This window comes from Schistocerca gregaria, chromosome X, assembly GCF_023897955.1.
Source record: "Schistocerca gregaria isolate iqSchGreg1 chromosome X, iqSchGreg1.2, whole genome shotgun sequence".
NCBI classification, from domain to species: Eukaryota; Metazoa; Arthropoda; class Insecta; order Orthoptera; family Acrididae; genus Schistocerca; species Schistocerca gregaria.
The window spans coordinates 514978687-515122865 of record NC_064931.1 but is presented as its reverse complement, the minus strand read 5'-3'; the positions used below and the strand labels follow the sequence as shown (position 1 = coordinate 515122865).

Sequence of the window (144179 nt, the reverse complement as noted above, 5' to 3'; positions counted from 1 at the left end):
TCGGACATCGCCCATGTGGTTGCTGTGTGTGGCCAGTGTGCTCAACAACTGGCGGCACCTCGTACAATGCCCTCTCCGTGGCCTGATCCAGCTCAGCCATGGGAACGGGTTCACGCCGACTTTGCCGGCCCCTTCCTCGGCACTTATTGGCTACTGTTGATTGACGCCTTCTCGAAGTTTCCGTTTGTTGTTAGATGTCCGTCACCCACCACTGCGGTGACGACGCTGGCTTTGTCCAAAATCTTTGCGCTAGAAGGTCTTCCATCCACGATCGTCACGGACAATGGCGCTCAGTTCTCTTCGCAGGCCTTCCGTGATTTTTGTACTCGACAAGGGATTCATCATGTTTCCGCACCTCCCTTCCACCCGCAATTGAATGGGGAGGTCGAGCGCCTTGTCCGCACTTTCAAATGCCAGATGAAAAAATTCCTTAGTGATTTTTCCACAGATGACGCCCTGCTGCAATTTGTGAGTTCTTATCGCTTCACGCCTCTGGGTGATCGCAGCCCTGCTGAACTCTTGCATGGCCGCCAACTGCGCACTCTACTGCATCTGCTTCACCCTGTCAGGCCTTGTACTGTGTCCCATAGTGCGGGAAAATACTCGGTGGGCGCCGACGTATGGGCACGAGGGTATGGATCTCGCCCTAAACGGATTCCAGGGATGGTCAATGCTCTTCGCGGCCGCCGGCTTTGTGAAATCCGTACGGGCGACGGCACGGTTGTTCGCCATTACGACCAGATGCGCCCACGAGTCGTGGCCACGACGGTGCTACCGCCCCATCCTTCGCCTCCACCAGCCCGAGATGCCAGTCCTGTCGCTGCTACCGATTTACCGTCCGTGTTGATGCAGCCGCCGTCGCTGCCACTTCCGAGTATGCCGGAACCGGCCCCAGTCGGGACGCCGCCTTCTCCGGGACACATCTAGCTGGAGCACACTTCCAGGTCCATGACACCTATGGATGCTGCTCCGGAGAATTCACCCATCATCTCATCCAGGAGGCACGTTCCACGCACGAGCTTCTGTCCTGGACATTTTCGACCATACTCTCGTGTCTCTGTGCGGGATCTCCTCAGGGCCTCACAAGAGGCCATGGATGTCTCCGCGCTGTCCATGTCTCCAAGGAAGTGAGTGAGTTTTTTTCAAGAGGGGAAAAGTGTTGTGATAGTGCCACGACATTTAACAGTGCCGCCACGACAGTACGCACAAATGGCGATAGAGGTGCTCCGCAAATCGGCTGAGCGCGGGAGCGCCACATAGCTACGAACGGCGCCGGCCTCATGTCACGGCATGGCAGTCGAATACGAGAGACTGAGTTGTAATCATGTGATCAGCTATTGTTTCTAAGAGAGAGTGTGAATATCCACGCAATTATTGTGATTAAAAGTTATAACAGTATAGGATGCTTTTATCATTCCATCTAAAATAGTACTTTTGCCCCATCATCCAAAGTTACATCCATGTTGGATTTATAGCCACCATCATCTACAGAACTAGTCCCCATTAAGTCTTTCTGTTCATTTAAAAACTTAGCCTCCACAGCTTCATTATCAATTTTCACATCACTTCCCTGTTGTCCATTCTTGTCCACCACACTGTCATTTTCATTAAGGCCACTCATTATGTGTCACTTAATATAAAACAGCTTTTGATATGAATCACCTTACCTTATTCACTCTCCTTCTTTGTTTGACACAAAACTAAATATACCATTATAATCAACAGGCTGTAAAGTATTATATGGATAATAAAATTATGTGAAACTTTGTATGAATAGTATTTTGGCATTTTTAATTACATCTTGCCCGTACATTAATCTGTATTTGTATATTCAGATGAAAAGTAGGGAAAAGACTTAGTTATTTAAGATGAGTAAAATAATGGCAGATGGATTTACTTTGCTTTGCTATGTTTCAAGTGGACACTCAATCCATCCAATGAACATTTTTCATGCCTTCAAATGCTTCTGCCCCAGTATCTGCTTCATTGTGTGCACAACAGCCAGCAAACGTGTTGCCTGCCCCTGTCATGCAGGTCATGCCTACTGAGTCCTACCCCACTGCACAGTAGGAGGTGACCTAAGTTGATACACAGTTGATAGTAAGCGATGACTCACAAGCTGACTGTGCCTACAAGGCAGAGTCATTCCCACTGATGACAGCAATTTCACCCATAGTTCATAATCCATATCCACCTTAGTACTATCACATGCACATGGCCCAATCAAGTAACTACCAACAAGTATCTAGTGGATAATATATTTCATATTATCATGACTGTTTTGGGAGGTATGTCAGACACAACAAAAATCAGTGAATGGATGCAAAGTGATAACTTGAAGATCTTGTTTATAATGGCTTCTGACAAATAAATAGTAAATGGCTGTTTTACAATACAGTATAACATTATGGAATGCATGCTCTTCCATAAGGAGAAATAAAAAAGGTCTATGAAAAATGAAACTTTAATCAGGAAAATATGATTTTATTTCATGTCAAGCTGAATGAGACTTTGACGAAAATATTTCAAGTACTGTAAATTTTGAAACATTCATAACTAATTTTTTAAATGTTTTCAATCAAATGTTTCCATCTAAAACTTGTTTAAATAAAGTGACAAAAAAATTGAAATGGCTCACTAAAGGTATAAAAATCTCCAGTGCGGAGAAAAGGCAGCTAGATAATGAACTAAGAGATAATAAAAGTAATGACTTTGTTGAATATGTTAGACAATACAACATTACATTTGAGAAAGTGGTCAAGGCAATAAAACAAATGGCAAATAATAGTTTAATTTTAAGACATGAGAATAAATCAAAGGCAGTGTGGTCAGTTGTGAAATCTGAATTAGGTATTAAAGCATCTAGTCATGAAATTTGTAAAATCAAGCTTGAAGATAATAATCCACCTCAAATTTCAAAATGCTTCCATGAATTCTTCTAAATGTAGTGAAATCAGATGCTAGAGTCGCAGATTATGACAATTAAATATGTCCCTTCGGACTTGATCAGATGGAATGCTTCACAAAATTTAAAGTGGTACCAGTGACAGAAGTATAAAACATTATATTAACACTGAAAAACAAAAATTCTTCAAGTTGGGATGGGATACCCACAAAAGTTCTCAAATTTGTGTGTAAAATAATAGGACACCCACCATCTTTAATAATACACCAGTTTTTTGAACATGTATATTTCCCAGAGGAGCTAATGTGTGCAGAAGTGAAACCACTGTTCAAAAAAGGGTCAACAGAGGACACGGGAAATTATCATCCCATATCATGTCTCCCAGTCCTGTCAAAAGCTGCTGCTATCCAGATCCAAAATTTTATTAAAAAACATGAGATTATTTTGAAAACTCTATTTGGCTTCCAAAATGGAAAAAGCACTACAGATGCAATAAACAAGTTTGTTGATAAGATTAGCATGTCATTTGAAATAAGAATAAAGTCGCAGGGCTATTTTGTGATCTCACAAAAACTTTTGACTCAGTAAATCATGCACTTCTTATATCCACAAACATGGCAAGTATGGAATTAGGGGTAGTGCTTTACAGTGGCTTACTTCATACCTGTGCAATAGGAAACAAAGAGTGGTTGTCTCTACAAAGAAGAACAGGAGCCAGAAACTATTCATGTCAGCATCATCAATACAATAGATCATTTAGAAACTTGGTTTCATCTAAATGGATACACCCTAAACATCCCAAAAATCCATGTGGTCCAGTTCAGAATGAAACATTCAACATCCCAGGAAATTAAAATAAATCACAAAAATCAAAATCTGGAAGAAGTGGATTCTGTGAAATTATTAAGCAAACTATATAGCTTTGCATTTGCAATGCAAATATTAGCTGATGCCACTGACATGGACACAAGGCAAATTGCATACCATAGCTACTTCCAGTCAGTTATAAAGTATGGTGTTGCTTTTTGGGGAAATCTGAGCAACTTAATGTGCATACTGAAATTACAGAAAAGAATTGTTAGAAACATGTTCACTGTACACCCAAGAAAATCATGTTGTCCATTATTTAAAAATCTGAAATTATTAACACTGTCCTCCCTACATATATAGTGTTATAATTTTTTATGTAACTCTTTAGAATTATTCCAGGACAACTGCTTGGATCACACTTACAATACAGAAACAAAGAACATTTTATGCTGCCTGCTCATTGTTTAGAATTATATGCTCAAACTCCTCAGTATAAGGGAATGAAAATTTACAACAAGCTAAAAGCCAGGAACATGAGTATGAACCTAGATTCACTGAAAAGAAAGCTGCATGATACTCTACTTTATAATACTACTACTCAGTCAAAGAATTCATGAATGATGAACTGAATATTTGAGTTGGATGGAGTTTATCAACTGTCTTATTATGTAAATTTGTGAAGGTATCTTTTCACAAAAAGTTAACCATTGTTTTATGTCAATAAAGTTGTATAAACCATATTCTGATGTATCTGTTGTACTCTAATCAAATGATTGCTTATGTACGTTATGAGATGAATAATTCACAATTCCGCACAGACACAGGTTGAAATTATAGGTTGGGAGATTGATCACAGAGATCCTTGGTGAAAGTCACTTGCTGATACTCAACAATGGGAGACTAATAATAATCAGTAATCCAAACCAACTAAACAGTGAACCAGCCAGTGTTTCACATCTCCACCCATGGCTACAGCTTTTACAGGGGAGTTGGCAAGTGTTCACTAGACTCAGACCATCAGTCACAGATGTATACCAAAAAATCCTGATATATCAGTTATATATAGCAGCTGCTAGTGGAACATATGCAAGGCAAACTTCAGCCAATATAATACAGTAATAGCATCACTAATGAACAGATTTGAAGTTCGAGAAAACACAGTAGCAAATTACATCAATTTCAGAAAAAATATTGAGGAAGCAGTGAATATGTCCATTCCACAGTGTAAAATGTTTCTTCCATGAGAAAAGAAACTACCAGACTGGTGAGACAAAGAATGTAAAAACATGAAAGAGTTTCAGTTTAAGAATGCACTGAAATTATACAAATGACAAGTGACAGTAGAAAATTACATTAATTTAAGCAGGATGCAGGAAAAAGTGAAAAAAAATCTCTTAAAGGAAGAGAAAAGGGAAAATCAGAGGGAATTTTGCAGTAGCTTACATGCAACGAAACTCATTTCATCTGTGTGAGGAAAAAAAATGCTTCAGAAGAATTCAAATATAGATACCCACTTGCATTACTTTGCCAGCTATTATGATGGAATCATTTGTACAACACCTTAACAGCTGACTCAGTGGACCTTGTCATCAATGAAACTGATGCAAGATTAAAACATTTCTTGGATGAACACATTACAGTAAGTGACCTAAACTGAACACTGTCAGTTGGCACAAGTACAGCTCCAGGTCCTGACGACATCTTTTACACCATGCTGTATAATTTGACAGAACAAGGAAAAACTCACCTGTGTAATACTTAAAGTAATTCTGGATTCAGTATGAATTATTTTCCTGAGCTGAAGACAGTGTGAGCAGGTCCAGCATTGAAGCCTGGAAAATCCCTGGAAAATTTGTTTTCATGTAGACCTGTTGCACTGCACTCACATTCCTTGAGACTGTTAGAATGAATAATTAATTCTGGGATAGAATGAACATAACGGCCTATTACAGATTGGACAGAAAGTTTAACCTATGAAACACTAACATGACTTATTACAGGTATCCAGCTTTGCCTCATCAACAGGAATTTCCTAATAGCAGTTTATATGAATATTTAGAATGCCTATGATGCTGCTGACCTTTGGTTAATAACAAAGAAGATGAAGACAATATCTCTCTTATCTTCATCAGCAAATTCATTTCTGTACTTAAGGAAAACTTTGTATGGAGTTGCAAATAACAGTGCAGGACCCTGGAGGACAAGTAAGTGAATCTCACAATGATCTGTTCTATCACCAATACTGTTTAATATCTATGGTGCAGACATGCACACCAGTTTGACAGCAACATTAACCTACTGCAACATGCTGATTATTCCTGTATATGCAAAAAAAGCTACAGCCTTTAAGAGGGGCAACATAAAATTAACTTTGCAATCACAGCTCTCAGCTACGGTGCTGAAAGAAAAAAGACTAACCATTTCACAGAACAAACATGCTGTGATATCTACAGCAGACACTGGATGCAAGAGATCCCATCTATGATGCTAGAACCCAGCCATGAAATACATTGGCCTTTACATCAACTGTAAACTACACTGGACAGCACATGTAAATCAAGTAGTAACAAAATGTGAGGGAAACATTAACATATTAACTGCAGTGGCACTGTAACATGGTGTGTGGACTACAACACTTACATGAACATGTATGGTGACCAAGCATGCTCACGTCTGGACTAAGAAGTATACATTTCAGGTCAGTGAGGACACCATACCACAAAAACTTAATAAGATACAATACAAAGCACATAGACTATATCTTGGTGACATGAAATCAACCCCAACAAATGCATTGCTTGTGGCAAGTAATAAACTGTCCCTACACTTCTGATGTAAGTATTTAAGCATAAAATTCCTAATGAGGAGGGCACGATTTTTAGTGTACACCTTTTTTATCCCACAAATGGAAACTTCCTGTAAAATGTTACATGTCAAGTTATTCGCTGTGTAAGAATTCACATCTAATAGCAAGGGAATATACAGGATAGGCAAAAATTAACTCCATATTAATAATTGTTTATAACTTTTTTTAATACTTAACCAATTTCCATGATGCAAAAAAAAATTTTCCTGACAATGGTAGAATTACACTGAAGATCCAAAGAAACTAGTAACATGCCTAACACAACTTAGGGCCTCCGTGAGCATGCAGACGTGCCACGACGCAATGTGGCATGGACTTAACTAATGACTGAAGTCGTGCTGGAGGGAACAGGCACCATGATTCCTGCAGGGCTGTCCACAAATCCATAAGAGTACAAGGGCATGGAGGTCTCTTCTGAACAGCATGTTGCAATCCCAGATATGCTCAATAATGTTCAGTTCTGGGGAGTTTGATAGCCAGTGGAAGTGTTTAAACTCAGAAGAGTGTTCCTGAAGCCACTCTGTAGCAAATATGGATGTGTGGGGTTTTGCATTGTCCTGCTGGAATTGCCCAAGTCCATCAGAATGTATAATGGACTTGAATGGATGCAGGTGATCAGACAGAATGCTTACTTATGTGTCACCTGTCAGAGTCATATCTAGACATATCAGGGAACCCATATCACTCCAACTGCACATGCCCCACACCATTACAGAGCCTCCACCAGCTTGAACACTCCCCTGCTGACATGCAGGGTCCATGGATTCATGAGGTTGTCTGAATACCCATACACATTCAGCCACTTCATACAATTTGAAACGAGACTTGTCTCACCAGGCAATATGTTTCCAGTCATCAATAGTGCATAGTCAGTGTTGATGCGCTCAGGTGAGGTGTAAAGCTTTTCGTCGTGCAGTCAAAAAGGGTGCATAAGAGGGCCTTCAGCTCTGAAAGCCCATATTAATCATGTTTCATTGAATGGTTCACACACTGACACTTGTTGATGGCCCAGCACTGAAATCTGCAGCAATTTGCAGAAGGGTTAACCTTCTGTCATGTTGAATGATCTCTTGAGTTGTCATTGGTCCTGTTCTTGCAGGGTTTTTTTCCAGCTGCAGCAATGTTAGAGATTTGTTATTTTGATGGATTCCTGATATTCATGGTACACTTGTGAAATGGTCGTATGGGAAAATCCCCCCTTCATTGCTTCCTCGGAGATGCTGTGTCACATTGCTCATGTGCTGACTATAACACCATGTTCATACTCACTTAAATCTTGATAACCTGCCATTGTAGCAACAGTAACCAATCTAACAACTGCGCCAGACACTTGTTGTCTCATATAGGCATTGCCAACTTAAGCAATGTATTCTGTCTGTTTACATATCTCTGTATTTGAATACGCATGAATATTCCAGCTCCTTTGGCACTTCAGTGTATTATTCACTGCTAAAATTTGACATAAGCACCATAATTATTGACTAGTTTCTGTAAACAGATGTGGATGTTTGCAACAGGCTTCTGCAGACAATCCAGCAGTATGTTTATTTTTATTTTTTATTTATTTTATTATCCATCTTTAGGCATTAAAAATGCAATTAATGTCATCATTTGTGTACATATACAGTTTACATAACTAACAGAAATGGTGTAATATATTGTAGATCATTATTGTCTAATAAGATACAAAAATTTTTCCTTGATGCTGCACAAGGTATTTGCATTATAATTACATGTATAAGTTTAATCTAAGTGAAACTATATTAGTACCAGTACTTAAGATCATCTTTAGTGCACATTATAAACTTTTCTATTGTATGAAAAGCTTTTTCTCTAAGCCATTTCTTTCTGACACTTTTAAACTCATTCAATGGGACATTATGTGCCTCTATTGGCAACATGTTAAATAGTTTTACTCCCATGTACCTGTAACTATCTTGAGTTTTCTTTACTCTAGCAACTGGGATGTCAATTTGCTGTTTTATACGTGTGTCATGGTGATGGATAGATTGTCGTAGTTTGTGACGGTGTTCGTTTTCTCTTGTGTGTATCAGACAACTTAGAATAAAGAGGGCTGCAACTGTTAGTATTTTTAGATTTCTGAAATATGGTCTACAAGACTCATTATTTCTGACTCCATGGATGCACCTGACTGCCTTCTTTTGCCAAATGAAAACTTGTTTTGCTCCGGATGAGTTTCCCCACAACAAAGTGGCATATATTAAATGGGTGTGGAAAAAGGCATAGTATGCATTGAGTAATATGTTACCACTAACACATGACCTTAGTTTACCTAACAAATATGTCACATGTGCTAACTTAGTACAAATATAATCAGTATGACTCTTCCACAATAATTTTGAGCCAAGATGGATCCCAAGTAGTTTAGCTGAGACACAATCAATCTTAGCACTCTTAACACAAAAGTTAAAGAATATTTACAGTTTTATCATGCTTTATATGCAAGTCATTGAGTTGGAACCACTTGATGGCTGCTTTGAGATGAGCCTCACTTTCCTTGTTTAATTTTCCTAAATCTTTCCCTGCTGTAACAAAAGTTGTATCATCTGCATAGAGTGTGGATTTACATAACATGGTGCTGGGCAAGTCATTTACATATGTTATAAAAAGTAAAGGTCCAAACACAGAGCCTTGTGGTACACCCTGCATGATATCCAAGACATTTGACCTCATATTGTTAAAATGCACAGTTTGTTTTCTGTCGCTCAGATAGGATCTGATCAGAGATAGTTCTGAGACTCTAATACCATAGCAGTGCAGTTTTTCTAGTAGTATCCTGTGACTGACAGAGTCAAATGCCTTGCTGAGGTCCACAAGAGTGGCATTAACTGATAATCCTGATTCAAATGATGACAATATATATGAAACAACATCTTCAACTGCTTTTGCCATTGACAGGCCGGACCTGAAGCCATACTGAGAGTCACTAAGAATATTATTCACAGACAGATGTTGACTGATTTGGAACTGTATGCAATATTCCACTACTTTTGATGTGATGGGTACAAGGGAGATTGGACGGTAATTATTAGGACAAGACTTGTCACCTATCTTGTGCAGTGGAGTAACGACTGCAATTTTAAGGATGAAGGGAAACAGCCACTGACAAACATCCGGTTCATAAGAGAACAGAGTGGATGTGCTATTACATCTGCTATTTTTTATTACAAAATTGGAGAGACCATAAATATCTTCTGATTTTGAGTAACTTAATTTTGCTATTTCAGTTTTAATATCTGTTACTTTTACTTCTTTCCATTTAAACACAGGAACCATATCCTCAAAATTTTGTAGAAATGAATTTCTATTATTTGAGATATGGTTGTTGTCACATTTATGGATATGTTCATTTGCAGCACTGTTATTCATACTGGCAGAATTAATGAAGAAGGTGTTGAAATCATCCGGTGTGATACAAGCATCACATGAATTATTTTTGTTAACATCTTTATTTCTACCCACATGAGTCTTGATAACAGTCCAGGCTGCTTTGCATTCATTTTGGGACTTATTAATATATTGCTTAATCTAATTTCTGCCTTGTATGTGTTCCTCAAACTTATATAGTTTGCTTTTTCGGCTACACTATTTTTTGATTTGTCATAGGAAATCATTAACAGAGTTCTGAGCCTTTGTAGGTCAGGTGTGAACCAGTTATGCACTGATGTGAGACCATGTTTCCTCATAGTTCACTTATTTTATCTCATTACTTTAGGGCAGCAAGTTTTAAATGTATCTGACAATGCACTAATGAATAATGTAAACACTTTTTCAATATGATTACTTTCCAGCAGCATGTAATTCCAATTTGTCATCTTTATTTGTGTTCTGTAGTTATCAATGTTCTCTTCATTCAAAAGCCTAATGTATTTAATTTTATTGGAGACAGATGCTGGCTCTTTTGTTATCAATTTTAACCAAATACCTTTATGTTCTGATAAAAAATGAGTATTGAATACCCCTAGTTCATGCTGATTTGTCTCAACATTTGTGATTACATTCTCAAGGCTGGCAGATTGTCTTGTTGGGTTTTCATTAATGCAGTGCAGGTCATGTGATCTTAGCATATTCAGAAGATTAAGTTGTTTAAGTGTGTTCCACCTTATATCAATATTTATGTCACCAAAAATTAAAATCCTATATTTAGGCCACTTATCGAGGTGTAGTATCAGTTTCTGTAAGGCCTGTGCAAATACTTCAACATCATTATCAGGTGTACGGTATACAGACACAATTATGAGTTTTAACATGGGCAGTAACATTGCTGCTATTTCCAGTACATTTTCTATACAGTAATCATTAACACTAAGGGCGCTGTAATCCAAGTCTATACCACTACTAACATATATAGCGCCCCCATAGGTGTGTGTTGGTTTACAATAACCTGTAACTAAATCAAAGCCTGGGGGTACATATAACTGCAGTTGGTCTTCACTTAACCAGTGTTCATTGATACATAATATAACATTCTTGTTCACTCCTATCAAAAAACTCAGGTCATCAGTTTTGTTTTTTAATGACCTGATATTTATATGTGCAAATAATAATGAGTCTACCTCACAAAGCGGTAGGTCTGGATTCCCCTGTAGCAGTATATCAGTTTGTTCACTTTGCTTGTACATTCTTCTGTCACTTGTTGATTGTGTACTTACATCTCTGGCTAGTTTCTTGATCATGTTGGATCCAGATGATGACAAGATGATTTCCCTGGTGCCATCCATAAAAAAATCACTGTTCCTCTGTGGAACTTTTCTCACTCTAGAAGATGCACATACAGTAGCTTGTTTGTTTTCACTCATGTCTTGCGTACTTGCTTTTCTCACTTCTACAGCTTTATTGCTTACACTCACTGGCTGAACAATTACATTTAAATCATCTGCTCTTTGAATGTTCTTTTTCACTGACTGAAAACTTCCTTTTAACTGACCCACTTGACCTGGAGATGACAACATGACATTTATATGTGTAGATGATGTGCTGACAGTTCCTGGTGACTTTCTTCTCTGCTGAGAAGTGGACTGGATAACAGTGTCACTTCTGTTTATGATATGAACACCCTGTCCCAAAACTGGTTTCATCATATGTCTGCAGTTTACTGAGGAGGTAGCTACCTTTGTCAATGTTGCCCTCCATGTGCACCTAGCAGAAGTAGCGATAGTTTTGCATACTTTTTGTTTTCCTTTTGTGTTGAGATGCATCCCATGTTTTGTGTAGTCTTCTCTATGTAAAAGTTGGTTCAAGTCAATTACAGTGACGTTTGTACATGGAGATGCCAGGTCCATTATAATACAGTTAAGATTGTACACCATATAGTTGTTTTCTGGCTTATCATATCTGTACAGGGTTGTACACAGTAGCAGCCTAGTATGACACATTCTTGAAATTAATCTTTATACACTCGTTTTAAAAACTGCTGTGTTTCTAAGAACTTGGAGAATTTGCACCTCCATTCATCAAGAGTTTTTGATTTTGTGCAGTAAACTTTCTCTTTTACCCAACTCCAGAGGTATAACATGCAAGGCATTACATTAGGACTCCTTGCTTGCCATTCAAGTGGGGCCCAATATCCCAACCAGTGTCCTGGAAAATGGGTGTTGAGCCACACATGGACAGGATATACAAATTGTGGTGGGGGACCATCTTGCATAAAGATTAAGTCATTGCAATTATCCCATTTGGATAAAATAATGTGAACATAATTCTCAAGCTTATCAAGGTACTGTTCTGCATTCATTGTGTCCTGAATGAGGCATGGATCCACAGCTTTCATGGATGTCATCCTGCGCCATACTATGACATTTAGGCAGTGTTGGCTTTGTTCAACAACCACCCTTGGATCCTCTTTTGCCAATAGTAATAACTGTGGCAGTTGAACCTTCCAACATGAAACACAGCTTCATCTGACTGCAGGATATTACCAAAAACATCAGACCATTCTTCATACCAAGCAAGCATCATATCCCCATATTCCAACTAATGATCGCAGGCTTCTGGTGATACTTCCTGGCAGTAATGTGGTTTACATGGACAAAAACTCAACTCTTTCTTCAGAAGAGTTCAGATTGTGTGTCAGATTAAACCACCTTTGTGAGGTGCCTATGTTTGGGATTTCTGAGGACTTCGAGTGAATATTTCCTGAACCACTTGCACATTTTCCTCCATCCTGAATGTTGAGTGCTGACCACATCTCCTAACATCTGATACAGCTTCAAGTGACAATTCGTTATGGTGTTTGCATCATCAAAGCAAGATGTCCTTTCACACTTTACCACCATCTCTGTACTTGTACATAGGATCGCCATAATTTATATCGGGATGCAAGCAGAGCCTGCTCATGTAAGGTTAGGCATTGGCCCACCACTGATCTGCAATGACATAAATGAGATATAATGCAATAAATTCTACTATTGTAAGTAACAAGATGTTTTTGTTTCATGAAAATTAGTTACATATTTAAAAAGTTACAAACAATTTTCAATAGTTCAATGGAGAGTTAATTCTTGCCCACCCGGTATAGAGGCAGCACCAGACATTCAAGTAGATGTCTCTGTAGAAAAACTGATCAAGTTTGACAAAATTCCTTCTATACTGTTGTTGAACCTGACATGTGATTTGATCTGACAGATTCTTCAACTATTTCAAAGCATGCATTGTATGAGCTCTGAGCCATATAAACAATATAAACACAGGCGAGAATACTGAATACAGACAGCTCAAGAAACCTGGAGGGAATCAGATGTGCCTTTTGGGATTCTATTGTGCAAGTATCATTTAAATACAAGCTGCCAAAAGAGATTACGATAATGATGGCAGAGCTTATTATTATTTTGGGAGCCCTGAAATACTGCCATACATTACTATATGGAAACAGTCATCTTCTTGGTCTCCCAATCTGTGCTCACTCTCCTTCAATATTTTCATTGAGGGCATAAAAATCATCCAATAGCCCACAAGATGTTAGAATATGTAAAGTAAATGGAAAGAAATGCCCACAGGGTTTCTGTCTATTGGATTAAAATGCACAACATACTATACAAAGAGATTGGTGACACTCTTGCTAAGGAAGTGGTGATTTTAGGTAAAGAAGACTAGACACATGTTTCAGCAGATCAGTTTGGGGGAAGAGGATAAGGAATGAATGAGGGAAAGAATGGCAAGCTTCTCACACAGTTAAAGGAAAATGCTGTGCATAAATAACACCAGTGCTGCCAACCAAACCTTGATACCATGAACTCTATATACACAGAAATTCCTAGTTACTATAGCACAGCTGAAATTCTACTGCTGCCGCTTTGCTCAGCAGATACACTGCATAAGCATACCACCACCTCCACTTTGTGACATCACAATGTGAAAGAGAAAAATCACATATTTTTGGATTCATCAATCAGTGGGACCTCACATCAAAATTTCTAAGGAGTGTTGAGAGTAAGAAATACCAGTTACCATTGGCAACATTATTAGTAACCACAGACTTGGCTCTGTATAAAGTACTTTACTCCTTTCTAACAGAATCAAAGAGTAGTGAGTTTTACCAATTTTGATTTGTTATCTATACCACTCACATGTCATTCTGCTTTACTTATGTGGATGGCTGTATGGGTATGGGTAATACTCGAAGGTAAATAAAATTAAAAAAAACCTCTTTATGGTCCACAAAAACATAATTTTCTATTTGAATTGCCCCTGAAGATGCTAACACCTTGTCTAGCCTGATCAGACACACACGGTTGGTTGGTTGGTTGGTATGTTGATTTGGGGGAGCGGAACAAATAGCATGGTCATTGGTTGCATCAGATTAGGGAAGCATGGGGAAGGAAGTCAGCCATGTACTTTCAAAGGAACTACTCCAGCATTTAGAGAAATCATGGAACACTTAAATCAGGATGGCCAGATGTGGGTTTGAACCATCGATTTCCCAAATGCGAGTCCAGTGTTCTAACCACTGCAACACTTCACTCAGTCCACATACTGTCCCTGCACACATTAGAGTAGACTATTCCAATACTGCCCCATCATGCAAGGACATTCCGAGGCACTCCTCCACTCGCTTGTGGACAGATGCATATAGTGTATGCTACCCCCCCCCCCCCCCCCTCCTCCCACCCAGATGGTCCAATTGTACTGGTCACTAGGTTGCCCTTACCTGTGTGTGATCGATCATTGCAGTATGGTCACACAGGCTACAGCCCTGCTGCATGCCCACATGTCAGCCGTTTGTGCACCTGTGCCCATGCGTGATCCACACTGATTCCCAATAAATGTGTACAGAGTTGTACTAGCTTTAAGGCAGGGTGCCACCCTACAATAAGTTTTACACAACCTTCCCAAAGGCTGTCCCACACATCTAGCAGTGTGCACTCCTACCAATATATGGCTATTTGTTGTTGCTGTAAAGACACAGGCAAGATCATGATCCTCCTTGCCACTACATGTTAAGAATACCATATGATCACTCCCCAAGTGCAGCAGTTGAAAAACCCAATACGAGAATGATGTGTACAAAACAGCTTATGTGGTGTCACATACATTGTGTCAGAACACATCTCAAATAGGCACCACAAGTTTTGACAGCAGAAGCACTACCACAATTGTGGTTCCAGCTGAGAAGGACTTACCTGAAGCCAGCAACCCAACAGCCACTCTATCTGTTCCAATACCACCCCCTGTAGAGTAGGAGCACAAACCTGAATTTCCTGGCCTTGTGTGCTGGCCACAGAGGGCAAAAGGTCTAGTGACTGACCCTAACACCAATGATACAGATTGGCCACTAGACCCTATAAGGCCACACAGCATTCAGTGAGCAACATGTCCACAAAGATAGTGGTGTCCTTCTCGGCAGTATACATATCTGGACACACAGTCTTAAAAAATAAACTTCTACACTGATCATCCAGGAGTCATTAGTTGACTTCACATACCTGTGTGATTACTATGATGTCTACATACCTAAACTGGCTTATTCTCTCGGAATAGTCTTTCAGTTGTGTTATATTTGTACTTTTTCTAGCAGCCTCAACAGTTTAACTTCTAGCAGTCATGCTGTACTCTGTATTTCATTGTTATGAGCAATTGCTAGTGATTATTGCTATACTCACTCCAGTTACTGTTCACTACCCTACTTTGTTTAATAAAACTGATTCCATAGTGGGACATGACAAATATTTAGCTCATACTTCAATCTCTTAGTATCTATTGTCAATTCATTCCATCCTGTTTATATGAAAAAAATAATTTATAAATGTGAGCACAGTATCAGCTCCACTCCATCATCAAACTAACTGCTACAATATAAGAATTACATGAAATAATGCAAGTGGTGGTGATGAGTAAGGTGATATTTCTCAGGTGCCCAATAACAGTCCCCAAAATACCATTAGATGAGCAGGGTTAAAACAATTAATATACAGAATGGTCCATTGATAGTGGCTGGTCCAAATATCTCATGGAATAAGCATCAAACAAAAAAAACTACAAAGAACAAAACTCATCTGGCTTGAAGGGGAAAACCGGATGGCACTCTGGTTGTCCCGCTAGATGGTGCTGCCATACGTCAAACAGATATCAACTGTGTTTTTCTTTTAAATAGGAACCCCCATTTTTGATTACATATTCATGTAGTACGTAAAGAAATTTGAATGTTTTAGTTGGACCACTTTTTTCGCTTTGTGATAGATGGCGCTGTAATAGTCACAAATGTATACGTACGTGGTATCACATAACATTCCACCAGTGTGGACGGTATTTGCTTCATGATACATTATCCATGTTAAAATGAACCATTTACCAACTGCGGAAATGGTCGATATCGTGTTGATGTATTGGCTATTGTGATCAAAATGCCCAACGGGCATGTGCAATGTATGCTACTCAGTATCCTGCACGACACCATCCAAGTGTTCGGACTGTTCACTGGATAGTTACGTTATTTAAGGGAACAGGAAGTGTTTAGCCACATGTGAAACGTCAACCACGACCTCCAACAAATGATGATGCCCAAGTAGGTGTTTTTGCCACTGTCACGGCTTATCCGAACATCAGTAGCAGACAAACTGCGTGAGAATCAGGAATCTCAAAAACGTCAGTGTTGAGAATGCTACATCAACATCAATTGCACCTGTACCATATTTTTATGCACCAGGAATTGCATGATGACAACTTTGAACATTGTGTACAGTTCTGCCCCTGGGCACAAGAGAAATTACGGGAAGAAGACAGATTTTTTGTTCTATTTAGTGACAAAGCATCATTCACTAACAGTGGTAACGTAAACTGGCATAATATGCACTACTGGGCAACAGAAAATCCATGATGGCTGCGACAAGTGGAACATCAGCGACCTTGGTGGGTTAATGTATGGTGCGGCATTATGGGAGGAAGGATAATTGGCCCCCATTTTATCGATGCCAATCTAAACGGTGCAATGTATGCTGATTTCCTACGTAATGTTCTACCAATGTTACTACAAGATGTGTCACTGCATGACAGAATGGTGATGTACTTCGAACATGATGGACATCCAGCACATAGCTCGTGTGCAGTTGAAGTGGTACTGAATAGCATATTTCATGACAGGTGGACTGGTTGTCGAAGCACCATACCATGGCCTGCACATTCACTGCATCTGACATCCCCAGATCTCTTTCTGTGGGGAAAGTTGAAGGATATTTGCTATCGTGATCCACCGACAATGCCTGACAACATGCATCAGCGCATTGTCACTGCATGTGCGAACATTATGGAAGGCAAACTACTTACTGTTGAGAGGAACGTCGTTACACATATTGCCTAAAGCATTGAGGTTGACGGACATCATTTTGAGCATTTATTGCATTAATGTGGTATTTGCAGGTAATCACGCTGTAACAGCATGCGTTCTCAGAAATGATAAGTTCACAAAGGTACATGTATCACATGGGAACAACCAAAATAAAATCTTCAAATGTACCTATGTTCTGTATTTTAATTTAAAAAAACTACCTGTTACCAACTGTTTGTCTAAAATTGTGAGCCATATGCCTGTGACTATTACAGCACAATCTATCACAAAGCAAAAAAAGTAGTCCAACTAAAACATTCATATTTCTTTACGTACTACATGAATATGTAATAAAAAATGGGGGCTCCTATTTAAAAAAAAAAAAAAAAAAAAAAAAACGCAATTGATGTAAGTTTGACCTATGGCAACGCCACCTAGTGGGCCAACCATAGTGCCATCTGGTTTCCCCCTTCAAACTAGACAGTTTTCGTATTTTGTAGTTTTTTCATTTGATGCTTATTTTGTGAGATATTTGGCCCGATCATGATCCGTGGACCACCTTGTATATTCATTTAAATATTTACAAAGGAAAAGTGAAAACAGATGAACCAGATAATATTATATACCATACAAAAATGAGTATTTCAAAATCTTAAACATGGTTGCAAAACAGCAACTTTGTTTATCTAAAGAAGTTAAAAAGTCAGCCAACCAATTGTAAACAAAAAGGGGTTACTAGCCTCTGACCTACATTTCGATATTTCTAAAAATACCTTCTTCAGAAGGAGAGGGCCCTAAAAATGTATATAATCAGCTACAAAATTATTTTTACAAGCATAACAAAATATCAATAGGAAGAAATTTGTGAGATAAGGATATTAACTTGCTACATCACATGTAGTACATTAGATTAGTGGAAGCCGAGCAGATCCTGTCACATATAAAATTGACAAAACAAGGATTATCCCAAGCCATGGCAGTAGATAGTAGCCATATTACATGTAGCGTACATCAGAATGAATGCTCACTAGTAAATGACCACAGATTAGAGGTTCTTGTCAACATGAAATTGTAACAGCAGTCACAGGATAAAATATTTGCATAATTTATGCATACATCATGCCAAAGACTAAGGCCAATTGTTACACATACGGGGTGTTACAAAAAGGTATGGCCAAACTTTCAGGAAACATTCATCACACACAAAAAAACAAAAAAAAGATTTTATGTGGACATGCGTCCGGATACGCATAATTTCCATGTTAGAGCTCATTTTAGTTTCGTCAGTATGTACTGTACTTCCTCGATTCACCGCCAGTTGGCCCAATTGAAGGAAGGTAATGATGACTTCGGTGCTTGCATTGACATGCGTCTCATTGCTCTACAGCACTAGCATCAAGCACATCAGTACGTAGCATCAACAGGTTAGTGTTCATCACGAACGTAGTTTTGCAGCCAGTGCAATGTTTACAAATGCGGAGTTGGTAGATGCCCATTTGATGTATGGATTAGCATGGGGCAATAGCGGTGGCGTGGTACGTTTGTATCGGGACAGATTTCCAGAACGAAGGTGTCCCGACAGGAAGACATTCGAAGCAATTGATCGGCGTCTTAGGAAGCACGGAACATTCCAGCCTATGACTCGAGACTGGAGAATACCTAGTACGACGAGGACACCTCATTTCAGTGCAAATGTTCTCTTTACGGATGAGGCTTCATTCCAACATGATCAAATTGTAAATTTTCACAATCAACATGTGTGGGCTGACAAGAATCCGCACGCAATTGTTCTATCACATCATCAACACAGATTTTCTGTGAACGTTTGGGCAGGCATTGTTGGTGATGTCTTCATTGGGCTCCATGTTCTTACACCTACGCCCAATGGAGCACGTTATCATGATTTCATACGGGATACTCTACCTGTGCTGCTAGAACATGTGCCTTTACAAGTACGACACAACATGTGGTTCATGCACGATGGAGCTCCTGCACATTTCAGTCGAAGTGTTTGTACGCTTCTCAACAACAGATTCGGTGACCGATCGATTGGTAGAGGTGGATGAATTCCATGGCCTCCATGCTCTCCTGTCCTCAACCCTCTTCACTTTCATTTATGGGTCCATTTAAAGCTCTTGTCTACGCAACCTCGGTACCAAATGTAGAGAATCTTCATGCTCATATTGTGGATGGCTGCGATACAATATGCCATTCTCCAGGGCTGCATCAGCGCATTAGGGATTCCATGTGACGGAGGGCGGATGCATGTATCCTCGCTAATGGAAGACATTTTGAACATTTCCTGTAACAAAGTGTTTGAAGTCACGCTGGTATGTTCTGTTGCTGTGTGTTTCCATTCCATGATTAATGTGATTTGAAGAGAAGTAATAAAATGAGCTCTAACATGGAAAGTAAGCGTTTCTGGACACATGTCCACATAACATATTTTCTTTCTTTGTGTGTGAGGAACGTTTCCTGAAAGTTTGGCCGTACCTTTTTGTAACACCCTGTATACAGGCTCAAGTGACCAGGAAAACTTGGGCTGCAGAGAGTGCTATACACTTGGGCATAAGATCTGTGCCTTGTTTTTGTTGAATATCAGCATTTTCCATGAAAGAGAACAGCTGCCCTTAGTCTCTGGCATGATGTACTTATGCAAATATTTTATCCTGTGACTAATGTTACAACTTTTTGTTGACAAGAGCCTCTGTGTGTGGGAATTTACTAGTGAGCATTCATTCTGAAGTACACTAAATGTAACCTGGCTGTTATCTAAATCCATGACTTGGGATAATTCTTGTTTTGTCAATTGTACATATGACAAGAGCCACTCAGCCTCAGCTAGTCTAATGTACCATCATGTGATGTAACTTCACAAATATTTTTCTATTAATATTTTGTTATGTTTGTAAAAATAATTTTGTAACTGCTTATATACATTTTTAGGGCCCACTCCTTTGGAAGAAGATATTTTTAGAAATTTTGAAACCTAGGTCAAGGGCTCATAAACCTTTATTTTGCAACTGGTTCGCTGATTTTTTCAGCCTCTTCAAAACTGAGTATGATGGGTACTCTGCAGTGCATTAGAATCTTTGCTGTACATGCACACCTGAGAGTAGGATGTTCCAATGCTGCCCTACTGAACAAGGACACACCTAGGAATTTCAGATGAAATGCAACATTTTAGAACACATTCCTTATCCTAAAACTGGAATACTACACCTTCTAGTCAAGATGCAAAATGCACAAATTTGTCCTCTCAAAATGTGGCATTGGTGCAATGCTGACATTGTGTTGACATAAAGAACCTGCAACTCAATTTATTTACTGTTCATTTAGTTTTCCATCACAGTTGCATATAATACACAGTCCAGTCACATTAATGTTGTTTGATGTCAACGTGCAATAACCACTCACAGGCAGCAGCTGGTAGCACTGGCAGTGATTTATCTGATGTCCAAAGGAGAATGATCATTGGCTTTAAGGCCAAGGGTGGAAGCATTTCTGAAACAGCTAAATTTGTAAACTGTTTGCATGCCACCATGGTTAAAGTATTCTGTGCATGGCAAAATAGTGCTATCCAAATCTGGCATTGAGGCCAGAGATGACAGGGGCGAATGAAAGCTGCAGAGATGTGTGCAAACAGACAGACATGCAGTTGTTGAGAAACTGATCAACCAGGTGAACCAAAGGGCCCAATAGTGTCTCCTCAATGAGTATTCACCAAAATTTGCTGCACATGGGCCTCTGCAGCAGGCACCTGGTTCAGACAACCATGCTGACTTGATGAAGGCTGGAATTTGCATGTCAGTAACACAGTTGGAATGAGGGGTGACATGTGGCCTTTTCAGATGAATCATGTTTTATACTCTATTAGACAGATCGCCGTTGGTGTGTACGCTGTGAAATGTCTGGAAACAAACACTATGGGACTGTTATGGTCTGGGGTGTGTATGAGCACCAGAATGAGTTTACCGTATTCTCTAGCCACCAAATTCCCTGGATTTAAACCCAATCAAGAATATGTGGGGCTACCTCGACAGGTGCGATCGCATCATGGATCTCAATTGAGAAACCTGGCATAGGTGGCCATAGCACTGGAATCAGCATCACTGCATATCCCTGTCAGTACCTTCTAGAACTTCTTTGACTCTCTTCCAGCATGTCTCACAGTGATCCACATTGCAAAAGGTGGTTATTCAGGTTTGTGACAGATGGTTACATTAATGTTACTGGACAGTGTATCTAATGGTGACTAGTTTCTAATGCTTGCATGAATTTTCAAACAATAACAAATGTTATTTTGACTTAATGTATGAACAAGTCTTTCCACTGGAATTATGTTATAGTCAAATACTAGAGGTGTAGGCAATGGTTTGGAAATGAACCCGAGCATTCAAAACTAGTCACCATTAAATATTATATGCAGCTATGATGGAGAACTCAATCACTATTAAAATGTGGTAAGTCTTAAATGTATATACTGCAATGACTAAAGACTGATTTCTCACTAGGGTAAAAAGCTGTAACTCAGAGCGCAGCCCCCTTCATATGGTATTACATCAGAGTGGTTGGATGATGGTGCACTACAAAAAAGTTACACTCGTCACTGATTACAGCTTGTTGTCACATACTCATAGCCAATCTTGCTCCCACTGACATGACTCTCTCACTCAGTAAGTAGATGATGAATAGCAGGGGATAAAACCAAAAAAACTCTGCCCGACAGGCCATGAAGGTCCAATGGTACTGAGTGGCCATCAAGTTGAGCCCACAGGTGTCACTGGATGTGGGTATGGAGGGGCATGTGGTCAGCACACCACTCTCCCGGTCATATGTCAATTTACAAGACCAGAGCAAGTGCTGAGTGCACCCAGCTTGCCAACAGTGCTCGCCAGACTCTTTTTGATGGTCACCCATCCAGCCCAGCTCAACAGCACTTAACTTCAGTGATCTGACAGTAATCAGTGTTACGACTGCAGCCAGGCCATTGGCAGCAGGGGGATAAAGGCACATTTTAAAGCAACTCATGCCTGACAAACTTCTTGGGATGCAGTCTGTCCTGGAAGTTTTGTATAATATTTGATCATTTCTCCATCAGTGACACACAGCAGCTCTGCAATTACAAAATATTAAAGAATGCAACTTCAGTTGCATTCAGAATGATTTATTGGCTTTCAAATTTTTATGTAATGATCAGGTGGCTGTCATAACCTCTGATGTTGACCACTTTGGTAATCAAAATCTGTAGTGAATGACAAATAATAAATTTTTAAAAGCAATTGAGCTGAAGTCTTTAATATCATAGTTCTGTTTGATTTTTTCTGTGCCTGAGTGCATTTATTGCATTCTTTGGAAGACAATTAGAACACGTAACACTGTTCCCTTGATCACACATTGTATATTACATTTGCAGCACTTGTCGAAATTACATTAAAATGTGTTATGAAGGTTAGCATCAGCACCAAGCGACATGTGTCTGAGTGGTAGACATTCATAAAAAATACTGTTCTGTGCAGGAAGGTGCATGGGAACTGAAGCACAAGTAAAACATGGAATGAATAAACAAACATCACTGTATAATAGTTATGTTGAGAATACTCAACTTATATGTTGAAGATCTGCATGTGATGCAGCATAAAATCCTTTGCATACAGGTGACATTGATTTGCACAATTGTAAGTCTCTGTATCATAGTTCTGTTGTGCCTCACTGAAGACAAAGTTCCACAAAGCCAACTATCTTAGCTGTGGGCTGCCATCTCTGAGGCAACATAAACACTGAATAGCAATGTACATCTTTGTACTGCTAAGTGGCTCTGCTGATGTCATCATAGACTAAACTGGCTGGGACCCAAAGAGCAACTGGGAAGTAACTGTTGAGTAAGTGGAACTGCCACTGCAGATGGCGCCTCTATATGCAGTTGGGTCTCATGCCCTGGTGGTACTGCAGCCTAGGGGGCATGGTCCTGGCACCGCTCAGGATTGGACGGTGCCTGTTGCTGTAGTGACTGCTGGTGGACAGCTGCTGGACTTGTGCTCCTAACTTTGGAGTCTTCAACAATGACAGCTGGTGTGGTATCAGTTGTGTAATGACCACAAATCTAACTATGTACACCACCATCTCCAAAATTGAAACCCTTGCCCTCCATCACCTGGAAGAGCATTCAACACCATCTCCATAAATTTTCCTACCTGTCGACACCCTACTCCCACCTTAGAGCACTACCCATCAGTGCTTATCCTACAAATGATGAACCCTCTTGTCAGCCCCTCATAACACATAGCCCCTGCATACCTGACCTTTCCAATTTGCCACATCCTCCAAAACTACCTCCCAACACTCTTCAAAATCCAGAAACCAAACCAACCCAAAATATTGTTTTTATTCTTACCCCCTGAGCCCCATACCCAAGTATTTACAAGTTGGATGTGTCAAAGACCACATCCTACCATTCTCTAGAGTGGAAACACTTTTCTACCAATCCTTCCAACCAAAGCCAACCTAATTCCAACACTGAACCCTCCCAATTTGTAGATTGGAAACACTTTGGTACCAATCCTTCCAACCAAAGCCAACCTAATTCCAACACTGAACCATGCCTCTCCCAGTTCATACCACCATCCAACAGTGAACCTAGCTCCATTCCATCTAACCATCCACAGGTCACCTTCCAGGAACTCCTTACCTCCAACTTGGCCTCACCATCTTTCCTCACATCCCTTTCTGAGGACACTAACCTTTCAACAGAAGAAAGGGCAGCCATCCACAACCTTAAAACATCCTAATGTAATCATATTCCCTGCAGACAAAGGCTCCACCACTGTCATGATGAATCACAGGACTATCTGACAGAAGGCTTCTACCAACTGTCTGGCTCCTCCACCTACAAGATCTGCCATAGTGATCAGAGAAGTCCAACACTACCTCTAATCTCCACTGAAATTCTTAGTACCATCCTAGAGCTTTTCCCAAGTCCATTTCCCTTGTCATTCCAATGGCACCCCACACGACTACCTTTTACATGCTCTCCAAAATCCACAAACCAAACAACCCTGGATGTCCCATTATAGCTGGTTATTGTGCTTCCACTGAATGCATTTCTGCTCTTGTTGACCAACACCTCAAACCAACTCACATAAAAAATACTAACCCTTTTCACATAAAGAATACTAACCCCTTCCTTCACTGACTCTCTACCATCCCAATCCCTCTACTGCCTGGATCCCTGATCATCACTGTTGGTGCCAACTCCCTATACATGAACATCCCCAATGTCCATGGGCCTGCCACTATAGAACACTACCACTCCCAACATCCTTTAGACTCCAGACCCATTACCTCACTCCTTACATATCTTACCAACTCTATCACCACACACAGCTGCTTCTCCAGTGAGGAGAAGGTATATAAACAAATCCATGGCACAGACATTGGTATACACATGGCATCCTCCTGTGCCAACTTTTTATGGGCCGTCTAGAGGAAAGCTTTCTAGCCTCCAAATCACTTACTGCTTCAGGTTGATTGATGATATCTTCATCATCTGGACTCAGGGCCAAGACACCCAATCACTCACTATTCCTCCACAACCTTAACACTTATTTCCCATCTACTTCACCTGGTCCTCCACAGCTCAATGTGCCACCTTCCAGAACATTGACCTCCATCCCTCTGATGGCTCCATCCATGTCTCTGTGCATACTAAATTCCATAAACACCAACAGTACCTGCATTTTGACAGCTGTCATCCCTTCCACACCAAAAAATTGTTCCCATACAGCCTGGCCACCCATGGACGGTGTATCTGCTGTGATGAGAATTCCCTTGCCCAGTACTCTAAAGGTCTCATGAGGGCCTTCATAGACAGGCATTACCCCCTGAAGCTAATCCACAAACAGATTTCCCATGCCATATTGTCATATATCACTAATCCCCCCCACAACCCCCAATAATCAGCTACCCCCATCCCCCTTGTCACACAATATAATCCTGGAGTGGAACTACTCAACCATATCTTTTACCAGGGTTTTGATTACCTACAATCATGCTCAGAAATGAAGGACATCCTACTCAAGAGCCTTCCTGCCCCTCCTAATGTGGTTTTCTGTCGCCTATACAACATGCACAACATAGTGGTCAACCTCTTGCCACAAGTGTCTTATTTCTGTTGAAGACTCGGATACAAGACCTGCCCAATGAATCCACCCAGCAGTTCCTACTCCAGTTCTATCCCATGAAAGCAATCATGTCATATATCAACTCTGCTGCATTCACTGCATGCTTTTTGTGTCAGTATGACAATCAACCAGCTGTCCACCAGAAAGAATGGCCACCACCAGTTTGTGGCCAAGAACAAACTTGACCACCCAATAAGTAATGTTTACAAATGAACCATCCACAGGACATAAACTATAAAATTTCCACTGAGCGACACCAGCTATGCATTGACATATGTTTGTGTAATTGCATTATCAGTGTTAATGCAATTGTTGTATTGATTTTGTGTGTGTGCTTTATTTGTTTTATATCCGTCATGAGATACAACAAAGTGTTCTTGCTGGCTATGGGCATTGCTGCATCAGATGTAGCTGAGCAATATTGAGGTCCGACTGGCAGCCAGCAAGCTCCTGCTGAGTTGGAAGACATTGTTGTACTTTTCCTTTGATTAAAACTGAAACAGAATTAAATGTAAAAATGCTGCTAACATTTTTGTCTCTGAGCTAGTAAGCAGATCATTAAAAAAAATTTCTGTGAAAAAAATCTTCATCCAGTGTCCAGCAGTGATTGAGATGGTTATGAATAGAAGTAATGTGGAGATTCAACACACAGAGCAGATATAATGAAAAAGCTATTATTTCGTTTTAAAAGACTTTGAGAGTTAAAACTCACAAGACAGATGGAGAGTTTGAGGTTCTCAGTAAAGATTTGCATATTGACATCTTACAGGATGTACAGACATTCTTAAGCACAGGTTATTATGAGTGTGAAATATATATATATAACTTTATCCAATTTTGGTATTGTGAAATGTGTGCAACTTACTAGACTGTTTTGGAGATTTGTCTGGCCATGAAATGTTCGTCTAGTAACTAGAACTGAGAGAGACCAGAGCGCACCAGCCAATGGGCCAATGGCGTCATTTGGTAACTACCAGTACAATACAGACACATACAGCAGGGATGTCTGACAACACAGACAACTTGGCAAAATACCAAGACCAGAGAGCAAAACCAAATCAGATACCAATACATAGCAACTATCAATGGGCAGAACAATGATGAATAGATAAATGATTATGAGTGCTGTCAGAACACAACTGCAGTCTGAGGCTGAGCCCCTGCGCTGCCAGCTTTATAGGACCACTGTGAGTGCCAATAGGCTAGTGCAGCAGGTGTAGCCCATGCATAGCACTGTGGCAGTGACAGCAGCACTCGCAGATTCTAGGGGCACTGCCTAGAGGCTGTCATCTATGTCCATGTCTTCTGGCAAGCTGTCAAAATTGTCAGACTGGGATACCAGATCTCGCCCCCCCCCCTCCCCCCTGAAATGGTTGATTAGGCCCTGGACATTGTTTTGGGAGGTGAGCAGGTGGTGTCCCATCAGTGGAGGCTGCCAGCTGGTAGAAGGAATGTGGGACTTTGGGCACTGCGCTGGGTAGCTGCAGTGTGGGGGATGACTGTGGAGTAGATGGAGGCTGTGATGATGTCTCAATCTTCACACCCATGCTCACGGGAGGTACCAACAGAACCCTGGAGCACAAATGCTAGTCATGAGGTGGAGGGATGAGTGAGGGTGGGGATACCAACTTCCAGCGATCCACCACTGGAGGTGTAGGCTGGACACGGGGATGGGGTTGGTTCTTGTGCCAATTCTCCAGACCACTTGGGGTATCAACTGCTGTAAGGCACCACACATGAGTGGTCACTACTGCAGTTGGCATCCATGAGGGTTTTGTCCCATAGGAATGTGCAGAAACGGCCAAACCTGGAAAGTATCATCCAGCATGTCAGGTCTGGTGTACCTTGGGTTGGGATGCCAGGAGATGGAAGAGGGATCGAGGCAGTCGACCATGGAGGAGCTCTGCTGGGCTGTGGTCATGGACAGGGGTGGAACTGTGGGAGCTCAAGAACATTTTGAGTGCTACTGTCGTGGTAGATGCATCCACAGTCTTCAACGTTTGTTTCCTAAATGTGGGCACAATCCGCTCTGCTTTGCCATTGGAGCAGGGATGAAATGGAGGGCTACACAAATGTTTGATACCAATGGTGGTGCAGAATTATTCAAAAGCCATAGCTGTGAATTTGGGCCAACTGCCAGTTACGATGGTGCGAGGAAGTCCTACAGTGGTGAGAATCTGCAGCAGGGCATTGTGTGTGGCAGCTGCGGTGGTGGACACCATGCAGACCACATAGGAATAGTCTGAATAAGTATCCATGGCAATGAGCCACATAGAGCCAAGGAAGAGGCCAGCAAAGCCGAGATGGACGTGATCTCAAGGACAATGAGGGGTAGACCAAGGGTCGAAAGACAGGTGGAGCAGCCTGATGGTGAGCACATGAAGAACAGTGGCACAACATGGCCTCCACATTCTTGTTCAGTCCTGTCCAATAGATATGTCACCTGGCAATGGCTTTCATCCATGATATACCCCAATGCCACGATGGAAAAGTTCCAAGGTGTGAGTGCATAAGGTAGTTGGGATGACAACAAGATGGGTACCCACCTCTGCATCTAACAGGAGCACATTGGAGATGACGGACCAATGATCAGAGAGGCGAGTCCAGGCCTGGAGCTCAGAATCAGCTGACTTTGAAACTTAAAGGGCCACCCATGGAGTACATAGTGTATGACATGCCTCGAGATAATGTTGTGGCGCGTGTTGTCATTCCATGTCAATGTAAAAACAGGGGATCTCCAGTTGGTCAAATGCCAGGTCTGGTCCTGAGGGTACATGTAAAAGTGCATTGGTGTTTGCGTGTTGTACAGTAGGCTTGTAGTTGATGGTAGTTGGGATGACAACAAGATGGGTACCCACCTCTGCATCTAACAGGAGCACATTGGAGATGACGGACCAATGATCAGAGAGGCGAGTCCAGGCCTGGAGCTCAGAATCAGCTGACTTTGAAACTTAAGGGGCCACCCATGGAGTACATAGTGTATGACATGCCTCGAGATAATGTTGTGGCGCGTGTTGTCATTCCATGTCAATGTAAAAACAGGGGATCTCCAGTTGGTCAAATGCCAGGTCTGGTCCTGAGGGTACATGTAAAAGTGCATTGGTGTTTGCGTGTTGTACAGTAGGCTTGTAGTTGATGGTGTAATTGTAGGAGCTAATGAAAAAAGCCCAATGCTGGGGCCTTTGAGCCATCTACCCTGGAAGCTGAGAGTGTGGCCGAAAGAGTTCTACTAACAGTTTATGGTCTGTAATGAGGGTAAACCACATCCCAAATAGGTACACATGGAATTTCTTCATGGCAAAGACGATCACCAATGCTTCTTTCTCGACCTGGGAGTAATTGGGTCAGGCAGGCGCCAGTGTTCTGGATGCATAGACGATCGGATGCTCTGTACCATCATAATTACGGTGTGCCTGCACTGTACAAATGCTGCAGGGAGAAGCTTTGGCAACCAAAACAACTAGATGTGACAGGGAAAAGGGGGTAAAGCAGGTTGCAGAATGTAACATGCGCTCCAGCTGTGTGAAGGCCTGCTCACAAGCTGCTGACCCCTGAAACGGAACACATTTCTTCCACAATAGGGTGAGGGGATGCATAATGTGTGTTGCCTGTGGAAGGAATAATAATTCACTTTCCTAAAAAAGCCTGCAACTCCTGGTGGTTTTGGGGACATGGGTGAGAGTCAATAGCACAAACATTATTGTCAGTGGGCTGAATCCTGTCTTTGGTGAGCAAGTGACCAAGGTGGAACATTTGTTCCTGAAAAAACTGGCATTTGTGCAGATGGTACTTGAGCCCTGCATCACGCAATGTAGTAAAGAGAGTACATGGGTGATGCAGGTGGTCTTGGTGCGTAGTACCCATAACCATTAAGTCATGAAGGCAACTGGTACAAGCTGGGTTGGACATGGTTAACTGTTGCATGTCTATCTGGAAGATTGCTGGAGCAGAAGATATTCCAAGAGACAAGCACTTGTATTTGTATAAGCCAAAAGGTGTATTGATGAAAAAAAATTTATTGCAGTTCCATATCTAATGGAATTTTTAAATTATTATCAGCAAGATCTATTAAAAAAAAAAAACATTCACTTCCAACAGGTTTTAAGAGGAGATCCTCTTGATGTAGTATGGGGTAGGTTTCCACCAGAGCTCGGGCACTCATCGTTGACTTAAAATCTTCACAAAGCCGGAGGGAGCCATTTGGCTTCTGGACCACAACCAGGGGTGTGGTCCAAGCATTAGTTTTGACCAGTTATATGACCCCAGCGTCATGAAGGTGATTGAGTTTGAGCTTAACGGCCGTCTGTAAGGAGAGTGGAAGAAGACATGCTCAACAGAAATGAGGCACCGCATCTGGACGTAAAGAAATATGTGCCACAAAATTGGTGATGCACCCCAGACCAAGCTCAAGCAGAGGCGCAAAAGAGGCACAAAGGTCATCAAGTTCCTGGAAGAGGACTGTGTTGGAAATGGTCTGAACTTTGTCCATGATGGAGAATCCAAACGGTGAGCAAGCATCCAGGTCAAAAATTTTGCCAGTTGAATGGCTGCTGACAACATACAGCATTAGTGGCCATGTAACCATCTTGTATGTTGCCATAGTGGTGAATTGACCTCTGAGAGGAATAGAGCTGTCACCATATGCAACCAGTTCATGAGAGGGTGGGGTCAGTGCCCAGTAACCCAGATGAATGTATGTCGGGAGACTGACCAGGGACATCGTCAGTCCAGTGTTGACTTGAAAATGAATGTCCTGATGAACAATCATGAAATCAATAAACAACTTGGGAGTGGGCCATAAGATGTTCATTTACTGCCTGTGCGATCTTGAAATATTGTGCTATTTTCAGTATGTAATCTAAAGAAGGATTGCCTAGCTTGAGGGCCACAATGTGAACTTCGGGATTGGAAGCCAACTGGACTACTACGTCACGAATCAGGAAATCAGTATATGAGGTTTTACCAGGTGGGTTGGCACAAGTGAAATCACAACAATGACTCAGACCTTGCAAACCTGTCACCCATGAGCGATAAGACTGGCCAGATTGCTTGTGGTACTGATGGAACTCAGGCAGGATGTCAGCAGGTGGAACTGCTGTGAATAATAGTTTGACAGCAACAAATACATTTCCTCGAAAGTGAGTGCAACTGGGTTTAAGAAGGGAGCAAACTTCTTAGTAAGAAAAATGTTTCCAGAGTAGCCCAGGAAAGGATGAGTGACCAATGGAGAGCGTCATCAGAAGCCAGAAAAGTGGTGAGGTACTGTTTCAGGCACTGCAAATACATGCCCCAATCCTCCTAGGTATCATTAAATGCAGAATTGCAGGTGGGCAAGACTACAGCTGGAAGATGACCACAGTCTGGACATGTTGTGAGCCTGGTACCCATAATCATTCTGTCACAAGCTGAATTTCCTGATGCAAATGATCTGTTTTCTGCTGGAACTGCAGTTGGAACTGCAGCAGCAGCAGCAGCTGTTGCTCTCGCTATTCCACAAGCTGCACAAATTTTTTGTCCCTAATACACTGTCAACCTTTTACCTCGACGCCAATTCTAGCAACCGGAATCGATCGAGACTGGAGTGCACTGGCCGATGGGTCAAATGGTATCAACAGGGAATCACCGGTACAATGCACACACATAACGGGGTGACTGATGAGGCAGACAACTCAGCAAAATACCAAGACCAGAGAGCAAAACCAAATTGAATACCAAGATGTAGCAACTATCAGCGACCAGAGAAAGAATGAACAGAAAAATGATCATGAGCACTGTCAGAACACGACTGCAGACTGAGCCCCTGCACTGCCAGCTTTATACGACTACTGTGAGTGGCGATAGGCTGGCATGGAGGGCGTGGCCCACGCATAGTGCTGTGGCATGACAGTAGCACTTACAAATTATAGAGCACTGCCTGGTGGCTATTGTCTACATCCAAGCCTTCTGGCTGTCAAAATTGTCGGACCAGGATATCAGAATTTCGGTGCTGCATTAGAAAAATATGCAAAGTCAGTGACTATATGGGCGAATTTCATATGTGTTTGAGCCATGCTGCATGGATGTACCTTGCATTAAGCTCGTGAGTATGTCTGTGGTGCTGTGATGTGAGGCTCTCTTTGGTTTGCTTAGACAGAGTAGGCTGAGGCAGCATGCAGGGAGCAGTTTCTAGTGGTTTCCATTGAAAGAGGTCACTGGCAGTCTATTTTGGCTATGAGGTGTTCAGTATGGATGAACTTGTTTTGGAGATGATGGGCAAGTAAGCAGAAACAGCATAAACACACCAAGGAGGACATTCCTGCACTGAGGATGCACCACGACCAGAAAACTTGCAGCCTGTGGCGACGTCTTTTTCCAGATCTTCCTGTTGGTGGTGATTTGTCCAGAGGATGAAGGCTTGATGCTCCTGACCTTAATAGACTGGGTGAGCATCATAATTATCCTCATACATTGGTGGTTTTCCTCAGATCCAGGCAGTGGATTGTTTAGCACAGTTCTTGGAATATTATTTGACAGCTTGCCCATTTGCTCTGTTGTGGTGTATCACTTTCTTCTTTATTTCGACACCTGCCCATATTGCTTATTTAGTATGCTTTTGGCATGTCCATGCTGATCTAGCAATGCAATGCTCGGACTCCCTCTTGGGTGTAATTTGTTTTCACCTTTGGCTTCTATTGCTAAGCGTTTGTGTTGTATTGCAATCACCTGTTGATTGGGATCTATAGGTTATCATTTTCAGACTGGTGTACCTGGTACAATTTTTTTTGAAGCATGTCTGGGTATTTGAGCCATTTTTGCTATTTCATGTTTGAATCTGTTAAAAGTTGCAACCTCTCTTGTGGCCCCCTCTTTTTTTAATTACATTAAAGAATTTTGGTGTATTATAGAAATCATTTATCAGTCTTGGCATGTGCCTGTGCAGCCTAGCCAGACCTTGTGCATGCCTGTTTTCGTTGACGTGTTGGCTAGTTTCAGGACATGCTGTTGGCGATCACATCTTACAGGCACCACTTCTGTCTGTATTCTGCCCATTATGTTTGGTATTTTTGTCTTTTAGTGTTTGTAAAATTTACTATTTTGTGTGTGTGGTTTTTTTCTGTTTATGAGGAAATTTGAATAAAACTTAAATGTGTCTTGAAACAGCACTCACATTCTGTTACCTATTTTGCAAGTTTTAATGGGGTTCTGTTTTATGTTCTTTCCAATGAAATAGTGATTCCCTTGTTAAGGTAACTTTAATTCACAATTATTATCTGAAGCTCAATTCGCGTTTGTAATATTCCTAATGTGTTAATCTGAGCACACACGGAGGTATCATAGTGCCATGCCACATTCTGATAGCAAGAGTGTGGTTTCGTTGTTTACTTTCTGGGTTTTCTGGTCAATTGAGCATTGTTCATTTCTATATTTGTTATTTTTAGGTTTTGGTTAATTCTGTTCTTGGTTCAGAGACTATCAGTTGTTGAAGTATGCAGGTTTTATCTGAAATACCAGGTGACTGGGCTGGATGTATTGTGAAGGAGCAGCTCAGGTACAAGTGCAAGAGTCATGACCAATCCAAAGAGGGTGACATATTGGATTTGTGTTTATGACGTACTCGTGCTCCCAGTGCAAATTTCGCCAGAGCGTACTGGGTAGGTAAGTGCTGTGCTGGAATACTGTTCAGCCTCTCCCAGTGATTTGGGTAAGAATATTGACTTATTAGAGAGCAGTCCCAAATCTATAGGCTTCAGAAGCATATTTCTCACTTAAGTAATTGTACCGAGGATTTAAGTTTTGTAACAACTGACACTTCTTTAAAAGGTGCAGTTAGCAAGTTACTCATTGGGATAATGGTCTTGCACAGAAAGTTAAGTGCTGTAGAGGGGCAAAAGATGTTACATGGAATCATCAAGGACAGTTTGTCAATGGAAAACTCTATTTAAGACCTACGTCTGTCAGGTGCCCAGAAGGATTGTGCTTCTGGGAATTTTGCCAAGTTTCTGAACTCTGTCTGCAATGTGATATAGGGAATAGATTATTTATCAATTGATGCTGTTTGTTGTTTAAAGGTTTTTTTTGTGTCTACCTGGAAAGGCAGATCAGTGTTTTTAATATTCTTTGGGCAGTAGCTTTTCAGATGATATCTTCTTTGTGTAAAGGTTCATTAGCTGACTTGATTAGTGCTCTTTTAGCTGTTTGTGGCAGTATACAAGAGTTGCAGGCCCACATTTTAAGAGAATAGCTCTCTGAAAGAGTTCAGAGTGATTTAATTAATCAGCATATTTTTCGTGTTCAGTGCACTGGGGAATTACAGGCTATGTATATAAGTGAAATACACCCTGCCAGGGTCACTTTTGATGTGAATTTATGAGAGGCACAAGTTGTCAGTGTTAATGAACAGGGAGTTAATCATGAGGATTGTTCCCACATTTTGTTTTCAAAAGAACCAGCCACCTACTAAGATCTAGATCTTTTGATTACTAATATCATTGGGGTTTCTCAAGTGGATGCAAAGCACAGTTCTGATGAACAGGTACTACATAATTTTCATGCTAAATGTAACATCTCGGGCAAGGGTAAGAGAATGCTTGGGCTTTGCTATTGTTGCAGTGAACCTGGGCATTTTGCTCATTATTGTGTTCCCCAAGGGAAGCCTTCAAATGGCTAATGCCAGGTTAAAGGTAGGCACTCAGCTTCACACACCTTTCATGAGCTTGTAACATGGTGGTGGGTGTTAAAGGTCCTTCTTTGTCTTTGCTTGTGCCTACCTCAATGACGAACAAGAGTGTGCCTTGCTCGACTCCGGTAGTACTACGTTCTTGTTGAGCTACTGGTGGTATTCCAGATATCAGCATATTTGTAGACTACCCAAGGTACAACCCACCATAGGGAGTGTGTGTTGTGGAATTGGGGAATTTTCCTGGCCTGTTCAGGTCACTGCGGTTAAGGGGTTGTGTACCCTGTTAGGGTGTGATTTTATAAGAAAATCAGGGTTAGTGTTGGAATATGCTCAGGGTGCCTTTTATTTCAGATTTCACACTTGTTTAAATATATTGTCCTGTAAGCATACTCATCATCTAGGTGTTTGTTCTATGGTTTGTGAATCTAGTTAGTCTGAGTCGAGTCATTTCTCTAATAAAGAGGGACAACAGATGTTGCAACTACTTCATGATTTCCCTCATGTGTTAACTGACAGGTTAGGTATGACTAATAAAATACTGAATTCAGTTATCAGATCGAGAGCCTGTTACGCAGTCTCTACAGACTTCCACCACCTAAGATGAGAGTGTTAAGACAGGAAGTTGATAAAATGTTGTCAGATGGAGTGATTTGCCCTTCGACCTTCCTTTACGCGTCGTCCATATTTTTGGTCAGAAAGGCAAATTGGGTGGTTTTCATCCTGTGCTTGATTATTGCGCCTTGAATCAGAAGGTAGTTTTCGAATCTGTCCCTCTTCCTGACCTTCACCATTGCTTCACCTGGTCCGCTGGTAGTACTTTATGGTAGTTGATCTAAATAAAGTGTATTACTGGATACCACTGGTGGAGGAATCCAAGGTAGTCACAGCATTCGTCATGGACTGGAACTTGTATGAATTTAACAGGGTACCCTTTCGTCTCTCTAAGCCACGCTGTTTAGGTTGCTGGATTCTGGTGTGGGTGACCTAAAGTTCCAGTTCATTTATAATTATTTGGAAGATGTTGTGGTGTATAGTAAAACATTTTCTAAGCATTTGGAACAGCTGGGAAAGGCAGGTCTTAATGGTGAAGCCATCAAAGGTCTCAATGGTCTACCACGTAGACCCTGCAATTTCTTTTTTGGGGCACCAGGTTCCTGCTGGTGACACACATGTGGACCACTCACAAAATCGGCCAATATATAGGTTCCAATCTCCACACATCAAGAAAGGGATACCAAAGTTCATGGGTACGATGAATGTTCTTCGAAATTATATTCCACATTTTGCCCAGGTAGTGGCCCCTTTGAATGCAACATTTCATTAAAGTTAGGAATCTTTGATGGATAAAGGACTGCATGGCTCCTCAAACTGACTCCCAAATAAATATTTTCATTGTAGAAGATAAGATTTATATGCTCCTGGAAATGGAAAAAAGAACACATTGACACTGGTGTGTCAGACCCACCATACTTGCTCTGGACACTGCGAGAGGGCTGTACAAGCAATGATCACACGCACGGCACAGCGCACATACCAGGAACCGCGGTGTTGGCCGTCGAATGGCGCTAGCTGCGCAGCATTTGTGCACCGCCGCCGTTAGTGCCAGCCAGTTTGCCGTGGCATACGGAGCTCCATTGCAGTCTTTAACACTGGTAGCATGCCGCGGCAGCGTGGACATGAACCGTATGTGCAGTTGACGGACTTTGAGCGAGGGCGTATAGTGGGCATGCGGGAGGCCGGGTGGACGTACCGCCGAATTGCTCAACACGTGGGGCGTGAGGTCTCCACAGTACATCGATGTTGTCGCCAGTGGTCGGCGGAAGGTGCACGTGCCCGTCGACCTGGGACCGGACCGCAGCGACGCACGGATGCACGCCAAGACTGTAGGATCCTACGCAGTGCCGTAGGGGACCGCACCGCCACTTCCCAGCAAATTAGGGACACTGTTGCTCCTGGGGTATCGGCGAGGACCATTCGCAACCGTCTCCATGAAGCTGGGCTATGGTCCCGCACACCGTTAGGCCGTCTTCCGCTCACGCCCCAACATCGTGCAGCCCGCCTCCAGTGGTGTCGCGACAGGCGTGAATGGAGGGACGAATGGAGGCGTGTCCTCTTCAGCGATGACAGTCGCTTCTGCCTTGGTGCCAATGATGGTCGTATGCGTGTTTGGCGCCGTGCAGGTGAGCGCCACAATCAGGACTGCATACGACCGAGGCACACAGGGCCAACACCCGGCATCATGGTGTGGGGAGCGATCTCCTACACTGGCCGTACACCTCTGGTGATCGTCGAGGGGACACTGAATAGTGCACGGTACATCCAAACCGTCATCGAACCCATCGTTCTACCATTCCTAGACCGGCAAGGGAACTTGCTGTTCCAACAGGACAATGCACGTCTGCATGTATCCCATGCCACCCAACGTGCTCTAGAAGGTGTAAGTCAACTACCCTGGCCAGCAAGATCTCCGGATCTGCCCCCATTGAGCATGTTTGGGACTGGATGAAGCGTCGTCTCACGCGGTCTGCACGTCCAGCACGAACGCTGGTCCAACTTAGGCGCTAGGTGGAAATGGCATGGCAAGCCGTTCCACAGGACTACATCCAGCATCTCTACGATCGTCTCCATGGGAGAATAGCAGCCTGCATTGCTGCGAAAGGTGGATATACACTGTACTAGTGCCGACATTGTGCATGCTCTGTTGCCTGTGTCTATGTGCCTGTGGTTCTGTCAGTGTGATCATGTGATGTATCTGACCCCAGGAATGTGTCAATAAAGTTTCCCCTTCCTGGGACAATGAATTCACGGTGTTCTTATTTCAATTTCCAGGAGTGTAATACAAAACTGTCCTTGCACAACATGGTGATGTGAAACCCATTTTGAATTCCACACATTTTTCTTTAATAGTAATTTTATTTGTGTGAGTATGCTGGGAGGAGAAAGTGAACTGCACATTGATAGTGGTGTCTGCATTTTACTGATTGCTGGAGGAGGTAACTTTCTTTGTAACTGATACACTTTTCTAAATTCAGTTACAGACAAAAGTACCATCACTGCATGTCTGTGTAAGAACACTTACTTATGTTTCTACATGACTACTTTGAATAGGGTTGAAATGTAGTGTTGTGCCTTACAGGACATTTTAATACAAGATTATTATAAATGATTGAAGTGATTTGACAGATTTGCTGTAGCTATATGAGGTGCATTAAAGTTCTAAGGCCTCCGATTTTTTTTCTCCGGACAGGAAAGAGATAGAAACATGCGCATTGTTTTAAAATGAGGCCGCGTTCATTGTCAATATGTCCCAGAGATGGCAGCACCGTACGGCAGATGGAATTTTACCGCCAGCAGCGAGAATGAGAACTGTTTTAAATACTTAAAATGGCGACGTTTTCCTTACTTGAACCTTGTGCAATCATTCGTTTTCTGAATTTGCGTGATGTGAAAACAATTTAAATTCATCGACAGTCGAAGGAGACATGTGGTGATGGAGTTATGGATGTGTCGAAAGTGCGTTCATGGATGTGACAATTTAATGAAGGCAGAACATCGTGTGACAACAAACCGAAACATCCTCGGGCTCGCACAAGCCAGTCTGACGACATGATCGAGAAAGTGGAGAGAATTGTTTTGGGGGATCGCCGAATGACTGTTGAACAGATCACCTCCAGAGTTGGCATTTCTGTGGGTTCTGTGCACACAATCCTGCATGACGACCTGAAAATGCAAAAGGCGTCATCCAGGTGGGTGCCACGAATGCTGATGGATGACCACATGGCTGCCCGTGTGGCATGTTGTCAAGCAATGTTGACGCACAATGACAACATGAATGGGACTTTCTTTTCGTCGGTTTTGGCACAATGGATGAGCCGTGGATGCCATTTTTCAATCCAGAAACAAAGCGCTAGTCAGCTCAATGGAAGCACACAGATTCACCGCCACCAAAAAAATTTCGGGTAACCGCCAGTGCTGAAAAAATGATGGTGTCCATGTTCTGGGACAGCGAGGGCGTAATCCTTACCCATTGTGTTCCAAAGGGCACTACGGTAACAGGTGCATCCTACAAAAATGTTTTGAAGAACAAATTGCTTCCTGCACTGCAACAAAAACGTCCGGGAAGGGCTGCGCGTGTGCTTTTTCACCAAGACAATGGACCCGCACATCGAGCTAACGTTACGCAACATTTTCTTCGTGATAACAACTTTGAAGTGATTCCTCGTGCTCCCTACTCACCTGACCTGGCTCGTAGTGACTTTTGGCTTTTTCCAACAATGAAAGACACTCTCCGTGGCTGCACATTCACCAGCCGTGCTGCTATTGCCTCAGCGATTTTCCAGTGGTCAAAACAGACTCCTAAAGAAGCCTTCGCCGCTGCCATGGAATCATGGCGTCAGCGTTGTGAAAAATGGATAAGTCTGCAGGGTGATTACGTCGAGAAGTAATGCCAGTTTCATCGATTTCGGGTGAGTAGTTAATTAGAAAAAAAAATCAGAGGCCTTAGAACTTGAATGCGCCTTGTATTATTTGACCTATTGTCACTGGGCTTTGCACACACATAGAAAATCTCAAAAAGTATTTTATTTTTTATTTTTTAAGTGCTCCATACGTGTCCCCCTACTGATTCTGGAGATAGCAAGTCAATAATCATGTTATGCTCACATTTGGTGAGCCACGTCAGTCTATTCGAAACCACTGTTGATGTGAGCTTTTAGTTCTTGTAGGTTTGTCAGTAGCAGAGGCATAAACACTTGATCTTTCACATAACACCCACACAAAAAACTGCATGGGGCTAGGTCAGTAGAGTGTGGTGGTAATGACATGATCTGCTAATAATCAACCCCCCTATGACCGATCCATCAGTTTCTCAATTTTCTGTTTAGGAATTCACAAACTTCATGACAGAAGTGGAGTGGAGCACCATCCTGGATGGAGTCCACACTGTTAGTCTCCAGCTGTGGCAGGAGCCAGTTTTCCAGGTTGTCCAGATTTACATGTCCTGCAATGGTCTTTTTGCGGGAAAAGGGGGGGGGGGGGGGGGGACCAGTAAACTTTAAACCATGAGAATCCACAGAACACATTAATTTTTGGTGAACCCTAAGTGTGCTCCATGATAGCATGGGGATTCTCTTGCAAAAACCATCTTCTTCCATGTTGCAACTGTGTCAAAAATTCGAAGTGTCTGACTTTGCTATTGGGAGTCAGGACTTGAAGCAATTGTAAGCTTCAGGCATTTTCTGAAGATCTTCCAAACAGTTGGTTGTGGTATGTTCAGCTCTCTGTTTGCTCTGTTAGTCAACATCTGTGGGATACGTGTGAAACTCACTCACATACTGTCAAGCATTCCTTCACACACTGCAGGCCCATCCAGAATTCCCCTTGCAGAGGGCATCCTGAAGCCTTAAACTGTGCACACCATCCCTGATGGAGTTGGCAGTTGATGGATTCTTGTTGAACTTTGTTCTGAAGTGTCATTGCACTGTTATGGCAGACTAATGTGAATACATTTCAAGCACAACATATGCTTTCCTAGCACCTGATATCATCTTGCCTGACAGCTCACTGCGGTAGTCTTGTGACAGAAATCTGAAGTGTGGCTGCAACAATAAAAAACTTTTTCAGTTTTTCTATAAGAATGTTGAGCTTTGTGACAATATGTCAACTAATGTAGCTACTGTGAATTCACGAAATCCTCCAGTTTATTTCATTTTTGTTTGTGTTACTTAAGCAAAGAAGTACCAGTGAGCTATTTAACCTTAATATAAACATCCACTGCAGTAAATGCAGAGTGTACATCATTCTATTTCTTCACGTCAGCTTGCAACTGTGTTCTTATCATCTTATCAGTTGCACTTTCCATAGAAGCTAGGGATTTGCCTGTCCATAGCCATGCTGCACCATGTGTCTCACCGTCCTCCTAACTCATTCACATGTAGTTCATTTCTGTTGCTGCAGAATGCAAGAAAATAATACAGTGCCTAAAGTACAAGCAACAAAAAATTATTGTCTGCAGCAATATGTTTGGAACTGAGGGTTATTTTTAGTTGAGATGGATGTGTCCTCTTCTACCAACCAAGTGGGAAAGCAATAAAGGCTGAACAGCAATCTCAAGTTACACAACACTTGAAGTAGAAGAAAAATATTGCTGCAGTTTTATCATTGATGTTAGAACAACCTCTAATTTGAGATGCAGTTCCAGGTTCTTCTACAGGACTTCATACATTTTCACTTTATTATGAAGATTTATATAGGACATTTGTATCAGTTAACATACCACTTTCTATGATAAATAACCCAGTGTTAATGAAGTTTCTCTCCAAATATCCAAATCTTGATACTCCTGAAGAGCCAATGTCGAGAAAAAAGTTACCAAAAAAGGGTACAATAAATTCGGTGCATGTGTGAAAATGAGAAAATCTGGGTTATATTAGATGAAACTTCAGACTCTTCTGGCAGGAAAGTAGGGAATGTCATTGTTATGGTTTTAAAAAATGACGATGTGATTTTGAAGAAATCTTTTGTGCTAGCAAGCCACAAAATTACTACTGTGAACGACAGTTACAACATTATTTCATGAAGCAATGCAAACATTGTGTCCTGGTGGTGTGGAGTGTTTTGCTGTTAATCATACAAGGTGTCTGACAAATGAGCCCTTGATTTCAAAATTAAATATCTTGATAACTAAGATCAACAGAGGAGTGTTACAAATGCTATGTCTATTGTGAAAGCTGTAAGAATTTTATACTGAAGTTTTGAAATACTTCAAAAACCTATTAACATGTGGCACTGTAATCTCAATATTGTTTGTTATAAATAGTGCGCTGCTGCTCAGAGCAATCAGTTCCACAGCTGGGACGTGAAAGAAGGTTGGAGTACCCAATGAATAGGTTGACAACATGTATTCCATTGAAGATGTTTTTCTGATACTGGAATACCACAGGTTAGAACACAGCCCTGTGGTGATGATTTAATGTTCCAAAAGGACACAATGTAAAAACCATTTGCAAGCTCTTTGCCAAGTTCCAATGGACAGGAAGTGTGGATGATGATCTAACAGGGAATGTTGGCCCTAAGCTCACTGCAGTTACTCCTCAAAATGTTGTCACGGTTTCCAGAATTATTAAGCAATATCCACGGAAATCCTTCGCAAGAACTGCACCAGAGACTAGATGAAACTATTCCAGTATGCAGAAAATACTGAGACAGACCCTACACATTTCTGTTCCATATCTAAAGCCACCTGTGGGAGCCAGATTCTCACAATGATTGATAATGAAGGATTTTATGTTGGCTGCATCTGGTTCAAATATGAAGCACATTTCCAACTCAATTTAGTCATGAATAAACAAAACTGGTGATTTTGGGATTCCAAAAACTCCGATCTGTGTGAAGTGACACCACAGTATTCCGCAAAAGTTAATGTTTGAGCCACATCACACCAAACAGAGGTTTTGCTTTCTTGGTGAATACTTTGGGAACAGAGTCATTGCGCTGGATTGTTGCACTTTTACTGGCACAGGGATGGACTGGCCTCCATATTTACCCAGTCTAATTCCATGTGAATTCTTTTTAGGGGGCACATTGAAATACAATGTCTACCAGAACCACCCCACCATGCTGGATGAGCTTGCATTTGCAATCTGTGTGGCATCTGAATCCATCCCATTGAGACACCACAGGATGTGATGGCAAATTACATTGTTCATTTGCACCACCTCTGTACTGTGCGTGATGGACATTTTGAAAAGATTGTGAATGTGATTGCAAAGATTGTTTGCAGAGGACGAATTTACTTATGCACACTGATACTGTATGAGCTACACAGTGTACAGTGCCATCTGTTGGCTTTTTGAACTATTTCAAAACTTCTGTATAAAATACTTACAGCTTAGACAGTAAACACACCTTTTGTTGCACTCATCTATGATTCTTAGTTTTTGAGATATTTAATTTTGAAATCAGGGACTCCTTTGCTGGTCACCCCATAGATTCTGCAGCATGTATCAAGAAGGCAGCAGATCTTGTTGTTAGTTATCCTAAAATGATCTTTGTTACGTGCACTGCAGATGGTTTACACAGAGTATGTGAAGAAAATAGAGCAGTATATCCTAATATGAATAAATTCATTTCTAATAGGAAAAGAATGTTCATTAATTTGCCGAGAATAATTCACGTATTCAAGGTTAAAAATCACGATGTACCACTGCCATCCACCCCAGCAATAATGCAGTGGTGGAACTTGGCTTGCTGCCGTCCAGTCCAGATTATTTTGATGGTTTTGCCTTAGTGATTACTGTACTGGACAAAGATGATGCAACTACAGTTGGAATCCTTCAAAAATGTTAAGTGTTACAGCATTAAAAAATGACTTGCAATATATATCTGATAATATTTGTTTCCTTAGCAGCACAATTGACAAACCTGAAATGAGGTGTATCCTCCTTTCAGAAACAGTTGAGAATATTCATGACATCAAAATAAAACTTAACAGTCTTAGTGGATCTGCAGCACAAATGTTACAAAATAAATTTAGACATGTGTTTGATAACAAATGTGAGTTTCAAACTATGTGCAAAATTTACAACGTGTTACATCACCATCAAGAAGAGGATGTCAATGTGCCCTGCCATAAATTTCCCAGACTGACACTACATGGCATGGAGTGCTCATTTTGCCAGTATAAGGCAGTGCTTCACGATAATTGTCAGTCATTTGTGATGGACTACATGAGGTTTAATCTCTTTGTGCATAGTAAATCATCAGCAGTTTGTGAGGCATAACATAACGTGCATTCATGAGTGCTGCATATTGTTCATGTTAACATAAATAAACTGAATTGTAATTATATACTTTTACTTTTTTGTCACATATTTCAAGTAGTTTTAAAAGATAGAAAATTTCCTGTATTTTAGCATCCAAAAATTTAAGGCCTGCTCATTATGCACCTTTCATCCTGGCTCAAAATAACACAACTGTCAAAATAATTGAGGCAGCATTGTTGATACAAATGTTGGGTGTTGTTATTGTTATTCAGCACTGTTGAGTTAAACACTCTGTTTCTGGTTCATGCGATGCTTTGGTATTATTGCCATACATAGGCTGGCCTTTACATGCTCACATGTTTGGCCCAAAATATGTCATTTGAACAAAACATACCATTTGAAACAACAATGAGATTTTTTTAAGGGGTTTAGCTTAGGATGCATAACACCTGCTTTTACGTATTCTGAAGGTATCGGAATGTGGAATATCAGTATTAATTTTACATTTAATCTGACAGATGGTAACCAGTTTAGCAAAAGAGTCATATTTCTAAATAATTTTACAACTGTAAAACTGGGCAATTTAGTTACAGTTAGCACTTTTTGTAATTAATTTACATATATATGGAACTGTATAGCCTTTGTCCTTTCATTTTGAGAGCAATAAAGTTTTTATGTTCAATGAGATATCCAAAACACAGAATATTAATTGACACAAAGTCCCCCCCACCTCAACCCTTCAAGGTGAGGACGATGTTGTGACATGAAACCTTAGACAGCAAAGGTAGACTTAAATTCAAATGTCACATGATGGGTTGATTTGGTGTTTCTTTATGACACGCAGTTATAACTTTTTTATAAATTTGCCCAGCTGTATGAATTTTATTTTGTCCATACACCATGAGACATGTCATAAAGTTTGCCAGTTTTCAGAGATTTATTTTTCTAATTTTGTTAAAATCCAAATTATAGACCTATTCTAACTGAAACAAAATGAGAATTTAAAAAAAAACTAAACTGCAATATGCAAGGTAATTAAAACTTATACACTCATTTATGCAAATGTTGGGGTGTAAATGTATGAGGAAAAAAAATGTAGCTACACTTACATTTAACAAACTGCCCTCTAGGTAAGGTATTTAGTTCAAACTGATAGACACTTGCTCAAAAGTTCAGTGGTATCAGAAAGAACAAAGTCATGACACATTTAATATAATGTTCTAAGCAACTGTAAACGATATTTGCAAACAAAGTTATGATATGAAATTAAAGTGTATTTTTTACTAAATCATCCCTAATTCCATTAATGAGACTTGCTTCCTACAATTTCAACTGTCACACTTGTTTCTGCAGGTATATGTGGTGTCATAGAGTTACTTACCCCCATAAAAAATCTGTTTTTAAATTTAATTCTTATACAAAATGGTCAACATATATAACTTATTTATTTCCACTCAGTTGTAGCTTCCATCACTAATGGCAGCACTATCAAGAAGCATACTGGAATGGCAGCACTATGCAAGAACATACTGGAATGGCAGCACTATGCAAGAACATACCGCAGAAGAGCTTTATGTTGGATGTTGATGTGAGTTACAGTATGTACGAATAAAGTGCTAGAGCACACTTTTATCACAAAGTTATACCTCTACCCAGTTTTACAGTACCTTCAGAATTCCTACTGTAACATGAAATGCTGTTAGAATGTAAAATAGTGACAACTTTCCCAAATTTTCTTTTCTTTTCACAATTTAAACATGAAGTAAACAAAGTAAATAATAAATGTTTTTCATCTAACATGAAATTAATGTATGTTGAAAAGTGTAGGTGATGAAAACAATTGCTTTCCTACAAAATGTATGTAGGCAAATCCATGGCAGTAAACAATAAATTCATTGCTGTGATTATATGTGCACACTTGCAATTTTGAAATATATTCATCTTTCATGGAACTATCAGGAAGGAAACAAATACATTAATCAGTGACAACATTTTAATGTACAAAACAAACAGTATTTAATCAGAGGTATCATAAAGTTTACATCCAATAGCTCTAGTATAGGTGCTCCTGACATTAGCCACTCTTACAATTTAGAGGTTACAGTAACATGATACACTCTGAAAGAATGTTTCTGCTGCACTCAATATTAGAACATTACAATGTTCTTTCCAATAATGAAGGTGATACAAATATTACATGTTTTTCACTGTACATATATTAATATAATCAATTTTTAAAATTGCAACATATGACATGTTGCATGCACAACAAAGAGTATATTTCAAATATGTTTTAGAGATAATGTAGCTTACAACAATTATGTATGAAATAGATTCCAAATAAACAATCACAAAATGTGTGTTTATAGGAGTGACCCAACATTGAATATTTTTTGTTTGTGAATAAATAAATACATACATACATACAAACTTATGGTTCTCCTTGAGAGGCAGAGGTTTTGATAAACTGCTATGACGGTTTTTGCCAGATTACAGAGTATGTTGTTGTTCTGAATTCAAGAAACATGTCAGACATTACTTTGATATTGACATCATAATGCAATGATATCCCGCTGAACAGGTAAGTTTTCTTTCAAAAATAAAGTCATACACTGAAACCTTGAAAATTGTTCTTCCCACATAAAACTGACATAGTGCCACTGTAGCTTTAAGTTTAACCTGCATAACAAGTTCTCCAGTGTATTCTATGGCAATACTCATGACAAACCAAGAAACACAATTTCACTGCTCATATCAAAATTTTGTCACAGAATAAAATTATTGATCATTGTTTGCTCCAGTTATACTCAGCAAATATTCTTCCAAACTGCTGTTTATCTTCTGCCGTCATAACATTGTACTGTAAAAGTTTAATAGTTATGATTTTGCAATGTTTTAAGTATACTGCCTTTACAAGATGAAAATGTAAACAGAAAGCTGATCCATTTTCCTATGTGAACAACAATAGTTTGTCCATCTTCCAAAAAATATTATTGATTTTCAAATAACTCCCAATTAGTTTTCCTCTGAGACTCTCTCTGCACCTAAGCTCCCACCACACTTTTAATTTCTATATTCATACCTGCTGGGAAATAATTGTTTCTTATGTTGAACAAATACATTTTCTGTGTGTTTTGGTATACAATATTTGAATGAGTTTTAGATATGGACACAAAATATTTTTAAGAAAGCCATCTTTCACACACTACAATTCCAATGAGAAGTACCATACAGTAAAATGTTACATGACAGCATTACCTTTCATATAACACCCAAGCAATAGGTATTGTATTTAATTGTTTACATATTTACACTAATTGCTCAACAGTATTTAAAATTAGTACTGTTAATTGTTTAGCAAGTTTCCCCTAGAACCAGGCAAAATGCATAAATGTAAGAAAGATGAATAAAATGTAACACTGAGAACATATCAAGTTTGAAAAAGGTGAGGGAGTAGTGGCTTGATGTAAGAAACAAAGAAACTGTCTCATTTCAGACAGCTAATATCTTTCAAAACAAGACATGAAAAAACATTTCTTATAGTGAGATTTTCTTTCAGTTTCAAGTCTAACACATTTACCTTTTTGCCTTGGACTTTAGTTTCTTTACAGAGCCAAATGTATAAAATCATGAGTCAGAAATAATAGTCAACTATAATAGTCAAGAGCCACTGGAATAACATGAAAGCTGTATACATAAACAGAGCATAACAGTTATTTCACATGATCTTTGCATATTTTCTGAAATGCCTCCTAATAAGATTATGTCTACACAATGACGCTTATCAGAGTTTGAGTACAAACTGTTATATCACCTCATGCACCCCTTCATAAACTCAAGTATATTCACCAATGAGCAACATACATGGTGCACTCCCAAATTGTCTCCACTGCACTGTGCAATATACTGATGCTCCAAAGTGGTACAGGATGGATTCCACTTATGGTTAAAGACTGCTGGTGAAACTGAATCAATACTGAAGTCATTACATTCAACATTTTGGTGATTTGTATGTCCTACCACTGACAGCAAGTTTCTAGATGACAATGTTCCATGTCACTGAGCTAAGAATACTTATTAACTAACCTTTTATGGGAAGTAAAATATACACAAAGTGAACTGAAGTGCCAAAAAATTCTTTTGTTTATTTCTATCCATAAAATGCTAAGAATGTCCTGTGTAAATTCTTAAGGTGTTGCCCTAAAGATCTCACTTTCTCTCAGAATTGTTTCACAGTTTAGAATCTAACTACGAACGATTGACATTATCTGATAACAGCCAAGAGGTAATGATGGTACTTCACTTACATCGTTTTTCATATGATCCCATGATCAATTACTGCGCATGAAAGAGTACCTTTCCTTTGGATAGGCCACCTTCTTTGAGCCAAATAATATTTGGATGTTTAAAAAATTTGTTTATATTTCAAGCACAATTACTTGACAAAAGCAGGCAGCATACAGAACATAGTACAGTTCATAACTTTTAGGACTGTTTTCCCACACACTTACACAGTCCCCCATGGTCAATCATTGTTAAAGAATGCATCTTCTCATGATACTCCCCATTGTAATGAAACAATTCAATAGTATGACTTCTGGATGACTTGCCCACATATTTTCTATTTCTATCATTTCAGTCATTTTTAAAAGCTTTCCTATGATTAAAACAGTGAATGAGAGGACAGTCCACAAGTGATCTTTGGGACAAAGTGCTGAGTGACAGACAGGCATGCCAAGAGGAGGAGGAGGAGGAGGAGGAATGATCAGTAATGGTTCCAAACTTCTTTTTAGGATTGGTAAGGATGTCTGTACACATTCACAAGTGCATAGGGTGAGGAGAGGGAAGGGAACAAAGAAATTTCAATTGCTGTGCAGGAAAAGCTCTAAGAAAAAAAGGGGCAGAATTGCAAACAAGGTGACAAGAAAAGTGCTTGGAGCGTAGGTAACTTTCCTGCTCTTGTATTACTTTCTTCCTTTTCTATTTCTGTCATACTGTACACTCTTTTGCCTCCAAACTTTTATGATGTTTCCTTGTTACTGTTATTTTTGCCTTTCACCAATATTTTTATCTATCTTGTCTTTTTTATGACACTTTCTCTTCTCCTTGAATACTGTTTCATGACCCTTTTAAATGACCATCAACCACTCAACACTTCATATTGATAGTGAATGATCTGGTACCCAATTACTATTCAAAATTGTTCAATTTCATCAGGAAATTCACCATGCATATTTCTTACAAGAAAGTTAAAATTTAAATAACCTGTTTCCAGTGAAGTTTCTGGCAAGGTGGTAGCTAATTTATCATTAAAATTTTATTTGGCCATGTATCTTCTCAGAAAATATTTTTCACCAACACTCACGGACCTTCTGCAATTACAAAAAATATGCCGTCACAAATTTCATTGAAGGAGATAGAACAATGGGAAAGTGGAAGAGTTGGAGGAGGAGGACATACACAACAAATAACAAAATAGAAGGTGTATATTAATGTGGGTGGTGGTGGTGGTGGTGGTGGTGGTGGTGGTGGTGGTGGCAGCAAAGAGGTGAAAGGAGGGGGTGAGATTTATCAAACTACAAGTGTTTTAAGTTTTGCATAAACCACAGGCAAGTTATTCCGGGGTTGTGATTTAAATTAATGGAGAGCCATTAGACAAACTGTGGATGCAACAATATGCATGCTTCCATGTTATAACTCAGTCACTTTTGGAATGCTGCTACGATAAAGTATAAATAACTAAGTCTTGATGAAAAACAGTACAAACCAAATTATTACCACTTACGGCACCGGTATAGAGGTACCCTTTATTACAGCACCTAACTACATATTTCTAATGTGCATCTGTAACTATGTTAGTCACATCACACCAACAGCATTTTTATCAATATTAACTTCAGGGCAGGCAGTAACAGAAATATTTAATCTACCGATTTTCCATTTCCTTTCAGTTCTCTGAGCAACTATTTTTCCACTTCATTTTGCCAAATAGCAGTGCAGTCATTATACATAGTTCCATATTCTTCAAGCTATTTCCATAATTTTTAGCATGAAGCTAAATGTGTATACATATCTATATGTTCCAGTATAAACCAATTTTCATATATCATTTTTATCTTATTTCTAATCTAGTTTTCTGCTTATGGTTTAACATCTAATATACTATTTGTATCACTGTTTTAGAAGGCATTTAGAGCAATTCACAGTACTTCCAGAAAAAACCATCAATGTTTTTGGAAAAAAGAAAAATTGCTGTCACCCCTGGAATTATATACTTTATGCTTTTGGCCAGAAAACTACATATTCCAAGGATAAAGGAAAATAATTTTAGATACTATTTTTGAATCTCTTAGTACTTTCACACAAAGAGGCATCTAGTTAAGAGCAATGTTACCCCATCTTATAAAGTGCATGTAAGTTTACAAAATAAATAATCTGAAGTTGAAAAGTGAATTTAAGTTTGGCAGTGGTAATGAGATGTAACTTATATATGCCTTATTTATTATGCATGGCATATTTCATTTTCAAAAAGATGCACAATTAATAAATTGCACAAAGGAGCCATGGAGAAGGAGAAAGATACCTCTTATCCTAGCAGCTTTAGTACACACATTCCATTAAATGCAGAAAAAGGTATGGATCTCACAAAATAGCTACTCTTCCGAACCATTCATAATTTCTTTTCCCTACTCCAGGCACCATAAAGTATTTTCAAATGTATTGTCCCCTTCTAACTACTGTTTCAATGATTCAATCAGAACAAGTAAATTGGATCCAGCCAAGATGAATCATTTCACAACATTGTGCTTAACAGTATTCTAAAATATACATCTCTACATCATTTTCTCCATAACTACATTTCCTGTAACTATCCTTATCATAAAACTGCATATCACTCCATTCATTCATAGTGATGCAACTACTACAGGTCTTATGAACAATGATGTTATGAAATACTTTTCAAAGGCCAAAATTATGTTCACATTTGTATAAAAGTAGATCCGTAAGTTTATTGAGATTTGAGCAATGAACTGTTTACTATCCTCAATGTCAGTCAGTCTTGCAGTATTTGAATTTGTTTATAACTCCAGTTTTGTGAGCGTAAGTGTTCAAATCAACAATAGTATTTTACACACTGTGGTATATGAGAAATGAGCTTCAATTAGTTAATAATTTTATACGATGAGTGATTAAAGTAAAATAGAAACCTAAATTACTTTATAGATCATGAGTTAAGTTTAAATTTAATTGAGCTGTCTGAATAGGTAGAAGCTAATAGTTCAGTTCACAGCTTTTAAAGTCAATGTATTTTCTCTAGTTGCCTTAGTTATGAACGAATTACTTTTAAAAATGAGCCTTTTTCAGTCTTTCTTCATTTCAGTTAAAACTATGATTGTAAATTTGTTACCATAAGCCTTTTGTATCCTCATAATAAATGTTTGTGATAAAAATCTCTAGTCATTTACTGAATGAGCTGTACAATATCTGTCGCAGCACATGTAACACCTGGCCATTCAGGAAAATTTTCTATGCTGTCAACAGAAATTAATATTGCAGACTTTGGCAATCTTTTGGTATTCTTCCTTTTCACTATTTTATTACATCAAATACAGACCCAAAGATATACATATCATAATTATCTGTTGCCTACTCAAAAAATCATTAACAGCAACCCCTTACCAATAAAAATACTTTCCACCAGAGCAATATCATGTCACAAATTTTATGCTAATTTTCATTCTGCAGTTATCTGACCATATTAAAACTCCCAACCATCAAAGAACTTTCCTTAATGCTTGTATTAAAGATTAAAAATTCAGATTCAGATTGTAAAATCCTAACAATATAATTGCATACAATGCATTTTACCTGAGCATTCACTACTACTGATGATATTAACAATGAACAAAGACATAGAGCCTATCCAGCTAGTGGGGAAATCTTGTCAATATCAAATATTGTGCAAATCCATGAACTTTGTATCTGTTACAGGTTTCTGGCAGTGTGCGGTCAGGTTGTGTTTGTAATTTTTTTTCCTATTGTTGCACAGTTATACAACAAATCTCAATACTACTCTGGACATACTGCACAGCAATCCTAAATTTGCAGATAAATTACAATTATTAATTTAAACTAATAGTCTTACGTTAGACATGCACGTACCATTACATCTATAACTTAATTTGGAAAACAAGAAATATCTTAACTTTAATTCAAGACACTGATATGTTAGAGAACAATAAAGCAGACAATAACTTTATAGCTACTGCTGTGGGAGTGCCTGATAAATATTCCATGCAGGATAGAACAATCTGAAAGAAGAGAGAAATTTCACATTAGCTGACACAAATCACTTGCAGGAGCTTTAAATCAATTAAAAGATTCACACAACACACAGGATAATTTTTGGTTTTGTTAATACATAAAAATAAAAAGTTAAAATTATTGAATACATTAAAAACATAAAAATAAAAAGTTAAAATTATTGAATACATTATATAAATAATAAGTATGGAGGCAGGGAGGAGAGGGAGGGTACCAAGGGAAGGAGGGAGGGAGAAATGGGAAGGTACGAAGGGAGGAAGAGACAGATTGGGGAGGGAGAGAGGGGAATGCAAGTAATTTGAAATGGGGTGTCTTGAGTGAAGACTGTTGTGTGAGGCTCTACTATTATTCTTCACACACAGGCAAAGTTCACATTCTGGAGTGGGCAGTTTGGCAATGCGGTCTATCCCTGCGGTTGATCCACATCATTATTTGACATACAGATCCCACAATATCTGGCAATTTAGCTGCACATCTGCCTACTCCCAGGGTGGTTGTAATATGCTGAGTTATACCTGTGTGTTGGGTTTCTGTTTAGTTGTGTGCAGCATTTAAGACTTGCGTGTGCAGTGAGTGCGGGCAGAGTTCATGCCACTAGCTGGCTGGCAGTTGGTGAGTGGTCTGGTGACTTTGGCCAGCAGCTGAGGCAGCATGGGTCTACATGGGTTTTTCGGGGGCTGGTCGTGACAACAAAACTTTCAAGTTGAATTGTACTTATTTGCTCACATGCAACACAAATATTGCTGAGCACAGGGAAGCACAAGGTGTCAAATGAAAGAGAATTTAGTTACAAATGCAATGATATAAGGATATGATCTGTAAATGACATCTGTGGTGATGCAGACACAAATAGATTTGAATACAACTAGTACATTAAATAATTCATAACTTTTAAAATATTCATTACACCAGAGAGATGAAGCATTCAATTTGTAGGTCTCAGTAAAACACATCAACAGAACTACTTACATGATCATTAACTTTAATAATTAAGCTGTGAGAGACATTTTAATTGGAAAATTAATTGAAATCAGCATATCTTTTGAATGAAGACAGAGATATTGATAGCACGGCAGTATATTTTGGCAGCAATAGCTATTCACCACAAACACCATGTAGATGTTAAGATCTATTATTTTATTATCCATTTTATTGTTTTATGCTAAATTTTCATAGTTTTCCCCAAAATTTAACTTTGATTAAAGATACATGAATTCTAACAACACCAATGGAAAGAGGAGACAAACTACTATAAAACTGATGTACCACTCATATTTATACAATAAATAGTAAAGGTACTATGAGAATGAACAATTCTCACCACTGCAAGCAGAAATTGTAAATATTTGAATTTTGAGGGCAAACTACAGCACCTAAAAATTATTATTAATTATGTTTACATTGTGAAATTTTAGCGTGCAGATAATGGTGCAATATTGATCACACTTGTCTATAAAACGTTGTATAACAGGACTGGTGATCACATGAACCCTTATGTGACATCAATTGGTTGCTTTTTGTGGGTGGGGGTGCTAAGAGATGGAGAAGCATTACAGTTTTCTGGAGAGGGTGACTGAGTCCTCATAAGGTCAGCATCAGAGCTCCTCAGGGTCTTTTGTCAGCAGTCAGTCAGTCTTCAGTTGGTGATTCGGTATGATCAAAGTTGGGAAGAGTTGTATGAGTGGTGGTCCACCCTCTCTAGTTAAGTGTTTCAAATATTTCCCATTCTGTGGGATGTTATAGATATCTCCCATTCTGTTGGAATGCATTTGATTTCCTTCATCATCATCTTCTCAAATGCCTAAAACAAAGAAATAGTCTTCTTGCACACTTTTATTAACTTTCCATGAATTTATGTTAGAAATCAACTGTGAAAAAGAATTGAACAAGTTTCCCAAATGCATTAAAGGACACCATGACTGTAATGTGTATTACCAATGAATGATTTAGTGATGGTATAGTATATTTCAGATATCCATTTCAATAAATCTCTCAAAACTAATTTAAAAAGTAACATAAACAAAACTATTCCACAGAGCCAATGATAAGATAAATTAGTGTCCATAATCTCGCTGACAATGAGGTCATTATAGATGGGGCACAAACTAAGATGAGGAAGGAAGAAGAAATTGCTTGGCCGTGTCCTTTACAAAGGAAACATCCGAGCATTCATCTCCAGTTATTTACAGAAGACACAGTTAAGCTAAATAAGGATATTTGGATGGTGATTCAAAATTCAATGCAAATCCAGTGTGTTAAACACTGCACAATCTCACATTTTTGCTCAGTCTGGCATTTCAACTGATGGTGATGGCAGGGGGGGGGGGGGGGGGGGTTGTAAAAAAAATCAAGGATAAGATATCAGAACAGGTACAATTAAAAGGGTGCAGGTGACTGTGGCTAGGCGACTACTTAGAAATAATGGGTGTCCGAGCAATTCTGTGATACATCGAAATCCCACACCTAATATTTTGGGATGAATTCCACACATCATATGCAAATTTAAAACACAAACTACAACTCACCTCATTATCCATTAAAAATAGAGAGCAAGTCTTGTGGGAGACCCAGCTCTGCCCTCAGATTGTAATAGAAAACACACACAATAAGAATATGTCATATCGTCAGCTATATTTCACATCTGTGAAAAACTGGTGACCCTTCGCAACATAACAGAATGTTCTGGTTCACTAGGCAATATCCCACTTTATGATTTGTAAGGGCTACTTCTTGAGTTTGTTGTGGTCAGAAGAAGATAAGTCATGGTCACACTGATGGTTCCACTGAATGCAGTTCATTATTCCTCACTTCCAGCCACTGAGCCTCCCACCAACATCTGATCTTCTTTGCCACAAATAAGGTAACAGCCAGCAGGGCGACTGAACACCAAGCAGGAGGCAGAAAGAGAGCAGCTCTTTTTGGCAGCTGCATTAGCGACTTCATTTCCCCAGACCCCTATGTGCCTTGGAACCCAGCTGAAATGTATTTCCTTGTCCTGCCTTTACAAGAGATGAAGAACATCCTGCACTTCTTGCAGCATCTGATCTGTGGGGTACATCTGATCAATGGCACAAAAGGCACTTTGGGAATCTGAGCAGGTGAGGAATTTCTTGCCATGTAGATATCTCATCTGCTCCAGAGCCCTCAGTATACCAAACAATTCCACATAATAAACTTAAAACTGCTCTGGGAGTCCTATCCTGAGGACAATGTCTAGGAAAACAACAAAACAGCCAATAAAATCCCCTCGGTTAGACCTACCTGTGTAGTAAAATCCAAGTGGTGATTTGAAATCTCATTACATGTAAGTTTAAAAATATAATCTGGGGTACAACCCTCCAAGCATGCAGTCAATTCAAAAAGAAACTTGAGCCTCTCTAGTATCCAGGGGGACTCCTTACTCCACATCTGCCTTTGGACCTCAATACCCTCCACCTGCAGGAACTCAAGGCTCTCCCTGCGCTAATCCCAAATGGCCATGTTGGCCCCAGACAGTTATGAAACAAATATTCCAGTGGACAAATGTTCCAGTGGCATTGGGGCAACAGAGATGAATGCTGGTGATTTTGGAACAGAGTCCCGTATGCTTGGTGTACCATGAAGAGGAGACAGCATATAGACAGTAGAGGATCAACAGCCACAGCACATAGGCTAGCAACTGATCCTGTGTGATAAGCCCCTGTTGACAGCCTAACACCCTTGTAGTGAACAGCGTCCACCATTCTGAGGTACAAACGTCTTGCAGATCCATAAATCTGGCATCCATATTCAAGTCAGGGAAACACGGATACTGTAAAGAGTTGGAGCAGATGTGCCCTATTGGCTTCCAAAAAACTGTGACTAATGCTTTTAAAGGTGTGTTTACACCTGTGCACCTTGCAGCTCATTGCCGTGCAGCTGTAATTTATCACATATGGAAAAAGATGCACCCAGTGTGAACACAGATGTGAATGGAATCGTTCACATCCACATGTTGAGGAAGATGCATGCACCTGCACGCGTGATTCTACTTCTGTGTGGGACAAGCTACAGATGCATGGTGACAAGTCACAAGATGCACACGTGTAAATACACCTTATGGATGTTTAAAGCCTTGAGGCACCTTATCTTGAGTTTTTTAAGGTGCGGCAGCCACATTAGACTCTCATCAAAAGTGAGGCCAAGATATTTCACTATTTCCTTAAAGGTGCAAACAGTATCCTTCAAATTAAAAAAAAAGTAAATTAAAAACAGTGTGGCTGTGATTAAAAGCAACACAGTTTTCTACAACGAGAATTTAAAACCTGTGCTGTTTGACCATTCCTCCAGCTGCCTGATCATCAAATTCAATTGCCAAGTGGCTGTTGCAAGGCTGGAGGCGGCACAAAAGAAGAAGTCATCCACACACAAAAAACATTATACTGCAAATGTAATATAGTTTATTGCAATGGTGAATGCTGCAACACTTAAAAAAACTCCCTTGAGGGACACCACTCTCCTGCTTAAAATCGTCAGACAGGAGATTCCCAACCTCATATCTGATATACCTGCCAGAAAGGAAGGATTGTATGAGCCCCACTGAAAGGGCCGCAACAAAATACTGTGCCTCCGGGTACTATTACAGGCATTTTCCAAATCAAAGAAGACACCGTAGTGTTGCTTACAGAGGAAAGCTTGTTGAATTGCTGCTTCGAGCAGGTTCAGGTTATTGACTGTGGTGTGCTACCTCCTGAACCCACAATTGGAGCGACTTCATAGAGTCCAGGTTTTGAGAACCAATACTAGGCACTGGTTGACCATACACTCCAATGGCTTTCCTATGCATCTTATGACACTAACGTTATGATAACTACAGGGGTTTAGTCTGATCCTTCCCTGGATTTAAAACCGGGATTAAAATAGATTCTGTCCACAAGCTAGGAAAGCCTCCAGTCATTCAAATTTCATTAAAGAGAGGATGGAGAAGCTCCTTCGACCCATGTCCAACAGTTCCAAAATGCTGTACATTATCAGGTCATGTCTGGGCAGAGTATCATGAGCTACTGACGTGGAATCCAACTTCCCCAGAGAGAAAGGGTGGTTGTATTCCTCAATGTTGGTGGAATGGAAAACAAAACCAACCCTTTACTGCATCTCCTGATAATGACAGAATGCTGGATCATTGCTAGAATTGACTGTAATGCCTCACAAATCTGAGCCATTATTGGAGCAATGCCTTTTGGTGATGTCAGGAGACACCTCTGCTCTCATACAGTTGCTATTGGCTGTCATTGTTCTGCCTTGATATCATCTTGATGGCTCCCCATACCTTACTTGTAAATGTGAACCTACTGATGGAATTTAGGAACTCTTGCCAAGTCTTCTGATTACTCCCTCAAATTATTCTCCTCACCTTTGCCTTCGGCATTAGAAAGGTTGCAAGATTCGCATCTGTAGGGCACCGATTGAATCTTTGCATAGCCGCCCTCATGTCCCTGATTGCAGAACAACACTCATCATTCCACCAAGAGACAGGCTGCCTCTTAGGTGTTCCCCTGAATTTCGGGATAGCTGCATCAGTGGCACCATGGATCACGCCTATAATGTGATCCGCCCAGTCCTGGACATCTTCACACTGCTCAAAAACAGCAAACTGCCTGTTACCAGTCAGCCTTTCTTAAGAGCTGTCTCAGTGGCACCCTTTCACAGTCTGCTACATCTGACAGATGTATCTTGACAGGGTAGTGTTCACAACAATGAAGGTCGTTGTCCACTCCCAACCGAGCGGTGTCTGCAAGAGCACGTGAACAGAAGAAGAGGTCTATAGCTGTGGACGAACCTGTAGTGCTGCTAAAATGTGTAGCCTGACCCTTGTTCATCAACAGATATCTGTAATTTGTGTCAGATCCTCAAGTATCTGACCCCAGGGGAAAAAGTGAGGTTCTCACTGTCAATGGGCTCATGGGGAAGTGGGTACACAGAGTACACCATGGCAGCAACATGGGCCACAATCCAAACAGCGACCGCTTGTAGCATTGTGGTTAAGGGCACAGGTGAAGAGTGCAAAATGTCCATGACGAACACTGCTACCCCACCTTTTGCCTTGCCACCAGTAACATTGTCTTTTCTGTAGATGTGATAGCCTCCAAGTACAGGTGCATCAGTCAGTTTAAAAAGAGTCTCTTGAAGACAGAGGCAGAAATATTCATCCTGTATGATGAGTCTCAATTCCTCCAGATGGGTACTGTATCCATTCATATTCCACTGGAGTACAGGAGCCATTTCAGCAGTGTGGTTTTGACTTATTACTATCCTTCACCCAGGTTGGCAAAGCACTTGTTAAGTCAGGGGTAGTGCAGGGGCTGCCTGAGTATTGTGAGGAAGCACCTAAACCCATGATGTCCTCATCAGTGAGACATGGCACAAAGACATTTGATGTGTCCCAGCACAGCTTTTGACCTGAATGTAGTGACGCTTCGATGATGATGGGAGAAGAGGGCACTGAGAGGCACTCTGCTTTTGGGGTACCTTGCCAATGCTCACTGTGAAAATGTTGCTGGTACTTTCTGTCATAGCTGCCTGGATCGCTACATCTTTGCTTACCTTCCTTTGTCACATACAGGTGAAAGTATAGGTGCTGGTGGCGGATTATGGTGCGCTGGACACTGTGTGGAAGTGTCCACCTTGGGAACAGGTTTCTGCACCATGGAAGCATGTGAAGTGGCAAATACAAAGGGTTTTGTTGCATTATATTCTTTTGTGGCTTCTGCTATGGTATCCACTTGGTCACTTTTATTTCCTTAATTTTGTGTCCCTCAGCAAAAACAGGATAGTCTCGGCTCCAGACTGGGTGGCTCCCAGAGCAGTTGATGCAGACTGCTGTACACATACACCTCAGTCATGTTTGACCAAATCTCTGGCATTTGTAGGACAGTGTAGGGTTAAGTATACAAGGTCCAACCCTAAGATGAAGGAACCTTGCCATAATATGTTCAAGCAACATTGTAGAATTGAAGGTCACAATTTCTCCATCATTCCTTCGCATCCTTTGCTCCACATTCCTGTGATGTCCTTTCTTGTTTAAGTTCTGTGATGTCAGTGTCCATATATCATGGTATGTGACTATCCCCTTCCTAAAATTAAGGGAGTTGTGCTAATCAACTATTACATCACAGTCACCCAATTTTTGTGACTTCCTAAGAAGTTCCACCAACTGTGCCTTTTAGACTCAACTGACAAGGAACCATTTTGTAACTGCTTAACAGACTTTAAGGTGCCAGTAAGCCCTTTTAAGCCTTTATGGATATAGAAGGGGTAACTTTTTCAAATGTCCACTCCTTCTTTTCAAGCACCACAAATACATTTTGGCTGCCTACTCCTTGAGTCCTGTTACTAAATACAAGTTGATTATCAGGAAGATTAGCCACCTTCATCTGTTTGGACGAGTGGGTGCAAGTATTCTCAGATGGTACACCCATCACTCTGGAAGTTCATAAATTTGATTTCAAGGGTTTCATCCCAGTCCCCCCTGCTAACTACTGTTCTGCTCAATAACCACGCAACTCATCGGAGCACAGCACACCTTGAGACTCTTTACATATAGATTTTTACCATCCTGAAGCCAATATCCCCACATCTTGTGACACATAAAGTTCCACTGCTACACTACACAGTGTTTGTTGAAGCATGCCCAGAATTTATGGTGACTGAGGACTGGTGGCACTCACTAGTCCCCAGATGAAGAACCCTGGGCATCACCAAGTACATATCCAGCAAATAAATGCTGACCCCCTGGGGGCACTGAAGACACATCAGCTCTGTCTTCAGGCTGAAGATTGGTCATCCTCATCATCACCACCTTCAGGCTGAAGACTGACCATCATCTTCTAACTGAAGACTGATCATTGTTGTAATCTTCAGGATGAAAACTGGAAACTGTTGTCATCTGCAGGCAGAATACTGGCAATTGTCATCATTGTCATTGTCATAATTGTCATCATCATCATCATCATCATCATCTTTTTCAGTTTGAAGATGAACTGTCATCATCATCTTCAGGTAAAAAACAGGACATCTCTTCATCATGGTCTTCAGGCTGAAGAATGGTTGTCATCATTACCAGTGTCATCTCCAGGCTGAAGACTGCTCATCATTGTTGTTATTGTCTTTGGGCTGAAGACTGGCTGTCATCATTATTGTTGATAATGTCACCTTCAGGCTGAAGACTGGTCATGGTTGTCATCATCGTTGTCTTCAGGTTGAAGACTGGTCATCATTGTCTTCAGGCTGAACAGTGGTCGTCACTGTCTTCAGGATGAACAGCGGGCATCACCATCTTCAAGCGGAACACCGGTCATCATCGTCTTCAGGCCAACGACTAGTTGTTGTCGTCTTCAGGCAGAATATTGGTCTGATGCAGCTTTCCATTATAGTCTATCCTGTGCAAGTCATCATATCAGCATCACCACTGCAATTTACATCCATTTGAACCTCCTTGCTGTATTCGAGCTCAGGTCTGCCTTTGCAGTTTTTACCCTCCTGCAATTTCTTCCATATCGTATTGATAAGTTAGCTCAGGATGTGTCCTATCACCCGTTTCCTGTCAGTTTGTTGTTTACCCAATTTGAATCAGTACCTCTGCATTTGTTACTCGATCTACCCATATAGTCTTCAGCACATTTCTCTGGCAATATATTTCAAATGCTTCAATTCTCTCCTTGTCTGAATGTGTTAGCGATGATTACATTACTCAATGTGGACAATTTTACCATTCAGCTAATTCTTTCATTTCTTTCCCTTAGTCCACATTCTCCTGCTATTTTTGTTTCTCTTTCTTTTCCTACTAATGAATTCCAGTCTTTCATTTCATCTCCCTTAAATATCTCAATAATTTCTTTTATTTCATGATAGGCTGTTTCAATCTCTTTGTCATCTGCAGAGTTAGTTGGCATATATATGGGGTAGACAAATGAAAATGAGACAGACTTTATAAAGAGCATGGTGTGGATGTTGGTAATGTAAGTAGGTGTGTGTGTGTGTGTGTGTGTGTGTGTGTGTGTGTATGTGTGTGTGTGTGTGTGTGAATAGAAGTGCTCTCTATAGGGAATCAGAAAGGTACAGTGCAAATATTCACCACGTATCATTTCTCTGTTAAACGTGCTTGATGTGAGGTCATCAAGTCATATGTGCATCCGACTTCACTATCGAGGCCAGGAAAAAGGAACAGCGAGGTGTAGTGCAGTTTTTGACTGTAGAAGTAGTTTCAGGAAGTGAAAACCACACCCAAATTTCTGCAGTGTATGGTGAACACAGTATGCCACATGCACGTGTGTTTGTGTGGAATAAACAATTTCAAGGAGGTCAAGAGTCATCTAACGGCAACAGTCAGTCAGGAAAGGTTCATTGTGTCCATACCCCTTCTGTCATTTCTGCAGTGGTTGCTGCCATCAGAAATGACCGATGGTGGAAGGTGGAAGACATTCAGCTCATGTTGGGCATCAGCCATGATACCACTCATGCCATCATGACAGAGCACATGCCATGACGACAGAGCAACTGAATTTGAACATAATGTCTACATCACTATGCCACCAGGAATAGTATCACTGTGAAAAATACTGTTTCCTATCATGTAATGTTGCAGGAGATGAAACACAGTGGCATCATTTTGAGGCTGAGAGCAACAATGGAAGCACATGGATTCACCCCACTGAAAAACTCCAAAACAGTACACACCAATTCCAAGGAAGTCATGATGACCTTTCTCTTTGACTGCAACGTACAGAATACATTGACTTTCCGGAACACGACACCACAATTAATGCACAGGATACTTCACAAAAATTGAAGCACGTCATCATGTCCAAACACCCAAAAAAGTTGATGAACACCATCATCATCGTGTTGCAGGATAATGCCTGCCCAAATATTGCCATAGATGTTTCACTGTGAAATCTTTACATGTCCTCCATACAATCCTGACCTCTCCCTAAATGATTTCCATATTTTTTGGTGTGTTGAAGAATGGAATTTGTGGCCATCAGTTTGCTTCAGATGAAGAGTGCACCCCTGGGTACAATCGTGGTTCTGCAAACAACCACAAACATTTTTTCATGAAGGCATTGACCATCTTGTCTCTACTTTTGAAACAATAAGCAGTTTACTTACTTTTCTTCCATATGTCTCATTTTCATGTGACTGCTCCTTATAAACTTGGGTCTCATTATTATTATTAGATCTACTCCTGAACTATTCCTATTTGATCTTGTATTTAGAACCATGTACTCAGCTGACTAGAAGTTATTTTCTACTGGCTACTGCATTTTACTAAATCCCACTATATTTAACATCAGCAATCCAGTTCCCGTTTTAAAATTTCTAATCTACCGGGTGATCAAAAAGTCAGTATAAATTTGAAAACTTAATAAACCATGGAATAATGTAGATAGAGAGGTAAAAATTGACACACATGCTTGGAATGACATGGGGTTTTATTAGAGAGAGAGAGAGAGAAAAAAAAAAAGAAAACATATTGCTAGACGCGTGAAAGATCTCTTGCACGCGTCGTTTGGTGATGATCATGTGCTCAGCCGCCACTTTCGTCATGCTTGGCCTCCCAGGTCCCCTGACCTCAGTCCGTGCAATTATTGGCTTTGGAGTTACCTGAAGTTGCAAGTGTATCTCGATCGACATCCATCTCTAGGGATGCTGAAAGACAACATCCAACGCCAATGCCTTACCATAACTCCGGACATGCTTTACAGTGCTGTTCACAACATTATTCCTCAACTACAGCTATTGTTGAGGAATGATGGTGGACATATTGAGCATTTCCTGTAAAGAACATCATCTTTGCTTTGTCTTACTTTGTTATGCTAATTATTGCTATTCTGATCAGGTGAAGGGCCATCTGTCAGACATTTTTTGAATGTTTGTATTTTTTTGATTCTAATAAAACCCCATGTCATTCCAAGCATGTGCGCCAATTTGTACCTCTCTATCTACATCATTCCGTGATTTATTCAGTTTCCAAATTTTTACTGACTTTTTGATCACCTGGAACCTATATGAATAAGGGATATAATGTTCCATGCTCTGATATGTAGAACACCAGTTTCGTTCTTCCTTATGACAACATCCTCAAGTACTCCCCATCCAGAGATACAAATGGGAGACTATTTTACATTCAAACAATGGAAAATCCTTGCTGGAATGTTGGCTCCAGCTGTCAGAGACTGTGGTTAGGTGTGTAAGAGATCTGTTTGCAAGCACGTACGTGTGTGTGCGTGTGTCCTTGTTGGCTAAAAACTTACTTTCTGGCAGTCTTTTTGCTGTGCCTATCTGTGACCCTGTTACATGGTGAGTAATAACTATCTTTTTCTTAATATTGTTACTATTTTACATTTGGAGTATAATAACCAAAAGATTCTGGGCTGCATGTTCTTGTGAAAAATAATGTCTGTAGTTCCCCCCTTGCTTTCAACCATTCGCAGCACAAATATGACAAGGTCCTGTTGAGAAATGTTATAAGACACCACCAGTCAATCATTCAGACTGTTGCTCCTGCTCCTACTGAAAAAGTTGTTACATTCTTCAAAAACCACAGTTCAATTTGGCCTTTCCACAGATATCTCTCTGTTGTTGTTGCACCTACGGTACAGCTATCTGAATCATTGAGGCACCCAAGCCATCCCACCTCAGAAAGGATCTCGGTTCGGGGATTGCAGCTGGATATGCAAGTAAAATTAAATGTGGTTTTTCCAAAAGTACTTTTTACATTAATGATGATCAATTTCTTTCCTTTGACACATCAGTAAAGATTAACAAATAGGAAACTAGTGATTTTGAGACATTTCTTGACGACAAAAGTAAATATAAGATACTGAGAAAAAAGGAGTGGCACTCCAATAAATTCTAATTCTCTAATGCAGTCAGGGTGGTGTTCTAACTGTTAACCAAGCCACCTACTTGTTGAGCACCACTTACTGAGGGTTAGAAGGAATTCCTTTTCTCTTTCAGAGGGCAACTGCAAATTAATTATATGAGAAGTAAGTAGGCTGCAATAGTTTATAATGACTGTCACTAACAAAGAATAGGACAGCATCTGTGCCTGTAGATGTACACATTTTCTGTAGAGCACCTTAAACAGTTAAGGACTGAATTGCACTCTAACAAAACCAAGGTTTGGTAGTGGGAGAGGAAGGGCAGGGGTTGGGGGAGGCTGGTAAACGGTAGGATTACAGGTAGTATTGGAAGCACTGATAGGGAAAGAAACACAAATAAACATGGCATAGAGGAACTGGGAGCCAATGACTTCTCTTTGTCTTTTTTGTTTGTTTGTCTGTTTTGCACATAATTAAAACCACACATTGTTGAGTGTTACTTCATTGCATGTTTTATATCCTTACCAAATATAAATTGCATTTCATAAGTAAAAAAATTAGAAGCTCACGTAACTGCTGCACTCTTATGTAGCCAAAACAATTATTTTTGACACAAATACAGTTTACATACACAAACATGAGATATCACCACCCTTCATTAATAAAATCTAATACTTATCACTGTCCTACAACACTGTGAGAAATTTGTGTAAAGTATAATACTCAATTGAGTCACTGAAATAGAGCAGATACTAACTAAATAACATTTTTAAAGTTATAAAGAGGAAAAGTCATTCACAAATTTCATAGGCCTTTATAACCAGTTTTCATTCCAAGTCACTAGGAACCACTAATCAAAACTGAGATCTGACAGTAGATTCTTCCATTACAATAATATTCCAGCATACTTGCCGTCAAGTCTGCACTGACAATTTAGCTACTGGTAAGTTCCAAAATTATTGTCCACTAAGCCTTAATCCCCAATTCCAATCCTTTGTAACTGTGTTTGCTTTCACATTTTAAGACTCAAATGGAAGAACATCAATTTTACCCAGATGAAGAGCTGAAGTGTGGGGTGACTAATGTGTCTTGTTGACAGAAGACATTTGGAAGAAAATTAGTTTGCTCAAGTAATTATAAAGGACTAGCAAATCAGGCAATGTTTCACAATTGCTAAATATGTAGGCAATAGGATATACACTTCTGGAAATGGAAAAAAGAACACATTGACACCAGTGTGTCAGACCCACCATACTTGCTCCGGACACTGCGAGAGGGCTGTACAAGCAATGATCACACGCACGGCACAGCGGACACACCAGGAACCGCGGTGTTGGCCGTCGAATGGTGCTAGCTGCGCAGCATTTGTGCACCGCCGCCTTCAGTTTCAGCCAGTTTGCCGTGGCATACGGAGCTCCATCGCAGTCTTTAACACTGGTAGCATGCCGCGACAGCGTGGATGTGAACCATATGTGCAGTTGACGGACTTTGAGCGAGGGCGTATAGTGGGCATGCGGGAGGCCGGGTGGACGTACCGCCGAATCGCTCAACACGTGGGGCGTGAGGTCTCCACAGTACATCGATGTTATCGCCAGTGGTCGGCGGAAGATGCATGTGCCCGTCGACCTGGGACCAGACTGCAGCGACGTACGGATGCACGCCAAGACCGTAGGATCCTACGCAGTGTCGTAGGGGACCGCACCGCCACTTCCTAGCAAATTAGGGACACTGTTGCTCCTGGGGTATCGGCGAGGACCATTCGCAACCGTCTCCATGAAGCTGGGCTACGGTCCCGCACACCGTTAGGCCGTCTTCCGCTCACGCCCCAACATCGTGCAGCCCACCTCCAGTGGTGTCGCGACAGGCGTGAATGGAGGGACGAATGGAGACGTGTCATCTTCAGCGATGACAGTCGCTTCTGCCTTGGTGCCAATGATGGTTGTATGCGTGTTTGGCGCCGTGCAGGTGAGCGCCACAATCAGGACTGCATACGACTGAGGCACACAGGGCCAACACCCGGCATCACGGTGTGGGGAGCGATCTCCTACACTGGCCGTACACCTCTGGTGATCGTCGAGGGGACACTGAATAGTGCACGGTACATCCAAACCGTCATCGAACCCATCGTTCTACCATTCCTAGACCGGCAAGGGAACTTGCTGTTCCAACAGGACAATGCACGTCCGCATGTATCCCATGCCACCCAACGTGCTCTAGATGGTGTAAATCAACTACCCTGGCCAGCAAGATCTCCGGATCTGTCCCCCATTGAGCATGTTTGGGACTGGATGAAGCGTCGTCTCACGCGGTCTGCACGTCCAGCACGAACGCTGGTCCAACTGAGGCGCCAGGTGGAAATGGCATGGCAAGCCGTTCCACAGGACTACATCCAGCATCTCCACGATCGTCTCCATGGGAGAATAGCAGCCTGCATTGCTGCGAAAGGTGGATACACACTGTACTAGTGCCGACATTGTGCATGCTCTGTTACCTGTGTCTATGTGCCTGTGGTTCTGTCAGTATGATCATGTGATGCATCTGACCCCAGGAATGTGTCAATAAAGTTTCCCCTTCCTGGGACAATGAATTCACGGTGTTCTTATTTCAATTTCCAGGAGTGTATGTACTAAACTCCTTCCTCCCCTCTCTCTGTCCGTCTCCTCCTTCTCCCTCTCTCTGTCTACTTTCTCGTCCTCTCTCCCCCATCCATCTTCTCTTCTCTCATCTGTCTAACCTTGAGCTACGTTTTCTGTTATTGTAAACAAGACTGTGAAACTGTGATGGGAACTGAAATCACTTAAAATAAGTAGGCAAATCAGTTAGGATCATTTATATTTGAGGTATGAGAGAGACCTCTCCAGCTGCTGGATCTGTGAATACAGTAGCTTCAGTAATAGCATTTTGCATAGCTTTAAGCTGTGAGTTGGTAGGATTACATAGTTACGGACGATTCAGATTCCCTAGTAGTACTCTAATCATAAACTGATAAACCATAAATACAACTGTCCTTTTTTTCTGTAAAATTGATGTCAAACGAGAGAACAAAAAAATCTCATTGTTTTATATAAAATTGCACAAGGGGAAGGAATATATATGGGACAGATAATTTTTCTAATGGTTTTCCGTGTCCTGCTACCGCAGTTAAAACTGACTACGAGAAAGAAAACAAAATCGCACATTTTCACAGCATAGCATTTTCTTTCTACCAGTAAGTTTTGATAGCAAACCTGTACATTGTCATTAAAAATAAATAAATATATTTCCAATGTCCGTCTGAGTATTTATTAGTGTACTGTGGAAAATTCTGAAGCAAATCAGCAAAGAACTTTTGAAATTTTCTCTAACAACACTTCCCTTTTATATATTGCACATATTAAAATACATATAGCCCATGTCCATTTGAACATTTATTAGAGCATCATGTAAGAATCTGAAGTAAATCAGTCAAGTACTTTTCGAGATTTTTGGTAACAACATTAAATGACGACTTGTTTTTATGTGGTACGAAGATAGTTTGAAAAGTTCTCAGAACACAATAGAAAAAAAGTACTTACATCACTGAAACTTTTTTTTTATTTTTCAATGTAGTCTCCTTGTTGATTAATGTACTTGGTCCAACGGTATTCCAGTGCCTTGATCCCATCTTGAAAATGAGTTTCCTCCAGGCCTGCAAAATAGTTGTAAACTCCGGCTATCAATCCTTCGTTTGAAAGGAATCTTCATCCACCAAGAAAAATTTTCAGTTTTGCGAAGAGATGGAAGTCTGACAGAGCCAATCAGGTGAATAAGGCAGGTTCGGCAACAATTCATTCTTTAGTTTGTGTAATTTTGCCACGCCGACAGCACACATGTGCAGGCGTGCGTCAAGAGGCACAGCACCCATCTTGCAGATAATTTTTTCATTTTTAATTTTGCTGTTAAAATGTGCTATACCCCTTCAGATGACATCTGGAAAGTGTGAGCAATTTCATGCTCTTTCAATCGGCAAGCCCCCGCAACCATTTTGTGCACTTTTGCAATGGTTTCTGGAGTAGTGACACATCTTGGCTGACCACTGTGTGTATCATCTAAGCTCTCCTGACCAAATTTAAAACTCATTTGTCCACTTGGCAACAGTTGAATATGAAGGAGCAGAGTACCCCAGAATATTCTGGAAACCGGCACGAATGTCCTTCCCTTTAATACATTCCTTTACAAAGTACTTAATTGCAGCTTGAATCTCAATTTTTTCCATCTTCACAAATCACTATACGTGTACAACAATAGAGCCATGTCACAACCACAACTCTCTTCCAAGAGCACTGACATGGCACATATTTACAGGCAACAGTCCAATGACTATCATGTGAACAACTCGTTGCTCTAGTGCTGACCTCTTAGAGGTGATTCCGAGAACTTTTCAAACCACCCTTGTGGTATAGATGACGAGAAACAATGAGTGAAGAGAAAAATATTCTGAAATAACATGTGAATGTTGTTTATTTATAGAAGTATTTGTGTTCCAGAGGACCATAACAGCTTCATCTATCACACTCTTAAGAGTGAAACAATGCTGCCACTAAATCATACAACACAAACCATCCACATTGTAAATTTTCACAACTTCTGTTGAACATATTTACAGCAAGAATGAATTTTCCAGCTAGTTAAGAATCAAGTAAATTACTGTCATCATCATAAAATATTAACTACACGGTAATAATTGGTATCTCTGTCTTAGATTTAAAAAAAATTATCATGGTCAAAATATATGATAGCATTAACAAACAATTACACACAGTTACAATTTATTATTATTATTATTATTATTATTATTATTATTATTATTATTATTATTATTATTATATATGACAACCAAAATATCTTTGATAGTTACCTTACACTTTTTCTTTCTTGACTTGTACCACTTCCTCCTGCTGCCCTCCACGATACAATTTGAGCAATTCTAGGGCCTCTTGAGCTTGCCGTTTCTCTGATAGGAATCTTCCACTTGCTTCTTTCAGTTGCACCAAAAATATTTCACTAGAAAAGTCAATATTTCATTATAAATATAGCTATATAGTTTCAGCAAGCAGGTAACATTTATACTTAACAAAAGAACAGATCAACATTAAGACGTTGTATTAATCAGTATAAACCAGAATGCAACTTCACACAACACACTAAAATATTTAAAAGCCCATAAGGGTCTGTGCAGCACAGCAGGTTGTGCAAATTCTCAGAGCTTCACAATTACATGTGGTGGGGCATATTTTCATTGTTACAACATATCACTTTCACAACATATACAGAACAAAAAGGATGGTAAATAAGTGGTACCATATTGTGCACCAAGCTGCTTCACGTCAGCACCTGCCATCCAGCAACAAGTACAGGACTACCTGCAACATTCTGTGTCAGCCTGCACCACTGATTTGAGACTAGCAGCAGCTGGACTATGGAATTATTGCCCCATGTGTAAGCTGTCATAACACCACAACAGAAACACCTGCATTTGGGGTAATGCTGTGACCAGGAAGCACGGATTGGTGATGAACGGCACCACATTATGTTCGGCGATGAATCACGGTTCTGAAAGTATGATGGAGACTTATGGAGAGGTCCCGTTCTTCCAATGTTATGGAGAGGCACAGCGATATTAATCCTGGTATCATGGTATGGGGAGCATCAGGTATGACTTCCGGTCGTGGCTGGTAGTGATTGAGGGAACTCTGAGGGCACAACGATGTGTCAACGGACATCCCGCATCCTCGTGTGCTATGTCTCATGTGACAGTATTAAATCCCCAGATGTGCATGTGTGGGACCAGCTCAGGCATCAACTCTGTCCCAGCAACAGCATCCAGAATATCAAGGAACAGTTACAACACTTACGCTTCAGAAGAGGATAAAATTGGTGCATGCATTCAGGCCAGAGGGTGTGCAACTCCATGCAGATAAATGGGCTCATACTGCTATATTCTTTGTAACTTTGACTCAATTTGTAATTACTGAAATAACATCACACATGCTCTCAACACTTGTAGTTTCATTTTGTTTTCTCCTCCCCTTCTGGGTGCTTCTTCTGTCAGGCAGTGTATGTGGATGTATAAGTACAAAGTAATATACTCTGAAACACTGAGCGGATACCTACCAATTATTGTGATACAATAAGTTTTGTGTACTTTGTCACATTTGGTTCTTGGGGCACAATACATTATCAAACTCACTGAATGACCAACATAAAAAATCGAAATTCTGGATGCTTGCTCCCCCGCCTGGACAAATTTCTGCCCATAAAGCCTGACTCTAGTGAGGGTTGGCTGGTCTTCTGGACATGTTAACCATCTGAGAACATCCACGAGGTGTGTGTAACTTATAGGGTTCTATTGACACAAAAAGCATGACTCATAATTGATTAACAGTTTCAATGGAGGAAGAACAGATGGCCTTACTGGAATCAATGTAACTTAGCAATCATATGTGAATCAATTGTTTAGCAGTTTTCAAGTCATGTAGATAAGCCAAACATTGGATCAGAGTTTGCAGTTTGTCTGGATGGGCATGAGAAACACGTTGCAAATCTATTCAGACTGGCCACCACATCACAATACAAAACTTCTGAAGATCACTCGAAACGTTCTTAACTTGAACATGATTTTTGTTATATGTGATTATTGTTACATGTGATGAAGCTACAAATGTTTATCGACAGATTTGTCAGGTATGGGTTGTTACAATGCTTCACTCTGCTGGTGCTGTACAAACAGCAGAGAAGGAAAAATCAACACAACAAACAATTGTTCACCACTAAGTGAGACAGAGGGGTGTTTAGCAGTAATGAGAACATATTTTTAAAACATTTGTTGTAAAGGTTACAGTAACATAATGTTACACGGTATTTCTTACTATTGCAAAATCACACTGTAAAATTCTATGTAAGTACTGCCATTGACCCTAATATGACATATCAAAATAAAAAAAGAGAACAGAAAGAACATATATGCACTACCAAAGTAAAAAATAAAAACGAGACTTTTAATGAAATAGTAGGATCACATCCACGATTCTTTAAAGAATGGAACTTCCATGTATAAACCAGCTTCAAATGTCTGAGTGCTGTGAGTTATATGCCTTGAGACATATGTACAGTTCATAACTTTAATACTTGACTTATTGTGTTTAATCTTTAAGCGGACACAGACAGAAGGCTGGTAATACTTTGTGTGTGCTGTCAGTACTGAGCACATATAAATGCTTACACACTTTGCAAAAGGATTGTCACAATTTGCAACAACAAAGTGAATGTTATCTCAAAGATTACGTTTGGTAATCAGGCTAATTTTGTGACTTTCAGTGTGATCTTGTATCAAGAAAATAATACATGGTACAATGACTTTACACATAATGAGTTGCGTGTAAAAAAATGTGAAATATGTCATTTTCATTGGGTACAGGAACATGTATATTTTGTAACAGAGAGAAATGGCACATGTATTTGTTTAATGTACTAAAGTACTATTGCTTTCCTGAAAAATACAAATGCTGAGTGACATTTCAAAACTGTATACCTAAGTGAGAAGGTTGAGTGTCTTCTACACTGTAAACTGAGGAAAAAAATCAAGAAACTTAAAAAGCAATTAAGTTTTCAGCAAAATCTGTTCACAAAATCAGCAGGCAAAAGTGTTGCTGCCACACTTGTTTCTTATTGTGTTTCAGATGTATTGGAGAAGAGGAGGAAACCCTCTGAAGGGGAATTCGTAAAAAGATACATTTTGAGAAGCAACTGATGTATTGTTTCAGAATTTCAAAAACAAGTCTGAAATAGTGGCTGCTATTGAATCCCGCCAACTTTAATCAAGAACAGCCACAAGAGAAGGCGAAATAATGTCTAAGGATGTTTTTCCTCAACTGAAAACAGACTTGGATGAGTGTTGCTATAATGCAATAAGACGAGCCAAATGATGCAACATACACAGCTCAGTTTTTCTAAGTATTTCATCCTAGCTGACAAAACATCTATCGACTAACTTGTAAAAGCACCAAAGATGGAGCTCTAGTCATAAGTTTTTCTAAAAAAATGTTTTTTTTATATATCACTGTATTTCACACCATCAGTCTCTGTGTGGAAAGTTTTTAAATTTGAATGAAACTATGAAAACTGTTGTGAATATGGTCAACAAAATTAGGTATCATTGTCTTTTGCCACCTATCAAACTGTTTTTCAAAAACAGATGACAATTGTTTCAGTATCACAAAGATTGCTGCTCTATCCAGGATTTTCCATTGTTTGAAGATTATACTTTGTTTGCTTATATTGAAATCCTCTCTGCCGTATAAATTCTGCTTTCTTAACTGACCTAACAGGAACACCGAATGGACTAAACTTGAAATTTCACGGTAATGCAAACATATTGCTGATGTGATATCCGAAGTAACTTCTTTCACAGATAAATTGTGTTTATGGGAGTGCAGCCTCAAGTGAGGTTAATTAACACACTTTCCAACTCTGAAGAAGCAAACAGAGGAGGATGAGATACCTAATGATAGAGAATGTCATGTACCAATGACATCCAATTTAGGGATGATTTCAATGGATTGTTTTCATATTTCAAAAAGATATCAGTGATAATCCAATTTCTATCTTTCCCTTGGACTGGCCTTGAACTTCTGGATAATCTTCCTCCATTGAAAACGTTTTTGATGTAGATAGGTTAGCTGGTGAACTTGAAATAATATCTTTAAAAACTGACTTTTATCTTGAAAGTGTTGCAGAACACAAAAACTGTGGCCTGTTTCCTCATGTGTTGTTGTTGTTGTTGTCTTCAGTCCTGAGACTGGTTTGATGCAGCTCTCCATGCTACTCTATCCTGTGCAAGCTGCTTCATCTCCCAGTACCTACTGCAACCTACATCCTTCTGAATCTGCTTAGTGTACTCATCTCTCGGTCTCCCTCTACGATTTTTACCCTCCACGCTGCCCTCCAATGCTAAATTTGTGATCCCTTGATGCCTCAAAACATGTCCTACCAACCGATCCCTTCTTCTAGTCAAGTTGTGCCACAAACTTCTCTTCTCCCCAATCCTATTCAATACCTCCTCATTAGTTACGTGATCTATCCACCTTATCTTCAGTATTCTTCTGTAGCACCACATTTCGAAAGCTTCTATTCTCTTCTTGTCCAAACTAGTTATCGTCCATGTTTCACTTCCATACATGGCTACACTCCAAACAAATACTTTCAGAAACGACTTCCTGATACATAAATCTATATTCGACGTTAACAAATTTCTCTTCTTCAGAAACGCTTTCCTTGCCATTGCCAGTCTACATTTTATATCCTCTCTACTTCGACCATCATCAGTTATTTTACTTCCTAAATAGCAAAACTCCTTTACTACTTTAAGTGTCTCATTTCCTAATCTAATTCCCTCAGCATCACCCGATTTAATTTGACTACATTCCATTATCCTCGTTTTGCTTTTGTTAATGTTCATCTTATATCCTCCTTTCAAGACACTGTCCATTCCATTCAACTGCTCTTCCAAGTCCTTTGCCGTCTCTGACAGAATTACAATGTCATCGGCGAACCTCAAAGTTTTTACTTCGTCTCCATGAATTTTAATACCTACTCCAAATTTTTCTTTTGTTTCCTTTACTGCTTGCTCAATATACAGATTGAATAACATCGGGGAGAGGCTACAACCCTGTCTCACTCCTTTCCCAACCACTGCTTCCCTTTCATGCCCCTCGACTCTTATGACTGCCATCTGGTTTCTGTACAAATTATAAATAGCCTTTCGCTCCCTGTATTTTACCCCTGCCACCTTTATAATTTGAAAAAGAGTATTCCAGTCAACATTGTCAAAAGCTTTCTCTAAGTCTACAAATGCTAGAAACGTAGGTTTGCCTTTTCTTAATCTTTCTTCTAAGATAAGTCGTAAGGTCAGTATTGCCTCACGTGTTCCAACATTTCGACGGAATCCAAACTGATCCTCCCCGAGGTCTGCATCTACCAGTTTTTCCATTCGTCTGTAAAGAATTCGTGTTAGTATTTTGCAGCCGTGGCTTATTAAACTGATAGTTCGGTAATTTTCACATCTGTCAGCACCTGCTTTCTTTGGGATTGGAATTATTATATTCTTCTTGAAGTCTGAGGGTATTTCGCCTGTCTCATACATCTTGCTCACCAGATGGAAGAGTGTAGTCAGGACTGGCTCTCCCAAGGCCGTCAGTAGTTCTAATGGAATGTTGTCTACTCCGGGGGCCTTGTTTCGACTCAGGTCTTTCAGTGCTCTGTCAAACTCTTCACGCAGTATCGTATCTCCCATTTCGTCTTCATCTACATCCTCTTCCATTTCCATAATATTGTCCTCAAGTACATCACCCTTGTATAAACCTTCTATATACTCCTTCCACCTTTCTGCTTTCCCTTCTTTGCTTAGAACTGGGCTGCCATCTGAGCTCTTGATATTCATACACTTGGTTCTCTTCTCTCCAAAGGTCTCTTTGATTTTCCTGTAGGCAGTATCTATCTTACCCCTAGTGAGATAAGCTTCTACATCCTTACATTTGTCCTCTAGCCATCCCTGCTTAGCCATTTTGCACTTCCTGTCGATCTCATTTTTGAGACGTTTGTGTTCCTTTTTGCCTGCTTCATTTACTGCATTTTTATATTTTCTCCTTTCATCAATTAAATTCAATATTTCTTCTGTTACCCAAGGATTTCTAGCAGCCCTCGTCTTTGTACCTACTTTATCCTCTGCTGCCTTCACTACTACATCCCTCAGAGCTACCCATTCTTCTTCTACTGTATTTCTTTCCCCTATTCCTGTCAATTGTTCCCCTATGCTCTCCCTGAAACTCTGTACAACCTCTGGTTCTTTCAGTTTATCCAGGTCCCATCTCCTTAATTTCCCACATTTTTGCAGTTTCTTCAGTTTTAATCTACAGGTCATAACCAATAGATTGTGGTCAGAGTCCACATCTGCCCCTGGAAATGTCTTACAACTTAAAACCTGGTTCCTAAATCTCTGTCTTACCATTATATAATCTATCTGATACCTTTTAGTATCTCCAGGGTTCTTCCACGTATACAACCTTCTTTCATGATTTTTAAACCAAGTGTTAGCTATGATTAAGCTGTGCTCTGTGCAAAATTCTACTAGGCGGCTTCCTCTTTCATTTCTTAGCCCCAATCCATATTCACCTACTATGTTTCCTTCTCTCCCTTTTCCTACACTCGAATTCCAGTCACCCATTACTATTAAATTTTCGTCTCCCTTCACTATCTGAATAATTTCTTTTATTTCATCATACATTTCTTCAATTTCTTCATCATCTGCAGAGCTAGTTGGCATATAAACTTGTACTACTGTAGTAGGTGTGGGCTTCGTATCTATCTTGGCCACAATAATGCGTTCACTATGCTGTTTGTAGTAGCTTACCCGCATTCCTATTTTCCTATTCATTATTAAACCTACTCCTGCATTACCCCTATTTGATTGTGTGTTTATAACCCTGTAGTCACCTGACCAGAAGTCTTGTTCCTCCTGCCACCGAACTTCACTAATTCCCACTATATCTAACTTTAACCTATCCATTTCCCTTTTTAAATTTTCTAACCTACCTGCCCGATTAAGGGATCTGACATTCCACGCTCCGATCCGTAGAACGCCAGTTTTCTTTCTCCTGATAACGACATCCTCCTGAGTAGTCCCCGCCCGGAGATCCGAATGGGGGACTATTTTACCTCCGGAGTATTTTACCCAAGAGGATGCCATCATCATTTAATCATACAGTAAAGCTGCATGTCCTCGGGAAGAATTACGGCTGTAGTTTCCCCTTGCTTTCAGCCGTTCGCAGTACCAGCACAGCAAGGCCGTTTTGGTTAATGTTGCAAGGCCAGATCAGTCAATCATCCAGACTGTTGCCCCTGCAACTACTGAAAAGGCTGCTGCCCCTTTTCAGGAACCACACGTTTGTCTGGCCTCTCAACAGATACCCCTCCGTTGTGGTTGCACCTACGGTACGGCCATCTGTATCGCTGAGGCACGCAAGCCTCCCCACCAACGGCAAGGTCCATGGTTCATGGGGGGGTGTTTCCTCATAAGTACTCTATATCAATTAATGCTGCACGTATGCCAAATGCCTTATTTGCTTCTGCTTACCTTTGTGTATCATTATTGCCAAATATGAATTTTATTAAAAATAAGCACTAAACATGGCTGGCTGATGAACACCTGAACTACTGTATTCGAATAAGTGTAAAATGATACAAAAAACAGTAAGGACATTGTTATCTCAAGTTTCACATTAAATGTAAGATAATTCTTCTGTTATGAATATAAGAATATAGTTGAAACGTATAATGAAATAAAATTCTTACATTTTGAACAAATAGTGAAAATGTAAAACTTTTATTGTTAAATAGTTGTTTTATAATATCCAAAAATTAAAAATGTAGCAATTATTTTATTTTTAAAAGAAGTGGTGCACTTTGATATGTTGAGATGGAATAGTAGAATGTGATGGATTTGTGGTTCTCTACCCCTGCCATGATTATACCTCTTAATGTGTAGTTGTGACAGCATTTTACATTTTTAAACTTGGTCAGTAATTACATACAATACTGAAAATCAAATTATTCTTGCCCCATGGAAGTTGTTACATGGGCAACATGAAACTGGAACCAGGTGACCATTTAAGAGGAGTTCCAAACTAGTAGCAAAACACACTGGTTAGCTAATTTCTTTCGCTGTACCAATGGGAATTCCAGAATGGAATATAATACACATATGAGGACAGATCACTGCTAACTAAACAGAAGAGCTGCTGATCAGTGGACAAGCACAGAGAAAGATTGATGAACTGATTAGTTTTCAGACCTTGAATTATAGTCCTTTAAATGTGGCTGTGTGCTGATTAGCATCTCTTCTGTTTGGTGAATAGCTGTCTGTCCTCAAATAAACATTAAAGTTGTGTTTCCGTTACAAATCATAATTATGAATTGTAAGCATGCAATGGCTCAACAAAATTTCTTTTAGAGAGTACTGTTAAGAAACTTTGGAACCTTGTGAACTTCGGGTAATTTTAGTAATTTATATAGGCACTTGGGTAAAAGATGGACTATGCAATTTCTTTTCCATTTTTGAGTTCTGCATTGCTTCTTGTAGCCAAGATAAAGATGTATCATAGGAAACAAGCTGTCTCCTGGGGTGCCTCTTCCTCTGCCTCCTTTTGGACATATCTGGTACATCTAAGAAGTGAGATTTCTTTGTTCAGTTATGTAATGGGCCATGTCCATTAAATGTTGCACATTTTGGACTGTAATTTTGGAGTTTCATACGTAGTGATTCTGGAGACTATAAAAGTAAATCAAAAAATACAATAGTGGTTACAGATTTGTGAGTTTTAAGATGAAATTAATGTGTACTGCTATATGGGGGTAATTTCAAAATAACAGTACTGCTTCTATGGAAAGGACAATGTTACAGTGTACAGCCCAGCAAAAAGCCACAGTGATACTACGATATCTGAAACTATGTTAATGACAAGTGGCAGCAATGAATAATTCTCATCTACACTGTGCAGTCACATTGATGTGACCATCTGTCAAAAGTCTGAATATCCACCTTTTGCAGCATGGGTCACTGCAAAATGTGCAGGAAGAGAGTCAATGAAGTTCTGGAAGGTACTGACAGGGACGTGGAGCCATGCCAGCTCTATTGCCATGGCCAACTACACTAGGATTCTCAGTTGAGGATCCGTGACATGAACAGCGTGATCGGGGTGGTCCCACAGGTTCTTGATTGAGTTTAAATCTAGGGAGATTTATGGCAGTAAACTCATCCAGGTGTTCTTGGAACCATGCACGAACACTGCGAGCTGTGTGACATGTTGCACTGTCCTGCTGGTAGATGCCATTGTGCCGAGGAAAAGCATACTGCATGTAAGGGTGGACATGGTCTCCAAGGATAGACGCATATTAGTGTTAATCCACTGTGCCTTCCAGAATGACAAGATCATCCAGCTAACACCACAAAAACATTTGGCTGACTGTAACTCTCTGTTTTAGTGGCATTAGCTGGATGATCTTGTCATTCACACTAACGGCAATCTGTCATCTTAAAAAGGCCACCTGTCACCATTCAGTGGACGTCCACATATGGTATTCGCATGCAAATTAAAGCCTTTGTCAGTGATGAACAGTTGTCAGCACGGTTGCATGAACCACGCACCTGCTGTGTAGGCCCACATGCAACAACATTCACTGAAAGTCATTGAGGAGACAATGTTGGTAGGCCCTTGGTTCATTCATCTGGGCAGTCGGTTGCTCAACAGTTGCATGCCTATTTGCCCACACACATCTCCACAGCCATCAATCACACCTGTCATTTATGGCCCGTGGTGCATCACAGCTGCATTGGTGCCAGTTTTGGATAGCACCATTCGCCATGCATGGTACACTTTAAGCATGGTGACACCCAAACAGTTTCCACCCTTGGATGAAAGCCAATGATCATTCGCTTTCGAATGTCAGATAAATCACTCTGTTTCTGTATTATGACAATGGCTGCACTGTTTTTCGCATTCCCCAGACATGCTTCATACACCCTCCACTGCTAGTGCTGATATATGCTGATTGTGAGTGGTTACTGCATGTTGATGTTGAACATATGTGGTAGTCACATAAAATATTACTGGACCATTCAGTTTTTAGAAGTGTAGAGAAATGGATGCTTTCATGAATAATTTTGCTATTTCTGTTTCAAATCTAGATCTGTCCAGTCATAAATACAGGAATGACCGTACTAGTAATGTGGATGCTCAAGACATAAATATACCTCACAGGTGATTTTAAGCTTTGGGAAATGTGAATACACAGAACAATTTTGTTCTGTTCAGAGAAGGAAAGTGGCATACCACAGGAGTTCATATGAGAGACTAAATAAAAATTTAAAAAGGGAAAAGCTACTATTACTAGCTCACTCTTAGAAGATTTATAGCTGACTTGAGCTGCTGTTTCAATGGAAAGTGTACAACTTCAGACCAATATTCATTTGTTTCTAGTCACTACCAACCTTTGCTTTCAATAATGCGTGTGAGGAGGTCTTCACTGAAGGTATTAATGAATTTAAAGCATTTCACATTCACTTACATATAACGTTTCTGTGATCTCTAGCTCCATGTGTTATGTCCACTTTTGTTTACGAATATGTAGACAAGTTGAACACATTGTCATCTGCTATAACTGTGTGCACACAAGAAGACGGGGGTGAGACAATGAACAGGGGCAAGGAGCATTGCAACACATTATGATCCATCCGTAGCATCATTCCCTTGTCCCTGCAGCATGTGCATCATGATGCGTGTAGAATATTCAGCATCAATTTTCATGTTGGTTTAGCGACAGTGAGCATTCATTATGGGCAATATAAAGCAGACACAACATAGATTACGTTAAGAAGTGACAGTGATAGTTTTCCTAGCACACAAATACTGCTAGGCGCATTCAGAAGATAAAATAGTGGCTGTGTGCAGCTATGTTGCCAGCTACCATGGTAGGCAATGGCTGGAATGTTAGGTGTGGGATAGAGACAGAGAGGACACTGGCAATACGGCAAAGTATTATCTGTCTCTCTCTGCACAGAGCTCACTGGGCTGGCACCGTCTCATGTGTGCTCTACTATAACTGCCATTGACATACTTTGATTAAAATTACTTTGTGATTGATGTTTCAGTGAGTCAAGTGGTACGGGCTGGGTGTCAGCCAATCACAGTTGTTTCCTGGGCTCCCCATGCTTGTCCTGGTGCCTGTTCTGTGGAGAACCTGTCAGGAAATGCAGTCAGGCAGGGCAGGTCGCAAGGCAAGAACGGAGGGGATGGAACACCAAATATGCAGTGATTTTTGCATGTTCGGTTGAGCCACTTTCAAAATACTTTTGTGCAAATAAGACAAAACTATACCTACAGCTGAAGATAGCACTTTGTAAACACTTTAGTCTCTGCACTAAAAAAAATGAAAATAATAATGTCAGATTTACAGTTTTTAGCAAGTGACCATAAATTAACTACTTGGTTAAAAACTTCAATTCTTTTGCATCTTACAGTCTCACATCAGAGCTTGCCTTTAGTGGTTGTAGTTATTACAATGTTCTGAAATTAAGAAAATAATGGCTCATGTTATTACTGTCATTCGTCTATAAAATGTAATTACGGTATCTTACGCATCACCATATCTACAGCAGCTGTGGCCACCACCACTGCCCTCTCCACTACCTACAAAGACAGTGGCTACAGTCAATAAGTGGACTACTTGTTTCTTTTTCAGTGCATGTGTAACAATCGTCACAGGAGCACATGGCATGTTGTTTATGAGCCAGCAACTTCACTCCTGACCAGTTATTTGTCAACCACAAAAGTAATTTTATTCTGAGTATGGGTTGGCTCCACTGAAAAATGTGTCAGCATGACCAAGACAATTCAATGCAACTATTCCAATCAGCCACCACACAGGAACTCTTCTTAGAGTGAACAAATCACACATGTATCCTCACAATGCATTCAAAAGAAGGTGACGATGTGGCATGCAAGTCAGTCTTCATGCAAGTGTTACAAATCAATAGCTGTCAGCTAGACGGTCTTCTCAAAACTTCGGTTGATGGAATAGCAAAATTAAATGGGATTAGCAAACAACTTTTATAAGAACACTGATAGATCAACTACTAAAGGATGTATAGTTTTGTTTCTCACATAGATGAGTCATTACTTTAGAAGCCAGCACATGGTTGAAAACTAAACAAAATATATTACTTCCAAATTAAACATAAAAAATATAAATGACATGAATTTTGGGTTTTGCACGAAAAGAGGGTTGCAACCCATTATGGAATGTTATTTGGCACAAAGGGCTTGCCTTTAAAGAGGACCAGATGAAATTAGATCACGTAAAATTCAATACTGTAGTGAGACACTGAATGATCCCATGAAGGATTTTGTAACACATTCCAACAGTTGTGGTGTACAAAACAAAACTCTGACAGTTGCTACTGTCGAAGGCTATCTTGTTAACAAAAGGGTATGTAGTTTCTAGCAACGATGTATGAGAACATGTCATAGTTTTCAATCAAATGAAGTGGACTTTGCTATCATTGAGAAATTGCACAACAATTGTGAGACAGTTGAAACTGATTTATATGGAACTCTGTTCTGCATAATTCTTATTTATACATAAAGTTTTGTTGGCCCCAACAAAATATTATGAAAAAAGTGTTGATCAAGCCTCACATATATGTAATACATTTTTATGTAATTCACTGTTATATGTGACAAATTCAAATGAAATAAATTGAGTTTTGTGTATATGTAATGAGCATTGTTGTTTGAATAGAAGTCCTGTGATATTTTCCTTAAGTTTGTTGACATCTGCAAGTACAGCAAGTGGGTGGCGCTGTGGACACAAGGGATAAAGGCATGGTTAACCAGAGTGGGCAGCATGGGAAAAAAAGACACTCCTGATAGTGTTGTTTTCAACATGGGAAATTAATTTCATGGTATCAAGCAAAAAATTAACAGTTGCCAGCTGACATTTATTGTTGAACAGTAGCTCTATCTTTCAGTCACTTTTGATCACCCACAGAGAACAGAAAAAGGAAATGTTACACACTAGATCAGAAAGTAAAATTCATATCAGAGGTGGATGCTAACCCACACAAAATAAAATCTGAAATTTATTCTGACTTAGAAATCGCCTATGCCACACTATGTATGTTCATCAGCAAAAGAAAAAGTATTTTGAATGAGTTTTAAACATTGGGTGCAAAATCAACAAAATGCAGCTGTCAGCACAAAGCGAGACATGCAGATATGGGCAAGGCACTTTTTACATGGTTCAAGCAAAAGCAAAGACCATAAGTGTAGCTGGAAGTATGAACTTCACTGCTGATTTCACGGTTTCATCAGGATAGTTAAAAGGATTTAAATATTGTCATGGAATCGTACGGAGAACAATTTCTGGCAAATGAAAAGCTGTGGATGACATCATGGTGCAACACTGGATTGATAAGGTTTTGTCAGGTATCTTAAGGGTTTATCAATCTCAAAACATCAACAAATGTGAGGAAACAGGTCTATTCTTAAGTCTGGTTCCTAGTAAAACATTATCTGAAAATAGTGACTCATGCCACGGAGGGAAGAAAAGTAAAATTTGTGCGACAGTTCCTCTCACCACAAATGCCGATGAATCTGACAAAGTTCGCCCACTTGTGATAGTAAACTCTAAGAATACGAGGTGTTTCAAAGGTGTAAAGATGAAACCTATGGAAGAATCCAACAAAAATTCTTGGATGACTATCGTTATAATGGAACAATGGTTAAAAAACTGGAATTAGAGTGAAAAAGGAAAAGAAAAAAAGAAAGAATATGCTACTTCTTATGGATCGATGTGCAGCACAAACACTCCAAGTAATTTTGGAAAATGCTCAAGTGCAATTTTTCCCTCCAATCTGTACCAGTGTTCAATAGTCACTTGATTTGGGCATTATTGCAAATCTCATATTGCATTACATAAAAAACTGGTTCAACATTTGATAGGACTGACTGTTCAACATTTGATAGCACTGACTGATGCAGGAAATGGAAATCTCTCCATAAATTTACTACAAACTATGGAATTTATTTTGACTGCCTGGTGGCTGGTATGACCTCCACAACAGTTGTTTTCCTATAGCTGGTGATTTGCTAGGAGAGGCTGTCGCTGATGGTGATGATGGGGAAGTCATGTCTGGTAATGAGCTAGCTCTACTGTAGGCTACAGATTTGTACATTTTGAAGATATCTCAACATGTGTGCAAAACTACAAGTTGACGAGATTATTGCTAATTTGTGCCAGCAATGTGATGATGATCAAGGTGTACCAGCTTCAAGTGACAGTGATGGAGATGACAACTTGAAACACCTAAACTGCATGAAGTGTTAAGTGCAATTCATGCGTGCAGGTGCTACATCAGAGCAAAAAGTTGTGGTGAAAAAGCTCTGAATTCATTATTAATGTTGCAAAATGAGGTTTATTAACTCAATACATGAAAAGTGAAACAAGCCAAATTGTCCGACTTCTTTAAAGCAGGATCTATCTTATTCATTTGTAAACTTTACACATGTAGGCCCATTGTATGTTTTTATATTTTATTTATTATTTTTAGTGGAAAATATGATATTATTAATGTATCTACATCTGACTACTAAATAATTCAGACTTACAAGTAATATTTTCTCTTCTCTTTGACATACATATAAATCAGGTTCAACTGTATTTACATACCTGTACAAAGGATAAAACTAGCATCAAAATCCAAAAAGTATAATCTGAGGTGGTGAGACAGCAGATAATGACTGTCACTTGTTGAGAGAATTAGAGAGCTTGTTATTTACAGAAAGAAGGCACCAATAGAAAGCAGCAAGTGCAATGGCTTTGAATAGAACAAACCCACTAAATGGCAATAAAATTCCATTACTCTATGGGTGATATTGAAGATTAATCAAGTGTTGACTTGGCTAGACACAAGGTGGGTCTTCCTCAACTCACATGGTGTACCCAGAAGAGGAAATAATCTCCGAGACAAAGCTAAAGGGCCTCGATAAAACTTGTTCCTTACAACCTCCCCCTCCCCCCATCTACAATGCCTTTTATCTTAATGTAACGCCACAGGATGGAGTTAAAGAAGAATATAAGAAACAAATTACTGAAGATGAAGATGACTATACCAACAGCTCTAGTGCTTGTAACAAAGGAAATGCTTTGGTTTCTTGAACATTTGGATATGCTGTAAATTTAAGGTACCTGCTTGTAAACTTAAATGGAAATATATACCTCGGTCATGCACCAGTATTCCTCAAAATCATAGCTGCTCTGCAATAAGAATTGAACTTTTTTTAGCAAATGCAAGCACTGGCAGGCAAACTTCATAGTAACTATATTTACTATTTTTAATGATAGTCTAAACAAATTTAAAAAAAAGTTTTTTATTTGTGTTATGTGTAATAAATATACAGAAAAGTGAATAGTGTGATCTTATCAAGTCACAATATGAACATTGTCCCTTTTCTTACTCAAGTGTCCATATGGCTTAAAGTGAGATGATAACTTTCAACCAACTGCTAACCATGCACTGCCCATTACTTTGCTACTGAACTTTAAAACTAAAATCAAAATTTTTATTTTGATACTTTGTAGGTCTCACAGTCATAAAATATTTCTACATACATGCATATATGGATATAGGCTGCCACCTATCAATGAATTCAACATATTAAAAATATCTCACACTGTGACACAACCTTCAGGGATATAGGATGAAAATGTAAAAAAGTCATTAAATTACATCTTTATCACGAATACCATAAATTTCTGCACTTTCATGCACTTTTTCAGGTTTTAAGATGTCAAGGCATTGGTATTAGAGTCTCAAACATTTTCCTCAAGACCAAGTACTATTTTCTCCCATGATGTCAAATACTACTTATAATGGAAAGTAAACACACAAAAAAAAAAAAACGAAATGTTTTTGAAGAGGTGACTATAGGATGTCTTATCAGTTCTGATCAGAATTACAACAATGCATTTTTAACAGTACAATTAATTGCAGGCACATTTTTAAAGTTACGAAAAGCTCCATTTTGAACATATAATAACAACGTGGAGAGCCATATAAGTTTCTTGTTATGCTGAATGTCGCTGAGTCATGGGAGAAGATTATAGCTGTAGACACACTGGTACAACACATGGAAGCTGAAAAGCAACAGAGCTACATGCAATTGCACAGTGCACATTTTATCATCTCAACAATCAGTGCAGAAGAAAAAAAAAATTATTTTCGTAGCAGTAGTCACCACTGTCTTGTCTATATGCATGACGTGTACACTACCAGGAGGTACTGTTTCTGCCTACTCTTTGGGAATAAGTACCTATATCCCTTCAAGTGATTTGATTTAGATTTAAAACAGCTAACAAGCAATTAAACCAGTCTTCAAATTGAAGACCACCACCACAACAACAACAGCAGCAGCAGCAGCAGCAGCAGCAGCAGCAACAACGACTTCTTGGCATTTAATGTATGGCCACATACTAATTATGACAATCTGAGTATTATTGTTTAAGCAATAACAAATTTTGCAAACCCTCACTGATATTTTTATTTTTTGTAGACACTTTGACTGGCTAATAGGTTAGTTACTGGATATCTTTTGTAGTAGAGTCAAATGTAAAAGATCAAAGGAAGAAAAACTCTATTATAATGCATTAGAGTCTTCCATCAACTGTTCTCTAACAGCCCTTTGGGACACTGTAGCAGCATGTTGTGAAGATTATTTTAAATGATTGCGACTAGAATAATGTACTAATCATACACTACTGAACACAAACCGATGCACCAAACCGATGCACAGTGTGTAAGTACTATCAGTTTCAAGCATTCTCATCAAGTTGTCTGAAGAGGAATCACACTGGGCTGACAATCACATACCCATGCCAAAAATCATAGATTATGAAAACATCAATCAAGTGAAACCCAACTCACACTTTTCACACATAAAAGCAGTCAGGTAGAAGTAGTATTTCTTGGTTTCCAAAAAGCATTTGACTAAGTGCTACATCTACACTTATTGTCAAAAATGCAATCAGAGAGAGTATCAAGTGAAATTTTTGACTGGACTAAGGATTTTTTGGTAGGGAGGATGTAACATGTTATCTTGAAAGGAGAGTCATCGTCAGAAGTAGAAGTAACTTCGGATGCGCACCAGAGAAATGTGTTGGTACCCTTGCTGTTCATGTTGTACGTTAATGACCTTGTAGACAATGTTAATAGTAACCTCAGACCTCTTGAAAATGATGCAGTTATCTAGAAATAAGTACTGTCTGAAAGAAGTTGTGTAAGTATTCAGTTAGATCTTCGTATTATCCCAAAGTGGTGGAAAATATTATATTGCTTTAAATATCCAGAAACATAAAATTGTGCACTTCACAAACTGAAAAAAAATGTAATATCCTATGACTATATCAATGAGTCACAGTTGGAAAAAATCAACTCGTACAAATACCTAGGTGTAACATTTTGTTGGGATATGAAATGGGATGATCACATAGGATGTCCTGAGTAAAGCAGGTTGCAGAATTCAGTTTACAGAAGACGGAAGAATAATGGTGCAAATTTATGTAATTAGCAGGTACATCAAATAGTGTGGATCCCCTTTCAAGTAGGGCCAATTTGAATTCACACACATCTGTATTCATTCTTTCCACAACTCAAAAACATTTCTACATGTCATTTCCAGCGAGGCTTCACAGAAGCTCCACCACTGTTGCCTTTTTGTCAAGTTCATGCCAGGAACTGCTCAACAAATAAGTCTTAAGCAGCACAAAGTTCTTTCATTTCATTTATGTGCTCATAGTAGACAATATGTCAAATGATGAAGCCTGGTCCACAAAATAAAGTACCAGTTAAACTACAAATATAAGGAAGGCTCCAGTGACTGTGAAACTCTTTGATATGTAACACCAATATCTTATATTCATATCATATGAGCAGTGCATATCAATTATTAAATGTATTATATCTGATCTGTGAATACATTTTAGTTATCTGGACTGCTTTATGAGATTTTTACAGAAATGGACACTTCCATGTAGTACCACAATTTTTAGTCGAGTATTTATTTAAATAGCAAAAGATTCACACCACATTATTTTCCTACAACTGCAAACTTATTGCCTGACAAAGCGAACTGCAGACCCAGCCATAGTGGGAAGTAATTTGGTCACATTGGAGGTACAGCCACTCTAAATTTGAAAGTAGTGCACGCCATTACCACGCAGTATGAGCACAGAAAGTGCTCATGAAAATGTCTTTATGGGTAGCTGTAATGACTTGCAGTTAACATCACTGAATTTACTGACAATGAGAAGGACAAATAATGACAATGCTGAGAGAAGTTCATAGAGCGTGCAAGCAAAATTTGGAAGTTGGGTTGATTGATAGTGAAGAAATTATGGCAGTAGGGACACACTGCTGAATAGAGTGTAATTGCAGTATCTAAAAGCAAAGAGCCCACAATAAATATCCCATTGGCAATAGGGATAAATGTGTTATTAGGCAGAAATTTCACCAACTTTGTGAAAATTCACAGCTTTTCTTGAACAGCACTGAATTTCAAGGCTAGCAGGCAAACTCTGAGAAAAGTTTTCTATGTTAAGAACTGCATTATCCAATACACAGATGTAGCAGTATATTTTAGTATAGACAATCAATTTCAGTCTAGGATCAGACCACCATTGGTCCCGAAAACCATCTCATGTATACATTTCCATTGGGCCTGAGGAGGCCCGAGCCCCCTCAAAAATTCGTTATTACTTATATTATGCTTTGTAAACTCACAAAATTATGTTGGAAATATTTATCTTCCTTGTCTGACAATAGTTACCTTTTAAAATACATTCAGAAATGAGTTAAAAAAATTATTATTAACTGAAAACAAGTGGTGTGAATCATGATAGTGTTATGGTGCTTCAAGCACACTTAGAATCTGTTCTGGTGCGCAAATCTTCAGGTAAAGTCTGGCGCCAGCTGGCCAGTGCTGTGGTCGTGGCAGCATCAAAAGGACTGGAGCAGAAGCGTGTGGAACCCTCCGCCTCCCATCGCCTTGACACTTTGAGACATTATGACGTTGCAGCTATATAAAGCCCACCCTGCTGTCGCAGTCATTCAGTGTAGATAGTTTCGTTCAGTGCATGCTGCAGATGTGTTTATTGTTCCAACATTAGTGTCTAGTGGACTCTTTTATATGACTATATCTTATTCATTTACTTTATTCTCTTAGTGTATTGTGAATTAAGTATGCAATGAATATTAGATGGGTAGATCACATAACTAATGAGGAAGTATTGAATAGAATTGGGGAGAAGAGAGATTTGTGGCACAACTTGACTAGAAGAAGGGATCGGTTGGTAGGACATATTCTGAGGCGTCAAGGGATCACCAATGTAGTATCGGAGGGCAGGGTGGAGGATAAAAATCGAAAGAGGGAGACCACGAGATGAATACACTAAACAGATTCAGAAGGATGTAGGTTGCAGTAGGTACTGGGAGATGAAGAAGCTTGCACAGGATAGAGTAGCATGGAGAGCTGCATCAAACCAGTCTCTGGGCTGAAGACCACAACAACAATAACAAATTTATTACCAAAAAGGCATGCTTGGAAGTTGATGATACTGTAAGTCAACCTCCAACAATTATTGTGTCATCAACTGCTTCAGTGTCTTCAGGCGAGTACCATTCACAGCCAAAACCTGGACAATCTGATAAGGGAAGATCGTTTCAGAAGTCTTGGTTGATCAAATATACATGGCTAGAATATGAAGCATCTACTGAAAAAGTTTTTTTGCAAAACCTGCAAAGAGGCAGATGCTAAAAAGCTATTACAATTTTCTTCAAAAATGAAGCTGCATTTACTTCCGTAGGGTTTTCTAACTGGAAAAAGTCTTTGGAAAAATTTCGTCTTCATTAAAATATGTTTCCACATATAGGTGTTCTGAAACTAAATTCTATCACTAACCGAAGTGTGGCCTCCCAATTGAATGAACAGTTAGATAGTGATATGAAGAAAGACCGTTTAGCTCTTGAGACAATTTTTATTACCATGCAATTTCTATGTCAACAAGGACTAGCAATTAGAGGGCACGAAGATGTAAACTCAATTTCTTTTTTTCAATTGTTGGAACTCCAAAAGAATGACATATATGAGTTTAAAGATTGGTTAGGGCGTTCAGGGTATAAGTGGCTGTCCCACGATATTCAAAATGAGATCATTGGGTACTAGGAAAGTCTGTGTTGAGAAAGGTATGGGCTTCAATCAAGAAGACTTAACATTTTTCTATTATGGTTGACGAAACAAATGATTCTTCGATTCATGAATAAGTATCATTTTGTATTCATACTGTTGATTATTCCTTAATCATCAGCAAAGACTTTATTGGCTTATACGAGACCCCCAACACTGAATCACAAACACTTTTTAGTAGACATTTTGCTCATCTTGATTTGTCAATGGATAACTTAAAGAGCACAGTGCTACGATGGTGCCTTGAATACGAGAGGTAAGTTCAAAGGACTAAAAAAGTTAGTTTTGGATATACAACCAAAAGCACGTTATGTGCACTGCACTGTTCACAGTTTAGACTTGGCAGTTGTAGACAGTCTCCGCCATCTTACGTCTATGAGGGATATTATGGCTTTAGCCAAGGACTTAATAAACACCGAAAGGGAATCCATCAAAAGGATGAAACTTTTCAAAAGCATACGCTGTGCGAGCGCCAACGACCAAGCAGGTCTATGACCCCTTTGCCTGACTTGATGGACTATGTGAGCTTCTAGTAGCTTGAGCATATTGAAAAAACTTTGAAGAACTTCTAGAGTTCTTTGAAACATTTGCTGCAGAGGACAAAACAGAGGCAGGTTACAAATGTGCAGGCTACCTTGAGTCAATGTTACAATTCAAGACTTATTTCTTTTAACATCTTTAGTGCCATGCAATGAACCCAGTAGAGGATGTCAATGAAAAAATTCAATGCCCTCATCTAAGTGTTGCTGAGCTGGAAAAAATATATGAGGGCTTGATCTGTATATTGAATGGAAGGCATGATAGTTTTGAACACTTTTGGGAATTGTGTTTAAAAGAAAAACCTTCACAAGTTGGTGATCCTTCGTTTCCTCGGAATCTAAGTATACCAAAGAAGTATGAAAAGCCAGCTCACTGCACACTTTCAAAACCCCAAAGGCATACTACAAAGCTATTTACATTGAAGTTTGTGAAACGGTGCAATCTTGCATTACTGAGCAGTTTGCTTCAACTGGACTTACACAGGTCATTGCAGTTGAACAAGAGTGCTTGCTTTCAGTAAACAGAGGTGAAACAAATTTGGAAAATCAACTGAGCTTTTCAAAAATGACCTGGACATTGAGAGACTGTGTTTACACTTGAATATGTTAGGCAATATTGCTAGTAAAAAACAACTGGTTTAAAAAAAAACATGCCGTTATTTTCAATTTAGTCTCCTTGTAGATTAATGCACTTGGTCCAACAATATTCTAGTGCCTTGATCCCATCTTGAAAATGAGTTTCCTCCAGGCCTGCAAAATAGTTGTCAACTCCGGCTATCAATCCTTTGTTTCAAAGGACTCTTTGTCCACCATGAAAAATTTTCAGTTTTGGGAAGAGATGGAAGTCTGATGAAGCCATATCAGATGTGGAAACAATTCATACCTTAGTAGTGACAGCACGTGTGTGCAGGTGCACTTCAAGAGTCGCAGCACCCATCATGAAGATAATTTTTTCATTTCTAATTCTTCAGTTAAAATATGATATACCCTTTCAGATGACTTCTGGCAAGGGTGAGTGCAATGTTACACACTTTCAATCTAAGATCCTCCATGACCATTTTGTGCACTTTTCCAATGATTTCTGGCGTAGTGGCATATCTTGGCCAACCACTGCACAGATCATCATCTACGCCCTCCCAACCAAATTTAAATTCATTTGTCTGCTTGGCAACAGTTGAATATGAAGGAGCAGAGTCCCCCAGTGTATTCTGGAAATTGGCACAAATATTCTTCATTCTCATGCCTTTCTTTTCGAAGTACTTAATCATTGCTTGACTCTCAATTTTGCAAATCACTACTTCAAAACACAACACGATTGTATTCTTACAGACCTGGATATTTTGTACGCAGTAATAAGATAAATCTATCTCACTGCTCCTGTGTTAAAAGGTGATTATTGCATCTGATTCTCATGTTTAACTGACATTTTACAGATATTAAATTCACATATAGCCTGTTTCTATAGTATGCTACTAACAATTAGTCACTACCACACTTTTATTTAGTCCAAAGAAAATTATGTTGCAAATTATTTCACAGTATTTATACTGTACTGAGTAACCAAATTATTTCACAGTATTTATACTGTACTGAGTAACCAAAGGTAACGAGGAGGGAAAAAAAATGAATAATTCAGAATTCCTGAATGCACAGTTGTGGTCAGCGAAACAGTGTACATAATATTTGTAAAGATCTTTCTCATCAATTGCTGATATGTTGTACAAATTCAGATGTTTCCCAAAGACAGCCAAAACCATTAAATCAATCGTGGTTAAGGCAGTGGTGAAAGTAGTGCATTAGAAATAATCTCAGTCAAGTGAAGCAACAAGTTCATTGTTACCAGTCACACCTGATTTATTTCCACAATGCATTCCAGAGGTTTAAACCATCATCATCAGGTATGTATATATATATTAAAAACTCGGAATCCTTGTTTTTTAATATATTTTTCCCCATGTGGAAGTTTCTTTCTATATATCTTAAAAACAAAGGTTCCAAGACTTACCAAGCGGGAAAGTGTCGGTAGATAGGCACAATGAATAAAACACACAAACACACACACAGAATTTGAGCTTTCGCAACCGGCGGCTGCTTCTTCAGGAAAGAGGGAACGAAAAGGAAAGATGAAAGGATGTGGGTTTTAAGGGAGAGGGTAAGGAGTCATTCCAATCCCGGGAGCGGAAAGACTTACCTTAGGGGGGAAAAAAGGATAGGTATATACTCGCGTGCGCGCACACACACACACACACACACACACACACACACACACACACACACACACAAGCAGACATACTTAAAGGCAAAGAGTATGGGAAGATATCTTTAAATATGTCTGCTTGTGTCTGTGTATTTTTGCTCCCGGGATTGGAATGACTCCTTACCCTCTCCCTTAAAACCCACATCCTTTCATCTTTCCTTTTCCTTCCCTCTTTCCTGACTAAGCAGCCGCCGGTTGCGAAAGCTCAAATTCTGTGTGTGTGTGTGTGTGTGTGTGTGTGTGTGTGTGTGTGTGTGCGCGCGCCTATCTACCGGCGCTTTCCTGCTTGGTAAGTCTTGGAACCATTGTTTTTAAGATATTTTTCCCATGTGGAAGTTTCTTTCTATTTTATGGAAATTGAAATAAGAACACCATGAATTCATTGCCCCAGGAAGGGGAAACTTTATTGACACATTCCTGGGGTCAGATACATCACATGATCACACTGACAGAACCACAGGCACATAGACACAGGTAACAGAGCATGCACAATGTCGGCACTAGTACAGTGTATATCCACCTTTCGCAGCAATGCAGGCTGCTATTCTCCCATGGAGATGATCGTAGAGATGCTGGATGTAGTCCTGTGGAACGGCTTGCCATGCCATTTCCACCTGGCGCCTCAGTTGGACCAGCGTTCGTGCTGGACGTGCAGACCGCGTGAGACGACGCTTCATCCAGTCCCAAACATGCTCAATAGGGGACAGATCGGGAGATCTTGCTGGCCAGGGTAGTTGACTTACACCTTCTAGAGCACGTTGGGTGGCACAGGATACATGCGGACGTGCATTGTCCTGTTGGAACAGCAAGTTCCCTTGCCGGTCTAGGAATGGTAGAACGATGGGTTCGATGACGGTTTGGATGTACCGTGCACTATTCAGTGTCCCCTCGACGATCACCAGAGGTGTACGGCCAGTGTAGGAGATCGCTCCCCACACCATGATGCCGGGTGTTGGCCCTGTGTGCCTCGGTCGTATGCAGTCCTGATTGTGGCGCTCACCTGCACTGCGCCAAACACGCATACGACCATCGTTGGCACCAAGGCAGAAGCGACTCTCATCGCTGAAGACGACACGTCTCCAATCGTCCCTCCATTCACGCCTGTCGCGACACCACTGGAGGCGGGCTGCACGATGTTGGGGCGTGAGCGGAAGACGGCCTAACGGTGTGCGGGACCGTAGCCCAGCTACATGGAGACGGTTGCGAATGGTCCTCGCCGATACCCCAGGAGCAACAGTGTCCCTAATTTGCTGGGAAGTGGCGGTGCAGTCCCCTACGGCACTGCGTAGGATCCTACGGTCTTGGCGTGCATCCGTGCGTCGCTGCGGTCCCGTCCCAGGTCGACGGGCACGTGCACCTTCCGCCGACCACTGGCGAAAACATCGATGTACTGTGGCGACCTCACGCCCCACGTGTTGAGCAATTCGGCGGTACGTCCACCCGGCCTCCCGCATGCCCACTATACGCCCTCGCTCAAAGTCCGTCAACTGCACATACGGTTCATGTCCACGCTGTCGCGGCATGCTACCAGTGTTAAAGACTGCGATGGAGCTCCATATTCACGGCAAACTGGCTGACACTGACGGCGGCGGTGCACAAATGCTGCGCAGCTATCGCCATTCGACAGCCAACACCGCGGTTCCTGGTGTGTCCGCTGTGCCGTGCGTGTGATCATTGCTTGTACAGCCCTCTTGCAGTGTCCGGAGCAAGTATGGTGGGCCTGCCACACCGGTGTCAATGTGTTCTTTTTTCCATTTCCAGGAGTGTCATGTTGGGGTAACCAATTGCAGTTTCTTCAGTGGTCAAAGGCTCCTTTTTGATTAGATTTTTTGTGGGTCCTGTTTTATCATACAGCACAAATTCTACCACTGATAGATTGGACAGGTCAAAATGATGATATAGTTACACTTAGTATAAGCAAAAATGAAGTCCAAGTAAGCAGGTAGCTATTCTTGTTATCTAAATTCATCAGTATTTGTTTAAGGAAAAGTCAAAATAAAGATATAGTAATATATAGTACTAGCAAAACAATAGGCAAATTTAAATTAGGTACCTATTCCTAAAATTTAATTTTTTTAAGTAGCATTTGTTTTACATATTCAGAGAATGTTTTACAGAATAGAGACAGTGCTTTATTACAAATGCTTTTCGTTTCATTTTAAATATTGGATACAAAGCAATTTTTATTTCCTCTGGTATCTTACTGTTTAGTATGACATCAATGTTAATTATGCTCCTCTGATTGGATGATTGTCTGGAACATATTTGGTGTATATTTAATTTCCCTTTGGTACAGTAGTTGTGTACATTCTTGTTATGCAGCTGCCTGTTTCCAAGAGGTGGTTCATAGTGAACATGATAGTTTCATAAACGAATAAGCATAGAATATTAAGAACACCAAGCTCAGTAAAGTGAGATTTACAGGACTCCATCTTTTTTTTAAGACCAAAAATTATTCTTAGAACTCTGCATTCTAAAATCATCTGTGCTACGAGTTGGTGTTCCCATAAAATGATCCCATATCTGTGCAGTGAGTGGAACTACATGTAGTACACCTGCTGTACTATTGTTTTGATTGTTGCAAACTTTAACATCCTTAAACCATTGCACACAGTAGAGAGTTTCTTCAACAAAGTATTTATATGCAGGTCCATTTTAAGTCCTGTTGAACACACAGGCCCAAAACTTTTGTCAGACTTAAATTTTCTAGAAGGTATTTTTTTTTTTTTTCACTTGCCTGCACAGACACTTGGCTAAATAGTGAAAGAAAACAAAAGTTGACAAATGTAATTTTCTCAGTATTTACAATAAATTTGTTTTTGGTGAAACAACCTGAAAGCGTTTTCACAGAACTGCAAAGTTTCTGCCTGCATAAACTTAGAACTATGCTGATGTCATCAGCAAATACGATATAGTCAACAAAGGTGCCCACACAAATCAAGAAGAGTAGCAGTCCTTGTATTGGGCCCTGAGGCATACTATACTTTACTGATAATTCACTGGAAAGGAAAGAGTTGTTTCTTGTTTGATTCACACACTGAAGTGATACCTTCTGCCCACGATTTTTTACGTATGAACACAACCAGCAACATGCTACATGTCTTATACTTCATATGGTCCAGGACACAAATGGCTTTAGACAGGCCTAGGAATATACCTGCAGATAATTTATTAAATGCCTTTAAAGTACAATCCCAGAACTCAAAAATTGCTGCTTGCGTAATTTCAGTCTTCCTACAGGTATGTTGTTGGATGGTAATTTATGCACGAAACTTATGAAACTATGATAAAGTTTACCTAGAATTTCTGAAAAGCAACTTAACTGTGATACAGGTCAGCATTTTGAAATTTTATCAGAAGTACCTTCTCTGGCAGTGGTGAAACTTTTTTCAGAACATCAACAGATAGAATGAAAATTTGCCGAGATATTGCTACGTGATGAGCATATGCTTTTAAAATGAAGTGAGGTACTTCACTATGATCACATGACAATTTATTGCTATATGATTTAATTTTAGTTACAATTTCATCAAGGTTTGTTTCACAGATATACACAGAGGCATCCAAGGCACCACATGACTTGAGAAACATGGGACTGCTCTTTTTGCAACTTATTTGAATGGGATCAGCTAGAGAAGTGAAGTATTCACTGAATTTTTTACTACTGATTTTGGGCCTGTGGCTTTTGAGCCCTCTAGTGTTAAAAATATACTCTTTGTTTCTGGTACCAAGTAACAAATTACTTTCTTTATAACTCTCCATATGAATCTCACTTTGTTTTATGAGGGTTTTTTTCACAAACTGTCAGTATAAATTCTTTTAAGAAATCAATGTTGAAATCGCCATAACACACTAGTTTCATATTTAATGTACTGATCCTGTTCTATAGAACCTCTAATTTGAGCATGAAGGCTGGCAGATTTCCACCTGGTGCTCTGTATACATTAGTATGTATGAAATAGCTTCTAACAGTTTAGTAATTGAAAGTTTTAAATTTTCTTTTGTGTGTCAATACAGTGTTTGTTGACAAAACAGAAATTTATCTTCTGTTCCGCAAAGATAGCAGTACCACCCGTATGGAGAACTATCCATTAAAATGGCTCACAAATGTGTACAGGGCAGTCAAATGAAAACAAGACAGATGGGGAAAAAAGTATGTAAACTATTTATTATTTCAAAAGTAATCACCATAACTGTTAATACACTTATCCCCCTGTGAGACAAAATGGTCAGTGCCTTCATGGAAAAATTTGTGGTTGCCTATGGAAGCATGATTGTACCTAGGCAGGCACAAATTTGTCCAAAACAAATCGACGGCCTGCCCACATTTTGCCAAGATTTATTTTGACTATGCTGCAAAAGTTTCACTGGGGAGCCCTTGCATAACCTCCATACAGTTCCAATCTCTCCCCGTACGTTTTCCATATTTTTGAAGCCCTGAAGAAAGACATTCGGGGCCATTGATTTGCTTTGGACAAAGTGGTGCATGCCTGGATACAATGATGGTTCCATAGGAAATTGCAAACATTTTTCAATGACGACATTGACCATCTTGTCTCACAATGGGGAGAATGTATTTACTTTTGAAATAACAAACAGTTTATTTACTATTCATTTGACTGCCCCTTATATACCCTGCTATTGAAGTTAATTTTACTTCGTCATTTTGTAGTCAATGTTTAGTTATGAAAATTATGTCTACATTTGGATTATATTCAAGCAGTACTTTTGATGTGGTAATTTTATTCTTAAGTGACTGAAAATTATGATGTAATACAACAAAATCAGGGCATTTTGACACCAGTTGAAACGATTTCTAGTTCTTTATCTAACAGCATTCCTAATACATGACTTATCTTAAGAAGTCTTTAGTATCTTTGTTGTGGTACATCTCATGCATCACCACACTTCGTGAATATCTTCGGTCTCTCAGTATTTACAAAGTGTGGCAGTGTATGTGATGTAATATGATAAGAGAAAGAAGACAGTGCAACAGGCTACCCCATAGTCATAACACAACACATACATGCCATTTTAATTCAAATACATCCACATGGTGATGGATGTTTAATCCCGTGAAACATACTGTGGAAATAAATGAATTGTAACTGGTAGCTTTAAACTTGTTGTTTCACTTGATATCAGTTATCAGTCACACTAACACCAAATCAAAAATGCTCTCATTTCAAATAATCTGAATGTTTTTGTACCCATTAAAAGGTATATGTGCAAGTAATTACTGGGTACAGAATGTTTCAGCTTCTACAACACTTGTAATATCTAAGCAGTGCGTCATACACAGCGTTGATACATGCCAAAACATTCCATATTCCTGAAAGTTTCCCTTCTGTTTAGTCTCTAGACACCACAATATATTTATATATGCTTGGACATAAATTTACTGGATAAGGTTTAAAATCATGACACGACATCACAAATAAGTACCAAATCGTGGTCTTTTTTAAACATATCTTCACTGTTGTGTGACATCAGACACACAAGAGAAACAGGTAGAAGTAGAATAGAATGTGAGAAATGACATGGGTTGGGATATTGGTCTTCTGAAAGATAAGTAACATTTTAATATCCTATCAAGCTCACAAGTGATAGAGTAAATGTTCAGAATGGAGAAGGAACCATCTCAATATTTTCCTCAACTGATTTAAAGCAACTGTGGAAGACCTAAATCAGGATGGCTGATTATGACTTTTGAACATTGTTGCCTGAGAATATGATTCCAGTGTGTTAACAACTGTGTGACCTTGCTCAGTCAGCCATTTGTAACTCCCAATCAATAGACTCATCCGATGCAAGGCAATGAGGTGAAACGAAACAAGGGAAGTGGTAACATAAAGTGATGGATATGAATTAAACAGTAAACATGCAGCTTTGGTTTCAAGTATAATTTCCAATTTCTCCTTTTCTTTTCAGCCATCCCATTTCAAATTCATTACAGAGGTATTAGCATCATTATGGCTTTATTATTATTATTATTATTATTATTATCATTGTTATCATCATCATCATCATCATCGTCATCATCATCGTCATCATCATCGTCATCATCTCCTCAATTTTAAATACCGAGAATAATTTGTAAAAAGACAAACACTACACTAAACCTAACATGCAATTTGCACAATCAATTACATCATTATAATGAACAGAAGGAGTTTTAACTCCAAAAGAATAACAGCAAGTACAAATGTAAGAAGTACATTTTATCATCTTTGATGAGTTTTTTATCTCACCCCAACCCACAACGACTTTGGCATTTGCTGGCACCAAGTGTCAGGTCATTAGACAATCAACTAATCCAGCACTAACATGTCTTACATTGCAATTTCCTTTCCTGCACTCTTTGGTATCACAGCATGTGATGAATATGAAAAAATCTTGGTTTAAAATTATCTCCTCCTTATTTTAAAATTGGATCTTGACTTTTGCTCTTCATCCTTCGATGAAGGAATCCACAGTTCTACAGTTTCAAGGTTTAATTTGTGTTGACTGTATACATATTTTCTCAGCTGAAAGGAACAGATTCCTTACCATAAATAATTTACAATGTAACTTTTAATTTTTAATTTGCCTGCTTACATTATGTGAACATTCATATTTATATTCCATGAGTTTGGTAGCCAAGATAAATGAAATTTATGAGTCATTATTTTGGTACTACATCAGACTGTATTGCAATGTCAATAGTAACTCTGGGTGTGACATAACAGTCCATTTACCTATGATTGGGTCTACATATGAGTTTACAACAAAGAGAGCTACCGGCACAAGTCACTGCTTAATAGTAAACAAGGTGTTCTCAGCAATGATCTCCTATATTTTACCAAGCAAAGATAGGTTCAATAAACCTAACGACAATCAAGCCAATTATGCTTCTCATCTATTCTGAGAAATTTTAGCTATCATTTCTCTGTAACGATGAGGAGTGGTATTCCTTCCAAATTTCAAAAAGTGAGATGAAATAAATGCCACACTCCCAATGACTGTTGATCACAGGACAACATATCACCGCATACAGAAACCCGTGTTTGGAGAAATACTGGTTCACCAACTCATTACAGGTGAGACACACTCTTTCCCCTAAATGTTCTCTAATTTTATGCAGTCAATTAGGAGTTAGAAAATCTAACTATTTACACCTACACTTTATTTGTCAAACTTCTGTGCATAACAAGTATCTAAACTAAAAGTGATAACCCCTGTTCACAAAACAAAAAACTCACATGCCAAACACAAAAAACAATGTAATGAAAACTAATAAAAACTCCCACCCTCCAAGAAATACTGCACAATACCTTTCCTGATCTGCTACACTTATTTTCTGACTCACCTCAAATGTTCTGCCTATAAGGGGCTTGATGTACCTTCATTCCATCCAAGGTAATCTACTGAAGAATCACCACTACTGCCATTAATATCTATACTATCTTCTTCACTATCACTTTCAACTGTATCAACAATTGCAGGTGTTCCCTTTTGTGTTTGATCCAAGTGACCAAAACTAGTTTCTTCATCACTTGTATCACTTGTTATTTCTGTTTCTGCAACACTTGCATTTTGGGAAAACTGTCAGCAAATAATTTACCAATACAAATGGACAGAGTTCAACTGCCCGACACAAGGAAATAATACAGCTTACACTCTATATCAGGAATATTTACAATAAAATGTGGAATTGTGGAGAGAGACCCCACATAACAATGACAGATATCAAAGTGTATATTTTATGTATCTAATTTTGTACAGAAGTACCAAAGGTTGTTTAAGAAAAATATTAGCTCCAATTCATGAGCAACACTTTTATAAAAAATTTGCATCTTTAAACGGTGATAGTACTGAAGCATTAATGTCTGTTTTAAATTTATAATCACTTTTAAGACTCCATCTCATTACTGCTATGCGTAATGAAGCATTCTAGAAAAACATATATTTTTTATGAATACATCTAGATAATTTTGTGATCATGTTAACTTTACTTTGGAATTGCACAAAGTGAAACTCAGTTACTTTGTACCTAATACCTGTAGCCATATTTCTTAATATAATGATTGATGCAACACTGTTTATAAAAGCAAATGTGAAAAAAAGAAATAACAATTTTCAGCCAGCAGCAATCAAATCTCCATTCATATGAAACTTTATTCAGTGTTCTGTTCCTCAAGTGTACAGATTCCATTTGCCCTACTCATGCCTCTGTGGTGTGTGTGTGTGTGTGTGTGTGTGTGTGTGTGAGAGAGAGAGAGAGAGAGAGAGAGAGAGAGAGAGAGAGAGAGAGAGTCAATTTCATGCTTTTATTACAAGAAAAGTTAACATTCACATGAATTTTAATTATACAGAAAGTACACAGAGAGCAATCAAGAATTTAGATCACAGACAGAGGATGGGATTTAAAAAGATCGGAAAACACTCAATGAAAGTGTACCAACTGAAGAAATCTATCATTTGAAATGCTTTTTAATGTAGTATAAAGATGTGGAAATAATGTCAATGTTTCATGAATTTTGTACAAAAAATTTTCAGCTAGATAATTACTAAGTTTACAGGTCTGAAGTGTCCAGATTTATATTTATAATTTCAGTATAATTAATTATTTGAAGTGACAGAAGGGAGTTATTACTTTTAAACAGCACAATTTCGACAGGAAAAAAAGAATGAAGAAGGTTTTCCTACAGAAATTTTGTAAAACTCAATTTATGAATTAATAAATACATCACTGTGGATTTGTAGTTCTTTAAAAGGATTCCACATGGAAAACAGAGTTTACAGAGATAAAAATTGTGAAAAAGCACTTTTTTATCTTAAGGCAAGGCAGATGGCAATAAGGATTATTGGCTTATCAGTTCTAGCCATATGAGTCAATGCATTATGCATCTGCTTCTCCTCAAAACAAAAAGAAAATAAACAAGGTAAAAAGCAGTTAGTAATACATACTCTGCACTCATAAAATAGCTGCTAGCAATATCTTGTTTTTCTTGGTGAGCTTTACAAAATGAACTTCAGGAATGGATCAAAGGTATTATATTTACGGATTTAACATGAATTCACCACTATGTGGTAATCCATGAAGTGTCTTGCAACTGTAATTATTCCTCTGAAAGGATTTCAATGGCATTTAGCATTGTTTGTTTTTTTTTCCTTTTTACGCCAAGCTTTCATACACTGCACATATTTAACATAACATATTTAATCTCTTTCATTTTATGTCAATGATGATGACAGTTCATTCAGTAACTTCTTCATTTAACAATAATTTTAATGTAAGATTTTTTCCTTATTAATTCCAAACAGACCTGCATTTCGTCAGGATGAGATGCTACAGGCTGAGAGGCAGGGGGAGGCAGTTTGAAATTTATTTTGTTCTAATAAACGAAATTAAGTGGCATCTGACCAACTTGATAATAAAGATATTCACATACTGTAGCACAACAAGTACAGTAGAAGTCTTATTTGCTCTCCGTCAACTACTTTGTTGGACTGCCAAACACGATCTCTTGACCTTATTATTTCAACAAAAGGATATCTCTGCAAAGCCTTCAGCTGCTCTTGCTGGTACAACATATGCCACACTGTTTCAGCACTGAAAGGCCTAAGTCAAAACAAGGAATCTGATTCATAGCTTTAAGATACTTGTCATTACTGTTCCACCTGCTATGCAGGATATAGGGGGCTTATGACAAAGCCTAAGTATTCAAGAAGAATGCAATCATCACAGTATTAATGAAAGAAGATGCAGAGAGGTGTGAGTGTTGTTAAACGATGAGTTGAGTAAGAGATGGCTGCAAATACTAACTTCAACAATGTTAACTGGAACACACTTTTTGAAATTTTAGAATATGATGATGTTAGTTTCAGGGCACTCAAATGCATGGTGGCAGAATGTTAATGAAGGTACAAGTATGTGGAATAGGTTCCCAGATATGTGAATGGCTCGAAGATTTCTTAAGTAACAGAACCCAGTAAGCCATCCTCAATGCTGAGTGTTCATCACTGAGAAGGGAATCGTCAGGAGTGCCAGTTGGAAGTGTGACAGAACTGCTGTTATTTTCTATATATATGCATTACCTAGTGGGCAGGATGAAGCAGCAATCCTCGTTGTTTGCTGATGATGCTGTGGTGTATGGGAAGGTGTCATCATTGAGTGACTGTACGAGGGTGCAAGATGATTTAAATAAAATTTCTAGTTGGTATGATGAATGGCAGCTAGCTCTAAATGTATAAAAATGTAAGTCAATGCAGATAACTAGGAAAAACAAACCCATGATGTTTGAATACAGCATTGGTAGTATACCGCCTGACAGAGTCACATCAATGAAATATTTAGGCGTAACGTTACAAAACTATACGAAATGGAATGAGCTTGTAATGATTGTAATAGGGCAGGCAAATGATTGACTTCGGTTTATTTGTAGAAATTTAGGAAAATGTGGTTCATCTGCAAAGGAGACTGCATACAGGACACTTGTACGACTCACTCTTGAGCACTGCTCAAATGTTTGGAAGCCGCATCGGGTTGGATTAAAGGAACACATCAAAGCAGTTCCAAGGTGGGCTCCTAGCTTTGTTACCAGTAGGTTAAAAAAGAAAAAACATGCAAGTATTATGGAGATGCTTCCAGAGGTCAAACGGGAATCCCTGGATGGAAGGTGATCTTCTTTTTGAGGAACAGTACTGAGAAAATTCATACAACTGGCATTTGAAGCTGATTGCAGAACAATTCCATTGTCACCAACGTACATTTCGCATTAGTACCATGAAAATAAGGTAAAATAAATTAGGGCTCATATGGCATATAGGCAGTTGGTTTGCCTTGGTCCCTTTCTACTGGAACAGGGAAGGAAATGACTAGTAGTGGTACAGGGTACACCCCACCACATATTGTATGGTGGCTTGTGGAGATTCACTGATAGGAATATACTGAACCATCATGGAATAGTTAATTGGGCAATAGAGAGAAATGAGTGTATGTGTGTAAGGGGGGGGGGGGGGGGAGGGGGGACCAAAACATGACTGTAGCAAGCAGTAAGCAGGTTCACAGGTACAAAGGTATGTAAGGCTGCAATAGTTACAAAGAGATGACGACCCTCACACAGCACAGAATAAGCATGGAGGGTTGCTGGAGACCGAAGACCATAACAAAAGCAACATCCAAGTTGAAGCACATGATAACTTTTGTCACCTACCAAACTACATCTTAAAAAATGAAAGGAGAGTTTAGGGCTTAACATAAATTACCAAGCAGAAGATCCTTGGAGACAGAGACCAAGTTTACATTGGGTAAGAATTGGGGACAAAATAATGCCGCCTTTAGGAAAGGAACCATTGCAGCATATGTCTTACATATTTTAGGGAAACCATAGAAAATCTAAATCTGGACGGTCAGATGGGAGTTTGAAACACAGTCCTCTCGAATGTGAGTCAGTTGTCTTAACCACTATGTTGCCTTACTCAGCGAAAAGGCTGGCAGGATAGCACAGTGCTCCACTTTAAAAGCAATTCCGTAAGGATAATGCTCCCAAAGTCAAAACAGCAAAAACTGGATGAAGACTACTGCAGATCAAAAAACATCAAATGTCTGTAGCACTACAGTATACCCCTAACAGCTGAAAAGCTGCGTTTCGAGCAGCACACAGGGCTTTCACTGTAAGTGCCTATTGATATGTTTAGTCTCTTATGGTCAGATGCAGTCACTATTTTCCATGTGAGTGCATCTTCCAGAAAATTACAACTACAGTGAAGTCCAGTGCATTATTTAATGCCCATTTTACTTAGACAAGGCAATCAAGTTAGTTTTTCCATATACACATGACATGTCTGAAACAGTGCCCTAAAACTGGAAAATCAGGAATGAGAGACCTAATTAGAGGAACACTAGCCACAAATTTGAGGTGTCAGTGTCAATATACCACTACACTTGAAACCATCATATTTCTTCTTCCCCCCCCCCCCCTGCACCATTCTTCTCACAAGTGCAGTGAACACTGTCCTCAAATAGGAAAAAGGAATGTGGTCTCATGACTGACAGATGAAAAAAGTAAATCTGTAAACACTATTCAAAATATATGAGCACCAGTACGTCATCTCACTCATCACTTAGCGCTCAGCGCTGTGCTCTCGGTCATTTTTAAGATGATTCTTCTTCATTCAGAAACAATGGTGTTGTTTACATTATCATTTAATATATTACAGGTTAATAAAAGATTTCTTTTAATGTACTGGGTTCATAATATAACAGTTGTCTCTAGAGAGAGAATTATTTTTCTGTTGGCTGTTCCTGACATGAAAAAAGTTGAATCTTTCATTACTGGTGTTTTTTTCCTCATTCAATTAATCTGTCATATTTTCAGTGTATGTATTCTCTGTACAGTCTAGCTGTACAAAGAAAAGGCAACATAATTTAAGGCAGATAAAGACTGCAGCATTCACTAGAATTCAAGTCAAGACTGTAGAAGGATCTAGATGTACATTTAAAAACAAAAACTGAATCTTATAGGCTTATGGATCAACTACTTATTCCTAGTGGCATTAAAGTACCAAAAACCTATGTAATCTAAGACTAACCTGAGAATGGTGCAGTACACAAACACAGTCAACAATAAATGAGGCTGAGAAATTTGCATGTTACTGTTTAGTCTCTGTTGCCTATTATCATCTCCTTTGTTCACATATGAACCTGACCTCTAGTGCATCTTTCTTGAACAGTGGCTTGAAAAATGTTTTTAATCAAGCCACTTCTTCCAACAGTATGTCTGTGTGTGTGTGGGTGTGGGTGTGGGGGGGGGGGGGGGGGGAAGGGGGGGCATAGGAGTGTTTGCACTCAACATCAGATGGACCAGAGTGTGAAATGAAAGCATATGTTTAGTTACCTTTCAGGAAATATGTCTATCAGACTTTCAGGATCCATGTTACTCAACAGCTCCAATTCTCTTCCACCTAACATCGAAATGTGAGTCAGATCTCCTTGCAGTCTATCGACCAAACTACTAAGTTCCTTGTCCTTAGGGCCAAACCTTGGTCCATCTGTTTCATCTGAGATTCGTCTTACTCTGGAAGAAAAAACAGATTAATAATCAATGCATTGTCATAATTAACTACTGATATGATATAATGGGTAAATACCATATAGCATTACAAACTTAGCCCTTCCAGTAACATATGATCATTTCTATTTGTGTTTTGTATCAAATGCTAAAAATTCTTATTATTATAACACAAGGCAAGGATAATACCCAGAAATCTGTTTCACAGTCTCGAGGTTCCTTCAGATAGACATATGAACTTTTCTTCTTAATTTGCTCCAGTCGATTCTGGTTGTTAACCGAATACTTTTACATTTATGGCCACAAACATAAAAGATGAATGGGAAAAATTTTATGAAGCCAAAAGTTTCTTGATAATGCAACAATAACAATTAAGACTGAAAAATCCATTTACATACTATCATCCCATCCTGTCCTTAAGCAGACTCTGTATTTTCTCTCCATTTTCTGGGTTTCTCTATAGAACATAAATCACCACTGCATAATAATTCAACACTGACTCATCTATAATTCATTATTTTGTAATATTTAGTCTACATTACTTGCCAGCTAAGCTTCACAAGTTACTCCATATACCTTCCTTCACCCATACAACGCACCATTTTTGAATGTATGTCCATATTTTTTTCTCTTTTTCCATCTGCCTCCATTTCAATGGGAGGGGCAATGGTTATGACACTGGGGTAGCATTAAGCAATAGGAGTATACAAAATCTTGCCCAGACATCTAGATATAGATTTACTGGAGATTTTCCTAAATTGTATCAAGCAAATAAAGATGACTCCTTTTAAAAGGCAGAAACTGATTTCCTGGTCCACCTAGTAATCATTCCAAGTGTGGGGTCTTAATTTGGTTCCTTTCATTAGGTTAGCAGACTCAGATGATAGGGAAATCATGAGTATGCCACTTGTCTGTCAATCAGTCCAATGTATTTTCCTTTTTAAATCATTGTGCTTTTTGTTTCTGAAACAGAATTAAGAACAAAACTAGCATACACCTCAATGAGTGTGGGTGTGAAAAATCATGTAAAAACCAGACACATTTAAGCTTCGATCTTCGGTGTACCAAAAAATGGTCTCATCCAATCAACGGATTCCATGATCACACGCATTCGCATTCATATACACTTGTTAAAACAAAGATTTTAACTATTCTTACAAAAACAATGTCAGTATATTCTTCCAGTTTTTTCTGTCTTAGCATGCTCTCTGAGGGAACAAGTGAAGCAGCAACAAAGACGTTCTTGTTTCCTGTAAACAGTTTTCCTGATTAGACAGGCCATACTAAAACAGGTAAAATGTTGTACAGTACCCAGACTGTTTTTGCACACCAATGATACACTCTTCTGCACTCTGCAATAAATATGCACCAAGTATCCTTTCTTGACAGGTATTGTGTTTCTGAAACAGGACCTACAGCTACATCTATACTCCGAAAGTCACCTTATGACATGTGGCAGAGGGTACTTTTGGCCCACTATCATTACCCCCTTTCCTGTCCTACTCACAAAAGTTATACCGGAAGAATGACTGTCGGTAAGGGACCACATGAGCTCCAATTTATCTGATTTTCTCTGATTTTCATTCTCGAAATAGTAATCCATGAACATAAAACGTGAACAGTAATGGTAAAGAACACATATTGTAATATGGCCTGTTAATATGAAGACTCCTGCAATGTCACAGAACAACCGCTGACCTCACCACCATTATTTCTAATTACACTCTACAGTTCAGTTTTTGTTAAATGTTAACAGCAACATTAAGCAATGTTCTGTTCAGCAAATTAATTTCTCAGTATGGAAAATAAGAGAAGGGAAACCACTCACCTATAGCGAACTGATGCATGAATCAGCATTCATACTAGTTACTGAGCCACAGCTCTTTTTCTGACAAAAGTACACACATTCACACACACAACCTCACAGACACCCAAATGTATACTTCTGTAGCCACAGAAGCCTATGTTTGGGTGCCAGTGTGATTGTGTGAGTGTGAATGTGTGTACTTCTGTTAGAAAAAAGAGCTAATGCTCAAAAACTAATGTGAGTGCTCTTTTTCTGTTACATGTATCTGTGCTCTGTGCATCAATCTACTACAAGTAAGTGGTTGCCTTTTACTAATTTTATGTACTGCTCCACCATGAATTTCCGTTACTGTTAAATAAATTTCTCAGTTGCAACATGTTTCAATAAGATGATTTAATTTAAAGTCTCACAGGAACAAAGCTGTAATAATTTGACATTAAGACATCCTGAAAGACTTATAGCTAAGATCGGTAGAACAAAACAAATGAAGACAAACCTGTGGAATTTTCCAGGTGGTAACCATTTTTCATCATTCTTCAGTAGCATTACAACAGTATTCTTTTCCACTGTACTGAAGTACTCATCGTCATCAACTTCTGTTCCATCTTGTTCCAACACAATTTTGACTGGAACATTGTCAGGGACACCCAGTTTTCCACGTGCTAACAAAAATTGCAATACTCTTGGTGAACACAGGACACAGAAAGCGAAAAAGGTATAAATAAAAACATAGTGTTAAGTTATAAACTGGAGACATTTCAGTTGCTAGGTTGTATTTTAGAAACCTGTCAGTATAGTTATACTTCAATTAACAAGGGGTATGTAGCTGAAAGAAGCAGCAGTCAGGGACAGGAAAATTTCATAAAAATGATAACGCGAAACACAACAAGATATCTGATATTTTTAGTGATATAACATGAAATTGAAGATTTTTATTAAATTTGGCATTTCTTCCCATTCTAGAGTAAGAATGTCACAAATCTCAGGGATGTAGTATATTATTATCGATAACTGATATTTACTCAATACTGAAACAGAATTTTGACCTCTTTTCAATGTTGAGAACTGATTTCTCACGTAAAGAACTATTGCTCGGGATGTGGCAGTAAATTAAAATACACAATTTCCAATTATCTCTACTCCAGTAACAGTTTTAGCCACCAAAGAGTAATTTCTTGATACTTTTGCAAATTGTACTGAATAAAAAATTGACTCGTTTTAGAGAGATCTTGATGTTGGTGCATCAATTAAACAACAAGTTTTTGTTGTACGCAAGTATAAACATGAAAAACACCAAATATGATACTTTAGCTGTGCAGAAACATAAATTAACTTGACATCTGATCACCTTTCAAGCTAACTTAGGCCCCCGTCTACACAACAGATCACACTGTCACCACAAACTTAATTCCCAAAATAGAAGAAATAATATTGAATAAATATTGAAATAAACTTTCTCAATGTTCTGTTCTACCAACAGGAACATGTTTACATGACATCACATGCTATACTCTGATGGGCTGACCGAGTGGGCACTGTGTTGATTTGTATGTGAAGCTGAAGTGTTGTATTTGGTGATTTTCGTATTTATACTTGTGCACTACAAAAATATGTGGTTTAATTGATGCATCACATTATCAATCTGCCAAAAAGTGTTGCTTTTCATACTTTTGTGAGGCCACATAAAACTATTATCTTGTTGACATGGTAAAGAGCCTGTTATAGGTACTTAGAATGCCACGCCTCAAGCATGTCAGATATTCTGAAGGGATACAAAGTCCTTCATAATTTAGTGGAAAAGCAACCTTCCTTGCCAGCTGGGTATCAGAGATTTTATCCACTTGAGGACTAGTTGCTTTCATCATGACCAACACGCAAGTCTTTGGTGTCAAATAAAAAGACTTGCACTAGGTGGCCAAACGACCCCAGATGGGGTCTTCTGCCCAATAATGCCAGAGAATCATTTCATCAGAACACTGTCAAAAGTGTTGCGCTATCTGAAGGCAGTTTGTCTTCCTTGTTCAAATTTAGCCTCCAGGTTGCTGTTTTCACACTATAATGAAGTGCTGATGGATTGGCAGCGTAATGTCTCAGAGTTTTGAAATTATGACGATGCTTTCCTTTGAAAAACTTTTAACAGTGTATGGTTGTGAAATAATTGGTTCTTTAATTGACTAGATTTAAGGTGTTTAATATAAATGATACTTTCTTTTCACAATGTACACAAATGAGATTTGCAATGTCAATAAATACAATGTAACTAATTGGTATATTTTCATTTTTAACATAACATTGGAAATAATGTACTTCAAAATAAGCTCTTGTAAAGTAAAACCAAAAGCGGACAAAAAACAATTCCATTCCTGTCAGAAAATAACACTAAAATTGACAAATAACAACACCAAAATTGGCCATAAAATAATTTTTCCTGTCTCTAGCAATAGCCAATATATTGTGCCTGCAAGGCAGCACAGCATTGTGTAAATGGGTTATATAACCGCTACTCAAAATTGTTATAATATTCAAATTTCTCATTTACAATCCCATCTACTCCAAAATATACCAAGAACATGGATAAAAAGTAAAGTATTTTACACAATGCAAGAATTTAAAAGATATAATAAATGACCCAATGTTTTACTGCCAAAATGTGTAAAATAAGAAACTGTAAAATATTACAATATCTTTACATCTGATATATTTATTCGGACCATCAAATACTGTGGCACATTTGTTCATAAAGATCAGCTTCTAAAATGTTATGATACAGTACGCTACTCATGAACATAACAGAAACAATACCACTGCCTTGCATAATTGTCTTCTCTTAACATAATTCCTAACTTAAGTTCTAATAGTGTATTTTTTTATCAAGACATCAGTTAAATGTAGAAAATTTAAATGTGGTTAACTCTGCTCTGTTCAACCTCTTCACTCCTTAAATATCTCTACAGTTTTTTCAATACAAATGGAAATTCATGAACTGTACATCCTCAGATAATTAACAGGTACTCATTTCCAAAGATAGCATGACATAAAAGTGCATAGTGAGAAGAGAACCATACAGTGAAAATTTGTGCAGATTAAAATTATTCACAGCCACCACAATACAGAAGAAACTGAATCTGTCAAATTCTTACATCTGAATTTAAATTCAAGCAAGCAGTCACAGACTGAGTACCCAGCTAACAAATCAAACAGCAGTGACTAATACACAAAATGTAGCATACAGAAATTACTTTGAACCTGTTATTAAGTATGGTATTGCTTTTTGGGGAAACTTGGCTAACATTGTGTGGATACTAACAATACAGAGAGAACTAATTTGGAATAATGTGCCATACATCAGAAAGAGTCACATCACTCATTATTTTTAAAATATTGTTCATCCGGCCAGCGCCATGTAGAGGCAACAGACGGGAAGGTTCACATGTGCCAAAAAGAATTAGTCGGAAAGATGAAAAGTTTTCTTTCTTTTTGTGTGTGTGTGTGGGGGGGGGGGGGGGGGGGGCGCGAGCGCGCTGCTTTTTAGTGACTGGTCTCCTTTACTCCAAAGTATTTACATTCTACCATAAATAAGATTATTTAGAAACCTAAAAATATTAACTTTCCAATTCCTATATAGTTATGAAATTATTATCTTTTTGTATACCAGACAAGAATTATTTAAGAAAATCATTTTGCCCATGAACATGACACAAGCACCAAATAAAACTGCTTCCCAAAATTGTATCCCTAGACGCCTCAATATATGACAATGAAAACTTATAATAAATTAAAAGGTGACACATTCATGCCGATGAATGGTCCTCTGAAAAAAGAAAAGTACATGACACACTTGTGCTGAAGTGCTACTACTTAGAGGATGAAATCATGCAGCATGAACAGCTAATTTAAGTTGGCTAGAACTTGTTACATATCCACTAAGTAGACATAGCACAATCCGCCCGGTTAGCTGTGCGGTCTAACCCACTGCTTTCTGGGCGGGAAGGCGTGCTGGTCCCTGGCACGAATCCACCCGGAGGATTAGGGTCGAGGTCTGGTGTGCTGGCCAGTCTGTGGATGGTTTTTAAGGCGGTTTTCCATCTGCCTCAGCAAACGTGGGCTGGTTCCCTTTATTCTGCCTCAGTTGCACTATGTTGGCTATTGCTGCACAAACACTTTCTCCACGTACACATACACCGTAATTACTCCACCACACAAACAATGAGGTTACACTCGTCTGGTATGAGACATTCCCAGGAGGGGGGGGGGGTTCACTGGGAGCCGAAACACACAATAACCCTGGGTTTGGTGTGGAGCAGCAGTAGGTTGAGTGGACTGCTGTAGCCTGTTGTGGAGTTGTGAACTACTGAAGGCTATGGCAGGGACGAAGCCTCTCTGTCATTTGTAGGCCCCCAGTTCCATACAATACAATACAAGTAGAAATAATACTTTAGTGGAATATTATTATTTATTTCCGTAAAAATTATTTTAACTGTAATGTATATTTCTGCCCACCACACTAGCCGAGTAGTCAGTGCAACTGACTACCACGTGGAGGGCCCAGGTTCGGGTCCCGGTACTGCCAGGGACTCTTCCTTGGGGAGAGGACTGGTATGGGGAACACTCAGCCTTCTGAGGCAAACTGAGGAGCTATTCAACTGATAGTAGTGGTTCCAAGGTCAAGAAATTCAACAACGAGTGGGACAGCAGCGTGCCTCTCATGTGCCCCTCCAAACCATATCTAATAACATCATTGTTAGATGATGACATGGTGGGCAGTCAGATCCAACTGGCCCGTCTACAGCCAGAACGCACAATTTTACTTTTACCTACCATAAATTTCTGATGTCTCCTGCACGCAAACCAAATGGGTTGTAAATTTAAGTCAGGGTATGAATAAACCACTATTCACAATATGACATAATTACGCTCCTACTTATTATTCCCATTGTCACACTGAACTTAAGGCCATTCTGAAAATATTTTACCATTCAAAAATTGTAACAGAAAAAAACAGTATCTACTGATCTGATCCCTTTGATCCTACACATCCATCTGTTTCCTTACGTGAACCAATCTGTCAAGCTGAAGCAGATTTCAAGTTGCCAATAAACACAGATGCTCAAAGTCTTAATGTACCTGTCCATACGTGCAGTTTCTTAGTATTAGTGCAACCTTCCACATTAGCTGATTAAGATTAATACACACTTTTATTTTTACAGCCATTTCACAGTCACTTTCATTTTCTTTGTCTCTCTTTTTTTAACTTACATCTCATTATTTTGGCAGTAAGAAAGAAATCACATTGGTAAATTAATGGTCATATGTTCAGGACAAGCCAAATTAAATTGCACTCTTACAATCCTGTCTCATTCTCTTTTGCTACAATGCCATACCATAGTAATATTTCTTTCTCTATTGGGCTTTTTGTTTGATCACAATTTGAAAAGCTTCATTCTACGTACTTGAGACTAGTCCTCAGCTACTATGTTTCATGTTGGTCATGCCTTAGTTGGTGAATGTTGTTACAAGGACACACAATCCAAGTAATTAAAATTTTTGGAATGAAGCATCCTGTATGAGATATAACTATTTGTATCATGTAAATGTACTCTCCAACATTACCAAAATGCTGCACATCAGTGACAATACTGCAAAGAAAAAGATCATGATTCTGTACTAGGGCACTCAACACTGAAGTTATTAATACTCATATTAAAAGGGTGTGGTTTGATAGCTGAGTGAGTAAGGCTCTCACTATAGATACAAAGCTTTAAGTTTTTGTCCCCAGTTGAGCCTGTATCTCTTCTGTCTTTCATTGCTACTTTTACCACTGACATTGTTATTTATTAATGAAAAAAACAAACTGCATTAATTTTTGGATTTTATGTTACACTGCATGCCATCCACCCCAACTTTCAGTCTGAGTAAGCTTTAGGCAGACCACTTTTAATAGCATCACACCAAATAAATATTGTACTATTCAAACCAATCCCAGAGATGAAGCCTACTTCATTTCTTTTTAATACCAAAGTATAGATAACAATAACTACAAGACATAGAGAGATTTGTTCCTCAGTTCTCCTCCATATAACCAGCCATGTGTTTAAAATATAAAAACTCTGTGGGACCACAGTAATGAACAAGCCACTGTGCAACACTTGAAGAGGTTCTATTATAGTTTGGGCACATTTTCACTGCATGCTTGGGTTGTGTACTGAAACTGAAGCAGCCACTGAGACCAAATTCCAATCTGTTGAAAAAAAATCATGTGGATCAATGCACATGCCCTACCAAAAACCCTGTTCCCCAGGGGCAGTTGATGTAATGATGTCAGGAGTGAGACTGTTGTTTAAGCCAGATTCAACAGATGTTTAGCCTTAACAGATTACCTGACATTAATCTTTTGAACTTGTCTGGGACAAGCTAAAACATCATGCAACTATGTGCAGCTATAAACATTGAACACCAAATATAATTTCTGAACTTTATTTTTTAGTATGCATTTTGAGACCAGCTTTGGTCTTAGTAGACAGATTTAATCAGTTAATTGAGTCTACCTGTGAGCAAAGATCTTGGGATTCTTTGACAGCTATACGGATAGAATTTTTCTCTCAAAGTTGTGGAAACTTCCGACTCTCAAATCTTTCTTAGCAGGTTAATAACAATTTGTTGCAAACGTTCAACAGATTTTTACCATTCCTCCAGATCTTACTTGATGAATAATCAGCCTGAGTGTGCAGTAACAAATATGGATTTAAAGTTAATGAGGCCCTGTAATTTCTTCTTCAAAGCTATATATTTTCAGTTTGCTGAGCAGACAGTTTGTAAATGTCTTAAGGCATATGTAGTTGTTCTGCTGCAAAATGTCCAGTGCTATGGAAATAATATTAACAATGAAGGAATGTAAGTGGTCAGCAACAATGCGGACTAGCCTGTAGCACTCACAATGCCTTCTGTGAAAATCTGAGGCCCCAAGAATGCCCAAGTGAAAGCTCCTCAAAGTATAATCACATCAGTGGGTCATTAGTGGGGCACTTACCATTGCTCTTGTTACAAAGCCTTATTTGCAACAACATATTGTAAGTGGTATGATCTACAGTTCTCTTCTTTTCAAAACTGTGCTCCACAGTAAACTGCAACACAACTTGTCACCTATTCCATTTTACAGAGTGAAGAGCTTTCTGACATCAGTCTGTATTTTTACCACTATTAACCACCAACTCAACCTATTTTCTGCCACATACTTAAAAATCAGCAGCTCTTGACATAAAGTTTAGTAAAAGATTTCTTTGTGAAGTTGGTGCCTGTTATTTACTTTTCATGCCACATCATCTGCTTTCTGTTTAACATGTGTATGCTCATTTGCAATGGAAGGGGGTGGACAAATTTGTCAGAACACAGTTCTGGTATGACTCAAACTGTGTAGGCAGCACTGTTTTTTTTCCTTATCTAATTTAAGGATATAGCTGCATGACAATACCGGGAACTCTTACGGCAAACAACTTGAAAAAGGCACATGCCACATGTGTTCATTTAACCAAATAGCCACTTCCCTTGTGTGATTCACTCTGGCATCCCTCGAGATTGACTTACCATGTCAGAAAAGTTGTTATCCCCATCAAAGTAGAAAAAATCTCTGGTTGACATCCTCCATGCATTCCCAAACCAGAGGACCACAATTAATTCTGGGTAGATTGTGGCTTGGTGGTAAAGTGCCAGACTCTGGATCCACAGGTCTCAGGTTTAATCTCCAGTCAGTCCTAGGATTTTAATCTGTCACTTTCCACTCCTTTCACCTCTGGAAATTTTATGTCATTGTGAAAAATGCCGAGTTTTAGCATGGTTTGCAGTCAGCAATAAATTGTAGGTCCCTTCATAACAGGCTGGGTAAGTTAGTTCAAGATCAAAAGGAGGAAATGGAATACCACTTCTAATAGGACTGTGCCTAGTAAAGCACTGTGGTGTTCAAACCAATCTTTGGTTTCATGAAAGCTTTACCCTTTTACCTTTTAGATTTACAAAAACTGTTAATTTCTTATTGATAAAGCTTACATATTCCAAGAAATTTAATGCCATTTTCAGTTTATGAGTGTTTACCAGAAAGCATTATGGTATGGCTCAAAGGATGTATCCTTTCTGCAGTATGTAAATGCATAGTTACTGTCTTTTCTGCATTAACGATAAGGCTGCTCCTGGAGAACCAGTAAGTGATGTGTGACATGCAGGTTTAGTCAAACATCAAAGCACCAAAAGTAATAACTAAAAAGTATTTGTCAGTCCAGATGCAGACAGACGAATGACAACTGTCTAACAGATGAGGCAAGCTGTGCTGGCTCAGTTGACTTATCAGTCACAGACAATGCCTCTTATCTATGCAGTTGCACAAAAGTATTGTCAAGCAGCAGCTAACATATTCACACACCATTCCCGACAAACAACTAACCAGTTGCATAATTAAGCAAATGACTTCCATCCCATATCCAATATCATGTGTGAAGCTCTTGTGCCTTCAACCAAACTGTTCACATTCTGTACCACACACAAAATGTTTGCCACTATGTGACTACAAATGGTGAAATGACTCTAAAATCTGTTTTATAGCAATTTTCTTAGCCTGTTACAAGCTTTGGTACATTTATGTGCTCAACAATTTATTGAATAAAAAAGTCAATGCTATTTTACAAAGCAAAAGCAAACACTGAAACATATTAAATGTCATATTTTAAGCCCTGGTGGAAAATGAAATATAAGTACTATACTTTTGTTATTCAATGGATTTTTGTAACTAATGAACACACTGAGAAGTGGTAGATACCAGTAGCAGTTCCAAACAGCTACAGGAGTGCAAGTGCCAACACATATGATACGAAATAGGACCCACGAGCAGGGATTATGTGCCAGAAGAGCTCTAAAGTTTCCTTCTCTAAATCAGGTTTGGAAAGGGGCTCGTCACATGGACACAAAACCACACATTTAATATCCACAGTGAATTAAAAAATTTTCAATACAGTTGCATCAACTTTGTTGAGAGAGAGAAAGAGAGATTTATGTAGTAAAAATGTATTTAATATTAGATTTTCCTGAGGTTTTGTGACTGGTTGAATGCTGCATCATTAAGAATTTTATGCTTCTCTCAACAATAAAACACTTTGTCAAGATGGAAAATACTCCATCAGTTGTGTGGTATCGTGTGCTATCAATACAATGCCATGCCAGTCCACACTTGGAAGTTGGCAGCAGCCCATGTCACTGCACCTCCAATCTGTGGCCGGCTCTGAGAGACACCCTCTCTTCAGCCAGCACAGCTAAACACTGTCCTGACCTCCAATCTGCCTGTTCATTTAGTTCTGTATGTCTAGTCGAGGCAATGCCGTTAAATCTCTATTAATATGGATATCAAACCAGACTATCTCAAGGACTTGCTGTTAAATTGTGCTCTGGACTTGCTGTTATTCAAGTTAAGTAAAAGAAGTAATCAAACACTACATGTGCTTCTCATTATTTTGTTCTTGTCCCAACCCACAAACTCCTTGGCATTAACCACCAAGATAACCACACATCTGACAACACGGGAAAAATTTGTTTGGTTGCTACTTTGTTCTACTTCTCACCATACCAATAACTGGTGATGATATTAGTTGTGTGTCTTTCTTGCAGAAATGTTGTCCTTAGCCGTGCTTGCCCTGTAATTAACTGTGTTTCTGTACTTTTCATAGGCTGCTATTCCACGAGATTCTAATCTGTACCTTCCTGTAGCATAGTAGTGGTTGTGCTCTCTTTTCAAGTGTTATTTTTGTGTGTTCCATTATGGGCAGTCCCCACAAGAATTGTCAGTAACTCAGATCATTCAGTTACAAGTGTAGCAATTCATGGAGATGATGACCAGACTGCTCATTGCACAAGCAAACACAGCAGCACCACACCCAGAAACAGCACTACCACCATCACCACCACCACAGCAAGCAGCACCTGTTTCCATACCACCATTGTGTGTATTTGATTCTACACAATAGGAATGGTTCACATAATGCGCACATCTTGACTCACACTTCACAGTGCATCACACTGCACATAGCCACAGGCAACCACATTTTCTTGCAACAGTCAGAGTGTCCGTTTACCCGTTAGCCGCCAAACTTTTTCCATCCACCCACACAGAAAGTGTTCCTTATGAAGAAATAATTGCTGCTCTGAACAAGTACTATTTTGAACAGATTAATTTGGCAGCTGCATGCTATACATTCCTTCACTTGTGTAAACAACCTAATCAAACACATAAGCAGTGGGTGGCAGACCTGCAAGGACTTACACACCATTGCAAATTCAAGTTAGAATGTAGATGTTACTATAGTCATGCCATGATTAGGGAAGACAGTACTCAAAATGGGTCATATTGTTAAATATCCTAAACTCAGCTTGCAATAGTTTTGGAATTTGTGGAGCATCATGACTCCTATGATAAGGCAGCAGGAGACTTTTATTTCGCTCCTATTTGTGCAGTACAGAGTAACAGCAAACAGGTTGTGAAAGTAGTTCACGCACTGCAACACACAAAACCTCAGCCAGGGCAGTGATGTAAACAAACCCAGTATGCTAGGCAGCATGCTAGTGGAGTTAAATCCTGCCCTCAGTGTTTCATGGCTCACAAGCAGCAGGCGGTCCATCGTGAGTTTGAAGTGGTGTTATTGCGGCAAGCACGGTCGTGTTCAATCTGTCAGTCTGCAGAAACAGAAGTCCAACTAGGCCTCAGTCTATTTTTTTTTTCTTCAAGACTAGTAGTAATTTTGGCGCTACACAATGCTATCAAATGCAACAGGGAACAAGTTACACATTTATTCCCTTCAGAGTCACGCCTGTAAGTTGTTCATCACTCTACAGATTGCTTGTCACAAGATACATATGCAGTTCAAGATACATATGCAGTTAGGCCTGAGTGTGTCAGTGACGCTTTTCAATGGAAGCACACACAAACTGCTAGGTAAACCCTCTCTACATAAGGCACACACAACTCTTTCCAGTTGTGGGGGACATGATATTCCTGTACTATGCATCTGCAGCCTATCTGCCACATTTCGTAACATTACTAACACAGTTTTGTGCTCATGTTAAAGTAAATATATTTTTGGCATTGACTCTTTTGGTCTGTTTGGTTTGAAAATTCAATGCAATGTCCTCTCTGTGAACTCCTCTGTGCCACAGATAACGTAGCTGACCTTTGTGATGAATTTAGTGATGTTTCTTGATATGGCCTAGGCAATACTAGTAATTTCAAGGCTCACATTACCACGAAAGACAGTGCATAACAATGGTTTTGCTGCGCATTACCCATCCCTCACACTATCACAGATCAAGTGGTACAGGAATTTCTATCTTGGCATGCCAATGATATGATTTCCGCTGTAGCAGCTAGACAGTGGGCATCCCCTTTGGGTAGTCTAATGAAACCTACATGCAAATTGTGCTTATGTGCAGGTTTCAGCACAACAGTTCACAGCACTTACTTGCCTTGGATGAACAGTCTCAACGATTTTTTGTGATCAACACCCATACGGGGTTATTTACATTTTTGTGATTGCTCTTTGGCAGCACCTGCAATTTTTCCAACATTACCAATCAAAGCTGACGACTACAGATCCTTCTTGTTTGAACTATTTTGATGACATAGTCAATTTGGCTCACAATGTTAACAAATATCTTCCCATTCTCAGAAAACTGTTTCAAGTTGCTCTCAGATGCTGGGTTAAGGTGTCAAAGCCACACTCCTCCTTCCAGATTGAGAGTGAAGATTTAGGTCATGTGATCGGTAGTCAGGGCATCCACCTTTTGCAGTCACACTTAAACACCATACAGAACCTCCCAGCTCCTAGGAACATCGATGAACTCCAAGCTGTGTTGGGTAAGCTAACTTATTACATTTGGTTCATTCCCAACACTGCACAGATTGCAGCTCCGCTGCTTTTTTTTCAATGAAAGAATGTTCCGTTTGAGTGGACTAGCGAGTGTAAAGTCACATTTCAGAAACTGAAGGATGCCATATTGAGCAAGTGTTCTCTGGTAGATTCTGATCCAGCCAATCGAGTCATGCTTGCAGTCGACGCACACTCTAACAGGATTGACACAATGCAACTACGCACAAAGTAAGAAGGATGCTGTTGCTATCGTATATGAGGTGACCAAGTTTCATCAATACTTACACGGCAAAAAATTCTACTTGGTGACCAATCATAAGCCTCTCACCTCATTGTTCAGCAGTTCAAAGCCAGTCCGTCCATGCATGGTGCAAAAGTTGCAGCATTGGTCTCTGTACATCTCCAGTTACCCATATGAAATTGTGTACAGGCCAATAGCTAAGCATTTGAATGCAGACACTCCTTGTCAACCACGAGTTGGCACTGATTCCGCATTCAACACCTCAGAAGATTCTTGTTTTCACACTGATGTCCAGTAACAGGGAAACACTTGATTGTTTTCCTATCAGCCACATATGGATTGTTCAGGCAACAGCTGCAGACCCCAGTCTCATAATTCTGTTGCAGTACCTCTGCACTGCTTGGCCACATTCAATGAAACAGATTAGTGATCTGGTCAAACACCATTATATTGCGCTTTGACACAGCTTATCAATCCAGCAGGGTGTTATCCTCTTTATGCAGACAACAATAAGTCCTGTGTGGTTGTCAACATTTGCTTCAGAAGGAAATTCTTTGCCTCCTCCATCAAGGCCACTGGGGCAACTCACCCGACACCACTGCACATGGGTCAGCATGGTCACTCAAACAGAACAATTGACTTCAGGATAACCAGAATGTGTGGAACACCAGGATGCTCCACCACAAAAAATTTTCAACTGTCCCAAGCCCAGTGCCCCTTGGTAACATTTGTATATTGACTTTACAGGGCCCTGTTGGAAGTCACATTGGCTCATTGTGCTAGATACATTCAAGCAAGTTTCCATTCATGGTATCCATGCATCCACCATAACAGCTATCACTAGCAAGACTCTGACAGCAACTTTTTGCATCAAAGGTTTACATGAAGTGTTGGTTTTGGACAACAAACCACAGTTCACATTGGCAGAATTTCAGCAGTTTTGTGATGTCAACAGCATCAAGTATGTGACAACCACACCGTTCCATTCTCAACCCAATGATGAAGCAGGATACTTCCTCAGAGCTTTCAAGCAAGAGGTGAACAAGTTACGTGTTTCTCATACACAGGAGCATGCTTCAGTTCTCTTCCTCTCATCCTACAATTCCCAGGCCCGCAATGGTTAAATCACCAGTGCAGCTCTTGCATGGACATTGACACAGGACACTGTTTCAGCTGCTGCACCCTCCGCAGCAGTCAGTTCATCCTCTACAGTGTTCTAACTATAATGTGCATGATTTGGTCTTTTTCAGAGTTTTTGCCAGACACAGGCGCTGGGAGTAGGGTATTATCACCTAAGTCTCGGGCTGCCCTTTGTAAGTTGTACTGGGTATGACCAGGCTGCAAGGCACAAAGTACACAAAGGAACTTGCCCCCTTCTTGCAGCAGTGTACTGTAGGTCTCTAGAAGAGCGTAGCGTTCCAAAAGACTGGAAAACGGCACAGGTCACCCACGTTTCTAAGAAGAGACGTCGAACAGATGTGCAGAAATGTAGACCTACATCTCTTAACATCGATCAGTTGTAGAATTTTGGAACACGTATTATGTTTGAGTATAATGACTTTTCTGGAGGCTAGAAATATACTGTGTAGGAATCAGCATGGGTTTCGAAAAAGACGATCGTGTGAAACCCAGCTTGCGCTTTTCGTCCACGAGACTCAGAGGGCCATAGACACGGGTTCCCGGGTAGAAGCCGTGTTTCTTGGCTTACGCAAGGCGGTTGATACAGTTCCCCACAGTCATTTAATGAACAAAGTAAGAGCATATGGACTATCAGACCAATTGTGTGATTGGATTGAAGAGCTCTAGATAACAGAACGCAGCATGTCATTCTCAATGGAGAGAAGTCTTCCGAAGTAAGAGTGATTTTCGGTGTGTCATAGGACTGTTGTTATTCACATTATATATAAATGACCTTGTGGATAACATCAGAAGTTCACTGAGGCTTTTTGCAGATAATGCTGTAGTATATTGAGAGGTTGCAACAATGGAAAATTGTACTGAAATGCAGGAGGATCTGCAATGAATTGACGTGTGGTGCAGGGAATGGCAACTGAATCTCAATGCAGACAAGTGTAATGTGCTGCGAATACATAGAAAGAAAGATCCTTTATCATTTAGCTACAATATAGCAGGTCAGCAACTGGAAGCAGTTAATTCCATAAATTATCTGGGAGTAGGCATTAGGAGTGATCTAAAATGGAATGACCATATAAAACTAATCACCGGTAAAGCAGATGCCAGACTGAGATTCATTGGAAGAATCCCAAGGAAATGCAGTCCGAAAACAAAGAAAGTAGGTTACAGTACACTTGTTCGCTCACTGCTTGAATACTGCTCACCAGTGTGGGATCCATACCAGATAGGGTTGATAGAAGAGAGAGAGAAGATCCAATGGAAAGCAGATACACGATCATTTAGCAATCGTGAAAGTGTTACGGAGATGATAGATAAACTCCAGTGGAAGACTCTGCAAGAGAGACGCTCAGTGGCTCGGTACAGGCTTTTGTTGAAGTTTCGAGAACATACCTTCACCAAGGAATCAAGCAGTATATTGCTCCCTCCTATGTATATCTCGCGAAGAGACCATGAGGATAAAATCAGAGAGATTAGAGCCCACACAGAGGCATACCGACAATCTTTCTTTCCATGAACAATACGAGGCTGGAATAGAAGGGAAAACTGATGGAGGTACTCAAGATACCCTCAGCCACACACCGTCAGGTGGCATGCAGAGTATAGATGTAGATGTAGAGAAGGCACCATGAAAACCATTTTTGTTTGCGTGGGCTGCATGAAGCTGCCATGGGTTTTTCATTTACAGATTTGGTGCTAAGGATGACCTTGCAGCCTCAGCCACCTTCGGCTGCCTTGGTCCACACCACCTGCATTGGACATGGAAGTATGGTTGACACAGCATGGTCACCGCAGCCCCAGCCACGAGAGTTGGGGCCACTTCACCCTGCCGCCTTCCAGTGGGCCGCTGTGAACCCTCAAGTTGTTATCATGCTCCAGCTGATAGAAGAAAATGCTCAGTCCCTGGGTTTGAATGCACACTCTATGGCTGGTTTTTCAGCTGATGTTGTCAGCTATTTGTGAGATGAATGGTGGGACAAAGGCAGGAGCTTGTCAACAGCTGAATTGCAGGCTTCTGCCTCCTCACTGGCACCTGAAACCAGCCCCCCCCCCCCCCAAATCATTTCTGGCAGTACCAGTTCATGACAATGGCAAGGAATTTTGGGGGAGAAGAGAGGAATGTGATCTCATGCCACGTCACTCCACACTTCCAAGTTGGCTGTAGTCCATGTGACTGCACTGCCACTCTATGGCTGGCTCCGAGACACATGTTCATCAACTTGTGTGGCCAACACCACCACTGACTCGACTTAACAGAACACAAAACTGACCTCCATTCTACCTGTTCTTTAAGTTTTCCCTGTCTAAATGAGGAATTGTCGTTCAGCCTCTGTTGATATTGTGGATACCAACACATCTATCTCAAGGACTTGCTTTGGATTGTGCTCTAGACTTGCTATTATTCAAGTTAAGTAAAATAAGCTATCAAAAACTGTGTATGCACTGAATTATTTTACACTCTGCCTCAGAAACAACAAACTAGTAGACATCCAGCACCGGGATGACCAAACAAGTTCCATATTGCCCATACGAAGATTTGAATAAAGTAAAATGGTATCTAAGTCTGCACTGGTGTGGAGTATAAGGGCGCACCGAAGTTCATTTAATTTTTGTTTTGACATTTAGTGTCAAAGTAGTATGAATCTGTAACTGTTTTGAAGTCTTCTTCTTCTTCTTCTTCTTTAATGAAGGATTAGTCGAGTTAGCACTAACTTACAGAGAAAGTAAGTGCATACGTTTCCACAGCCAGTCACTTGAAGTAAAACATTATGGGTGTAAAGTTGGATCATAAAAAGGGGGATTGGACAAATAAAACCTGCATGTCTACTGGTGACTGAGGAAGGCCACTGCAACTGCAGATGAAACATGAGCTTCATTCATCCAGTGATAGATATTTTACACGACACGGCTCTACAATCACTAAATTTTTGTGTTATGAAGTATGCATAAAGAGCAGTAGACATCATCTAGAAATACTATTTCAGAACCAAAAAACTACATAGTTTCAATCGAAAAAATAATTTTGATATCTGCATCTCGGTAATTACCAGAGTTACAGTAACACAGCAAATGGTAGTTTATGAGGCCATAAAGACTATTTGTCAAAATAAAAAAAGATTAGCAATATTCTTAGCGTATTGAAAAGTATCAAAACTAACACAGATGCCTCATCTCACATGTGGAATTTGAGAAAGCAACGCAACCCTGAGACCACGAAGGGCTTTTTGAAATATTTTCACTGATTATTCAATTGGAGCTATCTGAAGCTCTGACTGAATTGGCATGAAAGCTCTGGCTCTACAAAAAATCATTCTGTTGATTGGAACTAGTACCAAGTGGACACAATGTACTTGCAAAGCTAATACAATAATGAGCTACACGAACTGAACAATTACGTTACAGGTGGTCATAATCTTTTTGCAGATCAACGTGTTTCAGTCATTATTCTGTCTTCTTTTACAACAGTTGAGAAAAAACTGATTTCTTCCTTCATATTATTCTTTTGATTCCAAAAATCCTGCACGTATATCGTTCATAAAATTGTATTTATTTCTAAAGTAAGAGTCATCATCACACATACGCTTAATACTGTTCATGGCTGACAAGTTTGGTGACCAGTGGAAGTGTTTAAATTCAGAAGTGTGTTCCTGGAGTAATTCTGGACATGTGGGGTGTCGTATTGTCCTGCTGGAATTGCCCAAATCCATCGGAATGCATAATGGACTTCAATGGATGCAGGTGATCAGACAGAATGCTTACATATGTGTCACCTGTCAGTTGTACCTAGACACATCAGGGGCCCCATATCACTCCAAATACACACACCCCACACCATAACACAGCCTCCACCAGCATGAACAGCCCCCCGCTGACATGAAGGGTCCATGGATACATGAGGTTCTCTCCATACACATACATGTCCATCCACTCGATACAATTTGAAATGAGACTCGTCTGAACAGGCAATATGTTCTTCGTGGACCATGGTGAGGCATAAAGCTTTGTGTCATGCATCATCAAGGGTATACAAGTTGGCCTTCAGCTCCAAAAGCCATATAGATGATGTTTTGTTGAATGATTTGCACACTGACACTTGTTGATGGTCCAGCAGTGAAATCTGCAGCAATTTGTAGAAGGGTTGAACTTCTATCATATCGCTGTTGGTCCCGTTCTTGCAGGATCTTTTTCCAGCCGAAGCGATGTCAGAGATTTGATGTTTTACGGGGTTCCTGATATTCGCGGTACATTCGTGAACTGGTAGTATGGGAAAATTCCTGCTTCACTGCTACCTCAAAGATTCTGTGTCCCACTGCTTGTGCGCCAACTAAAACACAACATTCAAACTCACTTAAATCTTGATAACCTGCCATTGTAACAGCAGTAACTGAACTAACAACTACATCAGACACTTGTTGTTCTACACAGGCGCTGATGACCACAGCACCGTATTCTACCTGTTTACATATCTCTGTATTTGAATATGCATCGCTATACCAGTTTCTTTGGTGCTTCAGTGTATATACAAACTTGATTATCAATCACACTTCCCGAAGTTTTATTTCAATGAAAGACAAAGGAAAGTAGTCTGGTTATTAAAATACAAAAGCACCAATTCAACATAGTCTTATAAAAAGCTGCTGCTTTAAATTTACATTCCAGTTAACTATAATAATCACCATTGTTGTTGTCAAACTTAGAAGTAGCATTAAAAGAGACACAGGCACTTTCAAAAATATACAGATCATTCTAATACATGACGTGTATATTTTGTTACCTCCTGAAAAAGCAATGGATTGCCACTGCATGAACCAGACAGTGCCATTATCCGAAAATGTTGTAGCAACACTGTGTTTCTATTTTTACATATTCAGTAGCAGAGAAAAATTTTTCATTACTGCTGGATGTGTCATCATTTCGATTTTGTATGAATAGTTTATAAACAGCAACTACAGCATAAGACAGAAATGTTTATCAGCTCATGAGACAAGAGTGCTATAATTATTTTCAGAATCCAACTTATTCCCTGTCTTGTGGTAATGGTAACTACAGCATTTCCATTCTTTTTCTTATTTTATAGAAACAGAAAACCACAACTGCACTCTACCGATAATTGTTTTATGATAATTCAACAAAACAAATTTTCCTTACTGCCACTATATTGTTGCACCCCAGAATAATATTCATGGCAAATATTCAAGTGAGCAACGTAGCAATGTGTTATCATGACATAAGATCGATATCATAATAATCAAGACTGCAGAAATGTCCCAAGAAAGCCCTGACCGAACGCAAGAGTTCTATTGAGTTACTGATATAGCATGAAAAAGTGCCTGAAAGGCAAAATTGTGACATCCCAAAGCAACCAAAAGTGTTTATGAGCTCAGAAAACTAGGGCATGTTCAGTCATGCCCACAAAAGACTAGCATCATCGATGTTGCCTAACAAATACATATATCCTGACTATCACAGCTTCGCTCTCAAATTGTAGCTCAGTGTTGCAGCTAACCTATAATGCTGTATTGGCAGTCTATTGAGATGACTATGAGTTACAATGCCACCACTAACTAAATGTAATGTACTCTACTGCCGAGAGCTGCTGCTGCCCCATCCTTGCCTTCGCTGATGGGCAGACTTTTGTGCCTTGCAACAGCAGGTCTCACTGATATTCCTTGGCAAGCTGATCAACCACCATTGTTATGGAGCAGTGCAGTAATTGCAACCCCCCCCCCCCCCCCAATCATAGCTATCAGCAGACACCAGCGTTGCGAACCAGTCTCTCGCATAAAGGCCCTGATGCAACTCTCAGCGACTACTGCCACCTCATGCAGAGCTGTTAGCTGCTTTTCCTGGATGTAGTCTACAAATTCAATGAAGGTGCCCTGGTAATTTGGTGGCTACAATACTGGCCACTGAGATGGCTCTGGCTAGCCCCGAGATGCTGAGTATGTGTGCGCTTACTCCCAGCAGCCGCGACTGAAAGACACTCTGGTGTCGGTGCATACCAGTGTGGCCGGTGCCCATCGTCACACTGCTCTGCTGTGAAGGAAGGCAACAGCATACCTCTGATCAATGAATGTGTATTCTGATAACAATGTCTCATCAGTGGCTTTGAGCATTCAGTACATCATCACCATCCTATTCTGCTTGATGCTATCCTAATGAGACTGTAGAGGCCAAGGTTCTGGCCCTCTATAATTTGTTACTTGTAACTACCTTCAAGCAACAGTTAAGTCAACATAACCTATGTCTAAAATACACAAACAAAATTTCAGTTCGTAAAATGGAAAGACAGTACTACCATTAGTAATGGGTGATGCATTATAAAAGCCCCAGTTGAAGTCTGCCTACTCTGTCTCCAACAGATGAAGAGCTGAGGAGAATTTTCTATTTGTTTCTTCCAGTACAAAAACTGGAAAGCTTGTTTAAATCATTTCCAAGAAGCGAGGTGATGCAGTGGTTAGCACATCGGACTCACATTTGAGGGACGATGGTTCAAACCCACATCCAGCCATTCTGATATAGATTTTTTGTGATTTCTCTAAATCACTTCAGGCAAATGCATAGCCCCCTTATAAAATTCCTCCATGATCGCCTATTCACTGCTAACATTCGTGCCTCTTCTTATGTTAAACCTATTACTTCAAAATCATTCTTAACCGAATCCAGGTAACTTCTCCTTGGTCTGCCCCGACTCCTCCTACCCTCTACTGCTGAACCCACGAGTCTCTTGGGTAACCTTGTTTTTCCCATGCGTATAACATGACCCCACCATCTAAGCCTGTTCACCCTGACTGCTACATCTATAGAGTTCATTCCCAGTTTTTCTTTGATTTCCTCATTGTGGACACCCTCCTGCCATTGTTCCCATCTACTAGTACCTGCAATCATCCTAGCTACTTTCATATCCGCGACCTCAACCTTGTTGATAAGGTAACCTGAATCCACCCAGCTTTCGCTCCCATACAACAAAGATTGAACGGTGCAAAGATAACTTAGTCTTGGTACTGACTTCCTTCCTGCAGAAGAGAGTAGATCGTAGCTGAACGTTCACTGCATTAGCTTTGCTACACCTTCCAGTTCTTTCACTATGTTGCCATCCTGTGAGAATATGCATCCTAAGTACTTGAAACCGTCCACCTGTTCTAACTTTGTTCCTCCTATTTGGCACTCAACCCGTTTATTTCTCTTTCCCACGTTTTGGAAATGCTAATCTTCATACCCCACTTGTTTATTTCTAAAAAAATCTGGACTTACCTCATTCACTATCTTATTACAAAAAGAGCAAGTGACTTCAATACAAAACTTTTTGAACATATAGCTGTTTCGTTCACCAGTTTTGAGCTTTACTGTTCTCCTTGTCACTTCCCTTACTCTGGTTTCTTGTTTTATTTTTCCAATTATGTCCATTACCTTGAGATTTTCTACAAGGCTACACAAATCTCATGCCTTTCTCTCTTTCTTGCATGCATGCGACACATTTCATCAGCAGTTAGTTACGTTCCAAGTCAACAACTGCACCTCAATGAGTCAAGTACAGACACTATTTTCACATGCAATCACACCATAAAGATTATTTTGTCTCATTATCATCCAGTTTCACTTATTTCAGAAATATGTTTAGTCCTCAGGTAATTTCAGCACACACTCTATATGGCAATGCCAGAACATTTAATACAATACTCCTTACAGATTGCTGCAGTATGACAGTAACACATTTACTTAGTATACGTGTAATAGAGATAATGGGCAGGAAGGCTGCAGATGTGCAAGATGACACCAGCTACTCAATGAAACCAAGAGATCAGGGTTTAAGATCCAATTGATAGTGACGGCATTAAAGACCAAACGCCAGATACGATTGGACAAGACTGGGGAAAGAAATGTTACTTATCCTTTTTTTCATAGGAACCATCCTGAAATTACCCTTAACTGATTTAGGGAAACTACAAAAATCTGCATCTGAATGGCTTCCCTCCTCCTCCTCCTCCTCCTCCCCCCCCCCCCCCCCCCCTCTCTCTCTCTCTCTCTCTCTCTCTCTCTCTCTCTCTCTCTCTCTCTCTCTCTCTCTCTCTCGACAATGTGTTTGTTACCTGACGAGTGTGTTAATGTCTAAATTTGTGGAGAAGGTATGAGACTGACCAAAGTTGTATTTTGGACCAGGGATCAGTATGTGTGTTGTCGGCAGCACCATGTATAGTGTTCCATGCAGAGGAGTTCCTGATTTGAAGTGTGTAGGTTGGCTGTCAGAGATTGTGCTGACTCTTGTTATTGCTAGATTTGTGTCTCAGCGGACTTTGGTTGGCAAGTACGTTTCCTTGGTTTTATTTTTCTGTTGTATGTACAGTAAATTTCACATCTACATTCTTTCTATAAACTTCCATCCAAGACTGACGGATCATACTGACAAGGCAACATTACTCAACATATGAAATTCTAGAATTACACATCTTTCAATTAAAGAGTACTTTATTAAATTAATTAAAGAGTACTTTATTAAATTTGTCAGGTTATATGGACAGACATAATTGTGGTTGACAGTTTTTGCACTGAGGCACTTAAATTTTACTCGAATATACACAACAGGTAAGGTGTATAACTATTTGCACTTTAGTTGCAAATATTAGGTAAAAACAGCTCCCATATTTTATGGTGAAGAGCAGTGAACTTTTCCAGGTAGCTGCTGTTTGTTAATATGTAAAGCAATTCCCATAATTACGAATATGACTAGATTAACAGTAGTCATAATTTGACTGTCACTATACTATTCAGAATCATCTTGATTGCTTCTGCCAACTGACATGCAATTTGATGTGTTCCACATCCCTGACAAATCCTGTACTGTTGTATATGAAGATCTACAAGGATGGTAATAACCTGAACTTAACACTATGTGCGAATGTATGAATCACGTCAATATATTGGAAACATTTTAGATAACATTTCATATGATTGCATGAATAGTCACTGATCTCAGATGATCTGAAACTTAATTCTGGGTTAATATTGTATAAGAATATTAAAGCAATGTCTAGCATCACTCTCCCCCCCCCCCCCCCTCCAAAGATTCCACAGTTAAAAAAAGGGGGGGGGGGGGGGCTTTAATTTCTTTTTTGCAATATTCATATGTCATATTTATGACAAGTGTGAGGGCAACCAACTAAACCATACAGTTTCCAGTTCCACATGTGGTTGTGTAATTCTTTTTTCCTCCATTAAAGTAGGGCATGATGAAATCAAAAAGATTCTAAGCTTTTTAAAAAAAAAAAAACTATTACCTCAATATGTATATTTATGGCAAAGATGTATTGTTACCAGTTAGACATATGGTAAGTTAAGCAGAGAAAGTTGTGTTGCCACTGGAGTTATTTTTTTTCAAAAGTAACTTCATTTTGTGTAATTTAGCTAATTATATACCATCAGTGTATTTTAAAAAGTTACAGACTTCTGGTTTTAATGTTTCCCATTAATAAAAGATTGCACGTCAAATAACTAGAACACCACAAAAGAAATTATCTGCTATACAAAAGAACTGAGAAATTAGAAAACTGCTTATATGTCATAAACAGGGATTTGGATTATTATCTTTATTTCACACACATTAAAAAGACTAAACTCACAAACTTAAAAAATATAATATAAAAGAGTACTATGATATGGATAATTTTTATTTTAAATATTTAAGATTATAATAATGATATATGCTACAATTTACTTGAGTTGTACATGTAATATCAATATTAATTTAATACTTTGGTCGTAATTAACTTGACGTCACTAGAAAGTTAAGTAATGTGTGTAGTCAAATGGCTCTGAGCACTATGGGACTTAACATCTGTGGTCATCAGTCCCATAAAGAATCTGAACTGAATGACTAGGACTGCAGAACATTCCCTTAGATGGGAAAAGAAAGGGAAGTAGTTTAAGAGAAATATATTACAAAGCCTGACAAAACATTTCTCCTCTCCTGAAGCCACTCAAAGACAAATGCATCTGAAAATTGCATTGGTACACAAATCCAAAATTACTGTTAATTCAAGTTTGTAGCACACCACAAGCGAAAGGAGGAAATTTAGCATTTATAAATATTTGTCTCCTATCTACTCTTACCATATACCGCAAACAATATTTTTAAAAAGTTCCCCTATTTACTCGTCTCACTACTGCGCAAATTTCTTTATTTTTTTTTTTTTATTTTATTTTTTTTTTTTTTTTTTTTTTTTTAACGGTCTGTGCTACCTACAACTTTAACATATAATTAGAGAATGACGCCACCATATTCTGAATTGGAGACTAACAACAACAGAAGTGAAATATAGTTCACAAAATAATTTCTAATAACTACGACATATGAACGCTTTCTCACACATGCAAACCATGCATAAAGAATTGGACATACCTCGACTTATTAATTCCTGCAGAGTCGAGGCTACGACACCTTTTTTACATTCACGAGCTAAATCAACAACTTTAAGGGGTATCCCTTTAACTGACTGCGCTTCTTCGGTGCTCTTTTCCATTGGGGGTATGCCAGCTTATGGAATACTTTCAGAAATACATTAGCACAGAAAAGTAATCCGGCTACACAGGCAACTCGTCTCTGACGAAAGGATAAAAAGGCGTTATTTACATAGAACTATAAATCATTCAGTATATTAGGCTCCTTTCACATTAGTACTGATTTACTTTCGGTATACTAATTTTTTTTTCTTAAATACGCAATGCTCATATTGTATTCATACATAGCAAAGGAATATACAATAGCAAACAAAAATCTCGTTAACTACAGCTACAACAATACACTACATTTATTTCAGAACTACCAATACTCATAAATATATACACTTCATAAACGTCATGTTACTCACAACTAGGTATCAACAGACACGCCTATTTAAATGTCACAGTCACATTAAGCAATGGTAATCTTTGGTAGTAAATACGCCGATGTTAGATCGACAAAAGATGGGTTCTCACATGTAACTAGTGACGCGCCAATCTACAGTGGCGCCATGAGCAACGGTATCTACACGCTGCAATTACTTCAGTGGCGCAGTTTTCAATATGTCGTCAACCACGCCCTCTTTTAACTTTTGTATATATTTAGCACCATGTTATGACATTCATGATATTGAACTTGTCAAAGTACAAAACAGTATAAAATTTTACATGTTTACATTCATTCACAAAATAAAGTCGTATATATATCTGAAAATATTTCATCAAGTCTGCATCCTTTTTTTATCAATACACCTTCATGACTTTAGTGACATAAACAGTTTAATTAGGCATAACAAAATTTTGTACATACATATAGACAAAAGTAGACATGTTGCTGAAAAGTTACTGAAACATCTTGGTTGATTTTACGTGCAGAATTTCATATCAATATATATGGCACATAATGTAGGTACATGATTAGACATATAAGTTCATTAATTAAAGAAGTTTAGTTTTACGAAGGAATAATTTGGCAATTATACATAATTGTTTAGTGAGATTATGAGGCAGTACCTACAGATTTGAGCAATATTCCAGATATTCGTAAATGTTTCAGAAGCTGTTGTTTTTAGTAGATTTTTTAGTTCTTTTTTTAATATATTAATGTTTGGTGTTTCTTTATGTAATCTGGCAATTTACTATACAGGATTTTCTGTTTGTATAGTACACTGTCGCAATGTATTGATTGTCTGTATTCATCCTTATTCCTTGTTTGATAACTGTGGATCTCACTGTTCAAAAGTGAAAATTCTTTATGGCTACACTTTCAAATATAAACACAGCTGAAGGGGTCATGATTTCTAATTCCTTAAAAATACCGCACTGTTCACCTCTGAAAACTCTCTATGGCTCTTAAGGAAGCCTATACTTTCAAACATAAATATAAATAGTAGGGTCATGATTCTTAATTCCTTAAAGATACCCATCAGTCTGTTGAGATCGTATGGGTGAGCATATGTCATCACGCAGGTCATGCAGTAATGTTATGCCAAGAAGAAAATAAGGATGGTTAGTTAGTTTCATGTTCCATGGATCATTTGTATGATAAATCATAATCAAGTGGAATGGGTCTTTTTATATTCACATCACAAATATCACCTCAACGATATTTCATGTCATTTAAAATAGCTGTATTCTCAAAATAATAATAACTTAACTTCAGGGTTCTCTTCGAACTCTCGAAGTTTGAACACATTCTGATACACAGAGCATAGTTCATTTTACCTCACATCACTGCTTCTGTTTACTTCCGTGAAACGTATGTAGCCCTAGACATCCACAATTTGGCTTCAGTCTTCCTCGTAGGTATCAACAGATGCCAAAAACTACTAAGCCTAAAAATTAAAACAACAATGAATCCAAAAATTCCGATTTTAAATAAGAGAGAAACGTATATGATACAGATTAAAACATTTATTTGTAGCTATCACGGCTCATTTTCCTCATATTGGTAGAGGTAGTAAATGACTAAAGAAATGTAGCCTAAGTATGAGGAATTATTCAGCAGGGGAAAGTAAATAAATAACACGTTTCAATAAATCTCGTTTGTAGGATTAATGGCGTTCCTTTAATAAGTTAGTAACGTCTCTTTTGATATATAATAAGCCGAGCAAGCCTAATCCATTTCATTACTGTGATAAAAATACAGCACTGGAGGAAATGGCTATTTTCCACGGAAACTAGGGAATCCACTCTAGATAAAGTGTTGCGACCGAAGTAAACTTCCAGGTGTCATGCAATTCAACAGCCACAGTAAAAGTACAAAATTCCCCATGTTCAATGAGTTTTACTCCATAATTTCTCATCAGAACACAACACATGGACTCAAAACGTTACAATTCCCATATTTTTGTCTCAGAGGGGGATATCCAATGACACCACACTAAACCGTCTACCCAACCATATGAGTGCATGGTGAGGGCAACTTCGAAATCTTCAATGGAACTGCTATTTTTTATTGCAGATTACGATTCTACAGCAAAATTGATATACTTTTGTTTTAAGCATTTTCTTTATTTCGCCACATTTGTTGCTGTAATCAGAAGAATAGAAATAGGTACACAATCGCAATTTACGAGATGCTGCTCAATGACACATAGGACCCCATCTCCATGCTGCAACTGCACGACAGGTCATTATTTCACAACTAATTGGGAACCCCGTCAGCAACATTGTATGCCTGTGACATATTAAACAGGGGCTACTCAATGGGCCACTGTGGTCATGGCTCAAGGGGAACTCTACTCTATTTTTTCAATCAGAGTAAGTGTTCAAATGTAGTACGATCAACTTCAGGACACTTAGTGATCCTCTTTTCAAAGGACTCTTCAAATATTTCTGGGAATGTCAGCACAGGCGTTTTTGATGCCATCGACTGTGTCTTCAGAGCCTGTTGGTACTTGTTGCTACACCTTATCTTTTAAATATCCCCACAGAAAGAAATCCAGCGACATTAAATCCGGTGACCTAGCAGGTCAATTAATAGGGTCACCCCTGCAGATCCATCTACCAGTCTAAACACATTCTAATAACTCGTGTGATCGAATTGTGTAATGAGCTAAAAAACCGTTATGCTGAAATCACATGCATTGTCGAACGTCCTAGGCAACGTCCTGCAGTAGTGACAGTAGTTCCTATTCCAGAAACGTTCGATATTTTCGTCCATTCAACGAGCCGTCGATAAAATACAGACCAATGAGTTTGTTCCCATTATGCCACACTATACATTAACCATCCAAGGACGTTGGTGGTCAGCTTACCATAAGCAGTGTGGATTGTCTTCACTCTAGTAATGCATGTTATGCTGATTAATGCTACCATGGTTTGTGAATTTAGACTCACTATAAAACAGCACCTCAGCAAAGAACACGTAGGCTGTTGTATTTGATGACATGCCCATTCACAAAACACCATGTAGTTAGGGAAACTGGTGCCATGAATTTCTTGTTGAAGTGACAAGTAGTTCGGATAATACTTATGACGAAGCAGTATTGTGACAATATTGCCTACAGATATACCAGACTCGCAGTGTAATTGCCAGGCACTTATCTGTGGGTTCTGGTACACTGCCACTAGTACAGTTATTTCATTAGCTTCTCCTGTAACATGTTTGCTTCGATTCCATTTACTGTCTGTCGTGCAGTTGCAGCATGGATGCCATCACACACTCCAGTGTTCACAGTACTGATGATATGAGATGTAACAGTGCCAGACAGCAACACTTCTGATGTCAGATGTAATTGCCTGGTGACTGGGCGGTACATTAGGAGACAGTGTTAAGTCTTCAGTATCACAATCAGGCCAGATTGTCACCACTTGAGCATTGGTGAGACTTAACTCAGTGGAAGATGACTTACTCAGCCCCTGAAGGTGCTAATGAAACAACATTAACAAACAAACATTTATTGTTCCAAAATAAACTGTTGTCTTCATTCACAGCTGCCAGCTGTAATGGTGGGCAGAAGGGCGCTAGCCACATCACCATCCACTGACACACTCAGGAACTGATGACCTTAGGTGTTAAGTCCCATAGTGCTTAGAGCAATTTTGACAACCTCATTTGCCACACTGTCCCAGCTGCTGCAGCATTGGAGGTGTGTACTCAGTGGCCTATGGCATCATGGCACTTTGGCTTCAGCTTGTCCAGTGTTGCCTATGCTGACCTGGTGTTAGCCCCTTGTGTCGGTTGGTTACCAGAGAGTTCTCGTTGACATCATAGACAGCATCCCGGTAAGCACTTGCTGGCCCTGCATTGAGTGTGCGACATTGGCCTGGGTCACACTGCAGCATTGGACAGGAGGAAGGCCTCCAGCAGCATCGGAGTATGTCTACAGGAAAGAAGGTGGGCAGTGGCTATGGCATGCCCCTGCCCATTGACAATTGTTGACTGGTTGCACTGGGTAGCCTTCCAGAAGGCATGATGATGAATGTCTTGACTTGAACTAAGGGTTGATTGACACGTCCTTCTGGGCTGGCCGGCTGTGAACTGAGCAAAAGCAGACCAAACCACTACACAGGAGTAATAGTCGTACAGGATCTGCATCAATTGTGTTGATATTGTGAGACAAAAATGACTTCACTTGGTCTGCTTTTCATGACTGGTCAGCTTTGTGGAACCATTGGCTGTGGCTGAAAACTGTCTTAATTTCACCTTTTTGATGCAGTGGTGAATATATTCTGCAGTATCAGTGATCAAAATAATCATTATTGCCTCTGACTTATGCCTTGTAACTTAACCCTGTGTGGTTGACACATTGATGGCATTTACCTCTCTTTATGATGTCATTCTGCTGTATTGGCATTTTCGACACCCAGCTCTTACAGTGTGACTGTACTGTATGTAACATCAGCAGTTTTTCTCTGTTGACATTCCAGCTATTGCATACTGACCTGGTTTGTTCGCCTTTTGCATTAACAAGGGAAGACTTCTAAAGTTTTTCCCCAGTCCCAAGCCTCTTATTTAAGAGTGCCTCAGTAACTTCCTGATAGTGACCTTGAAAATGTTTAGTGTACTACTAAACCGAATTCACTGTCAAAAAACTAGCCCAAAAAATATGGAAGGTATCCCAAAACAAAAGAAATGTTATCGAGTAGACAGTCAGGATATAGTAATATTCAGGCACGATGAGATGAAAGAACATTTCATTATAAGACCAACCCAGCTGTCCAGTAAATGATTGATTAAGTATGGGGTGTCACATGGCTCTGCCCTAAGTCCTCTATTGTTCCTACATTATTGTAGTATTAATGTAAATGATCATAGTAAAGGAAAAAGTATTTATAGGTAACACTAGCATTTTAATAACAGCTTTATGTAGATATCCAGTAAATCAGTATGGGACACTTTGATGTAAATAACATAACATACGTAGGGAATGAAATCCACTGCTGTACAACTACACTGTTGATGACAAATTGTTGGAAACAGTAACGACCGTAAAATATCTAGGAGTATCTATCTGGAGCGACCTTGAATGGTTTGACCACGTAAAACAAATAGTAGGAAAATCAGAAGCAGCACAGATTCAAAGAAAGAATCTTAAGAAAACGAAAATCCTCCACTAAAGAAGTGGCCTGTTCGACCGATTCATGACTATTCTCTATCAATCTGAGACCCTTACCAGATAGAATTCATAGAAGAGATAGAGCAGATCCAACGAAGAGGAGCTTCTTTCCTCACAGGATCATTTAGTTGGCACGTGAGAACTACAGAGATGCTCAAAAAACTACAGATGCGGACACTACAAGAGAGGCGTTGTACATGATAGGGAGATATACTATTAAAACTTCGAGAGAGTACTTTCTGGGAAGAGTTGGATACCATAACACTTCCTGCCAAATACGTCTCGCGAAATTACCACAACGAGAAAATTCGAGAATTCAGAGCTAATGCAGTGGCTTACCGACAATCATTCTCCTCACGCGCCATTGCAAATTAAATATAGAAAGATGATCATTCAGTGGCATCAGATGTACCCCCCACCATACACTATCAGGTTGTTTGTGGATGTAGATATAAATGACTATTATTACGTCTAGTTTTCAAAAAAATTGTCATTGGTTTGTCCAGTTTGATCCCTCTCATACTTTAACAGTGCACTGTATATCTGAAAAGTCTAATGCAGTATGAGAGAGAGAGAGAGAGAGAGAGAGAGAGAGAGAGAGACAGAGGAGTGATCAACGGATGGGAAAGGACAGAGAGATTGGGGAACAAATAAAAGGATAATTTTTTCTGCTTAGGCTGGTATTTATTTAATCTTTTCCCTATCCACAACCAGTTTTAGCTTATAAAGCCATTCTCTAGTGATAATCTTTAAATTTGCCAAATACCTAGACTTACAGCATCTTCACAATGTGTTTGTCAATTCTTACTGGTTTACAAAATCCAACTTTTCTTGATGTTTCAACAGTTCTGAAATTTGCTTTATGCACATAAGGTGAGAAACACAGACCACATGTCAAAACTTTGTAAACCAATAGGAATGGAGGCACAGATTGTGAAGACCCTACCAATTTAAATGATTGCCTAAATTAAAGATTATCACAATACATTGGCTTCATGAGCTGAAACTAGTCGTGCAATGAAAGAAAGATGAAACAAATAACAGTCGAAGTAGAAAATGGCTTGCAGTCATTCGATAAATATTTGGCTGCAGTATCCTCCACGAAAAAGATATATCATAAACATAAATTAAAAATAAAAGCAACATAATTTATATGGTATAATTTTCCCATAAACTGATTTTCAATTTACACCTTCTTTGTTTTAGAATTAGAGCCATATTTTATTATATGAAAGAAGTGCTCCATTAGAAATTTTAAAACATATTCATAAAAGTCAACTATGTCCAAATTCTGCAAGAATAAAATACAATACTGAATATTGAAAATCAGTAATTCAAGTCAACCACTGAAACCGAAATTCTACTTATATGGCTACAAAGCAGCTTAAACTGGACTGTCATGGACAAGTTTTTAAACAGTGCTTTCAGATTTCAGATGCTCACTTTGATTTATATGTGGTACACTACAGTCCATGGAAGTTGTAGTGATTAAAAATTCTATGAATACTTTCTGCCATTACTTTGCTGTGGATTAATCTTCTGAGAAACTCAGCTCTAAGCACAAAATACATTAAGATGCAGAAAAAGGCTGTCACATATATAATGTGGAACATGAAATACTTTGATAATGTAAGTCATACTTTATCATCTGAAACTAATTAATCTGCCTCATATTAACATTTACGAGTCTGTTTTCTTGTTTTACAAATGAATTATCTTTCAACAGATGTGGGAACCTGCTACAAAATGAAGATATCTATAGATACATGATAAGGTAAACGTGTAATATACACATAACCCAGTTCAAAACTTGCACATAACAATTAAATTATTCAGTGTCTACCTTGCCATATAACACCACAGCAAAATAAAAATTCCTTTAAATATTTTCTGTAAACCATTTTTTTACCCAGTACAAGTATTCTTGAGTTACAATACATAAAATTTGTCATATGTACTTTTAAATTTAAATTATTTTTAATGAATAGTGTTGTTTATCATTTGTAATTTGTGATTTTGTTGTATATATTTGAATTTTAACTGTTTAAATTTGATTTAAAATTTTCTATTTTCTGTCTTTCTCAAACTTAACTTGTATTATATCCAATGTACTGCTAAAGTATGTAAATTAATGGATTAAAATAGACCAATAAATCATTAAGATGGAATGGTGAAATCATTTTTTCTGGGGATGGAATTGCGACTAACTGGACTGCAGTGTACTGCTAATAAAGCATGAGTCTCTTTAATATTACACTTTAAATGTAGTTATAGTACCCACTTCATTGCAGTGTTTTCATTGTAATTTATATGTAACCCTAAAGCAGTCCATCCACTCTCAACTGAGCATTGTTGTAATTGTAATGATGATGGAACAAATTTGATTATGTTACAAAAGTGGATGAGCGCTTTCTAAAACATTAATATAAATCCTCTGAGAGCTCATTAGGAATTGCTCTTATGCATATTGGTTGGGGGAGTTGAATCCATCATTTTAATCTGTGGTTTCAGAAATTTGTATGTGCTTCCCTCCACCACTGTACCTGCCAGTCAGATGGCATCTGGGAAAGCAGCACTGTCTAATTATTATGCCAGCTAGCATGACTGTCAGAAAAAGTAAAAGCTATATGACTCACTGGCAACTTGCACCTTCCCCCAATACTGCCTGAGAGGTTCAACAGTTACCACTAGGTGGAGCTGTTCCCATTCTGCAAACTGAAGTGAGATTGAAGTTCAACATCCTGTCGACAATGAGATCAATATAGATAGCCCACAAGTTCGGATTTTTTTCAATTTCTCTAGCCTCATTTAGGGAAATCATAGATCATAGAAGATCCAAATCTGGTTGACCAGACACAGATTTGAACTATCGTCATCCAGAATGCGAGTCCAAAGTGGTAACCAATGTGGTACCTCACTCAGTCACAGATGTGAATCATTTGTGTAGTGAGCACTTGATGTCATCGCCGTAAAATTAGATCTATTTTCAACTATGTAGATAAATACTAGTGTAAATGTCAGTAATGGAATACATTCAGAAGGATTGTAGCTCAGAGTGTGGTCTCGCTGAGACTCACATGCCTGAAGGGATGTCAATATTTTAGAGGTATACTGATTTGAATGTATTGTAGAAAATGATACCTAATTTTTATTTGCGGATTGTTTTGTCACTTGTTGGTAGAACTATTCCATATTCAAGGCTGAAAAACAAACAAAGTGCCTATTTCAACAAATGTTACATGGACTTATTGCCATGTGAACCATTTCTTCAAGAATGCCTCCGAGAAAATGCAGTTTGTTTATTTTTCAATCTGAAATAATGATATTTTCTTTTTATTCAGTCACAAAGAGTAAGTAAACATTACAGAGAAATGGATATTTACTCGTTCCCTAACAGATTTAAAGCCACACTTGACCTTAAATAAAATCCTATGCAGCTACAATAGTATTGTTGTTGATACAATCACTGTATGACTAGTTCTGGAAGATGATTTTTACAAAATTAGTTGTAGGAATAGTTATAGCAACAGTACCAGTGACCTCTCAGAACCCAGATCTGTGTCTGAGTTTTGTATAGAGGAAGAAACACAGTCCAAAATGAACTAAAAATTAATTTCATTCCATCGAAGGTGAATTTCAATATCCCTATGTTCGCTGCCAATAACTACTCTACTAGCGTGTTCGAATCTGATATACGTTTTCTAGGATATATCTAGTTTCTTATCCACTATTTGGGGGTTTCTTTTCACTTTGTTAAAAACTGCTCAATTACATTTGTGAACTTCACCAATTACTTTGGCTGACAAGCTCAGTCACAGGTAAAGAAGGTGGCTAACTTCACTTCATTGGTAGGACATTTGTAAGATCAGTCACAAAGATGTCTGATTAAAAAGCGCTTATGCAATATGGCCTAGAATATTTGCTCAAGTGTGTAGGACACATACCAAAAAGGACTGACAGGGCATATTGAGCACATACAAAGAAATTGAGCATGACTGGTCACAGGTTTGTTTGAGCCACATGCTCAATTAGCCCATAAAAGCCTAGTCATAAATTTTCAAGAATCAGCTTGAAGTGAGGAAACAAGGACTATTCTATAACACCCTACATATCACTTCCATAGATTGCAAAGACAAGATTAGAGTAGTGTGCAAAGGGTCATTTAAGCAATCATTCTTTCTGGCTCGTAACATGAACTGTACATACTCCCTGCCATTCCCTATGACTTCCTCACCCACATAAACTGTACTTTTTTCCACCTAAATTATTGCCTTTGATTTAAACATCCATAGTAGATCCTTGCAGTCCTCCAGTGGTGCCACCAGTTTACTTACACCCTCCAAGGTGACGTAGCCCCCTTCCCACAACACACCTGACCTGACAATAACACAACGCCAAATATCATACTAGCATCGCCTAACTCTTCAGATGTATCGTTGCAGAAGTTCTGGTTTCAGTCAAATTATCACATACTCAGCCTGCTCGCCATCAGCTACCTTCTAACTCATCCTCATGTGCCCTATTTTAGTACCTGTCCCAAATTTATCCAAGTCTGCCTACCATGAATCCATAAGCATCCATATCAGACTCCAGACACAACCTTTAAAAACCCTGATGATATACCTGGTATCATTTCCTTCCTTCAGCAGGCCATGTTAGATGCCATATCCACCCACATCCCTACCAAACTCATTTAACATAGCCCCCGCACCCTTCTCCCACAGGCTCCCCTCCCCCTACATGAGTCTTATCAAGGAAGATAATCACTATCTTTCTGAAATCTTCACAATTCCTGATGACCCTATTTTCGGCTACTCTCTTCCCTACAGTCCGTAAACATACAGACAACACTGTTCAGCCACTTGCTCCAAGGTTCTGATACTTGAACAATATTTGACAGACAGAAATGAATTCGCTCATCACAACACAAGACATAAAACAAGTATTACACAAAAAATGCAACGTTGCTCTCTGTCATGATTGCATCATCAGGAAAAATTCTAAGGCTTTTTTTAATGTTGTCTGTAAGGTCATTAACATATAACATGAATCACAAGGGACTCAGCACATTTCCTTGTGGTGCACCTGAAGTTATTGCCACATCTGTCAACAATTTTCCATCGCAGACAACTTACTGTGACCTCCCTACCAACAAATCCTCAGTGCAGTGGCAAATTTCGCTTGATACCCCATATCATAGTACTTTTGATAATAAGTGTGAATATACTACTGAGTCAAATGTCAAATGAGAAAAGAGTGTATTGGGTTTCCCATGATCGATATTTTTGAAATCCATACTGTTTATCATGGAGGATGTCATTCTGCTCGAGACACCTAATCTCGTTTGAGAGCAGAATACATTTTAAGATTCTACAATAAATGAATGTCATGAATATTGGACAGTAGTTCTGTGAATTACTTTTGCTGCCCTTCTTGTCCAGGGGTGTGACATGTGCTTCCTTTCACCTACTGGGTATGGCTTTTTGTTTGAGGGATATACAATAGATCATAATTACCAGAGGGGCTAACTTAGCAGCAAATTGGATATAGTACCTAATAGGGATTTCATTGGGCTCTGGGGCTGTGTTCAGTTTCAGCGATTTCAGCTGTTTCTCAATGTCGCTGACACAAATGTCAATTTCATTTGTCTTTTCAGTGGAAAGATAATTAAATTAGGGCGATGTTCCTGGGTTTTTCTTTTGAAAGGAACATTTGAAAACACAGTTAAGTATTTCTGCTTTTGTTTTGCTGTCCTCAATTTCGGTTCCTGTCTCATGTGCGAGAGTCTGTACACTAACTTTGCTGCCACTTACAGGCTTTACATACAATCAGAATTTCTTTGTGTTTTGTGATAGATCATTTGAAAGATTTCTGCAAAGATAATCATTGAAGGCTTCATGCATTGCTCTATAGCCCTATTATTTGTTTTACACCTAATATGTAGCAGCCTCTGTTTTTTTTATGTTTCTCTACAGCGCTGTACACCATAAAGGGTCCCTCACATCCAACGCTGCTACAATGGGAGCATATCTATCCAGCATGTGGCCAAATATTCTTTTAAACTAGAGCCATAGTTCCTCTTTATGGTCCTGTCCAGAGCTAAAAATTTCAAGTTCCTCATTGAGATATGACGCTACTCTTTCTTTGTCTAATTTTCTGACCAAATAGTTCTTTTATTTGTCCTTCATATTTTGGAATACATTATTGCTGTAACTGCCTAAAGGTCATTGATACCATTTTCGATGTGGACATCCTCAAAGAGGTCAGGTCTACTTTTTGTCATCCGATCAAATATATTTCTATTATGAGTGAAGTTTCAAACGATCTATTCTAAGTATTTTTCAGAGAAGGAAATTAGTAACATTTCACAGGTAAGACACCCACCACTAACAAGTTACCCCAGTTGATTTGTGTATGGTGAAGGTCTCCTCTGATGATTAGAGTATTGCTGAGGAACTTTTGTACATTCGATATACGCTCAAATTTTTCCCAAAAATCTCACTACTGTCAGCTTCCAGTTTTATCCACCTTTCCTTAGCTTGTATTATGTGATCTTCACTGCTTTTTAGGAGCGCTTCAAATTCCAGCAATTTTTTTCTGGTCGCTATGGAAATTTTAATACTTTCACCTGTAGCGTGCTTTTCTTATCTTACACTGATATGTCTGAGTTTGCTACAGCTATTGTTGCCTGGATGAGGTGTAGAGTAGTTTTGTGTGCATCCTACACACAGTCAGCTCTCTGGGTAGCAGCCTCTGATGTGCAGTACAGACTGGACCCGTTTATGGGGACCCTACAGCTTTCAACCCAATGATGCAAGTCTACAAACTCACAACCTAGCTTGTCAAAGAACCCTCAAAGTCTCTAGTTCAAGCCTTCCACTCGACTCAGAACTAAGGTGCCTCTATTTATTCAGAGGACAATGTTAAAACACTTCGAATGTTGAAACACTGGGAAAATGCTGGTATTTACAACCTTCTCTGCGAGTCACTGGAAAGGTCCAAGCATGAACTCCATGCCCAGATGAGAAACATTGTTTATAGCAATGTATGCCACAATCTGTAGCTGGTTGCACTGTTCCATCAGTGACTGCCCGAATAGCCTTTCCAACAGGTAGAATCAATATCAGAGGCACACATACTGAATGCACCCTGGTATTTCTTCCCATCCCTTGCTGCCATTTACCTAATGGGTATTATTATTCGCAATATGTTCGAACTGCCAACGATCAGCCCTTTTGTGTTAGTCTCCCTTGACACAGGGCACAGCACTTTTTCCCAACAGGTGATGTGAGCCTCACCACCTCAGTTTCATTTATCAGTGAAATGGCACCTTGAACCTGTTACATAGTGGGATGGGTATTGCTTTTTCCTTCGTCCCTGTCTGCCCTACACAGGAGGTCTACACCTGCCACTGACACACCACCTACAGTGAAATGAACGAGTAGTGACAGAGTCTGTATTTCCTGCAGAATAGACAGTATCCCCTGGAGAGGATAGTACTTGAGGTACTTTGGTTAACTCTGGCACATGACTCTCAGTAACTGTCTAAAACATCGGCAGCACGTTCCAATCGCTTGACAGTAGTCAGAATGATTTCCATCTGCTTATAAAAAGCAACTTGTTCAGTGCCGTGCCCAAGAACAGCACACAAACTGGGCTGCATTGTACTTGGTGCAATATTTCACAGGACAGTAAAATTCTTGATCATATACCTTTTTTCTCGTAGGTATATAATGAAATTAAGGAAAATTGGTTTTGAACGAGGATACCATAACCAAACTCTAAAATGAATACAAGGTACAAGTATGTCGCGGTACTCGCAAATGTTCGAAAGTACACCGTATATTACAATGCAGACGAGTATTGATACAATCAATGTGAGAGGATGTGGAAACGGTACGAATAGTACATTGTTAGATTCTAGAGCTGCGGATCGGAGAAGTCTGGTACACTTGGACTCACACAAAGGTAAATTCATAAGTCGACTTATGTATGTAAATGGTCGTGCGAACTGCGCCGCGTTTTTTCGCTTAGCTGACTCTGTGACAACTTCTACACTGGCATGCCGAAGATGAATACTGCAGAGTAAATTTATATCACTCAAAATTGTGAATGTTGTGCTGCACCAACAAAGCACAACTTCCGCTTGCGACAGCTACCTAAAACGTCTTTGAATCCATCCCTCTAGCCTGCAATGTGGCCTAGCGGTTCTAGGCGCTACAGGTTGGAACCGCGCACCGCTACGAACGCAGGTTCGAATCCGGCCTCGGGCATGGGTGTGTGTGATGTCCTTAGGTTAGTTAGGTTTAAGTAGTTCTAAGTTCTCAGTGCCCATCCATCCTTCCCAATGCATGCATAAACATCTGGACCAAAGGTTACCCCTCTCTGTGAACCAGTATGGTCCTAAGATGACAAGCTCCTGTACTTCTCACATCCCCTATCCCGTCGACTTAAAAACAGGAAATCCGCAATTTAGTTATCCTCTAATCTTGAAGGAGTACACGAGCACGTATGGTATTCTGGCCTCCTCTTCAAACTTCAGATTTGTGTACTTTCAGTTAACTATGTCCACGTAATTGGGTCCTTTCTATCTAACTGTCCATCTTTTGTCACTATTAACAATACGAATTTCCACATCTCCTATGCTAGTCCATAGGATTTTGGTTACAGAAAGTTAGCAACTGTGCACCATTGTGAAATTAAAAATATTCGCTTCAGCTGTGACTTTGTTTTATTATGAGCATGACTGATATCAGGAAAATTATATTTCCATCTTCAGGTAAACAAATTTAGTACTCAGCTGTGAAATGGGAATGAAATAACAGTAAAGAGGAAACCATATTTTCTGCCATACACTTCACAGTGGTTTAGGCTTTAGGGAATACCAGTTAATGCTGAGTCTTTAAAGAATCGACCTCCTATGTATAGAACAGCTTCAAACTTCTGATTACTTTACTAAATGATGTGTCAAATATTTGACGTTAAACATGTAAACGAGGAAATGTTTACTAAAGGTTTGAATTTATGTTTAAATTTTGTAGAAACTCGCTCTTATTATCAATCACGGGATGAGTGTATTTGGCTCTCTGTTTTAGGCAAAAGGTAGTTTTTCATACAGCTCAATGTTTATGACATTATACCTCCTGAGCCATGTAAAATTATATAATCTTGTAGGTACATTTAGTGCTACAA

General features: G+C 39.3%; 1 protein-coding gene across 7 annotated transcripts; it reads right to left on the bottom strand.

Annotated features, from left to right (window-relative positions):
* Positions 1–44937: 44937 nt before the first annotated feature.
* On the bottom strand, positions 44938–129908 carry LOC126299526 (DNA fragmentation factor subunit alpha-like). 7 transcript variants are annotated; one of them, XM_049991506.1, is made up of 6 exons: positions 129792–129908; positions 129323–129523; positions 106151–106316; positions 103674–103853; positions 68004–68149; positions 44938–51274 (listed from the first exon to the last, which is right to left on the bottom strand). In XM_049991506.1, the coding sequence occupies exons 2-5, from the start codon at positions 129441–129443 to the stop codon at positions 68005–68007; spliced, it is 612 nt and encodes a 203-aa protein (XP_049847463.1). In that variant the 5' UTR covers positions 129444–129523; positions 129792–129908; the 3' UTR covers positions 44938–51274; position 68004. The 7 variants fall into 7 exon arrangements, with proteins under 7 accessions (XP_049847463.1, XP_049847465.1, XP_049847464.1 ...); XM_049991508.1 differs by having other exon boundaries at positions 129747–129803; XM_049991507.1 differs by lacking the exon at positions 129792–129908 and adding an exon at positions 129730–129791.
* Positions 129909–144179: the final 14271 nt, after the last annotated feature.

Coding starts and splice junctions, on each gene's coding strand:
- LOC126299526 (XM_049991503.1), bottom strand. CDS start 129,443: ATGGAAAAGAGCACCGAAGAAGCGCAGTCAGTTAAAGGGATACCCCTT. Junction 106,317..129,322: donor GCAGGAATTAATAAGTCGAG/GTATGTCCAATT, acceptor AATTTTTGTTAG/CACGTGGAAAACTGGGTGTC. Junction 98,360..103,673: donor ATAGACATATTTCCTGAAAG/GTAACTAAACAT, acceptor CCAAAATGCAAG/TGTTGCAGAAACAGAAATAA.